Here is a 114,112-nt window from a genome sequence, read left to right on the forward strand (position 1 = left end):
CAAGCAGATGTTCACCTGCACATCTGCCAATGTGGTATACTGTATCCACTGTACCCGGTGTGGCTTCCTCTACATTGGGGAAACCAAGCGGAGGCTTGGGGACCGCTTTGCAGAACACCTCCGCTCGGTTCGCATTAAACATCTGCACCTCCCAGTTGCGAACCATTTTAACTCCCCCTCCCATTCCTCAGACGACATGTCCGTCATGGGCCTCCTGCAGTGCCATAATGATGCCACCCGAAGGCTGTAGGAACAGCAACTCAGATTCCACTTGGGAACCCTGCAGCCCAATGGTATCAATGTGGACTTCACAAGCTTCAAAATCTCCCCTTCCCCCACTGCATCCCAAAACCAGCCCAGCTCATCCCCGCCTCCCTAACCTGTTCTTCCTCTCACCCATCCCCTTCTCCCACCTCAAGCCACACCTCCAATTCCCACCTAATAACCTCATCCTGCCTCCTTGACCTGTCCGTCCTCCCTGGACTGACCTATCCCCTCCCTACCTCCCCACCTATACTCTCTTCTCCACCTATCTTCTTTTCTCTCCGTCTTCAGTCCGCCTCCCCCTCTCTCCCTATTTATTCCAGAACCGTCTCCCCAACCCCTCTCTGATGAAGGATCCAGGCCCGAAACGTCAGCTTTTGTGCTCCTGAGATGCAGCTTGGCCTGCTGTGTTCATCCAGCTGCACACTTTGTTATCATTGATGGATATTGAGTTTGGAAGGCAATATATAATATCCAAGCAATAGCTTCTAAGTCACTTTTATGACCGAGAGCACCTTAAACACAGGTCAGTGCTAGTTGTGGTCTGGTCCAACTTCTTCTTTGGTTTCTTTCTATCTCTCTTTTGTCTTCTTTGCTTTGTAAATCCGTATACTGGACCGTTTGAACAGCCTTTTTTTAACCCTTTTTTAGCTCTGGTACCCAGAATTTCTGACACCATCTTGGTAAAAGCAATTGACTTGTACCTTTCATAACACAATCAGTATGATTAATTCTCCAGTCACACTTTCATCAATTGACAATTGATACTCTAACATTAATACTCAAAAATCCATCCTGAACTACAGTTACAAAGTTAACATGCAGACAACATAGACTTTCAGAGATAGCAAGAACTGTAGATGCTGGAGTCAGATATAACACAGTGTGGAGCTGGAGGAACACAGCTGGCCAGGCAGCATCAGAGGAGCAGGAAATATGGCATTTCAACACGGGACCCTTTTTCAGTAATGGGAAGGAGGAAGGGGGCTGGAAAATAAATAGAGGAAGAGTGGGGTTGGGGAAAGTATGTGGGATGGTGATAGGTGAGTGCAGGTAGCCTGTGTTCGGGATTGGTGAGTGGAATGGGTGGGAGAGATGATGGACAGGTTGTTACAGAGATAGTAGGAACTGCCGATGCTGGAGAATCTGGGATAACAAGGTGTAGATCTGCATGAACACAGCAGGTCAAGCAGCATCAGAAGAGCAGGAAAGCTGACGTTTCGGGTCTAGGCCCTTCCTTAGAAACGGGATCTCATGGACAGGTTGTGTCAGGTCAAGGAGGTGGGTATAAGAGGGAGGCTTGGACATGGGACGAGGCAGGGGTTGGGAGATTTTAAAACTGGTGAATTCCATGTTTAGGCCATTGGGATGTAGGCTCCCAAGGTGGAATATGAGGTGATGCTCCTCCAGTTTTCAGGTGGTGTCATTGTGACACTCGTGGAGGCGCAGTCAACAGACGTTCATTGTTCTTTACACTTGACCTTTAGTAATACAATCCAAAGCATGCAAACAGAGTAACCATTTAACTATTCCTACCTTTTACTGTTAAAATGGTACACTCTGCAGACAAAATCAATCTGCTTTCATTTCTATTCAATCTTACTGAACTGTCCCTGTTCTAACATTTCATCTTTTGTTTCTATAAATTGACAGATTCAAGAGTATACTGTCCTAAATCAAAGCAGAATTATCACACACTAGGAAATAACTCTCTGCTTACCAAATACCACTCAAACATTTGTAAAGTACAGCACCTAAAATTTAAAACAAAGGCAAAGTATGTAAAAACCCATATTTGAACAAAATAGATTTAGAGGTCAAAAGGTGGAACAGAGAAAAGGGGGAAGGATGTGGAAGGTTCAGGCTAGGATGAGGGATCTGCGGGGAAGGTTTGTGGTGGAGGGAACTGAATGGATGGTCTATAACAGCATAAGAATAAATGGTCATAGCTGATTTTGTGCTTTGACACCACCTTCTTGTCCACTTCTCATCTGCCTGTATTAGTTGTGAGAAAAAAAATGTCTTAGCCTTAAATGTCAACACGTTTTACTGTACTATTTGTAAAACTACAAGTGACAGTAAATTACTGTTCTGTTCCAGTGTGTCTGAAACCCTCTGCAAGAGAACATTCCAAAAATTCACAAGCCTATAAGTGAAGGCATTTCTCCTCTTCATACCCCATGTGTGTGGCCTTAATCCTGAGACTGTGCCTTCCCCCCACCCCTTGTTCAGATTCCACAGGCAGGGGAAACAATATCTCAGTAACTACTCCAACAACCCCTTCAAGATCTTGAATGTTTCAGTGAGATCACCTATCATTCTTCTAAAATGTAGACCCAATTTATCCTGCCCCTCATCACAGAAAAACCCTACCATCTCAGGAACCAATCCGGTGAACTGCCACTGCACTGACTCCAATACAATTTTTTTTATTAACCAGCACCTATGGGACCATGAGTGTGTCAGTTGATCAATATTTCGGTAGACCAAGGGATCCAAATAATCAATTTAATGATCAAATTAAAACCACACACTAAGTAATAGAAACATAATGCAGCGAGTATACACATCACTGTCATCCTTTATTTACAGCATAAATCACTTAAATAGTCTTTGCCTTAAATAAAACTTACCTGCAGGCAGCCTTCTCATTCGGACCCTCAGGCGTCACAGATGTCTAATAACGCAGTAAACTTTCAGAATTTGAGGCATATAACTTTTGGTGGTTTATCAAATCTGCTGATTTATTAGGTGTTGGTTAAATTAAAGTTTGCTGTATATACTTCCTCTAAGTATGGGAACCAAAACCCGCACACAATATGCATTCTGTGGTCTTACCCAAGCCCAGTTTAGTTGTAGTGACACTGTTTATTCCTTTCATCAAATCCCTTTGCAAGAAGCCAACATACATGTGTTTTCCTAACGCTAGCTGCTCCTGCCCTGCATGCTAATTTCTGAGTCTCCGTGTATGAGTACACCCAAGTCTTTCTCTGAATATTAACATTTACAAATTTCACATCTTTTAAACAAATATTCTGCTTTTCCTATGACAAAAAGGGTTACCTTACACTTCTCCACATTATACTCCATTTGTCACCTTGTTGCCCAAACCTAATCTGTCCACATCTCTTTGAACCTTTTTGTATCCTCTGCACAGCTTACCTTTTCACCTAGTTTTGTGCCATCAGCAAACCCAGATACATCATTTTCTAGCTCTTTGTGTAAGGTTGTAAATAGCTGAAGCACCAGCATGGCTCTTTGTGGCACTGTAACAGCCAGAGTCTACTAACTTGAAAATGCCCCATGTGTCCCTATTTTTTGTTTCTTGTCTCTTAATCACTTCTCTGTATCCATGCTAACAGTTAACTGTTGCCCACTTTCAATATTTTTATTAAAGTTTTCAAAATCGTAAGAGGACTGGATGGAGTAGATGGGGAAACTGTCCATGATTGTAAAAGAATCAAGAATGAGACGACACAGATTTGAAGTGCTTTGCAAAAGCAGCAAGTCCTTCTCACACAGGAATACACCGGCTTTAAGTGTAGTGGAGGCAGGTTCAGTTGACATTCAAGACATTATCAAATTATTTAAATAGAAATAGTGTTCAGGGTTATAGGGATAGGGAGGGAGAATGACACTAAAACATGATAATGGGGTAGATTATTTAAGACTGAGATGGGGAAACATTTGCTTACTCAGAAGCTGGTCAACATGTAGAATTGACTACCACAGTGAAAGTCAGGTCACTAGAGTGTAGTCAAGGGAGACTAATACATTATTTTGATATTAAAAACATCAAGAGCTATGGAGAGAAAGTGGAAATGTAGCACTGAAAGAAAGGATCTGCTGAGATCATGCTGAATGACAGAACAGGCTTGAAGGTCTGAATAACCTCCTCAAAAAAGAGTTAATGTTTTGCTCTAAAAAGTCTTCTTCCAAATACACTCAAGAAGCTTTTTGGGATCAAAATCTTAAAATGAGTTAATTCTGTTTCTCTCTCCATAGATGCTGTCAGACCCTGCTGAGTTCACCAGCATTTTTGGATTTTACTCCATGAGCTCTAACTGTGATATAACCTTTTAGATAATCCCCTTTACCCTATCGGTAACATCCTCAAAAGCTGTAATTAAGCTCTCAAACAGCATTTCCTGAAATCATATTGACATGTTCCAATCATGACTGATGTCAAGCTAATTTGCTTGAACCTCCAGGTATTCTCTCTACCTATTTACTTTAAAAGGGATGTTACATTTCCGAACTTCAACCTTCAGGCTCAAAGAAATGTATTAGACCCTTGCATTTTGTCTGTTTTATACACAGAAAGGGCAGAGTAGAGTGGAATAGGGAGATGGTTGGTAATAATTTACATGATCAGTGACTATGGACTCATTTTGGCAGAGTACTGAAAAGCCAGGTAGTGCTTTCATGTGCTCCAGCCAGATTTGGTGCTAATTAGCAAATCAGTCATGTGTTATAATCATTGAAATCTGTGTCCTTTGAACTTCATAGTGAAGAGTACAAACTAGATGATGACTTCAGGGTAGATTTTCACACCAGCCTCTAAAATAAAAACTGATCCATTTGATCTTGCTCCTGCCTCTCTTGCCTGGAGACCTGTCAAGAGGAGCTTTTCTGAAATGCATTCCAGCTCAGGTAACTCAGAATTCACCAGTATTTCTAGTTTCAAATAAGGTAACTTCCCAAATAAAGGTATTCCATCCCCACCATGGGTAATGCCTGGTGTCTGGAGGTGGGTAAGAAAATTAGTCATTAATGTGTTAAGGACAACTGGTTGCTAAGCCTATTGGCTATTGTCCAAAAACAGTAGCCAATAGATCCAAAAACATTGATCCTGTAGAAAGTAGTGCATATAACTTCTGCATTGCCTCTAAGAAGAAGCATGCAGTCTCCAATCAGAATGTTAGCATTAAATGTAGATCCTTGGCAGTTATGTGAGACGATTTCTTTTTTATATATTAACCAGCCAGTGAATATGTAAACCATCACATTTTTGTTTAAAAGAATATTTAGAACTAGGGATGCCCACTCTAGTGGGACATATTCTTGGAAGTTTGATAATGAGACACTGGCCTGCAGTTTACAAATTTTATTACATTTACCTAATAAAGATTAGGTACCTTGGTGTTCGACCATAGAACATAGAACAGTACAGGCCCTTCGACCCACAATGTTGTGCCGAACTTTGAGCCTAATCCTAAGGTCTATCTAACCTTCACCCCTACCTTATACTACCATCCATATGCCTATCTAATAGCCACTTAATTGCCCCTAATGAGGCCAACTCCACTACCCTCTCCGGCAATGCATTCCACACCCCTACCACTCTCTGAGTAAAGTGTTGAGTGTTGTTACACTGCATTAACCAATAAAAATAGGCTTGTTCTCGAGAAGTAGCAGAATGTTTATTGGGAAGTAAGAAAATATAACATAATTCTAAGAATAGTTTTCTACCATTTCTCTGTAATGCTTTCTCTAAGCCCCCACTATCTAGAAGAATTTTGCTCATTGATTAACTTGCTATGGCCCCCTGTGAAACCTCTTCAAATCTCCTGTAACCCTGAGAGATGTTTTCTCCTATCAAATACACTGAGAAAACAGGGATAGTTTGTAATCTCAACAAAGGAAGGCATTTTGGCAACACCCAGCAGATACTGTAGTATCTGTAATGTGGGAGGTTTGGGGAAAAATATCCAGCAGAGAAATAGAAACATAAAATAATCAAAAACAGGAGCAACAGTAGGCTATTCAATGTGGGGCTGGATGAACACAGCAGGCCAGGCAGCATCTTAGGAGCACAAAAGCTGATGTTTCGGGCCTAGACCCTTCATCAGGTTTTTTTCTGATGAAGGGCCTAAGCCCGAAATGTCAGCTTTTGTGCTCCTAAGATGCTGCTGGGCCTGCTGTGTTCATCCAGCCCCACACTTTGTTATCTTGGATCTCCAGCATCTGCAGTTTCCATTATCTCTATTCAAGCCTTCAAGCCTGCTCTGCCATTCCATATGATCACAGCTCATCATCCAACTCCAACCTGTTCAGGCTTTCCCCCCATACCCTTTGATCCATTTAGCTCTAATTCCTTCTTGAAAATTTCAGTGTTTTGGCCTCAACCACGTTCTGTGGAATCAATTTCACAGGTTCACCACTCTCTGGCTGAAGACATTTCTCCTCATCTCAATTCTAAATGGCCTACCCCACATCCTTAGACTGTGGCCCCCTGATTCTGGATTCCCCAGTCATCAAGAACATCCTTCCTGCAATTATCCTGTCTGGACCTGTTACAATTTTATAAGTTACCAAGAGATCTGCCCTTATTCTTCTAAACTCCAGTGAATATAGTCTTAACCAATCCAGTCTCTTTCCGTAGATCAGCCCTGCCATCCCAGGAATCAATCTGGTAAACCTTTGTTGCACTTCCTTCATAGCTAGAACATCCTTCCTCAGAAGGAGACCAAAAATGCACAGAATACTCCAGCTGTTGACTCACCAAGCCCTGTACGGTTGCAGCAGGACGTCCCCACTCCTGCATTCGAATCATTTCGTTGTGAAGCCAACTTATCAGACTTCAACACAATCTAACTAATGAAATGGACCCTGTGCCGTGTATCCCATACCTACTGGGCTCTTCATCCATACCAGGAAAGTTACAGACAATCCAGGAGGTCTGGAAACCTATTTATATCCCATATTTCAGAGAAATGGTGCTGTCAAGCCCCAGGATGTCTGCAATAGTTTGAAACAAAACCCCACAAGATCGATGTGAGTTAATTTTGCTGATCCTGCTCATGGTTAGAAAGTAGTACAGAGATAAGTACAGATTTACTCCTTCTATCATCAATACAAAATGCTGCAATGTCTGCTTTTTGCAGGATGTACTTAAACAAACTTGTTTGAACAGGTTACTTCAGCACAGCAACGTACATTATCAGGATAAAAGCTGCAATATCATCACTTCCATGATTCCTCAAAGTTATTCACCGTTCTGGCTTCGACATGAATGTTCTCAAAACCCTGAAATCCCCCACCTACTATCACCATTGTAGGACCACTGTCAGCTCACAAGCTGCAGCTCTTCAAGAAGAACAATAATTAACACCTCCTCAGGGAGACCAGATTCTGAGGGTAAGTAATAAACATGCCAATCCTCTTTTTGGGAAGAGGGAGGGTAATGAAAGACAGTGTCAAATTAACATCACTGCTGGCAGAAATTCCAAACCAACATGCTGTGGCAAAATCAGTAATCCAATTCCCAAAACAGAAAGATTACCAGAGCTCTGGAGGAAGAGACCTAATACTGAGAATGAGTAGGCCAATCCTTAATGAACAGAGATAAGCTCATAACTGTAGGTATTCTCTGGTAGGCATTATAGTTTGGTCGGTAAAATTCTAGTTTACACTCATTTGCGGCTAACTATAATTTTGTTCTGTCAAATTGCAGCCAACAAAACCCTAAAGCTAGGTGGGGCAGATGAGTGCACGCCCTAATAAGCAAAACAAAAACTGCAGCAAGATGGAGATTTTCTGGTAGCATGCACTTTATACTTCTTAAACCTAGAGATGGGACTCCACTCTTGTCAGATAACCAAGCCAGCTGGCTCACAAGAAAATATTCCTTTCATCACCGGAATCCAGACCTTGAATGTTATTATGTGCCACAGTAGAGCAAAATAATCTGCCAACGAATGAATTAATAAAAACGATTACGTACGGAGACTGGAAATAAAACTGAACAGTATAATGACGATTTGTAAAAAATTGAAAACAAAAGCACATTGTTACAGGGAAGTTGGTGCAAACAGGTCGGCCTGCAGACTATTGCACCGTCCGGCTCGTTGGTCTAGGGGTATGATTCTCGCTTAGGGTGCGAGAGGTCCCGGGTTCAAATCCCGGACGAGCCCCGTTTTTATGAAACTAAATTCAGGCCGTGCTGCCTTTTTCTTCCCCTTACCCGCAATTTGCTAAAATGACTGAAAAGAGAAACACTGCGGGGGAACCCGACATGAATTGAAATAAGTGATTTAAGAAAAAAAACAAACTTAAAAATAAAACTGGGCTCGTCCGGGATTTGAACCCGGGACCTCTCGCACCCGAAGCGAGAATCATACCCCTAGACCAACGAGCCAGCTGCCATTTTACTCCCTGGCAGCGGCTTTCTCCATCTACACCGCTCCAATTTCAGCCTCTGTTACTACATTCGCCTCCAACTGAAAGAACCGACTTCTCTCCCCACCTTGACACCGGGTCCCCGGCGCTGGGAGCCGCTGACGTGCGTGCCCCCCTCCCACCAACAACACGTTTCCCCCAGCGCCACAGGCTGACCCGGACCCGCAGCAGAAAGCGGGCTCATTCCGCCGCAGCGCCATCCAGTGGTACAGCAGGGCGCTGCAGCTAATTGACAACGTCGCCGCCTCGTACCCACCCCCGTCTCGAACTCTAGCCCCATCCCGTGGCAATGTCGAGCAGTACAATCAGCTGTGGGCACTGTGCCCAAGAAATGCAATTGCGGTGATCCCAAAGCATGGTTAAGGAGATGATAGATTGAAGGAGAGACTTTGGAAGTGCCGACGGTTTGATGGGTTAAAGCCTAGATGATTGAAGCCACAACTACAATGACAGGACAAAGTAGTAAAAGCACAATATGCCAGAATGAACGGAATGGAAAGATTTCAAAGTTTCTGGAGCTAGAGGAGGTTGAAGTGATGGGAAAAGGGCATGGATTTAAAACGAAGGTGAGAATTTTAAGGAAAGGCAATGATGACAGGCCACCACTTATTCATCCAGGGAAAATCAAGTGCCAAGCGTAGAGTCGTGGAAACGTACAGCATGGAAACAGACAATTCGGTCCAACTCATCCATGCAAACTAGGTATCTTTAATGAATCCACTCCCTTTTGCCAGCATTTAGCCCACATCCCATTAAACCCTTCCTATTCATATACCCATCCAGATGCCTTTTAAATGTTGTAATCGTACCAGCCTCCACCACTTCCTTTAGCAGCTCATTTCATGCACACACCACCCTCTGCATAAAAAATGTTGCCCCTTAAGTCCTTTTTAAATCTTTGCCCCTCTCACCATAAACGTACGCTCACCAGTTTTGGACTGCCCCAGCCCAGGGAAAAGACCTTGGCTATTCACCCAATCCATACTCCTCATCATTTCATAAACCTAGTTAGAATAGGAAGGGTTTACAGCAGTATGGGCCAAACGCTGGCAAATGGAACTAGCTTAATCTAGGATATATGGTTGGCATGGAAGAGTTGGACTGAAGGGTCAGTTTCCATGCTGTACAGCTCTATGACTCTAAGGTCACCCCTCAGCCTCTGATGCTCCAGGGAATATAGCCCCAGCCTATCCAGCCTCTCCCTATAACTCAAATACTCCAACCCTGGCAGCATCCTTATAAGTCTTTTCTGAAACATTTCAAGTTTCACAACGTCTTTCTGGAGGCCAGAATTGCATGCAATATTCCAATAGCAGCCTAACCGATGTCCTGTAGAGCCACAACGTGACCTCATGCAGAAAAACAAAGAACCAGCTTGGCGAGCCAACCAACCACAACCATGACCTCCTAACTCCTATATGCAATGCACTGACCAATAAAGGCAAGCATACCAAATGCTTTCTTCATTATCCTACCTACCTGTGACTCCACTTTCAAGGAGCTATGAACCTCTCCTCCAAGGACTGTTTGTTAAGCAACACTCTCCAGGACCTTACCATTAGGTAAACAGGTCCTGCCCTGATTTGCCTTCCTAAAATGCTATACCTCATATTTATATAAATTAAAGTCCATCTGCCACTTCTCCATCCATTGGCCCATCTGATCAAGGTCCTGTTGCACTCTGAGGTAACCTTCTTGGCTGCCCACTACATCTCCAATTTTGGTGTCATCTGCAAACTTACTAACCATACCTTCTATGTTCACGTTCAAATCATTTATATAAATGACATAAAGCAGTGAACCCAGTGATCCTTGGATAATGCCAGAATCAATGTCACCATGAGAAGAACAATGGAACTGGGACTCTAGTGGGACATAGTTGACTATGTTTAAATTTGCAGATAGTTTAGGACAGAAAGGTATTAAAGTCATACTCACAGAGGATATCATTGCAACTTTATTTGGTCTCAGTCAGTACCATGGCACAGAATTTTAGGGAAATATGGACTTCGTGAGGTTTCAGTCTGCATTCATGAAAGTGCCAAGGGTTTACTGTTTTGAGAAAGAGTGAGGATCGATGTTTTGAAAAGGAGAAAGGCAATAACTGCCATTTGCTATGTCAGCCCTAATGATTATCAGAGTTCTGAACATCATCATCCTTGTCTCTGTCCTCTGTTTTTTTCAAGTCTGTTTAAAACTTTCTTCTGATTTATGTTGAAGTTAGATTTAAACAAGTTTTCATCATTCGGAGGCAGCACCTTCCACCTGAGGAAAAATTTGAGGACAGTAACGTATAGAATAGCATTGGATGCTAATTGCAGTACTACATGTATTTCCTTATTTATTCTCCAATTCCCCTCATATTTCATCTTTTTTATTACAGTCACTTTTTATTTCCTTGGTCTCTCTTTGGGCCTCTGACCATCTGTAGCCAATATCTGAGATAATGGGAACTGCAGATGCTGGAGAATCCAAGATAACAAAGTGTGAAGCTGGATGAACACAGCAGGCCAAGCAGCATCTCAGGAGCACAAAAGCTGACGTTTCGGGCCTAGACCCTTCATCAGAAAAATATAATTTCAGTACTGTAGCTGTAATTCCTGTACTTGCCACAAGGTAGCAATGTGGTATTACATTTGTATCCTTCAGAAGCTGAGTGGCTGAAGTCTGAGTCATTTGGTAGCGCTAAATGCCATTGAGTGGCAAAAGACAACCAAAGAGTAGAAATACAGCTTGACATTCTGAAATGTAGAAACGTGAAATATCCAAATACATTTAAAATGGAAAAATAACAGAGAACACTAATAAGCTGCAGAAATAGTTTGGACTTTTTAATTTAATGAAACATCCCAAGACGAGGTCACAAATAAAATATGACATTGAACCAAGAGGAGATATTGCCAGATGACGAGAAAATTGGTCAAAGGCAGCAATGTTAAAGTGGATCTTATAAGAGGAAAGTGAAGTTGAGAAACAGAGAGGTGTAGGGAGAGTTTTCCAGAGCTTAAGGCCTAAGCAGCTGAAGACATGGCTTCCCATGGCGCAGCAATTTAAATTAGGGGTGCTCAAGGGAGAAGAGTTACAGGCGTGTAGATACATTGGGACTGGAGGAGATTACAGAGATAGGGAGGGGTGAGGCCATGGAAGGAATTGAAAACAAGAATGAGACGGATAGAAGTTGGTGGGGAAAGGATCCACAACCCGAGCTACAGGTCTTTGCTAAAACTTGAAGCAATGTAATGATTAACAAGAGTGGAGGAGTTGAAGGAGATAGTTGTGAGGTAGACCTGGGTGTTGTCAGCACACACACAACCCCCTCTGCTGTGTTTAGGGGTATCATCACCAAGCAGCAGAATGAAGATATTAAATAGGAGGGAGCTAAGGATGGATCCTTGCTGAGAACAGAGGTAACAGGCAGAAGCTGGAACAGAAGAAGTCACAAATAGTTCGCTAAGTAATGATTAGATGGATAAAAATGAAACCAAGTGAGAGCAGCCGCTACCAGCTGGACAACAGTGAACGATACTTTGGTCAACTATTGTCAAAGCTTCCAGAGAAGTTGACAAGGATTTCGAAGAAATGTTTACCTGTGTCATAGTCATGAGGGATGTCATTTGTTATTTTAATAAGTGCTGCTTTGGTGTTGGGGCAGGGCAGGAACCTGTTTGAAGAGATTCAAACATAGACTTCCAAGAAATTTGGGAACATGTTTTGGAGGTGACCACATTGGAGAGGAGATTGTAATCTGCAACGACAGTGAGGTCAAGTGGAGTCTTTTTTTCAAAAGATGAGTGTCAATTTAAAGGAGAACATTTACAACGTTGGCTAATCTAGTGCTCAGGAGTGATGTGGTATCAGTGATTTAGTGATGTGAGCATCGAGGGAGTAGGAGATATGTCTAATGAATACAATGAGCTCAGACAGACCATGAGTTCAGGGTGAGGAGAGGAGAGGAGATGGGATGGACAGGTATAGCCATGCCTGTCCCTGTCAGGTTTGTGGAACATTCCTTGTTCCAGTCATACTTGGGCTCCCACCCACAACTCTTTCTCCATTACATCGATGATGTTTTCAGTATTGCTTCCTGCTATCATGTGAAATTGGAAAACGCAAATCAATTTTGCTTCCAACTTCCTTCCTTCTCTCACCTTCATCTTGTCCAAATCTGACTCCTCCCTTCCCTTCCTCAACTTCACTGTTTCCATTTCTAGGGATAGGCGGTCACCGATTTCCATGACAAACCCAATGACTGCCACATTTACCTCGGCTATAATTCCTCACACCCTGCTTCATGTAAAGATTCCATTCCATTCTCCCAGTTTCTCCATTCCTGCTACCTCTGTTCTGATGATACCAACGCCCACCAGGCCACCTCCAACATAACTCCTTGTGAGGGGTTTGACTGATTTGGAACATGACTGTTTATGGCTGCATTATTCTTTGCTCTCATGCAATGCTTCTGCTGATGGCAATTTCTGCCACCTGCCTTACAGAATTGTATGAAAGCGGGGCATTTCTTTGGTGCCTGCAGAAGCCACACCTTCCACATATCTTGCTTCGTTTGGGTCTTCTAGTGTTTGCGTCAACCATTATGTTTATGCTTTGGGCCTTTAAACATTGCCAGCCTGTGAAGATACTTACCTCTTTGACACTATAAGTCTCTGGTTTAGCCAGTGAATCTTTCTGGAAAGTTTCCATGGGAGCAGAGGTGATTACCAACTCAACTAGCTTGTTTGCTCACAACACATTTTTAAAAAATCACATCAAGTGCACTTTTCCCTGCATCTACTCGTGAAATGGTCTATGGGTTGCATGGGCTTCAGTCTAAATCATTTGAATTCCGGTCAATGAATGCAGAAGTTTCATTAGATTCTGACTTGGTCGTCAAATGCAACACATATCTTTTAGGGATTTTTTAACTCTTTGGCTGTTAACCTTGATGTGTTAGGTCTGTGCTCAACTGATAAGCAGCTTTTAATGGCTTGCTTTCCTGTATACAATACAGTTCAAAAATTTAAAACTTTATTAGGAGGTCTGCTGTGTCCCAAGTTAAAGTGGAGAACATTCGGGGGTATTCTGACGACATGTCTATAACCTCCTTTTGCTTACGAACAATTCACGCACCCTGATCACTTACCTTTCTCAAAGGTGCATTACTCGCAAGACCTTGTGTGAGGCTGGAAAAGCACAGCAGGTCACAGAAGGGTTTCGGCCTGAAACATTGAATTTCCTGCTGCTCTGATGCTGTCTCACCTGCCTCACTCCTAAAGGCTCTGCATTACTCGAAAGCTACATTTTCAGCAGTGTCCAACAGCAAGTATTGTCTCATGTACATTAGCAGATTGACTGTCAACCAGGTGTTTCACATGTAGATCAACCTGCCAGCTGATTTTTCAAACACTGTACACTACATCAGTGCAGTGCTTTTCACTGCTGTTCACCATGTCTTGTTAATGATAATAGTCTATTGATCGATTGTGAGTCAGAGGTTCATTAACTCCCTGGGGTTTTACCATTTTAAAATGGTATGGCATTACAAGCTATGAAGCAGACATTTAGAGTAAAACTGTTTTCTGTGAGTGCAGGTAACTTCCAAGAAGAGCCACAGTTTCGTACGCGCACTCTATGTGGAGCCCTTAAAGGTAGAGTCTCTTAAAAGCAAGATTCACATAATAGAATGTAGCAGAGGGAACTGGTTGGATTGTCTCAATCCTAGTGAGAACCAATCATGGAGCTCCCCACATGTTGTTGGAAGTGAGACTGAAGGAGACAGGACAGAGGGACTAAAGGTGACATTTTGCAGTAGCAAAGAATGCAGGGGCTATCCTTGCAATCCAGGCTGATCTTCAAACAGTTTAAGCAGCCAGGAACGGGAGCAGATAGTGTTTTCTATGGTCCAGACCAATCTGGTGGTGAATGGTTATCAAATTGCCAATTAGATGTGGTTAAGTTTGTGTCTGGTATTGTCATAAGGTTATTTAGCAAATGGGTACCTGCAGAAATGTCAGGGCAAATGCAGTCCCAGAACATAGTAACACAGTGACATGGTGACATAGTGGCTCAGTGGTCAGGACTGCTACCTCACAGCACCAGGGACCAGGGTTCAATTCCACCCTTGGGTGACTGTTTGTGTGGAGTTTGCACATTCTGTGTGGGTTTCTGTCTGGTGCTCTGGTTTTGTCCCACAGTCCAAAGATGTGCAGGTTAGTTGGATTGACCATGCTAAATTGCCCAAGGTCCAGGGGTGTGTAAGTTAGGTGTTAGACATGGGAAATACAGGGTTACAGGGGATGGGTCTGGGTGGGATGCTGTTCAGAGGGGCAATGGGGACTTGTTGGGGGCAAATGGCCTGTTTCCACAGTGTAGGGATTCTATAAAATGAGACAGTTGTGAGTTTAAGTGTGCAGTTGTAAGTGAATGCGTGAAACATATAGAAGCAGGCAATGTGGCTGGTGAGAGGTCCTAGGAAGTGATCAGAGATGGCCCTATCTGTAATTGATACACAAGACCATGTGACACAACGAGGTGTCTAAGGAGACAGTAAACATAGGCTGGAATATTGGAGGCAGAGATTTAAGGGGAATAAGAGAGCACGGAACCCAGAGGAGAGAATATGTTGAGATGAAAGTTGGAATTATTGAAGATGAGAAGTTGCTTGGTGCCAAGGCTGAGGGAGGAAAGTCATGAAGTTTTAACTTGAGAACATTACTATCGTACTTGGAATGGCAGCACAGAACATGACTTTTAAGGATTGGTGAGGGTAGAAAACTGGGAGATACTCAAAAGATGTGAAAGTGTAATGGAGTAGTGGGACATCTTTAGGATGTAGTGATAAACACCACTGCCAAGATTACGGTCTTAATGGGATAAGTGGTGGAAAACGTAACCAGGCTTGGAAGGAAAATTCATAAAGAGTAGAGGTATCATTGCCTCTCAGCCAGACTTCCATTAATGCCATGCTGTTGATGCAATTTTCCAGAATGAGCACACGGATGGTAAGAGCCTTGTTGACCAGTGCAAAGACATTACGGAGGGACCTGCAAAAACAGGTGAGGAAAGCTGATCCACTGGCACAGTCTGCACAGTTAACGTGACTTGGACATGAAGGGAATTAGCTCATAAGTGGCTGCATCAGATGTAAAGGCCAGTGAGATAGTGTGGTAGGCCACTTGGGAGTTGGGGGCAGGATATTTGGGAGTTGGAGGCAGGATATTTGGGAGTTGCTGGTCATAATGTGACAGCCCTTCGTGTTTCATTGATTCTTTCGAAGGATGCCGACAGAAACCAAGGGGAAGCCTCAGCCATTCCTGAAAGGGAGTCAAGTCTGGAATGATGGCAAGAGAGTAGGAAAGTCATGAAGCACTTGAGAGTTAGTAAAGTGGGAGAATTGAGAAGTGGAGAAGTAAAATGGGGCATGACAGCATGGGAGGACGATCGAGAAGAGAAGTTAGAAAGAACCTAAATGGAAACAAGTGCTCGGATCTGGAGTGGCAGACAAGCTGTGCAAAACTCATGTTATATTTGCATGTTTTTATAAAAATTAGGGGAATAAAAATGAACCACGGGGAGTTTAATCAGTATGATACCAGAGTGAGAACATTCAGACATGTGAAAAAATGGTCAAGAACTTCAAGTTCCTAGGAATAAATATCACTAACAATACCACCACATTAGAAAGTATCCTATCTGGATGCACCATAGCTTGGTATAGCAACCGCTCTGCCAAGGCTGTAAGAAATTAGTGTCATGGACGCAGCCCACGCCATCATGCAAACCAGCCTCACAATCGTTAACTCCATTTACACATCCCACTGATGCGGGAAAGTAACCATAATCAAAGATCCCTCCCACCTTGGTCATAATCTCTTTGACCCTCTTCTACTGGGCAGAAGATTCAAAAGCTTGAAAACATACCAACAGATTCAGGAACAGCTTCTTCCCACTGTTATCAGACTTATGAATGGACCTCTCACATATTAGAGTTGATCTTTCTCTTGTACCTTCTTTGCAGCCGTAATACTACTTTCTGCATTCTGTTCTGTTACCCTGACATACTTATGTAAGGTACAACTTGTCTGGTTAGCACACACTACAATACTTCTCACTGTATCTCGGTACATTTGTCAAGATTAAAACAAATCAAATTGGAGTGTTAGTCCATGTGTCCATGCTGTGTGGCCTCCTTACATGGTTACATAGAAATAGAACATTACAGCACAATACAGGCCCTTCGGTCCTCGATGTTGTGCCGACCTGTCATACTGAACTCAAGCCCATCTAACCTACACTATTCCATGTACGTCCATATGCTTATCCAATGACGGCTTAAATGTACCTAAAGTTGGCAAATCTACTACCGTCGCAGGCAAAGCTACTCTCTGAGTAAAGAAACTACCTCTGACATCTGTCCTATATCTTTCACCCCTTAATTTAACGCTGTGCCCCCTCATGCTCGCTGTCACCATCCTAGGAAAAAGGCTCTCCCTATCCACCCTATCTAACCCTCTGATTATTTTATATGTTTCAATTTAAGTCACCTCTCAACCTTCTTCTCTCTAATGAAAACAGTCTCAAGTCCCTCAGCCTTTCCTCGTAAGACCTTCCCTCCATACCAGGCAACATCCTAGTAAATCTCCTCTGCACCCTTTCCAAAGCTTCCACATCCTTCTTACAATGCGGTGACCAGAACTGTACACAATACTCCAAGTGCGGCCGCACCAGAGTTTTGTACAGCTTCACCATAACCTCTTGGTTCTGGAACTCAATCCCTCTATTGATAAAAGCTAAAACACTGTATGCCTTCTTAACAGCCCTGTCAACCTGGCTGGCAACTTTCAAGGATCTGTGTACATGTACACCAAGATCTCTCTGCTCATCTACACTACCAAGAATCTTACCATTAGCCCAGTACTTTGCCTTCCGGTTACTCCTACCAAAGTGCATCACCTCACACTTGTCTGCATTAAACTCCATTTGCCACCTCTCAGCCCAGCTCTGCAGCTTATCTGTGTCTGTCTGCAACCTACAGCATCCTTCGTCACTATCCACAACTCCACCTTAGTGTCGTCTGCAAATTTACTAACCCATCCTTCTACGACCTCATCCAGGTCATTTATAAAAATGCCAAACAGCAGCGGACCCAACACCGACCCTTGCGGTACACCACTAGTAACTGCTCTCCAGGATGAACATTTCCCATCAACTACCACCCTCTGTCTTCTTTCAGCAAGCCAATTTCCGATCCAAACTGCTATATCTCCTCCAATTCCATTCCTCCGCATTTTGTCCTTCTGTTATGTAATCATTCCGTTTTAAATCACTGACAAAAGAACTAGAAGAACACGAACAGAAACTTCTTCTCACTAAGAATTATAATTTAGAGCACAACCTGAAACATTGAGATCATCTGGTTTCATAAGAACCTTCAAAAGGCAATTGAGCATGTAGTTGAAGAGAATTCATTTTCAGAGTTCAGGGGAAAATAGTGTGATGTGAGACTAAATAGGAAAGCACTTTGAAAGAAATCCCTCAATTCTTATAATTCCCTCACAACACAACCATTTAGAATTTAATGTTTGTCCATGTTATACCTCCAGAAATATCTCACCACTTTATTTCACACTTATTCAGATTGAATTGCATCTGCCTATTTCACAATTTCCTTGCTTGAATATGTCAGGTTTGCTTTTATTTTAGAAATGCATAAATTCCTCGGATGTTGTCATCACTGGCTGGGCCAATCCCCAGTGACAATGGGAACTGCAGATGCTGGAGAATCCGAGATAACAAAGTGTGGAGCTGGATGAACACAGCAGGCCCAGCAGCATCTCAGGAGCACAAAAGCTGACCTTTCGGGCCTCGACCCCTCATCAGAGAGGGGGATGGGGTGAGGGTTCTGGAATAAATAGGGAGAGAGGGAGAGGCAGACCGAAGATGGAGAGAAAAGAAGATAGGTGGAGAGGAGAGTATAGGTGGGGAGGTAGGGAGGGGATAGGTCAGTCCAGGGAAGACGGACAGGTCAAGGAGGTGGGATGAGGTTAGTAGGTAGGAGATGGAGGTGCGGCTTGAGGTGGGAGGAAGGGATGGGTGAGAGGAAGAAGAGGTTAGGGAGGCAGAGACAGGCTGGGCTGGTTGTGTGATGCAGTGGGGGGAGGGGAGATTTGAAGCTGGTGAAGTCCACATGCTGGAATGGATAGAGATAGAGGAAGCTGATGTGCTGAAAATTTTGTCAAACATTAAGATTGACAAGTCGCCAGGCACGGACCAGGTTTGTCCTCGGCTGCTTTGGGAAGCGAGAAATGCAATTGCTTTGCCACTTGCGAAGATCTTTGCATCCTCGCTCTCCACTGGAGTCGTACCTGAGGACTGGAGAGAAGCGAATGTAATTCCTCTCTTCAAGAAAGGAAATAGGGAAATCCCCGGCAATTACAGACCAGTAAGTCTCACGTCTGTCATCTGCAAGGCGTTAGAAAGGATTCTGAGGGATAGGATTTACGACCATCTGGAAGAGCATGGCTTGATCAAATGTAGTCAACACGGCTTTGTGAGGGGCAGGTCATGCCTCACAAACCTTATCGAGTTCTTTGAGGATGTGACTAGAAAAGTTGATGAGGGTTGAGCTGTGGATGTGGCGTATATGGACTTCAGTAAGGCATTTGATAAGGTTCCCCATGGTAGGCTCATTCAGAAGGTCAGGAGGAATGGGATACAGGGGAACTTAACTGTCTGGATACAGAATTGGCTGGCCAACAGAAGACAGCGAGTGGTGGTAGAAGGAAAATATTCTGCCTGGAAGTCAGTGATGAGTGGTGTTCCACAGGGCTCTGTCCTTGGGCCTCTACTGTTTGTAATTTTTATTAATGACTTGGATGAGGGGATTGAAGGATGGGTCAGCAAGTTTGCAGACGACACGAAGGTTAGAGGTGTCATTGACAGTATAGAGGGACGTTGTAGGCTGCAGCGGGACATTGACAGGATGCAGAGATGGGCTGAGAGGTGACAGATGGAGTTCAACCTGGATAAAAGCGAGGTGATGCATTTTGGAAGGTCGAATTTGAAAGCTGAGTACAGGATTAAGGATAGGATTCTTGGCAGTGTGGAGGAACAGAGGGATCTTGGTGTGCAGATACATAGATCCCTTAAAACGGCCACCCAAGAGGACAGGGTTGTTAAGAAAGCATATGGTGTTTTGGCTTTCATTAACAGGGGGATTGAGTTTAAGAGTCATGAGATCTTGTTGCAGCTCCATAAAACTTTGGTTAGACCGCACTTGGAATACTGCGTCCAGTTCTGGTCGCCCTATTATAGGAAAGATGTGGATGCTTTGGAGAGGGTTCAGAGGAGGTTTACCAGGATGCTGCCTGGACTGGAGGGCTTATCTTATGAAGAGAGGTTGACTGAGCACGGACTTTTTTCATTGGAGAAAAGGAGGAGGAGAGGGGAACCTAATTGAGGTATACAAGATAATGAGAGGCATAGATAGAGTTGATAGCCAGAGTCTATTTCCCAGGGCAGAAATGGCTAACGCGAGGGGTCATAGTTTTAAGCTGGTTGGAGGAAAGTAGAGAGGGGATGTCAGAGACGCGTTCTTTACACAGAGAGTTGTGAGAGCATGGAATGCGTTGCCAGCAGCAGTTGTGGAAGCAAGGTCATTGGGGTCATTTAAGAGACTGCTGGACATGCATATGGTCACAGAAATTTGAGGGTGCATACATGAGGATCAATGGTCGGCACAACATCGTGGGCTGACGGGCCTGTTCTGTGCTGTACTGTTCTATGTTCTATGATACCAGTGGGCTGCAGGGTTCCCAAGTGGAATATGAGTTGCTGTTCCTGCAACCTTCGGATGGCATCCTTGTGGCACTGCAGGAGGCCCATGATGGACATGTCATCTGAAGAATGGGAAGGGGAGTTAAAACGGTTCGCAACTGGGAGGTGCAGTTGCTTATTGCGAATCGAGCGGAGGTGTTCTGCAAAGCGGTCCCCAAGCCTCTGCTTGGTTTCCCCAATGTAGAGGAAGCCACAATGGATACAATATACCACATTGGCAGATGTGCGGGTGAACACCTGCTTAATATGGAAAGTCATCTTGGGGCCTGGGATGGGGGTGAGGGAGGTGGTGCGGGGGCAAGTGTAGCACTTCCTGCGGTTGCAGGGGAAGGTGCCGGGTGTGGTGGGGTTGGAGGGGAGTGTGGAGCGGACAAGGGAGTCACGGAGAGAGTGGTCTCTGTGGAAGCCAGACAAGGGCGGGGATGGAAAAAGGTCTTGGGTGGTGGGGTCGGATTGTAGATGGTGGAAGTGGCGGAGGATGATGCGTTGTATCCGGAGGTTGGTCGGGTGGAGACAGAGGTTCAGAAAGGTGAGGGGTGTGTTGGAGATGTCCCAGGTGAACTTGAGGTTGGGGTGGAAGGTGTTGGTGAAGAGGATGTTCTGTTCGAGCTCCTCTGGGGAGCAAGAGGCAGCGCGGATACAGACATCAATGTAACAGAGGAAGAGGTGGGGTTTGGGGCCTGTGTAGGTGCGGAAGAGGGACTGTTCCACGTAACCTACAAAGAGGCAGGCATAGCTGGGGCCCATGCAGGTGCCCACGGCCACCCCCTTTGTCTGTAGGAAGTGGGAGGAATTGAAAGAGAAGTTGTTGAGGGTGAGGACGAGTTCGGCTAGGCGGATGAGGGTGTCGGTGGAGGGGGAACTGGTCGGGCCTGCAGGACAGGAAGAAGCGGAGGGCCTTGAGGCTATCTGCATGAGGAATACAGGTGTATAGGGACTGGACGTCCATGGTGAAAATGAGGTGTTGGGGTGCCAGGGAATTGGAAGTTCTGGAGGAGGTGGAGGGCGTGGGTGGTGTCACAGATGTAGGTAGGGAGTTCCTGGACCAAAGGGGAGAAAATGGAGTCCAGATAGCTGGAGATGAGTTCGGTGGGGCAGGAACAGGCTGAGACAATGGGACGACCAGGGCAGGCAGGTTTGTGGATTTTGGGAAGGAGATAGAAACGGGCCGTTTGGGGTTGGGGAATAATAAGGTTGGAGGCTGTGGGTGGGAGGTCCCCTGAGGTGATGAGGTCATGAATGGTGTTGGAGATGATGGTTTGGTGCTCGGGGGTGGGGTCATGATCAAGGGGGTGGTAGGAGGAGGTGTCCTCCCTACCAACCTCATCCCGCCCCCCTTGACCTGTCCGTCCTCCCCAGACTGACCTCTCCCCTCCCTACCTCCCCACCTATACTCTCTCCACCTATCTTCTTTTCTCTCCATCTTCGGTCTGCCTCCCCCTATCTCCCTATTTATTCCAGTTCCCTCACCCCATCCCCCTCTCTGATGAAGGGTCTAGGCCCGAAACGTCAGCTTTTGTGCTCCCGAGATGCTGCTTGGCCTGCTGTGTTCATCCAGCCCCACACTTTGTTATCTTCAATCCCCAGTGGTAGTGGGCTGTCTTCTTGATGTGCTGCAGTCCAACCGGTCTGGATAGTCTCTCAATGCTTTTGGGGATGGAGTTCTAAGATTTTAATTCAGTGACGATCAAAATAACAAAAGGAGCAGAAATCTACTTTTCCTGAAATAAAATGAAATCTTAACCTGTCTTAAAATTGGATTTTTGGTGCCCAAGTGGCTATTTAAAAAGGTTTTCCAGATAACATGCCACAAAAACTAGATCAGCAGCAGCAGAACCTGGCCTAGTTTGACTAATAACTCTGTGGGCTCAAAGTGGCTGCTGTAGAGATCAAGCCAAACATCCCTTGATCACTGTAGTTTCCCATATCACAGTGGCACTGTGCTATTATACCTTGAGAGTTGCTTATAATTGAAAAATAAGGATAGAAGCCAAAGCCTATAAAGCAATTAAGAACAGAAAAACATTGAAATGTGTTGGTACAGCAAATCAAGTTGGGACTCTTTAAAAAAAAACAAAGGGGTTCACAGGAAATGGGTGTTGCTGGCTGGGCCAACTTTCATTGTCCATACCTTGTTTGCCCTTGAGCAGATGACAGTGAGCCACCTTCTCAAACCACTGCAGTCGAGTTGAAGGGTAAAAGGTACATCTCCAGCACTGTGAGGAAAGGAGTTACCAATGGAAGTCCTAAATGTAGCAATCAAGTTCTATAAAGATGCTTTGGTAACAAATCCAGGATTTTGACACAGTGGCAGCGGAAGAACAGCAACATAGCCAGGGTGACATATGGCTTGGAAGGGAACTGGTGGGTGCTGAGTCCATAAGCATCTACTGCTCTCGAGATTCACAGTGATAGAGATTGTGAGTGTGGAAACTGCTCTTGAAGGAGCAGGTGCACACTGCTGCCATATTACATCAGTGGTAGAGGAAATGCATGTTGATGGTGTTGGATTGGGTGCCCAGCAAGGGGCTCCTTTTTCCCAGCTGGTGTACAGGTGTTGTTGGAGCTGCAGTAGTCCAGGAAAATAACTATTCTATCACAATCCTGACTTGCGTTGTGTCTGGGCCATAGATTCGAGAGTTGAGTTACTTGCTGCAGAGCTCCTAGCCTCTGAACTGCTCTTGTAGCTAAAACTTTGTATAACTGGTTCAATTTAGTTTCCAGTTAATGATAATCCCCAGCGCATTAATAGTGGGTGATTCAGCGTTGGTAATGGAACCAAACATCAACAGGAAGGATAACAGAGCTTCAAAAACTTGAACATAGCAGGAAGTAGAAAGGAATAGGGAAGCAAGAGATCAGGAATTCAAAAATGTACAAAAGGTGAACTAATTTGAATACATTTGACATAATAACTCACATCTGCAGACTCTCACAGATTTTTTTTTTGAAAAACATCTCCACCCCCTCCCCAAAGACAATCTCAAATCTGCGAACAACTAGCAAATTTCAGCACCTATGCTCACAGAAGCAGATAGATTAATAGCACAGCTGATGGCGAGTAGGTCAATACTGTTGATGCCATCTCTATGTGAAGTGTTAAAAAACTACCGCACTTCCCTGAAAACTTCCAGCAGCATTCTACTTCAAATATCTATCCATTCTTCCCTCAACAGTGGTCTTTGCCTCAATTACTTGTGACAAACTACCCATTTCAACCCTTTCCTGAATAAAGAAATGCCTCCCAGCCTTTCACATCTGTCAATTTCAACTGTTTCCATTTCCTTAATGTCTCCCTAACCAGAAAAAGTCATTGAATTAACAGCAAGCTTACAGGAAATCTCAACACTGAAACTGATGTTAGAGAAACAAAAGCATGTCTAACAAAGTGAAATAACATTGACAGGGGAGTTGCTGTGATTACGAAGAAGCATCAGAGTTTTAGCATAGTTTGTTCACTTCCTGTTACTTCATCATTGATTTGAAGCAAAACTGGCAAAATGTCTCAGATAGGACTAAAATAAGCCAAGTAACACTGCTGTGGATTCCTCCTGAAAGCTTTGTAATTATGGGGTGATATTCATTTAGGTGTTTTTGGTATATTTTGTCTTCTCCGGGTCAAGATGATCTTCGTATGTCTTGTATTCAAAAGGTGGTAAAATCTACTGAATTCAAGTTATTTTTCCTGCTGGACCAGTTCACCAATTTGGTGAGCAAAAGTAAAATTTAAGACTTGGTAAGTCTTATGCTGGCAAACCCTGAATGCAGATTACCATTAAGCAAGCAGCAAGCTAGTTACAATGCTCAAATCAGATGCACCTCAAGTGCACATTAAGCAGAGGTTCACCTGCACATCTGCCAATGTGGTATACTGCATCCACTGTACCCGGTGCGGCTTCCTCTACATTGGGGAAACCAAGCGGAGGCTTGGGGACCGCTTTGCAGAACACCTCCGCTCAGTTCGCAACAAACAACTGCACCTCCCAGTTGCAAACCATTTCCACTCCCCCTCCCATTCTCTTGATGACATGTCCATCATGGGCCTCCTGCACTGCCACAATGATGCCACCCGAAGGTTGCAGGAACAGCAACTCATATTCCGCCTGGGAACCCTGCAGCCATATGGTATCAATGTGGACTTCACCAGTTTCAAAATCTCCCCTTCCCCAACTGCATCCCTAAACCAGCCCAGTTCATCCCCTCCCCCCACTGCACCACACAACCAGCCCAGCTCTTCCCCCCCACCCACTGCATCCCAAAACCAGTCCAACCTGTCTCTGCCTCCCTAACCGGTTCTTCCTCTCACCCATCCCTTCCTCCCACCCCAAGCCGCACCCCCAGCTACCTACTAACCTCATCCCACCTCCTTGACCTGTCCGTCTTCCCTGGACTGACCTATCCCCTCCCTACCTCCCCACCTACACTCTCTCCACCTATCTTCTTTACTCTCCATCTTCGGTCCGCCTCCCCCTCTCTCCCTATTTATTCCAGTTCCCTCCCCCCATCCCCCTCTCTGATGAAGGGTCTAGGCCCGAAACGTCAGCTTTTGTGCTCCTGAGATGCTGCTTGGCCTGCTGTGTTCATCCAGCCTCACATTTTATTATCCACCTCAAGTGTTTAATTGGTTTGCTCATTTTAAAACATAGCTCATTCTTCACACCCTTCTGTGAGTTTCTGTAGCTGAAAACTTTCTATCAAACTCACATTTTGCAAGGAAAATACCAAGATTTACATGACTAAAAGTTTGTAGAAGCTGCAAAACTACACCAGATAAGTAGACATAGCAACTGCAAAATCTGTCTACAATAGATCCATTTTTAAAAACAATAAAGCAATAAAACTGCTAAACTCAATCAATCTCAACATATCTCTATCTATTACCAACGGGCTCCATTGCTGCTGCAAATGCACAATCTGAGCGAAAGTTAAAGCATAGGTCAGTTCAGAGTCCGACTGCCCACAACTTTGGACCGGGAGTTAAGGGCAACATTCCGAATGGTAATCACACCTTTTCCCAGTCTTTATGGATAAAAATAGATATTTTCTACTGAAGTACAGAGATTCCAGAAGATGCTGGAGCATGAAATGAAGTAATTTTTGCCTTATAAAAAGACACAAATCAGAAGGTTTACTTTCATAATGCATTTTTATTTTCACTTAAAAGCTTACAAAAGCAGTGTTTTTCGCACCACATATTTACGAAGAATGGAAAGCAGACACTTCAAGCATATACCTCATTCTATTGAGCATTTCACATTCACAGTCATTCAAAAGTGTCACATATCAAAAATCTAAACCCATGAATTGGAACTGTATGCTATACATTAGGATACAATTGCGAGGTCATGCAATAATTTCCGGAGTAGGAAAATTAAGTGTTTCTACTAGGAGACACCATCTCACTCATAGCATTTTCACCTCATTAAAAGTTTACTTTTTGGTGTGATTAAGGGATTTATCTTCTGAGGTCCCTAACAGCAGTTTTAAACTAATGAAGAAATTACGTGAAACTTTTCACTTAGGAATCATTGGTAGAGATAGCATTGTCCATTATTCAGATCATCTCCATTAATTGGACCAACTTACTGAATTGCACTAAAATCAAACTGGTAGTGGAGGAAATGTCCTTGGCCAAGTAATGGCTGGTTAACAACTTCACATTTAACCAGCTTAAAAATCAGTAAGCTTGATTTACTTGGTGACTGTAAGTAAGAAGTTGAGCACAGTTCCTTTACTTTTTCCACACTGTAATATTCAGCTTTGAAAATATATGGGCAGATTATGAACATTGTAAAAAGGCATCCAGTTTAGATCATCCAGGCAAAAATTAGGGTTATCAATTTTAGTTGTTTTTTTGCCATACAAATACACAAAATTAATTTCATTAAAGGTCAGTACAAATACTGACCTATTGCTCATCATTCTATATGTATTGTAATTTACTGATTTATCATATTTCTATTATCAATGCTACCAAAATCTTGAATCTTTTGGGGCTCCTCTGATCAAGCTTGTCCTGTGGTTGATTCCTTATTATAAATCATCTCATAAACATTATTTCTATTGAAGATAAACTCGCATCTGAAGAGCTTTGATCATGGGTGCAACTCTAGCGAGAAACTCACGTGTCTTGGTTGAACAATTTAAAGCTAGCATTTTTGAAATCTGTTGAGAGGCTATTCAATGTCAAATAAAATTTTGTCATCAGTTGAAACGAGTGAGTGTGGCAATAAAGCTTGACAGGAGGGTTATTTACAGTAAGGCCATGCTCCTGTTATACATATTTCTATGGCTACATGAAACAAGAGATCATTGCAGGTACCAAACAGGACTAATATCTTGCTGCCACTGAACCAAATTCTTCTCATGTTCGCATATACATTTTGATGAGGCAATGTGCTCATAAATATATTTCCACCAGGAGATTTTAGTCAATTCTGTCAATATTTTAAATCTTTCATATAGCCTACAGTATATCAAATTAGAATAAACAGATCAGATATTTCCTCGCCACAGATTTACTGGAATGAAAACTCCATCTTACCTGTTCTCTTAACCCAGAATAAGGTAGGGGTGAAGGTTAGATAGACCTTAGGATTAGGGTAAAAGCTCAGCACAACATCATGGGCCAAAGGGCCTGTCCTGTGCTGCACTGTTCTATGTTCTAGAATAAAGTCACAAATAGCTCTTGCCCAACTGTCCAAAAAGAGACCACTGATAGCTTGCAATCATTTCAGTTGGCATTCTTTGGTTCATATAATCTTGTTGAACAGTTTTGTCTTCCTATTTGCCAAATTTTTTAGAAAACATTCAGTTGAGATGGGACTGCATTGATTGGTACTTTCTGGCAAGCAGACGGGCATAATTTCACAGTGATTGAATTCACTGAAAGCTGCCACACAATGCACATTTGAAATATTAACAAGTCTATTACATCCAGATATTGCTTTTAATGATATTTCTTAATGAATAAAATAATCCTGATCATTGTTCATGCATGGGAGAGGCAATGGCTTAGTGGTAATATTGCTGGACTGTTAATCCAGAGATCCAGATAATACTCTGGAGACCCAGGTTCAAATCCCACTGCAGATGGTGGAATTTGTATTCAATAAAAATATCTGGAATTAAGAATCTAATGATGACCATGAACCTATTTTAGATTGTCCAAAAAAAAAAACACCCACCTGGTTCACTAATGTCCTTCAGGGAAGGAAATTGCCATCCTTACCTGGTCTGGCCTTAAACTATTTCTGGAAGGACAGAGATTGGATCTTTACACCAATGGCTAACATCACCCAGTATGTGCGCACCTCAGCACACCTTTCTCAAGACAGGAAACAAAATCCATGAAGTTGAGGAAAATGAATTCAGAGGAAGCTATTCAAAAAGGAGTTCAGAGCAATTTGGTGTAAAACTGAATTAAAGCTTTGCAGAAGCTAACATTTCTATGTTTGTAATATATAGTGCCTTGTATTGGTGGCAGTTTTGAATCAAATTGAGGAAGTACAAGAATTTTGTTTTCAATCATAAAGGCAAACAGCAAAACTTATTTCATCTGTTATCTGAGACAAGAAATACAGAAATTTAAGTTACTCATCTCCCTGGTTTTAGTTCCAATGTCATGTTGAAACCAGGCTTGAGGTGGGTATGGGGTGTCGCTAGAGTGTTAAAGTGAAGCAGGGACTTATCAATTCCTTCCCTGCCCTGATTTGATAGATTGCAATGGATATTTTCCAGCCATGATTGGCCACTTTAAGCTACAGCTTCAGTAGAGGATTAGCAAAGCTTGTTCTCTCCATCAAACTGCTGGAATTTAAGTTAGAGACCAGATGGGACCCAGCAAAATCCTGAAGACATACACTAACTACTGGGCTCTATTCCAACCCTGCTCGCTCTGCCTCACCAACTGATCAGCTATTTCATTGGCCAAATATGGCAATCTCCAACATAGAAGCATGGTCTACAAGTTAGAATGCAACTGGACCTTGGCATGTCAGTACACCCCTTACCTTAGTATGCAGCAGTTTAACGCAGATTTAAAAATCACAGCATATGCATCTAGTTAAAGACAGGACAACATAATATATACAAATCTAACTATCCCTACATCATCGTCTATTAGAGATGCCTCATTCTGAAGTAAAGCTGAAAGGCAGCAACATCAAGGACCTGGCTAATTGGGGCTTTTTGACATTTAAATAAATCATTGGCATTAATTACTGTTGGTTTAGAATCTTCTCTTTTGATTTCACCCAATCTAAGATTATCATTTTTGATTTCATTTGTTTTGTTTTTATATTAAGCACATGTGCACAAGTTTCACATCCACTATTTCGCACATGCATATCTAACTGTACTGACTAATTGTAAGGTCAAGCACACAATTCTTTTTTGACATTTCCATGCTATTTTATTTAATCGGTACTCATTGCAGTAATGTGCAGTTAGAATGAAATATTTATCCAAAAGAGAAATTTTCAGAATCATGGTGCATGTTGGAGATACCAGAATAAGTTGGGATAGATCCGTGAATGAGTCCAGCCCATGATGAACAGAAGTAACCACAATGTGCAGGGGATCTATTACAGAAATGTGCACACACCATAGCAAACAAAAGAGCTGAAAGTCGCGCAGAAAGAAGAACAGTTTTCTTTCACCTGTCACCTACACAGGCACAAAATAAATGGGTTTGCATTGAAAACCCATCAGCCTCCACTGAATATTGAGCGGACCGAGTTGGATTTGGTCATATATATCTTTAGTCTTCAGTGACTGCAGGAGAATTTTCCTGGAAAAGAAAAAAAAAACGACACAGCCTGAATTAATGCACTTAATGCATCGAGTTTCTCTAATTGCTGTATCTTCTTCTGTGCACCATGCACACGGAATAAATAAAACAGCAACTGCTGGAGAAACTCAGCAAGTCTGGCAGCATCTCTGGAGAGAAAGAGAATTAACATTTTGAGTTCTGTAATTCTTCTTAAGGTCATACACATTGACTCGGTTGAGCTCTCATGTCAAACTTCATGCAAATCAGCCCTTTTGAAGTCACATGTCAAAAGTGTAATTTTTTCCAATACAGGGACTGAAACAGTGAACCTGTTGTGTACTAACTTCATTTCTCTCCGTTGTGTGTCAGTCATCAAGTATTCATAGCTAAATTCTAGTGCTCAGAATAAGTTAGCCCTTTTTGTTTTTGAACAGGAACAGAGTCAGGATGAACATTATAAATATGCTAACTGGGATAATTCAACCCGTGAGCCTACCCTGCCATTTAAGAATCTGATTTGTTTGTCATCTTAACTTTTCTGCAGCTCCTGTAGGTCATCATTGATGGTTAAAAGGGACAGTTCAGTCGTTGTGCTATTGCATTGAGAAAAGTCATGGCTGCTCAGGTACAAGGCACTTCCACTTTCCGACAGAACCTCAAAAAAAAGGTGCAGATACAAAATATGGAGTGTTTCATTCACCCTCCTCTTAAGACATGTAGCCAGACTGATTGGACATTAAGATGTGAGCACAAGCAATAAAAGAAAAGAGACAAGGAAACTCCACTCGGGGGACCAGCCACTATCTCAAGATTTAATAGGTAAACCAAGAAAGTCAAATTAGCAGTATTGTCACCCTTTTAAGGCCTGACTGAGGACACTCAAGTTAATCGTAACAAGCATACTCCACCCTGTAGTAGTGCACTTTGTTGTTCACACTTTCAATTGTACTTGTTGTTACATGACTATTTGGAAACTGACACCCACTCACTAAGCTTACCAGAGACAGCTAACAGCTTGGAAGTGTAGGTAAGCAAGAGGAACACAGGACTGTCATCTGTGTGTTTTCTAAATCTTCCGCAGTTTGATGCTTTTTCCGTACTTACAGAGAATAAACGGCTCTAAACAGAACCTTGAAAACTGATCTCTTGGTCAATGTAATTAGGCTCTCCCAGACTCAGCAGCATCTAAGGTCATAATGGAGCTGAAGGCATCCCAACAACCAGCTGAGAGCAATGCCACTTGACAAACAAGTGCTGAGGTGACAGAAGAAGGATGTTGTGTTCAACCAGGTTAAAGGCTGCAGACAGGTCAAAAATGTACAAATTGAAGCAGATTAGGCCATTTGGCCCCTCAAGCCTGCTCCATCACTCAATATGATGATGGCTAATCACCCAACTCAGTATCCATCCCCTCCATTTCCTTTGATCCCTTTAGCCCGAAGGCCTTTTGCTAACGCCTTCTTGAAAACTTTCAATGTTTTCACTTCAACATCCTGTAGCAGAGAATTCCACAGGCTCATTGCTGTCCGAGTGAAGAAATTTCCCCTCATCCCAGTGCTAAATGCCCTTCATTGCACCTCGTCTAGTCTTGTTGGAATTTGAGGGATTTCAACGAGATTCCCCACTCGATCTTTTAAACTCAAGGGAAAACAGTACTAATCAATCCAGCCCCTCTTCATGTCAGTCCTGCCATTCCAGGATCAGGTAAATCTTCCCTGCACTCCCTCTATAGACAGAACAACCTTCCTCAATAAAGAGACCAAAACTATACACTGCCCTCTAGGCGTGGTTTCCCCTGGGCTCCATTCAATTAGAACTGACAACAGTACCAGCAAAGGAACAGGTCTTTAGCCCATTATGCCTGTACCAACCATGCTGCCATTCTAAATTAATCACATCGGCCTGCACATAGCTCCTATCCTTGTATTCCCTGCCTGTATACGTATATGTCTAAATACCTCTTGGAAAGGTACAAATCTATTTGCTTCTACCCCAGCAGCACAATCCAGACACCTACCACCCTCCACGTTTAAAAAAAACCTTCCTGAAGCATCTCTCAAACTTTTCCCCCTCTCACCATAAACCTATGCCCCCTAGTATTTACATTTGTACCCCATGTAAACAGCTCCAACCTACCCACCTGAGCCATATCTTTTAATTTAACATACTTCTGTCAGCTCGCCACTCAGCCTCTGAACTTTAGCAAAGACTGTCCAAGTTTGTTCCCCAACCTTTCCTAATACGTTGCAATCCAGGCAACATCCTGGTAAACCTCTTTTCCATTGTCTCCAAAATCTCCACATCCTTAAATTGTGCAAGATATCCCACATCCCCCTCGAATATTCTCGCTGTGAAGGTCAACATACCATTTGTCTTCTGCACCTGCATGCTCACCTTCAGTGACTGGTTGGATGATGATGCTCACATCTCATTGCATTTCCCTCTTACCAATCTGTCACCCATTCAGATAATAATTTGCTTTCCTGTTCTTGCTACCAAAATGGATAACCTCATTTATCCACATTATACTTTATCTGCTATGCATGAAAAAGGGTGAGGACGGTAAATATTCCTTCCTTGCCATGACAGAAGACATGTGATAAAGTGTAGTCTGGCACTTAGTACATTATTTCAGCACTGTGATATTTTTCAGATGAGATGTTAAACCGAGGAGCCCTAATCTACTCAGGTAAATTTAATACATTTGATGAAAATCAGGGAAAGTTCCTTATAACCCAAATGGTATTTCGGAGTTTACCAACAATAGATGTTCATTCCTTTCCTTGTTTATCTCCTACACAACTGCAGTCCAAAGTAATACATTGTTTTAAAAGACTTTGAGATATCCTAAGGAAATTAAATATGATTCCACTGCAAGTTCTTTCTTATTGTGGGCAATCCTGAGCAGTAATCACAGGTCTCCATGGTGAAATCAAGTCCCGAATCTCAGGGTATCCAGCATCACTTACCCAATCAGTGACAGAAACTAGCACAGAGGAATTAAAATCAATAGTTTGAGACTGAGTCACAAGGCGTTATGGATTTGTCAGTTTTTGGTTCATTAATAGGAACGAAGTATCACATGACACAGATCATAAAGCACAGAAGTCATTTTAATTGCCTGACACCATTCTGCTCCCCCCCACTCAATGTGCTACGATTGCAATGCCAACAGCGAGTGAGAAATGTGATCTAAAACAAAGTGGCCTGAGCGCATAAAAATTACAAAACCATCTTAAAAATTGAAGACAGAGCAGCAGGACACATGTTTGAACCGAACTGTGCTGAAGACTCGAGTTTGGTACGTCATCTGAGCATTGCTCAGGAGAATGGTCCCAAGATTGCTGACAATTTAAAGTCTTGTGAGGTCGAGTGACTGAAGATTCCCAAAGAGGAAAGACATTGTTTGTTGTTACTGCTAGAATTCACGCAAGTTTATTTGCTCAAATAAAGCTTTCTCCACCTACCTCTGCTTTGGAGTTCTGCTGCTGAATATCATTTGCTTTTACTTCATCAATTTTGGGTTCTTCTTTAGAGGTTTCAGAATCTGCAGTCTCACTTCCTGCTATGTTGTGATCACTGCTGACAGAAGCCACACTGTCCTTGTTTGAAGATTCCTCGTTCTCTTTTGTAGTGATATCATTGGCTTCAAGGTATTCACATTGGCTTAGATCAGAAGAGATTTCAGATTCTTGGCTTTGAGAAGATGAGAGGCGATTGAGCTCTTTCTCGGATGCCTGTTCAGGTGAAGATTCTTTAGGTGAGGGGAGAGAGTCTTCTTCAGGTGAAGGGGAACTCTTCGAAGTTGTATCTTCAGTTTGAACTCCCTGATCAGTAAAAACATCATTGCTTTCTTCATCTGGTGTTCCATTCTGTGCAGGTTCTGCATTCATAGGTGGTGCATCTGTTTCTGGAGAGTCAGAGTTAGCTGCATCTTCAGTGACCGACCTTCGAAATTTCCTGCTGGGTGGGCGTCGTTTCACAGACACACGTACTCGATTCTAACAGGTCAAACCGAACAAAAACACAAATAAATTTCTGATCAATAATGTAATAATCAAGCATTAAACAAGTGTGACTGCCTATCAGTATATGCTTGCCTAGCCATTCCTATTATTTTGCAGTGTATACCAAAATAATGTGATACCACAAAACTGGGAGAGAATGCATTAACTTTACTTCTGAAAATGTAAGTTGACTCAGCACCTGGTTCCATTTCAGGGAGCGTGACCCAGGTTATCTTTGTGAAAAAGTGCTTCCAATTTGAGTCCGAGATAAACGACTTCCAACTTTAAAATTCCATCTCTTTGTTCAAAAATAAAGCAAAACAGAAATTTTTGGAGAAACTCAGATAACAAGGTGTAGAGCTGGATGAACACAGCAGGCCAAGCAGCATCATAGGAGCAGAAAAGCTGACGTTTCGAGCCTAGACTCTTCTTCATCAGGTTTGATAGCATCCATAGAGAGAAACAGAGTTAACACTGAGTCCAATCTCTGACTCCTTCTCAGAACCAAAGAGCACTTGAAAATTACAGGGTTTTTTAATGGCGACTATGGGAGAAGAGTAGAGGGTGGAACAGATGTTGATGGTGTGCAGACAAAAGACAAAGAGATTGCAGATGCCAATTGCAGAGAGATAAGAACAGAATTAGGTAGTAATGGTAAGTATGAAAAGTAGCGATAGATGGGTTTGCTTTTAGCAAAGCCTATGCAAACAAGGCATGGAGTTGAAAAGTGAGAAGGGGTTGGGAATCAGAGGGCTGAGGAAACAGAGTGTACCCAAACTGGAGCTTACACCCTGAAGCCACTGAACCCCATGCTCACTCCCAAAAGTTGTAAAGAGCCCAAGCAGAAAATAAAGTGCTGTTTGTACAGCTAGCATTGAGCTCTGCTGGAAAACTGTAGCAGGCCCAGGGCAGAAATCTGAGCATGAGATCAAGACGATCTTTTGAAATGGCAAGCAAGTGAAAGGCTGCGGTCATTCTTACAGACAAAACAGTCACTCAGTCGACATTTGATCGTCAGCATAGAGGAGATTGCATTGCAAGTAGTTAACACTGTAGACTGTCTGGGTTACAAACAGGTTCCATTCTGCAGCTTGTTGGCAAGATGGAACGCAATGTCGGACAATGGTACACAGCTGTTTACAAGTACTTGAAAACAGCTTGAGACAGGAAATGTTCATACATTGATTTTAAAAATATAAAAGACCCAAAGTATGACATCATGTTTGTAAGTACATGTCCTCATAAGTTGGACGTTTGTAAATCACGGACACAATTAAATGCTGCTTCACCAAGGCGGTGCATCTGCGGCCTGGACAGCGAGGAGTGAACTGGTGAATGAGCAAGTGTTGGCACCTTGGCAGACATGGCAGAAATGGTGGAAAATTATTATTTGATTATGGATCCTGATCAGAAGTAGAGGGAGACAAGGAGAGAGAGAACACTATTTTTGTTCCAAGATAGGGGAAAGAGGTGAGGACAGAAGAGTGGGAAATGATTCAAATGAGGCTGAGGGCCCCATCAACCACAGTACAATTGGCGGGGTGGGGGGGGCACAGAAACACTCTTGTGGGGGGGGGGGGGGAAGAACAACATGCTGGAGGTACACATGTAGAAGGTGGTATCATTGGAATAGAGAAACTAGGAGAATGGAGCACAGTCCTTCCAGGAAACAAGGTGTGAGTAAGTGTAGTCAGTCAACAGGTTGATAAAATGATACTGATGGAAGCCTTCCTCCAGAAATGGAAACAGTGACATCAAGGAAGGCAAGGGAAGAATCAGGTGAAGGTGAGAGATAGATGGAAATTAGAAGCAAAATTGATTAATTTTTCCCAATTCTGGAATAGTGAAGGAAGCAGCACCAACAATGTCATCGATATACCGGAGAAGAATAATTGTGGGATGCAGTCCAGACAGAACTGGAACAAGGAATGTTCCACATTTCCCCCAAAGAGGCAGCCATTACAGGCACATGCAGATATCCATAGCCTCAACTCTTACTTGAAGAAAGTGAGATGAATGACAGGAGAACTTGTTCAAAGTGGGAATGAGCTCAGCTAAATGAAGGAGGGTGGTGGTTGATGGGGACTGTTCAGGCCTTCCTTCAAGGAAGAAGCAGAAAGCCTTCAGGTCACCCTGATGGGGAAGTAATGTGTCGAGGAACTGTAAACCCCTGAAGGAGGAGGAGGCAGCTAGGGCCAGGAAACTGGAAATGTATCAGAAGAATCAAGAATGTAAGTGGGAAGAGACTGAATGCGAAGAGGGGGAACAGGGAAGAGTCAAGATAGAAAGAAATGAGATCAATGGGGCTGAAAAAGGATAGGTCTGCCAGGATAGTCCTATTATGGGTCATGGGAAGGAGTTTGAAGCTGGCCTTGCAGAATTGGGAGATAGGAGGTGGGTAGCTCTGAAGAGGATAGTGGGTCACAAACAATCCCTTTGTTCTAGACTCACCTATCAAAAGAAATCGCTTCATTATGTCTACCACGTTAATTCTGTTTTTCTTTCATTTTGAACAACTTGACTAGATCATGTCTGATCAAGAGTCTGTACAAAGGAAGTAAGTTTGGCACTTAGCATTTCTATCTATTGGAGGCTAAAATACAATATCAAGTGGGGACGTTATTTCACACCTGTGCATTTACTTTTACTGAGCCATACATGTGTACCTCCAGATCCTTTTGTTCCTCAAAACTCCCATGCACAGGATCAAGTCAGACCCAACAAAAAGTGCTAGTCATTCCCAAATTAGCACAGGAAATAACAGGTTTCTGTCTCAAACCTTTTCTTCCTCTTCACTTTACAAATACAATCATATGGAAAATCTATCCTACAGTTCCAATTATAACCAACATCACTCCTTGTTTGGATACCAATAATCTTGCCCTGCATTTCCTACATGTATTTCACATACTTGTATGTTTTGTTCCACTTTTAATTCCTTGAAGACAGCAGCTTGTACCAGGCCAGGTAGTGTGGATCATAATATTCTAGACACCACTTAACTGTTATTTATTATTGGCTCCTATCTATAAATCATGCCTTTTTATTCCAAATTCACAGATGTTAAATTTCAACAAAACCACCCAAAACTGTTGCCGCAACTTTACCTTGTGCAGACTGTGCAAAGGTCCTCTTTCTGCAGGTTGGTCTACTGTAACTGGCCCTCCATCAGATTCACTGGATTGGGAGCGTGCTCCAGGACTATCAGGTGTAGAAGCAGGACTAGCAAAAGGTGAGAAGGAAGATTTTAATGGACTCTTTGGGCCAGCCCCAGGTAAGAGAGCAGTTGGTGAGAGAAGCAAATTGGCCTATGTGAGAAATAGAAAAGATAAAACGGTTACATTCTATCAGCCTTCCTAATTAGTTTTTGTACCTGTTTAAATAACTTCTGGAGTTTCAGTCCATGAACCCCTAAAAGCACTGTTCCTCCACAGCTTCTAGTTTCTTGAGAGAATAGTAAAAACATTGTTCAAAACTGACTGTTTGGATAGGAACTTCCTTTGAGCAGTTTTCCTATGGAAACATTTCATGCTGCAATCAGATTGCTCCTAGAACTAAAATGACAGGGGTGAGCAGCTTTCAGGTTTTCGGTCTGAGATGGAGAGCCTGTAAAAAATGTATTCTTAGGCAGTTCTGAATACTTGTAAAATACAAGTTCTATCAAATTAAAGTATTCATATCACTTTGTAAAACAACAAAATGGCAGAGATAAAGGGTTAAAAGTTATATTTCAAAAAATAAAAGCTTAGGTTGCAGAGAAGCTATATAAATTTGTAAGTTCAACATTGTGACTTTTAAAGTTAATTAAACTGCTTTATCAACTTCAGAAGATCCAATTTCCTGAAAGTTTTCTCCCAGTGAAAACCTTCAGATATCTTCCGAAACTTTTCACCATCAACAATGTGTATTCCCTGAAATGATAGATCACTTTTCTTTTAAAAAACTTCATAGACACTAATGGATCATTTATTAATCAGCATTTTCTGCATTTCTTTTTCTGCTTCACCATCTTAATGCTTAGTTCACTTGTCCCACACACCCATTACTCTGCATATAACAAGCCACAGTTACAGGAAGTGGCAAATATTCTCAGATACACACCTGGAGTTTTTCAATGAGAGGAGAGGAAGTCTTCAATTTCAACTTTGGTTGACGGTTTGAGTCATTAACTGATGACTTCTGAAAGGAGTAGCATGTTGAGCAGCATGTAATATGAAAAGTTCAGTGAGTCTCTCAAGTTACAATATTTACTTTGAACATGCATTATCTGATCACAGTTTATTAGAATTTTAGCCTTCGCATAGGAAGTTTGGATGTTTAATATTACCTACAAGATAGTCACCATAGGATTATTTTAAAGGTAAGTAAATGCTTTCAGATATGATCATTTTACCTCATCTGCATGATGGTCTGCCTCAATGTCATTCTTCATCCCACACAATGGGAGAGAGCTAGGAGGCTTTTTACGAACTGGTCGCTTGGGCGGCTTCTAAAGGTAAAAGGAACACAGCTGCACTGAAATAAGTTTCAGAATATCCTAAAGTGTATCACTGTCAATAACTCCAAGAAAGGTGATCATGGCGATCACGATGCAGAACCACAAAGGTAATTTTTGAGAGGCCAAATGTCCCCATTGGAAGCCATGAACTGACCAGAATTGCTTAGTAATTTGAACAGTACCCCCAGAAAATTATCAAAAATGCAGCCAGATTTTTGGAAAAGCACAGTTGGTTCACTAACATTAAGAATCCAGTCTATACCATCTGATGCAAAAAAAATTATGGATGGAGAACACATATAGTATTGCCTTGCCAGTGACATCAATATCTTAAAATACATTTGTTTTAACAAAGATAGAGATACAATAAACATTATGCAAACGATCTTCATGACTAGATCCCATCAAGAACAATTAGATAAATTGTTCACCTATTTTTAGTGGTGCTGGTTTAAGAGAGGGTTGTTAACTGAGACAACACAGGACTTCCTGCACTTGTCAGATAGTGCCATGGAATATTTGCCATTCACCCAGACAGGCCTCAGTTTAATAATCATCTAAAGAATGGTACTCCTTCAGCACTGCATTCAAACACCTACCTAGAATGACACTTGAGTCCTTAAGTAGGACTTGAATGCACAACCTGCTGAGTCAGAGAATGCTATATCTGAGTGACACTAATGAGAGAGAGGCAGAACTGTGAACATTTAGAAACAGGACATTAACTGAGCTTGTCCTCCTTGCAATGCTTCAAGCAGCATTAGCTTGTCTTTAGGAAAAGAAAAGCAAAGCATAGCATTCTGTAGGTACAAATTCACAATGGTCAGTCAAGCTATGTATTGTTTAATGAAGCAATAGACTCATTTCAGTTCTTCCAAACCAAAGCTTCTTTACAAAAAAAGGACAGAGAAACTGAGCAGGTCTGGTAGCATCTGTGGAGAGAGCAACAATTAATATGTTTTCAGTCTGGTATGATTCTTCTTCAGTACAACTTCCTCCTCATTCACAAATGTAATCAAAGGCACGCCACTTTAGAATTGATGGCATTACCCCATGTCTATCTTTCAGCATGGAACTGACTTTCCCCAGTGACTTGACACCTCTGCTAATAATTCAATTCCAAGATGCTTGACTTCTAGGTCTAAAAATTTAACACTTCCACACCTCTGAATACTCTTTAAACCCTAAGCCAATGCAAGATTTGCACACTGCTCTCACATCTATGTCAGCTTCACCAGCACAACGCCGCTCCCTTAAATTATTACTGCCTTGTTACAATCCATAACATGAAAACAGGCATCTGTTTACTTCCCTCAGCCTTCTGTCTTCACACAGTCTTCAGGATTTTAAAATCCAAGCTTACTTCTACCTGACAATTGCATGTTAATTTATCTCAACCTCATTTTCACTCTGTTCACTTCAGGATTATAGAATCTTGCAGCACAGAAGCAAACATTTTGGTCCAACTCATCTGCAAAGAGACCTCAGTCCCATTTGCTAGCATTTGGCCCATATCCCTTTAAACTCTTCCTTTTCGTATACCCATCCTGATGGCTTTTATATGTTATAACTGTATCAGCCTCCACCACTTCCTCTGGCAGCTCATTCTAGACACATAGCACCTCTGCATGGAAAAGTTACCCTTCAGGTCCTTTTTAAATCTTCCCCCTCTCACCTTCAACGTATGCCCTCTAGTTTTGGACTTCTCCATCCTAGGAAAAAAATCTTGTCTATTCATCCCATCGATGCCTCTCGTGTTTTTTATGAACCTCTATAAAAGGTCACCTCAGTCTCCAATGCTCCAAGGATAAAAAGCCCCAGGCTATTCAGCCTCAATCTATAGCTCAAATCCTCCAGTCCCAGCAATATCCCTGTAAATCTTTTCTGAAACCTTCCAAGTTTCACATCCTTTCTGTAGGAATGCAACTAGAATTGTGCCCAGTATTGCCAATGTGACCTCACCAATGACCTGTACGGCTAGAACATGATGTCCTAACTTCTTTAGTCAATATTATGGCCAACGAAGGCAAGTGCGCGATACACCTGGTTCACCACCCTATCTACCTGCAACCCCACTTTCAAGGAACTACACATTTGCACTTGGAGGTCTCCTTGTTCAGCAACACTCCCCAGGGCCTTACCATTAACTGTATACATTCTGCCCTAGTTTGCCTTATCTGGATGCAATACCTCACATTTATCTAAATTAAATCCCATCTGCCATTCTTCGCCCCACTGACTCATCTGATCAAAGTCCTGTTGTACTCAGGATAATCTTCTTCACTGTCTACTTCATCCCCTATTTTGGTATCATCTGCAAACTTACTAACCGTACTTCCTATGATATAGTGACAAAATTCAAGTGGACCTAGCACAGATCCTGGTCTCAAGTCCAAAATAATAACCTTCCACCACTACCATAGGTTGTCTCCTAACCTCAAGCCAATTTTGTATCCCATGGCAAACTCCCCCAAATCCCACGTAATCTAACCTTACTAACCAGTCTACATAGCAGAACCTTTTCAAACACTTTACTGAAGTCCATACAGACAGACAACACGACCTACTCTGCCTTCAATCATCTTCGACCCCTCTTCAAATAACTCAAATCATGTTTGACAGACATTATTTCCAATGCACAAAGCCATGCTTGCTATCCCTAATCAGTCCTTACCTTTCCAAATGCACATAAATACTCTCCCTCAGAGTCCTATTCAAGGACTTACTCACCACTGACGCAAGTCTCATTGGTCTATACTTCCCTGGCTTTTCCTTACCACATTTCTTAAATAATGGCACCACAACCTCCAGTTTTCCAACACCCCACCTGTTCCAATCAATGATACAGAAATCTCAGCAAGGGACCAGCAATCTATTTCCTAGCTTCCCACAAAGTTCTGGGAAACAATGGATCAGGGCCTGGGGATTTATCCACCTTTAAGCTTTTTTAAGCCTCCAGCACCTCCTCTTGTATAATATCACTATTTATTTCCCCAAGTTCTCTAGCTTCCATATCCTCCTTTACAGTAAACACTGATGTGAAATACTCATTTGGTATCTCACACATCTCCTGTGGTTCCATACATAGATGACTTTGTTGATCTTCAAGGGGCCCTATTCGGTCCCTCAGTTCTTTTGCCCATAATGTATTTGTAGAATGTCTTTGGATTCTCTTTAACTCTATTTGCCAAAGCCACATCCCCTTTTTGCCTCCTGATTTCCTTCTTAATTATATTCCTCCCGCCCTTGTACTCTTCTAGGGATTGAACCAATCCCAGTTGTCTATATCTGATAAATGCCTCCTTTTTCTTGACCAGAAACTCAGTTTCTCTAGTCAACCAGAATTCCGTACAGCTATCAGCCTTACCCTTCACACTAACAGGAACGTACTGTCTCCAAAGTCTTGTTATCTCATTCTTAAAAGTGTCCATTTTCAGACTGCCCTTATGCCTGCAGGTAGCCTCCCCTAAAGAACATAATCCAAGACTAGGGGAGGAAATCTGCCATTCTTAACTGGTCTAGATTGCATGCAACTGCGGACCCATATGAATGATACTTTTAACTGCTCTCCGGGCAGTTAGAAATGGGCCATAAATGCTAGCCTAGTCAGCAATGCCAACATCCCAGAAAGAATCAAAAGAAAATTCACAGAACCTTACAGCATAGCAGAGACCATTCAGCCCATCATTTATTCACTAGCTGATTAATGGACATTCAGCCTATTCCCACGTTACTGCTAAAGACCAACAGCTGGAAAGATTACAGCACTTCACATGCATATCCAAGTACTTTTTAAATGTTGTGAATTTCTGCCCAACTACTGTTTTACACTGTTCTAGCATAATTCCTAGCTTTTATATATGATGTCTCAATCAACTAAAAGGCAAGTATTCAAACTTCTTTTAGTCCATCATTGCTACCTATTCAACTACTTTCAGCGGTCTGTGGACATACACTGTTCTTCTATACTTCTCAGCATCCTACCCTTTACTATGTATTCCCTTGCACTATTAGCCTTCTTCAAATAATAAAACAATGAGAAGAAAGATAAATGAAGACAGATGAAGAGATTGAGTAAGAACAATATGTCACAAATGAGAGGAATCAGACAGGCCGATGCAGCAATGGGTAATGAGGAACAGAACAATGCTGTACATGTTGAATTTAGTATCACAAGGGATAAGAGGGAAGTCCATTAAGGGAAAATTCAAGATAGAAAGAATACTGTAAAAGAAGAGAGAAATCGCAAGAAAATTCCTCTGATGCTAAAATACTGAATGTAGAAAACCATTTGAACTGCAATGAAATTAAAAATAACTGGTCTGGATGCATTTTAGAACTGACTAGTAATTGCTTACATTTTAAAAAAAATAGATTTCTTAAGAAGAGTGAAATGTCATATAGTATGATCTGTTAATAAGGTCAAGTGAAGTATGTATACGTAAAACACGAATATTGCTAATCCATTTGTGAAAATTGAATAGGGACTTTCAAACATTTCTTGATTTAATTTTGTTATTAATGATGGAAACATTATTACCATTTTCTAATGTTCAATGTAGTTAAGATAAGTAATGTGCAGCAAATATCAATTTCATAAAAAGACCTAAAAGCTTACCTCATTTTTTTCCAAGGTATTGTTTGTTTCTTGTTTAAATTTTGACGCTAATGCAGCAACTGACAGAGGTTTTTCTTCCATGGTTGGAATTGCATCTCCTGAACTCTCCTAAAATGAAAAAAAAGGGAGAAATAAAAAGGATAAAACTTCTGGTCAAATTAAAAGGCAGTACATAATAACATGCATTTAAAAGCACCTCTGTTACTGCGTTCTGACAGTATTGTTAAACAATTGCGATATATAGTGCCCAAAGTTCCTTAACAGCAGTTTCTCTACATCATTCCAATTCATTCTCTGGTTTTAGTCTGTCAAATAAATGTCACTTAAAGATCCCTTACATTGAGAAGTTACCTGGTCCGGACTTAAATTTGGGTTTACACTAATGGATTTGACTATCATAAAGACTTTAAAATAAAAATTGCTATCAAGCTGTAGGTAAGACTGGCGTCCGCGACATTTATTGCACCCTTCTGGTCACACACATTAGGCGGTTGTAGGCCTGCTTTTTAAGACTACTACATTCCAAGTAATTTGAGAAAAAGCTTAGTAAGCCATTGGTCGTATTGTAAAAGCAAACTACTGTGTTGGAGATCTGAAATGAGAGCAAAATGCTGAAGTTGAAGATATCTGGGCAGCTTCTCTCGAGACAGCGTTAATGTTTCTAATCCAATATGACTCACTGGAACCAAAGATTATATTACTGCATCAACTTCAAAATCACACAGATTAACTACAACAGTTCATAAACACAAAGAGGAAATTATAATTTAGATTAATCACTCAGAGCTAAAATGGCTGGTAGCATGGCTGCCAGAACTGGTCCTCATAGGGCCAGTGATGTCAGCTGGTCACAACAGGTTTCAAGATTTGTCTGTGCATGCACCAATGGTGTCACCACATTCCAAGTGCAGTGATGTCAGCGCCAGCGCATGTGCAAATTGCCCCACCTTTTAGAGACTTTAGACATGACAGCCAAGCCCCTGTGTCCTTGGCCACTTCTCATGCACCCTTCCATGCTTCATGTCAATTCATTCTGGGCAGGGCAGGATGAGAAAGTAGCTGCTCAGAAAGAAGATAAGCCTCAATTCCCCAAAATTACTGTGTAAACTCAGGTTAAACAACTGTTCTACACTGTTATAACACAACGGTTATGGGTGGTATTTTCCACTGACAGATTGCCATTGGTACAGAAAGCTGGTCTGCCCACCAAACAATTGAGCAACATCACATCTGACTTTCAGTGACAGTGTAATACCAATTACAGAGACTGACTGCCCCAACTGTTCATGCTCAAATCAAACAGAAGGTTTCTTTAGTTGCCCATAATAGATGGTGCAATGACCAAAATCAAACAAACCACAGCTGTTAAACCCAAAGCAAAAATGTTAGATGTTATTCTATGATTAATTAGCACTAGTTGAATAATCCTGAATGAGCTATTGCTACACTAAGGACTAAATTAAGATGAAGAGTGAAACTCAACTTTTTTTTTTACATTCTATAAAAGTGAGATACATTTATACACAGGAACCTTTTTTTTAAAAACGGAATCTGTTTAAGTCTTACACATATTTTGAATTATGCTGGAGCTTGGGGAACATATTGTTTTGCCATTTTCTCCATTGCAATGCCTTGTGCAGGGCTAACTTGCCAACTAATCAGCAGATATTTCTCTTGTCATATAACTGCCGCAATCACGGGCCATCTGACAATCTTGCATTTATTCTGATGTAAGCTGTAAAGCTTCAGCATGGTCTTCCTATTCAATAATATTCATTTCAGTACCACCAAACTGTTCGATTTACTCAGTGAATGCAATCTGGTTCGGTAAAGTGAATCTGTAAACTGAACTGCAACAAACTTCCCCTATAAAAGGGGTGGTAATTTCTACAGAAATATGCAGGACAAGGCAGGAATGCTAGCTGATAACAGCTTGCACTTTCAGGTTTCATGGGTATGAACATTATCAGCACAACACACTTACGAATTTTCTTTCACCTTTCAACCAATCAACCAATAAAACCCTGGGTCACAATTTTGACCATTTCCAGAAATAACAGCCAACTTTTCAGCATCTGAGCTGTTTACACAGCTTCCAATATTTTGGGCCATTTTACCCAGCTCACACAGTACCTTGAAGAACACCAGTCTACTTTGCTGCCAAAGACAAAATCTGATATCTTCCAGCTGCTTGGCCTGCTGTGTTCATCCAGCCCCACACTTTATCTTCCAGAGACCAAGTTGGCTTGGCCCCTCAAGGATGTTCTGCTGTCTAATTTGTCTCTCTTTGCATCTATGCACTGATTTTCTTCATCCATAAATCCTCTGAATGCAGCTTTCATTTGTGTCTACAGCCACACTACCTCTTTTCTTTTCTTAAAAAAAAAATCAAACTCCCTTCCTGTTGCTAGATACTATTTCCAAATCCAGAGTTTACAGGTCTCTTAGTCCTGCATGTCATATTATCCAAAAAAATTTACAAAATGATGTCTTTACAACTGATGCAAACTCTTTAAAAAGTGTTTTTCACCAAAATTCTTTTAAAAATTACAGAATACAAAGAGCTTATAAAGAAATAAAAAGTATTCTTTACCATACTGCCTGTAAGTCAAATGTTGTCAACATGGTATATTAGCACAAATATAGGTCTAGCTAACTAACAGCAAAAATCAAGTTGGTGAAAGTGAATCAGCACTGGGGCCTCAGCTATTTACAATCTATTATATTGACTTGGATGAAAGGACCAACTGCACTGTAGCCAAATTTGCTGATAGCATGAAGATAGCTATGAAAGCAAGGTGTGAAGAGAATACAAAAGTGTTAGCAAAGCAATATGGATGGGCAAAGTGAGTAAAGTAAAATGGTTAGATGAAGAATAATGTGGGAAAATGACAGTTTATACACATTGGTTTGGAGAAGGCATTTGAAAAGATGTCGCAAAAGTTGTGTATAAGTTCTGAGAAAGGGTCACTGGACCCAAAACATTAACTGTTCTCATTCACAGAAGCTGCCAGACCTGCTGAGCTTTGTTTTTGTTCCTGATTTACAGCAACTGCAGTTCTTTTGGTTTTTATTCTGTATAACAATATTTGATTTCATTAAACAAATTTTGACTTGATTAAGCATTTGTAGAATTAAATCGTATGCTGATTAATTGTGATTAGCTGTAAAGCTGTAAAGAAGAAAGCCATGTGACAGGTTAAAGTGAAGGTCATAGGGTTACGCATTTATGGTTTAGGCTGACAAGTATGAAAGTGTGTTGAAGCAGACAGCTTTTACTCAGACTCTCATTTGTGTATGTTCTAAATTGGCTTTACTTTGTATTTTAAATGTGTAATAGGCCTATGTATATTGATTTTCAATAGTTATTTTCAGCATTGATTTGTTTCAGGCATTAATTGTGGAATCACAAATGGTTGTTTTAATTACATTTGGTATGACACGGTCACTAAATCAGTAACAGGGAAAATTGATTTTTGTCACTGAAGAAATTACATATAATTATTAAAATCCCATACTACTTTTGTAATTCCAGATTTAAGTAATCATCTGACAACGAAAGATAATCTGTAAGTGATTGTCAGCACTATGTTCTGTCTATTGCTTATTAGCCCAAAATGTTCTTAATCACTGCGATCCTCAAGTTGAGAATGTTCCAATGGTAGGATTTGTATCCAAGATTTTGGCTTTGCAACAAGTGAAGGCACAGCAATATTCGCACAAATCAGGTTTATGAGACATGTATCTTCATCAATTGCTGCTCTTGCCATTTCCAGTGATGAAGTTTAGTAGTGCTATTGAATAAAACTTGGCATGTTAGTGCTCCAGCGTATCCTGTAAGTAGTACATAGCAACCACAGTTGGGGTGGTTGATAAGTTCACTGGGAATGACACGAGGCATGTGGACCCCGTTGTTTTGGATGGAGTCAAGTGCTTGTACTTGGCTACAGATGCATCCATCCAGCTAAATTTCACATCAGCCTCCTGGACTTTAGGTTTGTAAATAATAGAGAGGCTTTGAGGGGTTAGGTGTGAACAGAGCATCAACCATTTTTCCAAAACTTCTACGTTATTGATATAACACGAAGCTGTATTTCTCATTATTAGTGCCTGCCCCCTTCCCACCCAAGATGTTATTAACCAAGAATTTGGGTTAATAGTGGTACTTTAAAAAACAGAAGGTGGGATTTTTCTTGTTGGAGATGGTCATTACCTGAAAATAGATGGTAAAAATCACAGTCAGTCAATCTAAGACTGATTATCTTCCATGTTCTGCTATACACTGTCACAGCCTTTTCTTTATTGGAAAAATCATGCATGGACTTGAAACAGTATAGAATCATCAGCAATGTGCCCTTCTCTACCATTTGAATGGAAGGTGATTAATGAAGCAGCAAAAACAAAAGTTTAAGGCCAAGAACACCCCCCCCAAAGAACATCTGCAGTAATATCCTAGAACTTTAATCACTGTACTTTGCCAATCATAACCTTTTTTGCAACTGTTCGGATAAGGCCTTGAACCACTGTTTTTAACAATCCCTAGTACCCTATTCAGTTGATACTAGTCTGATACAAGGACAGTTATCCTCACTCTTCTGTAGCACACAGTACTAATGACAAGGCTGAATTAAGGTGGCAACAAAGACTGTAGCCAAAGGATTTTCTCTGAACCCAAACTGTAGTAACCCAAGCTTAGAATAAACGTTTGCTGATGTTATCATTAGCTATGGCTCGTTACACTCCTGCAGTGGTACTACCCCTTCCTCTGGGGCAGGAGACCCATATCAAGCCCCACCTACCCGATGTATGTAATAACATCCCGGAACAGGTTGATTGGAAAAATGATGGTATTTCCTAATGACTGTAGAGGGGGACAAATTGGCCAGGTTAAAAATGTGGTCATTAGATTAGCAATTTTTATTTCAACATATGAATTAGGAGCAGAATGCAGCCACTCGGCCTGCTTGAGCCTGTTCTGCCATTCAACATGGTCATGGCAGATCTTCTAAACGTTTTGAATTTGACTTTTACATTTACCCCTTAATAACTTTTGATTCTCTCACCCAACAAGAATCTACCTCTACCATAAAAAGTATTTAATGCTCTTGCCTTTGCTGCCTTCTAAGGCAGAGTGTGTTCCAAAGTTTCCTCAAGCCTTAGACAAAAATAATAACACAGAGATAGCACAGGAGTGGCTAACTTGAAGTGGGGAAATGTGCACATATAGATTTGTACCAGAAGCATGTTGGTGGGCATCACATCAGAAGTACTGTTCCACCTGCCCACAAAGGGAAAAATACATTAATTTCCATTTGTAACATCCCTCAGTTTTTTCATCGCAAAACATGGAATAAAGCATCTGAAAAACTCAGTGCAACTATGGTTATCAGTACCCAAATTTTCAGTTGACATCTTTATTACACAAGGGATATCTCAATCTGTAACTAGATAACTAGAGGAAATAGTTGTTGTTGACGTTGATTTCACGCAGTTTGCTTACAATTTATTTTCTTTAACAGCCAACGTGATACACCCCACCTGATGCATCCTGTTCACATCCCTGTCTAAATCTATTTTCATGTGTTGAGTATATATAAATTGATTCGGTTTTAAATATACATCCAGCTGTCATACACTGCTGGGAGTTTTAGGTTCACACAACTTGATGATAAGATGCTCAGCCAGCAAAGGCAGTCTGCTCGCATGGCTGGATTATCTTTTCAATTCATGGGCAGTAGCACCAGTTCTATTTTTAAATGACCCCTATTAAACTGACTTTTAAATGTAGCCATCTGCATTGCTTCTCACAATAATCTTTGGAGTTCAAACGGAAAACAATGACAGGAAGTCCGGCCTTTATGAGAAATTGCCAAAAATGCTATCATCAGCAATTAAGGCTACAGCACTTAACTATTTCACATCTTGCAGTCGGAACTGTTATGCTTTTTTTTTAAATGTGCAAATACAAAACACAAAAGAATGTCATTTTAGAAAAGTTTAACAGTAAAAAAATTTGTAACATCTCTTCAATCCTTTAAGCCTTTAACATTACTAGCAGTCTTCAACCAACAGGCAAACTAAGTAAAATAAATTAAAATAACAGGGTTACCTTGGACCCGGACAATGTAGAAGACATGATAAGTCACCTAACATTCAGCTCCATTGAATTCAAAAGTGTGAATATTGGGCATTATGTACAAAGAGTTATACACGGGTAGATTAATATATATCCTCTAGATGTCAGGCAGCCAATGTCACAGCTCTGCTGGTTTCAACCAGTTAGCAGCAGATGGAATACTGTTTTTTTTAAAAAAAGGTATTTATAATTAGAAGGGTTGGTGAGACTTACCGACCACTTTAAACAAAAGTGCAATATTAATTATTCTTTTTCTTCCCTTCAACAGGTAATAGCCATATAACCTGGTGGTGTCCATAGTACAGGAGGAATACACAGGCAGCTACCAATGTATTACTTTGCCTGCCTTTAGCAGGTCATTGATCTGCGGTACTTGGTGACCCAAGGGTTAGGTCCAGACATTAGATTAAAGTCCCTGCAGAATCTTGCATGTTTCAATTATGTCACCTGTCAGTCTTCTAAGCCGCAATGAGGACAAGCCCAATGTACTGCCAGAAAGCAAGCCTTCCATTCTAGCGCCAACCTAGAACCTTCTCCAGATTTCCCCCCAGTGTTAGTATTTCTTTCCCTAGGGGACCAACACTGTTCACAGCATTCTGGTGTGGACTACACTCCACCTCAACTTTTATTTCTGGCTGCATGGACTTTGGAATTCAGAGTACACCGGTCAGTAAATGTGGGACCTGAGAGGCTGTCTAGGTCAGAGGAAATTTACTGCATGGTCTAATTAGCACTTTGTACAGTTTAACAAAACCTCCTTGTTTTAATACTTTCATGCCTTTGAAATAAAAGGCCAATAATTCCCCAGCCCACAATTCCATTTGCTTTCCTAGATTTATGATTGATGCACGGGGACCTCTTCCCCTCTCCCAAAACCATGTCCTTGTCCCGCAGCTTCCTGCAGTCTTTCACCATTTAAATAATAGTCAGCTCTTCTATTCTTTCTACCAAAAAGTGTACAACATCACATTTTCTCAGAGCACAATCTGGCAGGTTTGTCCATCTGTAGACTACATGTCATTCTCACAATTTGTCTTCCCACCACTTTGTCGATAGCACATTCACTTCCCTCATCCAAATCATTAATATATATTGTGAATAATTGTGGCCCCAGCTCTGATTTCCTATGGTACTGTTAGTTACAGGGTGCCACCCTGAAAATGCTCATCTAATCCAACCTTTGACTTTTATTAGTTAGCCAATCCTCCATCCATGTCAAATTACTTCCCGCAACATAAGTAGCCTCATGTACAGTACCTTATCAAATGCCATTTGGAAGTCCGAATATATTGCATCTACTGATTCTTCTTTATCCATTCTGCTTGTTACCTCCTCCACAAACTTTAGACATGTCAGGCAATGATTTCCCTTATTAAATCCACGCTGACTCTATTTGAATTTATTATGCATTTTCAGTGTTCGGCTATCACATTCTTTAAAACAGATTCCAACATTTTCCCAATGACAGATGTTAAGATAGCTGGCCTATAGGTACTGCATTTCTGTCTCCCTCCCTTTTTGAATAAGGGTATTATATTGTCAGTTTTCCAAACCTCTGGAACTTTTCCAGAATCTAAAGACTCTTGTAAATTTAATACCAGTGTACCTACTATCTCTGTGGCTGCTTCCTTTAACAATGCAATACCTCAGGTTCAGGCAAATTACCAACCGTTAATCCCACTGGTTTCCCTTGTACTTTTTCCTCTTTTATACATACATACACACACACACACACACACACACACACACATCCCCTCTTCTTTGTCCCATGATTGATTAGTAATTCTCAGATGTTAGTGTATTCTCGCATGACAACTGGCAAAACATTTATTTGACTCCTCTGCTACTTCCTAGTTCCCCAATATTACTTCCCAAGTCTCATTTCCTCAGAGGCTTATGTTCACTTTGCCCTCTACCTTTTTATACAACATCAAACAGACAAGATCTTCTTCAATATATGTTAATTTACATTCAAAAGGTCTTCACTCTATTAAATTTTGGTAACATTTTGTTTCTTTTTAACATTTTTCAATTCTTTTGTTGCCTAATCTTTGTCTCAAGCTTTTTTTTAAATCCCCAATTTAATGCTTTGCTTAACTTGCTGGTTAGCACATTTAGTTTACCCCCTCCCTTAAATCCTTTTCCCTCAATTGGATACATATTTATTGTGTGTCATAAGCTATTTTCTTAAACATCTGTCATTTCTCCTCAACTGTCTTTTCTGCTGAATTTATTAAATAGCTCACTCCAGCTAAGTCTGCCCTCATTGTTTTACAATTCCTGTGTTTAAGTTTAGCACAGTTGTTTCTGATCAGGTTGCTCACTCTTAAACTGAATGCTGAGCTTATAGATGTTACAGTCACTATTTAGAAGATAGAACATAGAACAGAACAGCACAGAACAGGCCCTTCAGCCTACAATGTTGTGCCGACCATTGATCCTCATGTATACGCCCTCAAATTTCTGTGACCATATGCATGTCCAGCAGTCTCTTAAATGACCCCAATGACCTTGCTTCCACAACTGCTGCTGGCAACGCATTCCATGCTCTCACAACTCTGTGTAAAGAACCCACCTCTGACATCCCCTCTATACTTTCTTCCAACCAGCTTAAAACTATGACCCCTCGTGCTAGCCATTTCTGCTCTGGGAAATAGTCTCTGGCTATCAACTCTATCTATGCCGCTCATTATCTTGTATACCTCAATTAGGTCCCCTCTCCTCCTCCTTTTCTCCAATGAAAAGAGACCGAGCTCAGTCAACCTCTCTTCATAAGATAAGCCCTCCAATCCAGGCAGCATCCTGGTAAACCTCCTCTGAACCCTCTCCAAAGCATCTACATCTTTCCTATAATAGGGCGACCAGAACTGGACACAGTATTCCCAGTGCGGTCTAACCAAAGTTTTATAGAGCTGCAACAAGATCTCACAACTCTTAAAGGCAATCCCCCTGTTAATGAAAGCCAAAACACCATATGCTTTCTTAACAACCCTGTCCACTTGGGTGGCCATTTTAAGGGATCTATGTATCTGCACACCAAGATCCCTCTGTTCCTCCACGCTGCCAAGTATCCTATCCTTAATCCTGTACTCAGCTTTCAAATTCGACACTCCAAAATGCATCACCTCGCATTTATCCAGGTTGAACTCCATCTGCCACCTCTCAGCCCATCTCTGCATCCTTTCAATGTCCCGCTGCAGCTTACAACAGCCCTCTATACTGTCAACGACACCTCCGACCTTTGTGTCGTCTGCAAACTTGCTGACCCATCCTTCAATCCCCTCATCCAAGTCATTAATAAAAATTACAAACAGTAGAGGCCCAAGGACAGAGCCCTGTGGAACCCCACTCACCACTGACTTCCAGGCAGAATATTTTCCTTCTACCACCACTCGCTGTCTTCTGTTGGCCAGCCAATTCTGTATCCAGACAGTTAAGTTCCCCTGTATCCCATTCCTCCTGACCTTCTGAATGAGCCTACCATGGGGAACCTTATCAAATGCCTTGCTGAAGTCCATATACACCACATCCACAGCTCAACCCTCATCAACTTTTCTAGTCACATCCTCAAAGAACTCGATAAAGTTTGTGAGGCATGACCTGCCCCTCACAAAGCCGTGTTGACTGCATTTGATCAAGCCATGCTCTTCCAGATGGTCATAAATCCTATCCCTCAGAATCCTTTCTAACACCTTGCAGATGACAGACGTGAGACTTACTGGTCTGTAATTGCCGGGGATTTCCCTATTTCCTTTCTTGAAGGGAGGAGTTACATTTGCCTCTCTCCAGTCCTCAGGTAGGACTCCAGTGGAGAGCGAGGATGCAAAGATCTTCGCAAGTGGTGAAGCAATTGCATTTCTGGCTTCCCAAAGCAGCCGAGGACAAATCTGGTCCGTGCCTGGCGACTTGTCAATCTTAATGTTTGACAAAATTTTCAGCACATCAGCTTCCTCTATCTCTATCCATTCCAGCATGCACACCTGCTCTTCAAAGGTTTCATTCACTATAAAGTTCGTTTCTTTCGTAAAGACAGAAGCAAACAACTCATTTAGGACTTCCCCCACCTCCTCAGACTCCACACACAAGTTCCCTATGCTATCCCTGATCGGCCCTACTCTTTCTTTGACCATTCTCTTATTCCTCACATAAGTGTAAAATGCCTTTGTGTTTTCCCTAATTCATTCTGCCAAGCCTTTCTCATGCCCCCTCCTGGCTCTCCTCAGACCATTTTTGAGCTCCTTCCTTGCCTACCTGTAATCCTCTAGAGCTGAACTTGACCCTAGCTTCCTCCACCTTATGTAAGCTACCTTCTTCCTTTTCACAAGAAGCTCCACCGCTCTCGTCATCCAAGGTTCCTTTATCTTACCCCTTCTTGCCTGTCTCAGAGGGACATATTTACTCACCACTCGCAACAACTGTTCCTTAAACAGTCTCCACATGTCTATAGTGCCTTTACCATGGAACAATTGCTCCCAGACCATGCTTCCTAACTCATGTCTAATCGCGTCATACTTTCCTCTTCCCCAATTAAATATCCTCCCATTTTGCCTAATCCTCTCCTTCTCCATAGCTATGTAGAATGTGAGGCAGTTATGGTCACTATCACCAAAATGCTCTCCCACCACAAGATCTGATACCTGCCCCGGCTCGTTTCCGAGCACCAAGTCTAGAATGGCCTCTCCCCTCGTCGGCCTGTCAACGTACTGAGTTAGGAAACCCTCCTGAACACACCTTACAAAAACAGCTCCATTCAAATCTTCTGCTCGAAGGAGGTTCCAATCAATATTAGGAAAGTTAAAGTCACCCATTACAACAACCCTACTGCGTCCACACTTTTCCAAAATCTGCCGACCTATGCTTTCTTCAATCTCCCTGCTGCTATTGGGGGGCCTGTAGTAAACCCCTAACGAGGTGACTACTCCCTTGCTGTTCCTAATTTCCACCCATACTGACTCGGTAGGCAGATCTTCCTCGACAATGGAAGCTTCTGTAGCTGTGATACCCTCTCTGATTAGTAGTGCTACACTCTCTCCTCTTTTTCCCCCCCTCCCTATTCTTTTTAAATGTTCTAAACCCTGGAACATCCAGCAACCATTCCTGCCCATGAGAAATCCATGTCTCTGTTATTGCCACATCATCATAGCACCAGGTACTGATCCATGCTCTAAGTTCATCACTTTTATTCCTAGTAGATCTTTTGCTCTTGAGGTAATTTATTAAACCCCTGCTTCATTGCACATTACCAGAAACAAAATAGCCTGATCCCTGCTTAAGTAATCTTAAGGGCTTCAATGGGCCCAAACCTCAGCAGGTTATTTGAGGCCTTCTATGCCTACCATAAAGGAGGAAAAGTCACGTGCCTCAATGAGAGATAACAAAGTGTGAAGCTGGATGAACACAGCAGGCCAAGCAGCATCTTAGGAGCACAAAAGCTGATGTTTCAGGCCGAGACCCTTCTGATGATAACTTTGTTATCTTGGATTCTCCACCGTCTGCAGTTCCCATTATCTCTGCCTCAATTTGAGTTTTCTTTACTGCTTTAGTACATTCAATTTACATCTACCATGCATATCTTATCATTTCAAATTATAACCTTCTTGAAATCTCTTACTTAACATTGTCTTTGTTAAATTTTTTTTGAGACCATAGGCTGAAAACTAAAAGGCGTAAGATATTGATTTAAACCAAAGAAATTGTGGAAGATGATGTTACATGTTTAATTACAAGTTACTGAAACACATTGTGATTTGTATCTACAACGTGATCTTGTTCAAGCAGTAGAGGAGGATGTTAAACACCTCAGCTGGTGTGCATGCTTTCAGGGCAGTTTGCAGCCTTTTGATTGGTTTTTCAATTGGCCAGTTGTTGAAGACTCCTGAAAGTTCAACATAGTAACAACAACTTGAATAATTTCTGGGTAACTGTTACAGCAAAAACATCAAACCTCCAAATAGAAAGCAACTCGTCCTTCATCCGGGGGTGGGAGGTGGGAGAAATAAAAGAAAAGCTGGTAGCCAATTTCACTCACTATTTTGGTCCAAATAGCTCTCTCATAAATTTCTTTATTCAAAGTAAAAAAGGGAAGAACAAACTCTGCAGGTACTGAAAACGGAATCCTCCAAGAAGCAAACACAAGACTGAGAATCAGGGTATCTACGATCTCACATCAGTAGAAGAAAATCAGAAGAAAGCTACAGAGATCATAAGAACTGCTGATGCTGGAGCCAGAGATAACAGTGTGGAGCTGGAGGAACATAGCAGGCCAGGCAGCATCAGAGGAACAGGAAAGGTGATGTTTCTGGTTGGGACCATTCTCCAGAAAAAAAGCTACATGTGTCTGTGATCCAAGCTGGGGTCAAAACTGCTTCTGATTTTTGTTCCCTCCATCCTCGTCCATAAAGTCTGTGTCTTATCTTGGTGTGTTTGTTTATGCGTGTATGAGAATTTTAAAAAGCATTGTAAGTGGCAAAGTATTGTCCTTTCTTGCAGGTCATTGAAAACAGTTTGATTATTGCAAATGGTATTTTCTTGTTTTAGAAGAAATGGTATGCATGCTCTTTTCACTTGAATTAGACAGTTCGGCAAAACTGGGCAATTCAATGGTTTAACCAAATTCTCATACAACTGACAATTATAGGGATCATGGGGCTTGATTTCCAGCGCACTATCCCAATGATTTGTGATATTGTGTCTACAATGAAGAAAGAGTGAGTGAAATAGTATGTCACATTTAATAGAAACCTATAATCAAAATGTATTTCCAACACATAACTATTTCACAAAAAGTGAAACAAAATTTTAAATAGAGGAAGTTAATTTAAAAAAGGTCATGTTTTTCCAATGTCCTGTGACTTGACACCGACAGAATCAAGTGTTTTCTACAGGAAAAAAAAGTGAATCATTTGTTTTCATAACAATCTTACACACAATATTTTTATACACATTTCCAAGTTTGCATTAAGAGTCCTGAGGAGAGTGCAAGTGTTCAATTATTTAATGTGACAAATTAATCGTAAATGTATAAAACATGGCCAAAAATATACAGCATCGATAAGAGTTTATTAACACAAATGTTGCTCTAAGAATTGGGTCCATTGAACAATCAGACTGTAACATGAAAATATAACACCCAGCAGAAGATTCTGATGTCAGTTTCCAATCTTGTAGGACTTGAACAGAATGCTTCAGTTTCAATTTCTGGTTGAGTACTTTAATTTGAAATGGACTATTTTAGTGAGGAAACTTTTTCCTTCTAGATTAAGAAGAAGAGGTAAATGAAATTTAATTCCTACATTACTGTTGAACAATTCTTAATGCCTAATGTGTAAAAATATATATAAAAAGGGGTGTTTTAGAATGGAAAAAAGGAAATGCTTAAATTTGTAATTCATAGATGTTATAAACAAAACAGTAACTTGAAGAAATAGTAGGAACTCACGTACCACCCCATCAACCTCTGGATTCAATGCATCGTCCTCCGACAGTTTCGCCATCTGCAATCTGACTCCACTACCACAGACATTTTTACCCTCCCACCTGTATCTGCTTTCCGAAGGGACCACTCTCTCCGCGACTCCCTTGTCCACTCCACACTCCTGTCCAGCCCCACCACCCCTGGCACTTTCCCCTGCAACTGAAGCAAGTACTACACCAGCCCTTACACCTACCCGCTCACCCCAATCCCAGGCCCTAAAGAAGACCTTCCACATCAAACAGATGTTCACCTGCACATCTGCTCATGTGATATACTGTATCCACTGTACCCGTTGTGGCCTCCAGTACATCAGGGAAATCAAGCGGAGGCTTAGGGACCACTTTGCGGAACACCTACGTTCAGTTTGCAACAAACAACTGCGCCTCCCAGTCGCAAACCATTTCAAATCCCCCTCCCACTCCTTGGATGACATGTTCATCCTGGGCCTCCTGCAGTGCCACAACAATGGTACCAGAAGGTTGCAGGAACAGCAACTCATATTCCACTTGGGAACCCTGCAGCCCAATGGTATCAATGTGGATTTCACAAGCTTCAAAAATCTCCCCTCCCCCGACCGCATCACAAAACCAGCCCAGTTTGTCCCCACCTCCCTAACCAGTCCTCCCACCTCAAGCCCCACACCCATCTCCTACCCACTAACCTCATCCCACCCTCTTGGCCTGTCCGTCCTCCCTGGACCAACCTATCCCATCCCTACCTCCCCACCTACACTGACCTTTACTGGCTCTAACCCCGCCTCTTTGACCTGTCTGTCTCCTCTCCTACTATCTGCCTCTCCCTCTCTCCCTATTTATTTCAGAAACCCCTTCCTCTCCCCCCTTTCCGAAGAAGGGTCTAGACCCAAAACATCAGCTTTCCTGCTCCTCTGATGCTGCTCGGCCTGCTGTGTTCATCCAGCTCCACACAGTGTTATCTCAGTAACTTGAGCAAGACATGTTTTTACTTGACGCTGTTCAGATTTTATTTTTTGAATCATCAGTATTTTTCTAAAACAAAATGCATCTCTATTTTATCAGAGATAATGGGAACTGCAGATGCTGGAGAATTCCAAGATAATAAAATGTGAGGCTGGATGAACACAGCAGGCCAAGCAGCATCTCAGGAGCACAAGAGCTGACGTTTCGGGCCTAGACTCTCTGATGAAGGGTCTAGGCCTGAAACGTCAGCTTTCGTGCTCCTGACATGCTGCTTGGCCTGCTGTGTTCATCCAGCCTCACATTTTATTATCTTGCATCTCTATTTTCCCACCTTTTACCTATTTAAAAAAAACAAACACATCCATTGCCATGCTTTCTCCAAAATAGTAGAAATGTTTGTTCCATGTGCTCAAGTATAAAGGAGGCTAAGTGATACAATCACAAATGGACAAAACATTTCATTTGCAAAATCTGTCTCACCATAAATGCAGTTAAGTAACTGTACGAAAGTACAATGAATAATTGCAGAAAAGTTATAACTATTTCTCAGGGAGGATTGCTTCTTGTAAAGACCATGTTTTTATTTTCTGTATACAAGCGTTTACTGAAATGGAAAAAGGACTGGATTAAAATCAGTCACTGTGCAAAGAAATGCTGTACTTTTATAACCTACATACTGCGACTCTGTGTGGCCCTTACATTGCTGCTTTGTTCCGCAGTAGATGGAAGTTGTATGTCAATGTCACAGCACCATATTGTATGTGCCAAGTGAGATTTGGCTGGCAACAAGCGGCTGACTGGTTTGTGCTGCTGTGACCAATAGTCATCAGAAAGTCAGTCAGTTTGATGACAACTCTGATTGGTTCCTAGGCAGCTAAGCAGCTTGAGTGTATGAATGATGTAGGACTGCTGAAAGGGCAGGTTGTGTCTCTCTTTGTGCAATAAGACCCCCTGGAGAAAGCGAATTACGTTTTTTTCCCCCCCCACCAATTGCTGTAAACTGCTGCCTTTAACCAATAAGTAAAATATTTTGTAGTTAGTGTGCCAATTGACCTGTTCCTCCTGTAAAGTGAAAGAACATGGGCAGAGCAATATATGAAGAACTCAAAGTCATGGTTTAAAATGGATTAAAGTTTTAGCTAGTAGAGTCATATTTGATTGTTCATAGCTATTTACTTGTGCTTAGGAAATGCTCAAGAAGCATATCATCCACAAAGCAGCCCATTTGATCATGGAGTGACTGGCATCATATCCACAACTGATGCTCAGTCGCAGCAGTGTACCATCTACAAGATAGAGCTTTGAATTTCTGCAGCTCTTAGATAACACCTTTCAAACCCAAGACCACTATTACCTAGAAGGACAAGGGCAACAGGTGTGTGGAAACAACACCACCATGCCACGTATCCTTCATGCCACACACCACCCTGACTTGGATATATATGACCATTCTTTCAATGCCACTGGATCAAAATCCTGGAAGTCTCTACCTAGAGCACATGGACTGCAACAGTTCTAAGAGGAAGCTGTAAACCACTTTTTCCCAGGGCAATAATGCCAGTGACGCTCACATTCCATGACTGAATTTAAAAAAAAAATCATTGTTCTTATTAAGTACAAGAAGCTGGTCAGTGTTTCTGTTAACTTGATTCCAACAGACAAGGAAAACTGGGGACTTTGCATGCTTTGACTAAATCATTAACTTCCATAGTAACCCTGGGAGTGATGGGGCATAGGAACTAGTGCGTTTTCCTAAGCAGGGTCACAGTGAGTGGTGCCTATAATGCTACTTCTGTCAACAGCCTCCAGTAATACAGTGTTCCATGTGTACCTGGGTCTTCATTTACAGTCGCTCAGCTCTGAGCTACTGCTACGATTTAGATGCATGTAGTTTATTTCTCCAGCAGAAAGTTGATAAATACATTGTTGTCCCACTACCAGAAAGATGTGGAGGTTGCAGACAGGGTACAGAAAAGGTTTACCAGAATATTGCCTAGTTTAGATGGCATTAGCTATGAGGAGAGAATTTGGACAAACTTGGTTTGTTTCCAATTGAAGGTCAGAGGCTGAAGGGTGATCCAATACAAAATTTAAAACAATCGAAAGGCGTGGGTTGAATGAATAATTGGAGCCTTTTCCCAGGGTAGAAGTTTCCATTACTAGGCGACAGAGGTTAAATGTAAAAGGGGGAAGAAAGTTTAAAAGAGACAAGATTTTTTTTGAAACAAAGTCTGGTAAGTGTCTGGAATGCACTGCCAGAGGTGGTGGCAAAAGCAGATATGACACAGCAATGTTTAAGAGGCATCTTGACAGAAACATGAATAAGCAGGAGATAGAGGGACACGGACACGTAGAGACAAATGACTTTTTTGTTTAGAAAGGTTGTCATGTGTCAGTGCAGGCTTGGTGGGCTGAAGGGCCTATTCCTGGGCTGTACTGTTCTTTAGAAGTATACCGTGGCAATTTTTTTCCCTCAAAACAGTGACTCAAATTCAGAAGAGACTGAAGGATGAACAGGGTGATAGTCCAGTTGCTACCCCAATGTCCAGACTCCACAAGTTTTAAAATCATCCAGTTCAAGTTCAATATGTGCTACATGCACAGTAAAACTAGACGCTTAGCTTCAACATACTTGACCTCATTCTCCACAATCTACCTGCTGACATATCTGTCCATGACATATCGGTAAGAGTGACCACTGCAGTGTCATTGTGGAGATAAAGTCCTGCCTTGACTTTGAGAATAATCTGCATCATATTGTGTGGAACTATCACAATGTTAAATGGGACACACTTAGAACAGATCTAGCAAACCAAGGCTGGCATCTGCGAGGCACTGTTTTCTTTCCTTTACTCATTCACAGGACAAAAAGGTGTCACTGGCTAGGCAGCATTTATTGCCCATCCCTAACTGCCAGAGGGTAGTTAAGAGTCAACTGTGGGGCTGGAGTCACATGTAGGCCAGACCAGGTAAGGATGGCTGTTTCCTTCCCTAAAGGATATTAGTGAACCAGATGGGTTTTTCCTGACAATTGACAATGGATTCACAGTCATCATTAGATTATTCCACAATCTGCCATGGCGGGATTCTAACCCAGGTCCCCAGAACATTTTCTGGGTCTCTGGATTAAACAGTCCAGCAATAATACCACTTAGCCATCATCTCCCCTGGAGGGACATCAATAACAACAGAATTGTACTCCAGCACGATCTGTAACCCCATGGCCTGGCATATCCCCCACTCAACAATTACCATTAAGCCAGGGGATCCTTTATTTGTTCACGGGATAAGGGAGTCACTGGCTAGGCAGCATTTATTGCCCTAATTACCCAGAGGGCAGTTAAGAGTCAACCATATTGCGGTGGGTCCGGATGGGTTTTTTCAACAATCGACAATGGACTCACAGTCATCATTAGACTGTTAATTCTAGATATTTACTGAATTGTAATTCCACCATCTACCATGGCAGGGTTCAAACCCAGATTACCAGAATGTTAGCTGGGTCTCCAGATTAGCGATAATACCACTAGGCTGGTTAAATGGAGACCAGAATCAGAAAAGATGATCCATCTCTGCCTCCTCCAGTGGCTTCCACCTCACAGATGCTAGTCTTCAGGCAATTCAATTTACTCCGTGTGAAATCAAGAAATGGTTGGAGCTACTAGATATTGCAAAGATTATGGGTCCTGCCAATATCTTGACAACAGTACTGAAGATTTATGCTCCAGAATTTACCACTCCTCCATCAAGCTGTTTCAGTACAGCTGCGACACTGGCACCTACCCAAGTGTAGAAAATTGTCCCAAGTATGTCCTGTATACAAGAAGCAGGACAAATCTAATCCAAGATAACAAAGTGTGGAGCTGGATGAACACAGCAGGCCAAGCAGCATCTCAGGAGCACAAAAGCTGACTTTTTGGGCCTAGACCCATTATCTCAAATCTAATCCAGCTACTTACTGTCCCATCAGTCCACATCCAATCATCAGGAAAGTCATGGAAGGTATCAACAACAGTGCCAATCAGCACCTGCCCAGCAATAACCTGCTCACTGACACCCAGTTTGGGATCCATCAGGGCCACTCAGCTCCTGGCCTCATTACAGGCTTGGTTCAAACACGGGCAAAAGAACAGAATTCCAGAGATGAGGCGAGAGTGATAGTCCTTGACAACGAGGCTGCATTTTACCAAACATGACAAGAACGCTAGCAAAACTAGAACCAATGGGAATTGGGGCATATTCTCCACTGATCTGAGTCGCTACTTAGCACATAGGAAGATGGTCATGGTGTTGACACACTGTCAGCTCAGCTCCAGGACATCTCTGCAAGATATCCTCAGGTTCGTGTCCTAAGCCCAACCATCTCCAGTTGCTTCATCAATGACCTTCCCTCCATCATAAGATCAGAAGTGGGGATGTTTGCTGATGATTGCTTAATGTGCATCAACATTCACTTAGATATTAAAGCCATCCATGTTCAAATGGAAAAAGACCTGGAAAATATCCAGGCTTGGGCTGACACATAAGTAACATTTATGCCACACAAATGTCAGGCAATAACCATCTCCAATATGAGACAATTTAATCCACCACAGCTTGATATTCAAAGAATTGCCCATTATCAACATATTGGGGGTTACTATTGACCAGAAAATCAACTGAGCTTGCCATATAAATACAATGGCCATAACAGCAGGTTAGAAGTTAGGAATACCGCAGCGAGCAACTCACCCGACTCCTTAAAACCAGTCCATCATCTACAAGACACAAGTCAGGAGTGTGATCGAATACTCCCCACTTGTTTGAATGAGTCCACTTCCAACAACACTCAAGCAGCTTTACATCATCCAGGACAAAGTAGCCCACTTGACTGGCACCACAACCATAGGCATCTGCTCCCTCCACCACTGATGCTCAGTACTGGCAGCGTGTACTGTCTACAAGATGCACTGCAGAAATTCACCAAAGATCCTCAGACAGCACCTTCCAAACTCTCTACTGCTTCCACCTGGAAGGACAAGGACGGCAGATACATGGGAACATCGCCACCAGCAAGTTCCCACCAAGCCATTTACTATCCTGACTTGGAAATATATTGCCATTCTATGAGAGTCATTAAGTCAAAATCCTTCAATTCCCCCCATGGCATTGTGGATGTGCCTACAGCACATGGAATGTGGCAGCTCATCACCATCTTCTCAAGGGCAATTAGAGACAGGCAATAAATGCTGGCCAGCCAACGACACCCATATCCCACTAGAAAATAAAAAAGAACTGAAGTCTTCAGATCATTGATTATAGAGTGCTGTTCATTGACAAACCCAAGCAAATGTGTAATAAACAGTAGGACCTAAATATGATTAAATGAAGGAGCCAGTTGTTCACGTCCTTGTCAACAACCTATACTTCAAAAGCTGATTGCATAAAGTTAATTTCCTTCTCTCTAGGTTATTTATTACTATTTCCGGCTGCTGCATTCCATATTCAGGTAAGTTGGTGAAATGAATGGAAATGATAGCCCTATAAAGCTTTATCTACAGCCACGGATGCAATTACAGAAAACTTGACTTTGATTTTATCAATAAAACAAACAATCAGATTTTTTAAAATGCACTGACCTGACAATAGGGCAACTTTAGTCGAATACTTCAATTTTAGCGGCATGACTGAAAAACTGATTTAAAACCTTCCCAATTACAGCAGATAAACCTTTTACAGAAAATAAAACAGGATTTCAGACTTTGGGCTCTAAGAAGAGAAGCTACACATCAATTGTGAAGATACCCAAGACATGCTGGAGACCCATGATAACAGAAAAAAAATGCAGATTTCTAATTTTTTTTTTGCATGAATACTTTATAGTCAAAGTATAACTTAGGCTTCCAGCAAACAAAGACCATCTTAGACTCGAAAGTTAATTTCTTTTTTAAAAATCAAATTTTCACCATGTGAATGAATAAAACCAATTCTGATCATCGCAAAACTGCTGTGTGTTGTTCAAACATTCCCCAGGTTAGAAGTGGCTTCCATTGTGGAGTACATTTCTAAGTCAATTTGTACACAAGTCAGAATTCAGTGCAGGACAATATAAAATAGCAGTTTGTAAATATATAGAAACGTTACTACTACAAGCATTCTTAAGTCGGTAACCATCTGTTACCTAGCTTTACTTGTATTTCTCTTCACTTGTCAAACTTGGCTCAATTTGTAGCACTTTTGCCTGTGAAATGCAAGGCGTAGTTTCAAGTCTGGTTCCAGAGCTGGAGACCAGATATCAAGGTTGACATTCCAATTCGATACTTGGGTGTTAAAAGAAGGCCCAAAATGTCAGCTTTCCTGCTCCTCTGATGTTGCCTGGCCTGCTGTGTTCATCCAGCTCAATGCCTTGTTATCTCAGATTCTCCAGAATTGGCAGTTCCTACCAATCACTGCTGCAGTAGGTTTGCAAAGAAAGGGTAAAATGTCAAAATGTAAACAACACTGTCAAGCATTCGGGGGAAATATGAGGCTGTGGCTGGTTTCCTTGCCATAAAGTTGCTGATTTGCAAACCATCTTAATACCCATCTCAATAACTCATATACCTGGAGCTGACTAGTCTGTTATGACAATTATACATTCCTTCAAGTGCATGTGATCAGTACACAAACTTTATTCGGGTCTTATCAGTACTGATGTCAGAAATGTCAGTACTTAAAAGGGTCTCTGGACCTGGAACTTAACTCCGCTTTCTTCCCACAGAGGCTGCCAGAAGAATCAAAAGGGACTCGACAAATACATAAAGGACAAAAGAGTAACTAGGAGGAGAATAGAGCTTCTTGGAGACCAGCGAGGCTACCTATGTGTTGAACCACAGGAGATGGGGCAGATACTAAATGAGTATTTGGCATCAATACTTACTGTGGAGAAGCACGTGGAAGATAGGGAACATGGGAAAATAAGTATGGTTAGAGACAATAAAATTACAGAGGCTGGAATCTATGATAAACAAACAGGAGGCTGGAAGAACACAGCAAGCCAGCAGCATCTTGAGGAATAGAGAAGTCAATGTTTCAGGTATTGCCCTTCAAGCCTCAGGGAAATAAATAGTGGCCTCTTGATAAATGTCCCTATTCCAGAGGAGCAGGTGCTGGATGTCCTAAAACGCATAAGGGCAGATAAATTCCTTGGACCTGATCAGGTGCACCCTCAAACTCTGTGCGAAGCTAGTGAAATGATTGCTGGGCCCCCTCGCTGAGATATCTCTATTATTGATAGCCACAGGCGAGGTGCTGGAAGACTGGAGTTGGCTAACATGTTGCCACTATTTAAGAAAGGTGGTGAGAAAAAGCCAGGGAAATAAAGACTGGTGAGCCTGACATTGGTGTGTTTGGATGAGAACGTAGGCGGCATGGTTACTGAGTTTGCAGAGGGCGCCAAAATTGGAAGTGTAGTAGACGGTGTGGAAGATTACCTCAGAGTTCAATGGGATCTTGATCAGATGGGCCAACTGGCCGATTCATGGCAGATGGAGTTTAATTTAGATAAATGTAAGGTGCTACCTCTTGGAAAGGGAAATCACAGCAGGACTTATATGCTTAATGGTAAGGTCTTGGGAAGTGTTGCAGAACAAACAGACCTTGGGGTGCAGGCTCACAGCTCCTTGAAAGTAGAGGCACAGGTAGATAGGATAGTGAAGGTGGTGTTTGGTGTGCTTGCCTTTATTAATCAGGGCATTGAGTTGCGAGGTTATGTTGTAGCTGTACAAGATATTTGTTAGGCCACTATTGGAATGCTGCATGCAATCTGGTCTTGGTCCTGTAAGAGGGATGTTGTGAAACTTGAAATGGTCCAGAAAAGATTTACAAGGATGTTGCCAAGGTTGGTGGGTTTGAGCTATAGGGAGATGCTGAATAGGCTGGGGCTATTTTCCCTGCAGTGTTGGAGGCTAAGGCGGGGGGTGACCTTTACAGACGTTTATAAAATCATGATGGGCATGGATAGGGTAAATTAACAAGACCTTTCCAATGGTGTGGGAGTCTCCAAAACGAGATGACATAAGACTAAGGTGAGAGAGGAAAGATTTAAAAGGGACCAAAGGGACAACTTTCTCATGCAGAGGGTGGTGCCCTCCGATGCTTCCTGGCCTGCTGTGCTCATCCAGCTCTACAGCTGGTTATCTCTACTGTAGCAGGTACAAGTTTAATTATTAATGAACATAACGTCTACACGACCATCTTTCTCATCCTTAAATTTTGCACCTGAAATGAACGAACTTCCACAAACATGGCACAATGGAAAATGTAAACATCACAACTTTTAAGTAAATAAACATGTGAGTAAGCTTTCCCATTGTTGGCTGAGCTGCTTCAAATTCTACATCACAAAACGTGGAGCTGGATGAACACAGCAGGTCAAGCAGCATCTTAGATCCTAAGATGCTGCTTGGCCTGCTGTGTTCATCTAGCTCCACACTAAAGTTTCCCATTTTCTCTCTCTCCACACTTTGTTATCTCGGATTCTCCATTATCTCTGCTTCAAATTCTATTTGTTCACAGCTAACTATGAGAATTAGTTTTACTCCCTTACTGTTTGTGGGTGAAGTACTGGCAAAAATGTTACACCACAAGTCCAACACAAATTTTTAAACTTACAGTTTGAGAAAAACAGCGCAGTCACAATGAGGCAAATTGCAAAGGTTTCAGGACTTCACCACACCCTCAGGCAGTGCATTCCTGATCAGTCGAGATCAGGTAAAGCTGCCAGATAAGTGAGCAAATGGAGGGAAAACGTTTATTCTGAAGGCATAAGAGGAGAAGCAAAAAAAAAGTTCAACTTTGACTGCAGATTTTTATTTCCAACTATTCTCCCAGTGGAACATCCTCGGCTGGAGTTGAGTTTCATAGCAGAAATAAACTTGCATCATAGGTTTTTTTAAAAAATATCTCTTATGATGGTATGTTAGTGAAAAATAGCCAAGTTAGTTCTTGAAACCAGACTTCCGTTCTATGTTGCAACAACATTGAAGAGTGTAGAAAGGACTGTTGGCCCTGCCATTGTTCCACACAAACAGCTGGGTCCACCCTGCTAAGCAGCTGCACCCAAAAGCAGACTCTTACACAAATTAGTGGAAATGTGGCAAGAGGCTAGAAACAGAATATAGTTTCACAACACCCTGTTACTTGGGGGTTTGAGGTCATTGTAAGCCACTATGCTCAGTGAGATAGTGGACTGCTATCTCGGGAAAAGATCAGCACACAAGAACCAATGCTTAACGATGTGGTACTCTCTACTGAAATATGCAAACTAAATTTCATCAGAATCCTTTCAGAGTCAAATCGTTCAACAATTTTAAGAAAATTGGCCCACGTGCTTCAGAGGCATGTTATAACATCGCTGCACTGGTAGATTAGAAAGTATCTACAATTAAGAAATTGTTTCATTATCACAAATCTTTTTTTCCCTAAATATCCTAGGCATTGTCAACAGAAGGCAAACTTTGAATTATTCAGAATTCTGCTCTGCTGCTGGATTAAATTTAGTCTGAGTTGCATTAATTTATTCTCACTTCTGATGAATTATCAGACTTTGGAATATTTCTGAGCACAAGGGATACCGCTGTCATGATTTTGTAGCAAAGGAAATCTTCCCTTGAATGAAAACAAATCAAGTCAGAGATTTGCTTCAAGAAGTGTTTTCAACTTAATCACTAGTGGTAAACATGCACAACATTACCATTTCATCTGACAGCAGAGAAGAACATACGAAGTAGGAGCAGGAGTATGCTAGATGGCATTTTGAGCAGGGAATGGCTGATCTGAAGTTTGCCTCAACACCACTTTCCTGCCTTTTCTCCACTCTCCCCGATTCCCAAGCAGGGACATCCACGCTTAGAAATGAGTCTCACTATAACAAATTATAAGGTTAAGACTACAAAATGTCCAGTGGTTCATTTGTACTGTTAGCGCTTTGCATTCCTATAGTGTAATGGAACAATATCTGGACCACTGGAGTGTTGTATTCTCTGAAATTACTACGTTGGAGCACAAATAAAAATAAAACTAGTAATTACAGCACATACTTGTTTCTCATTCACCAAGGGTCTAGTAAATGCTGCCACGATAACAGGCAACTTATTCTAGTTACGGTTTCAAATATGGCTATCAAAAGAGGTTTTAAAACAGACATAAGGTTCTCTTTTAATAATATGCAGATAAAAGGCAGGGGAATTCTAGAGGCTAATTATTATTACCTATTCAGTTGTGTTATGTTCCAAATTCATATGAACAAGAACATTAAAACAGGAGCAGGTCCAGGTGATGCAGTCAGTCGTGCCTGTTCTGCCATTTAACGTGATCAAAGCTGATTTCACTTCGGCTTCAACTCTTTTTCCTGCCTATTCTCCATAACCCTTCACTCCATTACGAATTTAAAAATCTATCTCCTCAAAAGTTACTCAATGTCCCAGCATTCACCACGCACAAAGTCAACCAGATCCTCCTGTATGGAAACACTCTGTAGCTTCTCTCCATTTAGATAACAAGTTGCGTTTTCATTCCAACTTATTACCTACCTACTTTTGTGACACCTGCAAATTTGGCTATAGTATTTTCTATCTCCTCATCCAAAGACTATAAATACAGATCATTATTACTTGGGGTCCAGAGGACCAAACCCTGTGACACCCATTAGTTACATCCTGCCAACCACAAAAAAAATTCAGTTATGCCGACTCTCTGCTTTCTGTTGGTTAGTCACTCCTCTGTTCAAAGTAGAAAGTTACCCCAACCACACATGACCTTGATGAATACCACATCAGTAGCATTACCAACTTGTTTGGAAATATCAACTGGACTATTTTAAGGCATTTCCTTTCCACAATTGGAAAAGTGCAACATTTCATGCCTTTTCCATAGCAGCCTCTAGATGTTCATTACATTGTACATGGGGAAGATAACCAAGCACAGGCAGGAACTAATTCACTCTTTTCATATAGAATTTCCATGGAAAATCACACGAGCTAAAATCTCAAGTCAACTCCCTGAAATTTACTGAGTGGTTTAGCTACACAACAGCCTTGATCTAAACGGAGTTAGTGGCTGAATAGAATTAATGGGAAAAACATTACAATTGGTAGGGTTAGGCTGATTTTCTTCAGGAAAATTCTAAATGCATGTGTAATCTTATGTACAGAGTTAACTAACTTACAGTGAATATGTAAGTTGTCAGATATGTTGTACAGATACAACAGGAAGTCAGTGCAAGACTGAGTTTTAGAAAAATTCTATTAATGGAAATTTGTACAATATCGCACTTGAAGCTACATGAATTTCTAGTATCAACCAAAGGTTTTTGCCATTTTTGTAGAAGACAAGCTACGTTCAGCTTAATATTTGCAGCAGGGGGAGGTGATGGCCTAGTGGTATTATTGCAGGACTGTTAATCTAGAGACCCAGGGAATGTTCTGGGCACCCAAGTTTGAATCCTGCCAGGGCAGATGATGGAATTTGAATTCAATTAAAACAAAATCTGGAATTAATAGTCTAATGATGACCATGAAACTACTGTCAACTGTTGGAAAAAACCCCACCTAGTTCATTAATGTCCTTTAGGGAAGAGAATCTGCCGTCGTTACCTGGTTTGGACGTACATGTGACTCCAGACTCAGAAATGTGGTTGACTTTTAACTTCCCTCTGGGCAATTAGGGATAGGCAACAAATGCTGGCCGAGGCAGAGACATCCCAGAAAGCAAATAAAATTACAAGTGAACTGTTCTGAAACAAAAATCAGAACGGAAGTTCTTCCTCACTTGTATTTTGTTTTAAACAGGCATGGAATTATATTTTTGAAATTATTTGTTTGTGGGATGGCATTGTTGGCTCAGTCAGCCTTTATTCCCCATCCCCAACTGCCCTGGAGAAGGTCTCTTGAATCACTGCTGTCATTGGACTGCGATGACGATCATTGTAATGTTAGGGTGGGAATTCCAGAATTTTGACCCAGTAACAATGTTACAACTACTGCAGTAGTGCATTGGAAATCAACATCTGCTATTCCCACAATGGTCAGAATATTTTTAAGAGATGCAACATTCCCCTATTTACCTGATTTGCAGACCTAAGTTGACAGAAACCTCACATGTTTTCTATACTGACAATGGATCATGATTAATTATAAATAATTAGACTCTAGCTACAAGTTAACAGTTATAAAACAACTAGTTATAAACTCCACTAAATAAGCCTCTAGTCCCCTCATAAGCTACCCCCTCTACATAAGGAAATTAAGTTATGAAAAAGCAACAGAAATACAGTTTAGTAGTTTGTGCTCCCAGGTTCTGTTTTTGAAATAACCTTTGTGAATCAACAGCTGGAGAGTGCTTTGCTTCAATTGTCTTTCTTCAGTTTTACGTTAAAGTGGCCCGGTCATTTATAATAGATCGTATCAGTTAAAAGTCAAAGCTTGTAAGAAAGAAACTGGTCTTCATCAGATATACAAGGGATTTTCAACAGAGGGAATTTTAAAAAAAAGAGACAGACTGCACCTGAGCTAGAGAAGAACCAAATACCTCTCTTTCTCTATAACTTGTTCTCAGCTCCAAGCTGTTTTAGAGATAGTAGGAACAGCAAATGCTGGAGAATCTGAAATAACAAGGTGTAGAGCTGGATGAACACAGCAGGCCAAGCAGCATCAGAGGAGCAGGGAGGCTGACATTTCGGGCCTAGCATTTCTGAAGTAGGGTCTAGGCCCAAAACGTCAGCCTCCCTGCTCCTCTGATGCTGCTTGGCCTGCTGCATTGTGGAAGATGTATGGTTGTTGATGGTTAATCAGCTCAGCCCTAGAACATCCGTTTCTGTAGGAGTGTCTTCAGTTCAACCATCTTCAACTACTTTATCAATAATTCTTCCCCTCTCCCCAAGAGGAATTATTGATAAAGCAGTTGAAGATGGTTGAACTGAGGACACTCCTACAGATACAGATGTCCTAGGGCTGAGCTGATTAACCATCAACCATACATCTTCCTTTGTGCCGGGTATGACTCTGACCAGTGACGTATTTATCTCGAGATAATGGGAACTGCAGATGCTGGAGAATCCAAGATAACAAAGTGTGGAGCTGGATGAACACAGCAGGCCAAGCAGCATCTCAGGAGCACGAAAGCTGACGTTTCGGGCCGAGACCCTTCATCAGAGAGGGGGATGGGGAGAGGGTTCTGAAATAAATAGGGAGAGGGGGGAGGCGGACCGAAGATGGAGAGAAAAGAAGATAGGTGGAGAGGAGAGTATAGGTGTGGAGGTAGGGAGGGGATAGGTCAGGCCAGGGAAGACGGACAGGTCAAGGAGGCGGGATGAGGTTGGTAGGTGGGAAATGGAGGTGCGGCTTGGGGTGAGAGGAGGGGATAGGTGAGAGGAAGAACAGGTTAGGGAGGCGGGGTCGAGCTGGGCTGGTTTGGTGATGCAGTGGGGGAAGAGGGAGATTTTGAAGCTTGTGAAGTCCACATTGATAGCATTGGGCTGCAGGGTTCCCTAGTGGAATATGAGTTGCTATTCTTGCAACCTTCGGGTGGCATCATTGTGGCACTGCAGGAGGTCCATGATGGACATGTCGTCTAAGGAATGGGAGGGGGAGTAAAATGGTTCGCGACTGGGAGGTGCAGTTGTTTATTGCGAACTGAGCGGAGATGTTCTGCAAAGCGGTCCCCAAGCCTCGACTTGGTTTCCCCAATGTAGAGGAAGCCACACCGGGTACAGTGGATGCAGTATACCACATTGGCAGATGTGCAGGTGAACATCTGCTCGATATGGAAAGTCATCTTGGGGCCTGGGATGGGGGTGAGGGAGGAGGTGTGGGGGCAAGTGTAGCACTTCCTGCAGTTGCAGGGGAAGTTGCCGGGTGTGGTGAGGCTGGAGGGGAGTGTGGAGCGGACAAGGGAGTCACGGAGAGACTGGTCTCTGTGGAAGGCAGACGAGGGTGGGGATGGAAAAAAGGTCTTGGGTGGTGGGGTCGGATTGTAGATGGTGGAAGTGTCGGAGGATGATGCGTTGTATCCGGAGGTTGGTGGGGTGGTATGTGAGGACTACGGGGATTCTCTTAAGGTGGTTACTGCGGGGGCGGGGTGTGAGGGATGTGTTGCTGGAAATGCAGGAGACACGGTCAAGGGCGTTCTTGACCACTGCGGCGGGGTGGGGTAGTTTCGGTCCTTGAAGAACGTGGACATCTGGGATGTGCGGGAGTGGAATGTCTCATCCTGGGAGCAGATGTGGCGGAGGCAAAGGAATTGGGAATAGGGGATGGAATTTCTGCAGGGGGTGGGTGGGAGGAGGTGTATTCTAGGTAGCTGTGGGAGTCTGGGGGCTTGAAGTGGACATCAGTTTCTAGCTGGTTACCTGAGACGGAGACAGAGGGGTCCAGGACGGTGTGGTATGTGTTGGAGATGGCCCAGGTAAACTTGAGGTTGGGGTGGAAGGTGTTGGTGAAGTGGATGAACTAGTTGAGCTCCTCTTGGGAGCAAGAGGCGGCGCTGATACAATCATCAATGTAACGGAGGAAAAGATGAGGTTTGGGGCCTGTGTAGGTGTGGAAGAGGGGCTGTTCCACGTAACCTACAAAGAGGCAGGCATAGCTTGGGCCCATGCAGGTACCCATGGCCACCCCCTTTGTCTGTACGAAGTGGGAGGAATCGAAAGAGAAGTTGTTGAGGGTGAGGATGAGTTCGGCAAGGTGGATTAGGGTGTCGGTGGAGGGGGATTGGTTGGGCCTGTGGGACAGGAATAAGCAGAGGGCCTTAAGGCCATCAGCATGAGGAATGCAGGTGGATAGGGACTGGATGTCCATGGTAAAAATCAGGTGTTGGGGGCCAGGGAATTGGAAGTTGTGGAGGAGGTGGAGGGGGGCACGGTTGGTGTCACGGACATCGGAGTGGAGTTCCTGGACCAAGGGGGAGAAAGTGGTGTCCAGATAGGTGGAGATGAGTTCGGTGGGGCAGAAACAGGCAGAGACAATAGGTCAGCCAGGGCAGGCAGGTTTGTGGATTTTGGGAAGGAGATAGAAACAGGCCGTGCGGGGTTGGGGAACAATGAGGTTGGAGGCTGTGGGTGGGAGGACCCCTGAGGTGATGAGGTCATGAATGGTGTTGGAGATGACGGTTTGGTGCTCAGGGATGGGGTCATGATCAAGGGGGCGGTAGGAGGTGGTGTCGGAGAGTTGGCGTTTGGCCTCGGCGATGTAGAGGTCAGTGCGCCATACTACCACTGTGCCTCCCTTGTCTGCGGGTTTGATGGTGAGGTTGGGGTTGGAGCGGAGGGCTGCCCGTTCTGTGGGGTAGAGGTTGGAGTGGGTGAGAGGGATGGAGGGGTTGAGGAGGTTAATGTCTTGATGGTAGTTGGAGATGAAGAAGTCGAGGGAGGGTAGGAGGCCTGGGGGTGGTGTCCCCTCCAACCGCACCACGCCCAGCACCTTCCCCTGCAACCGCAGTAAGTGCTACACTTGCCCCCACACCTCCTCCCTCACCCCCATCCCAGGCCCAAGATGACTTTCCATATTAAGCAGATGTTCACCTGCACATCTGCCAGTGTATCCACTGTACCCGGTGTGGCTTCCTCTACATTGGGGAAACCAAGCAGAGGCTTGAGGACCGCTTTGCAGAACACTTCCGCTCAGTTCGCAATACACAACTGCACCTCCCAGCCGCAAACCATTTTAACTCCCACTCCCATTCCTTAGACAACACGTCCATCATGGGCCTCCTGCAGTTCCACAATGATGCCACCCGAAGGTTGCAGGAACAGCAACTCATATTCCGCTTGGGAACCCTGCAGCCCAACGGTATCAATGTGGACTTCACAAACTTCAAAATCTCCCCCTCCCCCCACTCCATCACAAAACCAGCCCAGCTCGTCCTCTCCCCTCCAACGCATATCAAAACCAGCCCAGCTCGTCCCCGCCTCCCTAACCCATTCTTCCTCTCACCTATCCCCTCCTCCCACCTCAAGCCGCACCTCCATTTCCCACCTACCAACCTCATCCCACCTCCTTGACCTGTCTGTCCTCCCCGGACTGACCTATCCCCTCCCTACCTATACTCTCCTCTCCATCTTCGGTCCGCCTCCCCCGTCTCCCTATTTATTTCAGAACCCTCTCCCCATCCCCCTCTCTGATGAAGGGTCTCGGCCCGAAACGTCATCTTTTGTGCTCCTGAGATGCTGCTTGGCCTGCTGTGTTCATCCAGCTGCACACTTTGTTATCAAGTATTTATCTTGGATTTCCATTGACTCCAGTTTTGTTAGTAGTCCTGAGTGCCACACTCAGTCCAATGCAACTTGATCTCAAAAGCAGTCACCCTCACCCTGGTTCTGGAGTGCAGCTCTTTTGTCCGTGAGTGAACACTGGCTGTAATGAGGCCAGATGTCACAGGGCCTGGAAGGACACAACTGAGCATCAGTCATCAGGTGATACCACTGTCAGCACCATTTGACAGTACTGTCAATGTCCCCTTCCATCACATTGCTGATGATCAAGAGTAGACCAAAAGGGTGGACATGAGTGGGTCGGATTTATTCTTTTTGCGCTTTGGGCTTTTCTTGGGTTCAAAAGTCCTTAATTCTACAATTGCATGCAATATTTTATAATTACATTGGTAAATTGTATTGTTTATTTTGCATTTGTCCAGGATGACTATGCAATGGCTGTGTTAGAGGGAAAGTAAAGCCATTTGGGGAATTCATATCCATCTTGAAGTAGTTCTTCACGCTCACTTCATACAAAAGAAAAAGGACCATGTAGATTGGTGCATTTCTTCCTCTTCTACTGTTAGTTTGTTCTACTCAATGTAGCCTCTGCTTAGGCTCCAAATCATGCTCTATTCCAAAAGGTAAGACGCAATACACACTGTTTGGCTGCACCTGCTTGTGCAGAAACCTTGAAATCGCAATCAGAATCACAATCAGCCAGGAGAAATTAACCAGAAATTAAGCTGTAAGCAGATGATGACCTCTTTAAATTGCACTGGTGAGGGTGTACTCTGTGAGCCACCATGTTTTCAGTCATGCGAAGCTGTAAGACAGCATCAGCTGGAATGCCAAGTTGAAACGGTCAGCTCTGGCCTAAAATCAGCACACACACAGCAACTTAGTCACCTGTACAACATCAAACACAATTTAGAAGCACCCTGAAACAAACAACATTTTAGGTACCCAAGTGACACTAAAGAACTCAATTTCATACCCTACAGCCTAATTCTTCAGTGATTAAAGTATGTAGCATTATTCAGCAGCAAAGCACTCCATTTCCAAGCATAGAAAAATTCAATTAGAGTTAGATCTGCCCTGTAAGAATACCCCCAATCACAGGGCATGGAATGATGGAATCCCACTGCCTATGTTCTTCCTTTCATTGCAGAGATGAAACCAACAGTGGAAACGAGAAGCACAACTGGTTTCAACTTCCCTTTTTATTGTTTTTAAATATAGCACAGAAATTAATTTAATAAAGGAATTAGTGCCACCACCACATATCAAGTTTATAAAAGTATTGTAGGTGCTCTTTGCATGAAGTGGCGGAAATTGTCCAGTTCTAATTAGAACTGTTCCGCGATAGCTCACTATCTCAATACTTAACATGCAATAAGGCTTCAAAAGTTTAAGGGTATAGCAAATTTGAAATAAGCCAACATTGGAACTGCTTACAATTTTTTTTTAAACTCATTACACGATACCACTTCCTTTCAAAATGAAGATTAGTCAACACAATATTCAGGGCATTCTGCTTGAAAAATGCTGAGTTGAACAAAATTAACAACGGTTGTAATCTTCACACACTTTTTTTTTGCAGATTTGATTGACAGATTATTTTATACCAAGCTGTACTTGTTACTCAGGAGTAAGAGGCCTCAACTGGTCCTTGGACAGCTCCAGCTAGGAACACATTTCCAGAAATCCCTCAAATTTGATACAGCTGGTTTGCACAGCCCTGCCATTCTTCCTTTCAAAAAGTTTCTTTCCTGCAATCGCCTTCAGCAAGTGATAAACCCACTGAATGTGAAGGCCATAAATCCTCATCTTGACCTAACTGATGCACTTTCTTACTATTTATTAGAACAGTACAAGGGTAGAAAAATCAAAATCAAAATCAAAATAGGAAAAATGATGTTCCACTAGGGCAGGAACAGGCTGAAACAATGCGTCTACCACCAAAGGAGGCCTGTACATGGATTTTGGGAAAATGGTAGAAATGGCCTATTCTGGTTCGAGAGTACTAAGGCGAGAACCTGTGGAGGGAAGATTTCCAGAGATCATAGGTCATATATCATATATCATAGAATCCCCATGACAAGACTAGAAATAATAGCTTGATGTTCAGCAGGGGGCTCACTGTCCAGGACAGGTCAGGCCTGAGAGCTCAGGCTTAATCTTGGCAAGAGATCTGTACACAGACACTAAAGCAACACCCATGTCAGTGGGTGCGATTACAATGTTAGGGTTAGATCTGAGATTGCTGCAAATTCAGATGGAGAAAAGTTAGAATGGGGGAGGAGAACAGAAAAATAAAGATGGCTATTACATCGACAGTTCTCAATGAACAGATCAAGAGCAGGTATTGGGCCAGAGGGAGCAATACTGGAAATGGGTAAAATGGTCTGTTGGTTAGTGGGAGGACTATTGTCCAAAGAAGTAAAAGGTGGCAGGAGAAGAGCTGAATAATATGCTGACCTCAAAATTCCTTGAGGAAGAAACATTGGGATAAAGCAGAGTCCTTTGCTAAGCAGAGATTGTTCAGTAGAGCGTGCAGGGAATCAGAAAATGCAACAAATATATAGTTAGCAAGCAGAGAGATTACAATGCGGATGATCTCAGAGAAAACGAGGAAAGATTCAAAGTGGCATCAGCGCACACAAGGAGATTGTGCTCATCTGTGAGAAAGGGAAAACATTTATTGTCAAAAGGTCAGATGGCAAAGTACGAAATGAAACTAGCCTAGAACAGATGTTGCAATAGGGCGAGTCAGTTCCGTTACAAAGATGTTGTTTATGTACATGCAGGAGGAACAGAAATCTGATTAATATTATATGCCTCAGTGAAATTACAACTGCTCAGTTTAAGAGAGATCTTGACAATTTATATGAGGAATACAAAGAGTTAGCATGCAGACATAGCAAGTGTTTGGGAAACCAAATGACATGTTTATCTTAATTGAAAGAGGATTGGAGAGTGAGAGAGTGAAGAGGTCTAACTATAACCGCATAGTGCTCTAGTGGGACCATATTAGGAATATAGTGCAATTTGGTCTTAATATTTAAGTAAGGATATACTGACACTGGAGCCAATACAAGAAACATTCACAAGATTAATCCTTGGGATCAGAGGGGTGTCCTATTTATTCTGCTGTCTCTTGTAATCAAGTGGTCAATTACACCTATTTCCCAAAACTGGCTATGGATATTTTCTAAATTAAACTGTTCAGCAATGCAATTAGATACCTCCGAAGCAGGTGGAACTTGAATCTTGGCCTCCTAACTCAAGTGTAGGGACACTATCACTGCACCATAACAGTAGCCCAGAGGGTTGTCAAGTGGCGACAGGCCGAGCATATTGCAACTACATTCTCTAGCATTTAGAAGAAAGAGGGGAAACATTCAAGATTCTGAAGGGGCTTTAAAGAGTTGACACGAAGACACTGCGTGAAAATAGAAACATTCATCATTTTGAATGATATTCATAGTGCTCTGTTCAACACAGCTCATGATGACTTTTCTCAAATAATCTTTCACCCTTCATCTTATTACTTATGCAACGGACCTCTATGACTGCAACTTTGTGAAATCACATAACAGGAAAGATGGTATTGCCCACTACTGCCTGGGCTTTGCAACATTCAATAAGCACTGAAAGAACTGTGGATGCTGTAAATTAGGAACAAAAAACAGAAGTTGCTGCAAAAGCAACATTCACTCTACTTGCACTATACTTAATCTCCAGCACACTTCAGATAGTGAAAACCAGTCATACAGGGGTCCTGCACCATTGTTCCCAAGAAAGTAGCCAAGAAAGGCAAGTTAGCTCCCGTGTTCACAGACAGGGGCCCGGAGGTCATGGAAGTGCAGTGATGTATCCTGCCAAGTGGCAAAGGAGACCACACTGCCAGACCCAGCCAGGTTGACTGGAGATAGCAATCCAGTGTTCTGTATGAAATGCACCACACAGCAGTGCAATAAGAGGTTAATGATCTTCTGCATTACACACAAATAAAGGCCACCATCTTCTCTATGCCACATCACAATCACAGGCTCACTATGTTCTAACTATGCCACTGCACAAGCCTCTCACCAAAACTCACGGACTACAACTCTCACCAGTGAGCACATCATGGCTAATGAACAGTTCTCACCTACCTCATCCTCTCAAACAACTACCCTTCCTGACCTCTGTGCTTCCTACTCGCTCACTGGGACAGTCTATCACCTCTCCAATTCCTTCTTCACTACTAACTGCTCTTCCATCCGTTGTCATCACACTCAGTCCCTTCCTTAGTCTCGTTACAGGAAATTCGCATCCACACCCTGGACTGATGACTTCATGGTATCCCAGCTGATATACCTGGTTGCATTTGGCCTGCTGGAATGATTATGGTTCATTCCCAGGATGCTGCCAGGACTGACATATCTGATTATGGACAAACCCCTGGGCTAGAATCAGATAAGCCCTTGATTGCCTGTGGCATTATCCTCTTACTGTCTGTCATTCCCCTTGACCCACTAAGAACCGGTACCCTTTTATGTTCACAACGTAGCCATGTGGTTGACACACATGCAGTGTGCTTGCCATGTAAGCTGCTGACACAGCACAATGCCTCACAGCAACACAGCCATCCCCCTGACCTTTCATAACTCTAATCTGTGACAAGCTGCCTGTGTCACCCCACGTACTAAAGAGCTATGCAAGAACCTTCAGAAGAAATTCAAATTTCTTCCTTGTCATCAACACTGTTTTATTTTCATTTTTTCTGTACTTCCCTCCCTTTCACAGAATTATTATGGTGCAAACTGAACCCATTTGGCCTATACTGCTCGCACCAGCTCTATTACCTAGTGCAAACCACCTGCCTTTTCCCCATATTCCTGCACATTACTATCCAAATAACCATCCAATACACTCTCAAATATCTTAATTAAACCTGCCTCCAATGCATTTCCAGGAAGTGCATTCCACACCCTAACAACTCTGAGCATTTTTTTCTTCCTTTTAAAATCATTTTTCTTGTTAAGGTCCATGAAACTCAACGAAGTGGAAGATTTTGCTCATGCCTTCTCCTGGCAGGGAAATCCAGAATAAGATTGGACAGGGTTGGGAAATCTAGAACAAGTTTAGGTAGCTACATGACTAAAAGGCTGTTCATTTATCAAGAAAAACAGAAGTTGCTTGAAAAGCTCAGCAGGTGTGGCAACATTTGTGAAGAAAAATCAAAGTTAATGTTTCAGGTCTGGTGACGCTTCCTCAGAACCGATGGTAGTTATGAAAAGAGCTAGGAAGACTGTTCATCTGGCATTAGGATAAAAAGGGAAGTATCTTCACTCAAAAGGGTTGTGAATCTTTGGAATGTTCTGCTCAGAGGGTAATGGATGCACCATTGTTAGACATATTGAAGGCTACTGTCAGCAGATTTTTGGTGTCACAGGGAATCAAGGACTATGGGGAACAGGCTGAAAAATAAAGCTGAAGCTCATTTTCTGAAGGAGGATCTAGGCCCAAAACATCAGCCTTCCTGCTCCTCTGGCGCTGCTTGGCCTGCTATGTTCATCCAGCTTTACACCTTGTTATCTCTGAAGTTCAAGTAAGCCTTGATGAAAGTGAGTCATGGAACCTGCCCATACGGTCATCTCCTGTTTCTACTACTTATACAAGCAGGAGGGGAAAGCAATTGGAATGGAGATGCTAGTGATTACGAGACAACAAATGACTTCAAGTTTTCAGATAAACTTCTTTAACAATTGTAAACTTGTGATGATGGTCTCAATGATTCCTTTCATGACCAGTGGTTACACCACATAGTGGCCACATTTTCCTGACAGTACCCATTCAAGAAGTAGAAAAATCAACACAGCAGATAACATTCATGAGCAACACACTTGGCTTGAAAGAAATTTCCCTTCCTTTAAAAAAAGGAGGGTCATTTCCATTTCCAGAGGAAGACCATGTCTATTTGGAATGTAAATAGTGTTCTACTAATTCCTTAATTTGTTTTAACTCGATAGTTAGATAGTTAGATAGATAGATAGAACAATTGCAGCAAAATAAACATTCTAAAAAAAACTATACAACAACATCCTGGCCTGATTCAATAAAGTGGTGTAACATACAATTAGTGGCACCAGCAACATAAGAATTCAATTACCAATTGAAGAGAAGGCTAAAATCTCATGGTATAAACAGTTCAAACTGCAATAGTTTCCTTACTTACTGTATCTAAAATGGTACAAGTTATATTTATCTATCTGAAACTTACATACATACATACATACATACATACATACATCAACACTTGTATCCCCATACAGGTTTATGGCATATTAACAACAACATGCTTGTGATTGAAAAGCAGGATATTTTAGTTGAAAACTAACCACTGAATACCACCAGTCACTGTTAGATCAGCTGACAGGAAGTACACTTCAGAGACATGTTGGCTCAAATCTATAACATCTTTTTCTTAATTTTTAGAAATACCTTTATTGTAAGTTTTAATGACTATTAGCCAAAACTGCCAAATAAAGTTTACTTTCTTGTGCAGTTTGTTTCCATTTGTAGAATGATAGGAAACCAGCCAATCACAAAGCAGTTTCACACTTCTAAATAATCAACTAAGTTCTTAACCTGCACAAATAGTGGAAACTTAATTCATTCAACTATAGAGTGCCAAACATAGCAGTGAATCCAACAAGTTTATTTCACAACTGAAGCAGAAGTATTCTAATAGATATTTTTCTGGTGAGATAAGCTAATGTGTGGGAGCAGTAAGATAGCTTACAAGTATTCCATATAGAATATAATCATAAAGAGCATATGGTTTTGGTTTGAATAGCATACAAAGCTGAAAAATCCAGGTTAAAGGGTCATACTGTAAATAACAGCAAAGAGCCGAGATTGAACAGTATTTATTATAGAGCAATGCAAAAAATTTTAATACATTATGTTTCACATAGCCCTTACATTCCTTTAACTGTTAGGCAAATTACATACTTTATTTTGGTCACTAACCAAGTAAGACTCTTGGGAAAAGAATCAGTGGGAGGTGAACCAAAGATAATCTTATTAACATTATGAGTCGTTGTGATCAAGGACGCAAAGGCTGAGAGGTGTACAGTTAGGTTCAACAGTCACTTTCAAAAAGAAATTGAATATTCCTTACAATCATAGAATTGTTACAGCACAGAAAGAAGCACATGGCCTTTTACAAATATATGAACAGAATTAAGTCACTCTACCATTTAATAAATTGGTGGTAGGCCTATTTTCATTCTGAAGTCCACATTCTCATTTGGCCTTGATAACCTCTGATTCCTTTGCTGAACAAGAATCTGTCTAAATCTGCCTTACAAATATTCAATGATCTTATTTCTGCCAATGTCTATGGCAAAGAATTCCAAAATCGCACAACCCCTGAGAGAAAACAAAATTCCTCTCATCTTTATATTGAAAGGGTGATTTCTACTTTTAAAACAGTAACCTCTAGTTCTGGACTGATCCCAGAAAAAACATTTGTTACATGTCCACTTCATCATGAACTATTAAGATTCATTTAAAGTAAATCCATCATCCCTCATTCTTCTAAATTCTAAAAACAAGCCAGTCTGCTCAATTTCTCCTCAAAAGACTACCAACTCTTTTCAGCTGTAAATCTAGTAAACCTCTTCTGATCTGCCTTCAAGGATTAAATTTGTAACAACTTGCCTTTGTTATGCCTTCCTCAAATAAGGAGACAAAAACCAAGCACAGTATTCAAGATTTGGTCTCACCAATGTCCTCACCTTACCAAGGCATTAAAATGTAAACATGTTATGTTCAATTCATCTCATAATAAAGGACAGTATTCCATCAGCCTTCTTAACCACTTGCTGTACCTGCATACTAACCTTCTGTGACTCATGCACTGGAATGTCTGGTTGTCTCTACTCTTCAGAATTCTATAGTTATTCACTATTTAAATAATACTTCAAAAGAAAAATTTCACAGTGCTATGGGATAACATCAGGGTTACAGAATGAAATGGTTAGCTCTTACAACGAGTTTTCACATGATGATCCAAATGGTGCTGTAAAATGAATAGGGTGTGGACATTGGAATGGGTAATCAGGACACCCAGAAAAAAAATAACAACTTCCTGGGAAACAGATTTATTTTGACGATATCACAAATTAACAAGATAAACTGTGTATTTTGAAATACAGAAGAATGAGAGGATACCTTTTGAAATAGACAAAATTTTTACAGCACTTGACAGAAAGATTGTTTTCCTTTGTGAGGGAACCTAAGACCATTGGGAATATTCTCAGGATAAGGTGTTGCACATTTAAAACACAGATGAGGAGGAATTTCTTCTCTCAGAGGGCTGTGAGTCTGTGGAATTCTTTACCACAAAGGGCTATTGAAGCTGAGTCATTAGCTATATTCAAGGCTGAGACGCACAGATTTTTAATCAATAAGGGAATCAAAGGTAGTGGGGAAAAGGCATGAAAGTAGACCTGAGGATTATCACATTAACTATGATTTTATTGAATGGTGGAGCAGACTTGATGGGCTGAACAGCCTATTTCTGCTCCTCTGTCTAATTATCATACAGTATTAAGATAAAATTAATTTGCTCTCTTTCAATTTCACTCATGAATCCACAAATTAACCAACGTTATAGTCCACGAACACTGAAATAAGACTTCACATACCTGGAACCTTTAGGCTCAGAGAATTTAGAAAGGGGACAGGCAAGAAATGAATAAATGAAGAACATTACTTTCAGGCACAGGATAGGAAGGTACAAGAGGTTGAGAGTTGTCATGGCCAATTCTAGAAAGCTATCACAACACAATGAGTTTCAAGGAACAGTGGTTAAAACCAGGGCATTGGACTGATTTAAAGGACAGAGATCACATATTGAGAACATTTTAACAGATTATTTACCTGTTAATATTTTATGAAATTACAATTGTATTACAAATCTCTCAAATGTGTGGATCTAAAGAAATGGTACAGATCAATGCAAACACTCAAAATTACACACTTAGTCTACCACTCACGCCAAACTGTACAATAACTAAATGAATAAGTGTCCTTAGGTGTTCATAATATGTCATTTGTTCTGTTCACAACGCAAAAGCAATCAAGTCAGTTGCATTTCCAAGAGAGCAATAATTAGCCTAAACCATCACCATATGTAAGAACATTAGATATAGAGCAGAAATAGAGCATATGGCACATTCAGCCTCATCCACCATTTAAAATGATCAGTTTCAATTCCACTTACTTGTCTGCTGTATGCATACCTAACCCTAACAGACCAAAAATGTATTATTGTCAGCCTTTGTCTGATTTCGGTCCTCATGCCTCTTCAATAGTTTTGGTCTGAAGATACTAATTATTTACATTCTTTATTTTTGTTAGGCCCTGACTGCCTGGTACTTCTGGTATGGAACTTATGCCTTCTACTGTGAAGCCAGACAGAAGATATTTGTTCAGTATCTCTGCAGTTCTGCATTCCTTACAATAATTTATCCGTCTCTGCATCTAGAGCCAACATTTACTTTAGCAACTCTCTTTTTAAATGCTTGTAAATTTTGTTCTGATATTTCTGGTTAGTTTACTGTGTTCCTTTTTTTTCCATTTCATCTAATTATTGGTGACGCTTATAGTTTTCTAAACACTCCTAGTCATCAGACTTAAATTATTCTTTGCAACATAATAAGCCTATAATTTTAATCCAAACCTCCTAATAAAGCATCGATTGATCTTTCATATACATATTTTTGTCGAACATGCACTTGAAGTAAACAAGCATGGTGAAATGCAAACAAAGTTTGATGATGGAGATCAATTTATTCTCTGTTCTTATCAAGACGGGGAGAGATTTCAGAGTAAGCCTATTTTCCAGTGGAGAAGATGCAAGTACATTGCTTATATTGAGCTGGCACTTATCTCCATTGACACTTGGTGGTATGAGTAAGGTGAATTTTGAATAGAATGCATTAGCTGGTTTCATCTTATTTTCAGAATGTTTTCTTTTCAGCTTCTTTGGTTCTGTCTTCCTGGTTATAATGGCTACTCTGCTGCTGAACATAACATTTTCCTTGATCTTTCATAGTTTGCAGGAGCTCCCTTTAAATGCCAATGGTGGATATCAAATATCATAAAATATGCATTATCCAGTTTTTATCTGTCTGAGGTTCATTGATAGATATTGTCAAGCTCTCGCTCTGGATACTTAGAACATCTGACGCTTTCTGGAGTACCCCAGTGCCTTCTTAGTATTTACCCAGGTCCCATACGCCTTATTAAATTTGTTCCTTCCTGGATATGGAAATGTTCATGGTTATAGTTTCCTGCGTATCTCATGTCAAGGAGTCAGCAATCCATTGTTCCTTTTTCTTTCAAAAGATGCATGATGTCTCATTTGCTCAGAATGAGAATATATTTTATATTTCCCTTAAAGCTTGCATTCATGTGTATTTTTTCTGTTGGAGGGATGACATAAAAGCACTACTACGCTATGTACAACAGACAATTGTTGATAGTTGAATGAATTATTTCATGCAAACAACCAGTTTCGCTCTTCACCTTACAAAGTCATCAATATGGCAAAATCACAGTTGATGCTGTTGTTGAATCAATACTTCTGAAAATTATAGCAAGGCTTCATTTACTTAACAGAATATTGGACAGATAATCAATGTGTGAATCCAATTAAGTCTCCTGAAGGTAGCTGAAATTTGAGGCAGGACATGAACTTTACTGTCACTGAATGCTGAATATTGGTGATTGACTGTCGTGTTTGACTGTCCATGTCCATTTTGGTGTATTGTGAAATAGTTCATTTGAGTCTGAGCTTTATTCCTTTGTCAGTCATTAACATCTAAATGGGTTGTACTGAGTCCACAGCTCTATGAGCCAAGCACTATTCTGTACTTCAAGTCTGTCCTCACTGTCCTGCTGCAACAAAAGACACGCCAGCCACATTTATAAGCCTGAAAATTTTTGTTTATTTGTTTATTTTTGCCAATTCTAAGCAATATTACTTCGCAATCTGTTTTCAAGGCTCACTTTTAATTGTTGTGTTTGCACTCTCACCCTTTAACATGTTGCAATGACTAGAGTTTACAAACAATAGATAAAAGATACATTACTACTTTGTATTTTGCTTACCACACTATATAATATCATTGATCCCCAACATCTGGTTGTGTCTTTTTGTTGATGTTTTCTGGCTTTCAGCTCAAGTTAGAACAGCCAAGAGGTACAGAAAGAACAAATGACAGAAATGAACATTATTGCAGTTATAAATATAATGTCAGAGGAGCTTCCTCTTTATTCATTGAAGCATGGAGCATCACATGAAATTCTTTGGCTTTTTTTGCAATTGAGGTTGAAAATTGATATGCGTTGTGCTCATTTTTCTGTTATCAAATGGTGGCATAGCATTCTACTTTAGCAGTGAGATAGTCTGTGCCAACCTGTGCCGGATTTGGCCCTTCTGCTAAACTCATGAAGCCCCTTTCTTTCAGGTGCCTCACGGCAATTGCCTGAAACACATAACAAGGTGTAGAGCTGGATGAACACAGCAGGCCAAGCAGCATCAGAGAAGCAGGAAAGCTGGCGTTTCGGGCCTAGACCCTTCTTCAGGTACCCCAGACCTGTGAAGGACCTCTCCTGTTTTTTCATTCTTCGTAGGATCCACAACCTGAACTCACAACCCTACTCAGCTTTATTGGACACACTCCAGCATATGCAGTTCCCTCACTGCCTGAAACAGATGTTCGGTCTCTGAAATACAATGTCGCCGAAAGAAGAAGGGACCGAGAAAACTGGGGACTACTGACCTGTCGGCCCGCTGTCAATTTTAGGGAAATTACTATAACCGGGTATCAATGATGTGTTAACAAGACACATCAAAAAATAATTTGATTGGGCAAAATCAACTTGCCCACATGAAGAGGAAATCATGTCTGACAAGCTCGTTGGAGTTTTTTGCGGATTTACCAACAGAGTAGATGAGGGGAACAGGTGGATATGGCACATTTGAATTTTCAGGGGACTTTCCAAAAGGACGTTAGGAAATAATATTAGAGCCCATCTGATAGGGAATTATAAAGACATTGATTAATGAATGGATGACAGAAATAAAACAGAGGAGGAACAGTTGAGTCATTCTCAGTTTGGCAGACTGTGACTAGTGAGGGACTGGAAAGATCAACACTTGTTCACAACCCATATTACCAATGATTTGGATGTGAGGGCCAAAAATAAAATTTCCAAGTTTGTGGATGACACAAAGCTAGGTAGAAATATGTATTATCTACTTTAAGAGGAACAGCGTTTCCAAATATTTATTTAAAACAGTGAGAGAATGGTGTTGAGGACAAAAGGAATTTTTAACTTCTAGTTTGTAAGTCACTGAAAGTTAATACAGATACAACAATTAGTAGGGTAAATGCTGTGTTAGACTTTATCACAAGCAAATATGATGATCAATGATCCCTGCTTCAATTGTACAGCACTTTGGCAACCGCACAATCTCAGTAACGTAGGCACTACTGGTTGCCCTACCTAAGAAAAATTTCCTTTCCACAGGCTGAGTAAAGTGAATGTTTGCCAGATTAATTCATTGCATGTTGGGACAGGGGCAGTGATGAAAATCAGGAGTCCCAGTGATGCTCCTGTTCGAGGCATCAGTTCTTGTCCCCAAATACTCTTTAGAACCTAGGCGACGGTTATTAAGCCCTGTGCCAAATCCCAGGCAGGACTGTACCATCAGGAGAGGTTAAGGAGCTTAGGCCTGCATCTGCCAGAGTTTAGAAGAATGAGAGGTGAAATTCTTAGAGGGCTAGACAGGGTAGATGGTGTGAGAATGTTCTCCTTGGATGCTGGGCGTAGACAATGGAAATATCCTTGGAACAAATAGCTGGCCATTTAGGATTGAGGTGAAGAGAAGTTTCTTTTCACTCAGTGAATAGTGATTCTTTGAAATTCTCTACCCCTAGGTCTGTGGAAGCTCATTCATTGAGTATGTTCAAGACGTAGACTGATAGCTATATAGAGTCTAATGACATCAAAGGATTCAGGGATAGGGCATGAAAATGGCATTGAGGTAGATGATCAACCCATGATCTGGAAAGGTGAAGTAGGATTGAGGGTCTGAGTGGCCTACTCCTGTGACCAACATTCCCTCTAAGAGCACAGCCACTCCAAAATTTTGTGCATTTAAACATAGCAACATAGAAGACAGGCGTAGTAGTCAGCCATTCGACCCCATGAACTTGTGTTCTGCCATTCAATATGATCGTGGCTGATTATCAAACTCAGTAGCCTAATACTGCCCTTCCCCATATCCCTTGATCCTTACAGCCACAACAGCGACTTACCTTCTTCTTGAAAACACAATGTTTTGGTGTCAACCCACTTTCTGTCGTTGCGAATTCCATAACTCACCACTCTCTGAGTGAAGAAATTTTGCCCTGCCTTACTTCTTAAAGGTTTACCTTATCCTTAAACTATGACCACTGGTTCTGGACTCCCCCACCACCCTGAATATCCTGCTGCATTTAACCTGTCTAGTTATGTTAGAATTTTATAGGTTTCAAAGAGATGCCACTCCTCCCAGCCCACTCCATTCCACCCCACCGCCCCTCCCCCCCCAAACTCCATTCTTCTAAAGTCCAATCAATCCTAAACAACTCAATCTCTCCATATATGTCAGTCCTGTCATTCCAGGAAGCAAACTGGTAAACCTTTGCTGCACTCCCTGTATAACAAGAACATTTTTCCTCAGATAAGGAGACCAAAACAGTGCATAATATTCTGGGTTTGGCCTCACCAATGCCCTGTATAATCGCAGTAAGGCATCTTTGTTCCTGTACTGAAATCCACTTTCTATGAAGGCCAACATACAATTTGCTTTCTTCCTGTCTGCTGCACTTACTTGCAGCAACTGGTGCACAAGGACACCTAGGGCTCATTGCACTTTCCCCTCTCTCAATTTACAGCCAGTCAAATAATAATCTCCTTCCTATTTTTTCTAACAAGTGAATGACCTCTTATATGGAGCTGTGTGGAGCGGTTCAAAGCCGAGTGGAGCGGGTTGGAGACATGGAGTGGTGCAGAGTGACTGAGAGCTGGAGTGGAGCGGGCTGGAGACATGGAGCGGTGCAGAGTAACTGACAGCAGGAGTGGAGCAGGCTGGAGACATGGAGCGGTGCAAAGTAACTGAGAGCTGAGTGGAGTGGGCTGGAGACATGGAGCGGTGCTGAGTGGAGAGGGCTGGAGACCTGGGGTGGAGCAGTGACTATTGTTGGACTAGAGTCTGGTGTAGGCGATCAGAGGCTTGCAAGGCCAGTCAGACCAAGTATGGAAGCCCCTGCACTAAGTGACATGGAATGATTGTCTGACTGCAATGTTTATCCTTGTAACTGTCTTATTTCTAAATTACACCATGAATCGTTCCTGGGTACAAATATAAACTTTTCACTGTACTCCTGTACTTAGTACACATAACAATAAAGGATATTCTACTGTACATTTATACTTCATCTGCCATATAATACCCCACTCATTCAACCTGTCCAAATCACACTGTGTCATCTGAAAATTTGGAGATATTACATTTAGCTCCCTCATCTAGATCATTAACAGATATTATGAATGGCTGTGGTCTTAGTGCTAATCCCCGCATTTCCACACAAGTCAATGCCCGCCATTCGGAAAATGACTCATTTATTCCTACATAACAAAGTGTGGAGCTGGATGAACACAGCAGGCCAAGCAGCACGCTTTGTTTTCTTTTTCTAACCAATTTTCTCTCCATCTCAATACACTACCCCCAATCCCAGAATCAGATACAGTCAGCACATTTCCAGTTCTGGAAGTCTGGACCTTACAGGCCCATGCAGGATAAAGGTTAAGAGGCAATGCTGCCTACGACCTTATAGGCCAGATATCCATTGAGGCAATTCCCTCAGGTGAATGTTGACAATGGAAGTCAGAAAATCACTTCTGTGTCACATACAGAAGAAAAGTGTAGCTTTGTCAAGTACTAATCCAATGTCATCCATTGATAAGGCTGTCTGTGTGGAGTTTGTGCATTCTCCTCCTGTCTGTACGGGTTTCCTCCGGGTGCTCCAGTTTCCTCCCACTGTCCAAGGATGTGCAAGCTAGGTGGATTGGCCATGGGAAGTGCAGGATTACAGTGATAGAGTCAAGGGGTGGTTCTGGGTGGGCTGCTCTTTGGAGGGTTGGTGTGGATTCGATAGGCCGAATGGCCTGCTTCCACACTGCAGGGATTATATGACTCTATGACAATATGATTTTTAAAACTAGTTATCAGGAAAAGGCTGGTCTTTATAGCTTAAATCTCTCTCGCTTACCTTATTAAAAGCAGCAACCTCACTCTAAGAAGTCATCAAAGAACTTCAACCTTTGCTACCACTTACCATCCTTATCTTGTCCTTCTGTGGCTGTGGGATAGGTTAGTATTAGTTACTTTTAATGATTCACTTTCATCATTTATATACGGAATAGTAATGAAGCTGAGAAGTAATTCAAATCATTATTACTGAGATTGCTCCAACTACGCAGTGTTAAATTCCCAATGTATTCTTTGTGTAAGTTCATATTTGCTACAGTTCAAGGCTTACAGATTAAAACATATCAACTCTTATACAAATCCTCTGGAGGGCCAGTATGGGCATGATGGCTGAATGGCTGTTTGCTACGCTGTTATGATTTAATGAATCATAGCATACATAACATCTCCTGATTTTTCTGACCGGCTTTTTAAAAAATGTTTTTATAATGAATGAAGTGTGTGTGTGTGTTTATATATAAAGGTTTCCTTCATTCCAGCATAAATATTTGGTACTCCACCCTGGTAAATTTTAAAGAGCTAACATTTTCCTGAAATGTCATGCATCCTAATGAGACCATTTACACACTTTTACTGCTACAGGAGTCAGTAAAATATAAATGATTTAGAGAAAGAAATTTAAAACAACTATATGAGGATAGTAATATTTTTCCTTTAGTTTCTAATGACAGCAACAAGCCGCAATACAGTTCCAGAGCACCAGCAACCTCTACCAAGTGGCTATTTGCATGTGTCTAACTAATCCAAAGAGCTATTCATCTGGGTGAATTTTTTTTAACACTGTATCCTTATTCGCTAGAGAGGAACCAGTCTATAAAACTCATAAAAGGGAATCCTAGCGGATATCAATCTCCCTCTGCTGACCTTGTTAAGTTGAGCAAACTCAGCACAGATCAAAGAATGAATCTCACACTGTCTTAATTTGTTAGCCTTAGGAACTCACTAACAGCACTTTGCATGTACCTGCAACACATGGACTTCAGCATTTTGAGAAAGCAGCCCCTCACCAGCTTCTCGAGGGCAGTTAAGGATGGGCAATAAATTCTCACCGCACCAGTGATGCCCACATCCTGTGAACAAATAAGTAACGAGTGCCAGGCCATCTGTTGCTTTTGCCAACTGAGCAAATAAAACCCTTGAAAACAGCAGAATTTGTGTGAAAGGTGAAGTCACATTTTCTGCAGTTTTGTACATTATTCTACAGCAGCAAAGTAGAGTATTCTTTACTACGCACCCCGAGTACCAAAAGGGAAGGTATACCTAGGGATACCCCACTTTAAAGACAGGTGCAGAACCAGACCTCCTGTAGGGGTCATACATACTGCATAAGACACTCAATCTTGATGTTTTGTTGCAATATCGTGATAAAGAATACACTGGAACAACATGCATGGGATATCATTCTCATTTCTGTAAACAAAAATAAAATATTGCTTTATTTACCTTTGTGTAAATTCATTTTCTACTTTCTGTAATTAGATGCTTCTCAATATGAATGTGTTTGTACTTCAAACTACTTCAACGTATTTTTGAATATATTGATAGGCTTTCACCTGGCAGGTCAGAGACGCCATTTAACACACGTGTAAGCTGCTCACACTCCATGGCTAGGATCTGTAGTTCGATAAGTGTAACTAATTATTTTAATTGGAGTTTCAATTGAAAAAGCGACGAAGAAAATTGCAAAAATTCCCGCTGATGTCAGAGGGTTTATGATTCTTAACTTCTCACTTGATCGTAACTTAGGTACGTCGAGAAAAGATTCACTGAAGTTGCACTGAATGTTTTCGTTTATCGCTGTCAATTAGTTGCTTCTCCCCATTAAACCTTTATGGTAAACTACAATTTAATCTGTAACTTGCACACAGGGCTGCTGGAAACTAAAATAACGATTTGCAGTGTGAATACAGTTGCCAGAAACTCCATGCTCCTTTAATACAAGTACCCACGTTGACAGAAATAAGTCAAATGGAGTGGACAGAAGATTGAAAAAAGAGCGTGTGGAGAGAGCTGTCAGGAATTGGAAAGTGACATGTCTCGAGAAAGGCGATTTGCAACGCAGCTGCCAAGTTCACCTTACCTCCATTTTCCCCAGGAGTCCTCGCAAGCAAGTTATCTCTGTAATTGATCCGAGAGAGACAGCCGTTGTCTTTTCTGTTTTCAGATCACAAAGTCATGCGCTGGAATAACACACATGCTACCCAGTCTCTCAGCTTCACACATCCCGATGACACAAGTCTGTGGTCAGTCGCTGATCTGGACCCAGCAAAGTCTACCATTAGACACCAGGGTGTGGGGGGGGTTCTTCAACGTCCGAAAGCGTAGCAAAACTCCAAATAGATTGGTTCTGTGTAGATTCCCCGAAATGGTCAAAGTTAATGAGGTCTTTGTAATAATATGACCCAGAACTTTAATCACACTCGGTCATCCGCACAGTGATTTAACCAAGCATGGTGCAGTTCGATCCCTTCCTGGAATAGATGCAGAGCTGCTGCTCTCCCCTAAACAACATCTGCATGTGAGATTCTTTCTGAAGCGTTCTTCTTCGCTACAGACTGAAGAGAGTGGCCCGGATTTGAGCTTTTGGTCAAAAAGTTTCTCCCAACAGTAGCAATACACGCCGTGATAAAGCACATTTCATGTAAAGACAATCAAAAGTTTGTGTCGTTTTTTGACATTTCGAGAAATCGTATTAAAATGTCTTCGACCTTCCCTGATAATATTAACTGCATGCGCAAGCCACCGTAATCACGATAAATAACATTTTAATATTATTAATTATAATATTAGCATGAAATATTTTTATTCGTATTTTAAAGTCAATTTGATGGGTGGTCCTTCCTGCATTAGTTGTTTATATTTTTAAATATTTAAACAATCGTATAACATTTTGATGTCAGAACTTTTTCTTAAAGTTTTATTCCTATAAATGGTACTTCTGAGCACTTCCTCTTTTTCATTGTCGATGTGAGAAGGTCGGTTGTATTTTGTTGTTGGAAGGAAGCCATTGAACGGAAACCAGTCAGCTTTCAGGCAAGTGAGGGAAATGCGCTGCAATGAAGATAACAATCAGGAAATTGAAATGACCCATATGCAGGGCTGTCAGACTGTAGCCACTATTAGGAGTGGTACAGCCCATCACAGGATATCACGGACGCAATTATAGAAGTTCATAGGAAGGTTGTTCGAAAACAAGGCAATATTAATGCAAACTCAGAAACGAGAGCCAAACAGTGAAAAATATGAACCATGGGACTGTGGCCTTTTTGTCCTTGTTGCTCTGGATGGATTTTGGGCTGAATCTTGATTCTTGTTAGATTAAGTGTTGATGCAGGGCTAAAAGAACGTATCTCCACGTATTGGCAGGCTAGATTTTCTTCCACAATTAGAGTCATAGAGTAATACAGTGTGGAAACAGGCCCTTCAGCCCATACTGTGGTGGCCACCCAGCTAGTTCCAATTGCCCGCATTTAGCCTATATCCCTCCAAACCCTCCCCCCATCCATGCACCTATCCTAATGTGTTTTAAATGTTGCTATTGTACCTGCGTCAACCACGTTCTCTGACAGCCTATTCCATATACACACCACTCTCTGTGTGAACAAGTTGCCCCTCAGGTCCTTCTTAAATCTGTCTCCACTCACCTTAAACCTGTCTAGTTTTCAATTCCCCATTCCTGGGACAAAGACTATATGCATTCATCCTATCTATGCCTACATGACTTTATACACCTCAATACAGTCACCCCTCATTCTCCTACATTCCAGGAATGAACTCCTATCCTGGCCAACCTCTCCCTATAACTCAGGCCTACCAGTCCTGACAGCATCCTCACAAATCTTCTTTGCACAATTTCCAGTTTAACTATGTCTTTCCTATAACAGGGTGACCAAAACTGTACATGATACTCCCAGGTATGGCCCGTAGCATAACGTCCCAATTCATATACTCAATGCCTCGACCGATGAAGGCCTGCATGCTCAGTGCCTTCTTCACCACCCTGTCCATCTGTGACACTGCTTTCAATGAACTATGTACTTGTACTCCTAGGTGCCTCTGTTCCAGAACACTCCTCAGGACCTTACCATCTACTGTATATTCCTACCTTGGTTCGACTTTCCAAAGTGCAACACCTCACACTTATCTGTACTGAATTGCATTTGCCAATCCTCAGCCCACTTCCCCATCTAATCATAATCCCTCCATAACTTTTGATAACCTTCCTTGCTATCAATGATACTTCCTAATTTCGGAGTATCTGCAAACTTACTAATCATGCCTTGTCCCAGCACTGACCCCTGTAGCACCCCACTAGTCACAGGCCTTCAGTCTGAGAAACAACCTTAAACCATCATCCCTGCTTCTACTATCAAACCAATTTTGAATCCAATTAGCTAGCTCTCCCTGCATCCCATACAACCTAAATTTCACGACTAGTTTGCCGCATGGGACCTTGTCAAAGGTATTACTAAAGTTCATGTAGACAACATCCACTGCCCTACCCTCATCCATCCTCTTGGTTACCTCTTCGAAAAACTCTAAATGATTTGTCAGACATAACTTCCTGCGCACAAATCCATGCTGACTATCCCTAATCAGACCTTGACTATCCAAATATTGTTTGAACTTGTCCCTCAGTATCCTCTCCAATAACTTGCCGACCACTGGTGTCAGGCTCACAGGCCTTAAGTTCCCTGGCGTTCCTGCCGTTCTTAAACAATGGAACAACATTGGCCACCTCCAGTTTTCTGGAACTTCACCAGTAGTTAGAGATGAAGCAACAATCTCTGCAGGGCTCTCTGCAATTTCTTTCCTAGCCTCCCACAACATCTGAGGATGGACTTGATCAGGCCCGGGAGATTTATACACCTAATGTACTTCAAGGCTGCAGACACCTCTCTGGTAATGTGTACGCAGCCCAAAACATCCCTACTTTTTTCCCTTGTTTCCTTAGCTTCTCTCCTCAGTAAACGCTAAGGAGAAAAATGCATTAAAAATCTCCGTCATCTCTGGTGGCTCCACACATAGATGGCTATGCTGATCTTTAAGGGGACCTATTCTATCCCTAGCCACCCTTTTACTTTTAATATAGTTGTAGAACCTCTTGGGATTATCTTTAAACTTATCTGTCAGATCCATCATGTATCCTGCTCAGCTCATTGCATATTCATGTACAGGTGAAATGTCAAATTTTAGGGGTAGCAAGATTAGGTCCTCCTCAAAGGACCTTCCGGGTGCTAACAACAAGGCTCAGAAGGCCCTTGAGCAGAACCTTTCTGTCTGTCAGGAGCATTGCTCAATCTCTGGACATCATGGCAACTGGGTATTTCAGATGCCCAGAAAAAAGTGGGGTCATACTTTAGCCACATGTATAAAGGTTGTCCTGTAGACTATCCAGGAGAAAAGGGAACAACAGACCATCCTGACTGACGATGGCAGCCTGGACAGAGGTGACTGCAGAAGTCAGTGCCTATGAGTGGCTCCAGAGAAATACCATTCCAATGCCACAAGATGAGGAATGATCTGCTCCATCAGCAGGTATCCACCATTGTCTGCCCAATGCTTCATGCTCCTATGGGTGTGAATTAGCATTGTAAGCTTGCTACTGCAGAGGTACTGTCTTATATAAGATTCAGCACCTGGCATTTTCATCAGATGCACCATGAGCAATCATTGTCTATCACTTAGTTACAATCACTGGTGTAGCAATATTGTACCACAGTGGTTCAGCCTCTTGCCCATCGATCAGGGTCTAAATTTATAACTGAGAAAGAGCTACTACATCCAGCAGCTCACAAACCACCAGCTCACTGACCTTTCATCACAATTAGGAGAACAAACATAACTTTTCGTGGGAGAAGGTGACCAAAAAAAGACATGGCTTCAGGATCTTGGGCACACATTTCAGGTAACATTTTATTGATTTACATTAAGTCTAATTGTTTAACAACATGAAACAACTTCTCAATCAGAAAACCTTAGTTTCATACAACATTGTTCTTACTAGTAACACATACAATCACAGTTCAGGAGGTTGGCATCTCTGTCTATATCTATACAGACATAGTTCTCATCTGCTATGCGACTGTCTCTTACTGGTTCTTTCTTTCTGCAGGGAATGTGAATCAATGTGGAGATGCACAGACAGGGCAGGATGGCTGACCATACAGCACCAAACTGGTAGCATAGCATGGGGAACATGCCTTTGCTGAAGAGAAGATTGAATATATATTGCTGTCAAGTGAAAAAAGCCTCCAAGGAGCTACTTGTACAACAAGCAGCAGCATCTTGAAATCTTGGATAATATAATGATGGGAGCTCATGAAAAGTGGTGCCCCAGCCTCTACACCACTCTTCATCAGCTTTTCCAACTAGACCTTTTGAGGAGGAACAGCCACAATTCTCCAAGATAATGCATTATCATGACTCTCGTTCCCACAGGCCACCAGCATAGAAACATTCACCTCTTTGGGTAATCTGTCCGGGGCAGGCTTGGTGTCACAGTCGTGTGAGCACAGCACCAACACAGAGCTACAGCTAGAGAAGAAAGAAGCAGCCGAGGTCTCTGATACTCAGGAGTCTGCTAGAAAACTGGCTGCTGCTGGGCCAAGTACAGATGTTGAGCCGATGGACTCATGCATTAATGAAATGATGAAAAAACAAAGACTAGCAGAGGAATGTCCGACAGAGGGGCCAGAGATGCACTGATTGGAGTGAAGGGCAGAGGAGTCTGCTCTAGTTCTCTGGTGTCGTGACTCTGGCATATGAGCACTTTTTAAACATTTACTCACGGGATGAGGGAGTCACTGACTAGGCAGCATTTATTGCCCATCCCTAAATGCCCAGAGGGCAGTTCGGAGCCAGCCACATTGCTGTGGGTCTGGAGTCACATGTAAGCCAGACCAGGTAAGGATGGCAATTTTCTTCCCTAAAGGACATTAGTGAACCAGATGGGTTATTCCTGACAATCAACAATGGTTTCATAGTCATCTTCAAACTCTGAATTATTGAAACAAAAACAGGAATTGCTGGAAAAGCTTAGCAGGTCTAGCAGCATCTGTGGAGAGAAATCAGAGTTAACATTTCAGGTTCAGTGGTCCTTCCTCAGAATTCAAATTCCACCATCTATCTTGGCAGGATTTGAATCTGTGTCCCCAGAATATTACATGCGTCTCTGGATTAAGAGTCCAGCAATAACAGCACTAGACCATCATTTCACCCATGCCCCAAAGTTTTCGTGCTAGCAGCCATGCAGAGCCAGGTTCAGTTGAATAATCAGTTTCAACCTAACATCCATGGGCACCTTCACTTTATCACTTGAAGCATGGATACAATCATTCATTGGCAAAACAAAAGAGACCTAAGGGGCATGAACTTTCCTTCAGGTGGTCCAATCCCTCAAGGTGCTGTTGTGCATCAACAGGGGTAAATGAGTGACAGCCAAACACTGTCATGGATCTGTCATGTTAGGACACTCCAGAGATTCCCTGCTGCACCACCACTGCGCTGCTAGGAACCCAAACACCTGTATAGTGTCAAGCTGAGGATGTTTCATCTGCACTTGTGCATAGCCCCCAGCAAACCAGAGCCCTTTAGACCTCATTCAATCAGAAGATACCCAACAAAGTCACTAATGTGGTAATGTAGCAAAGCAGTCAGCAAGTTTCCTCCCATTTAGCTGTATTACTGAGTCGGCATGAAAACATAACAATGAGAAGAGAAAGAATAAACAAATTAAAGTATTTTTGTTACGTGAGTGTCAACCTTCTGTCCATCATTAAACTTGACACAAATATGGCACGTTGTACAACAATCATATCATCTTTCTCAATCAGCTTTTGATTATTTATTCATGTAGACGATCTTAAGAAGTGATGGTCTCTGTAGACCCTCACATGCTCATGATGTGCAGTAGTACAAAGTGTGCTGAATCTCTTTTTCACTGGTATCCTCTTGGAGGAACCTAATCTCTAGAAAGGAGGAACTGAAGGTACATGGTTGGGTTTAGGGAATCAATTATCGTAGTTGAGCCTGTCTGCATCTAAGTGATAGATGAATGCCCTTTGTGAACAAAAGTTTGAGTCATGTAAGTGCTGCCTCTATTTTATCCTGCATAACTCCATACTAATGCTGTAGCCAGAAAATTGATGTTATTGACGCAAAGGAAACAAACAACAATTTGTGACAAACTAGCTAGCTTAAAGCAAGTATTCCATGGAGAGCAGGAAAAACTCTCGGTGTTAGTAGTGGTTCTGAGTGTCCACATACATTAATATAAAGTAATATTCCCTGAAAGCCTGCCGTTATTAGGTTCTCCAGGTCTATCTGCATCACTTCACTACTTTCCTGGTTTTTTCAGTCATTATCAGTGTTGGCTTCTTCAACATCACCATCATGCTCCCCTTCTTCCACATCTGAGCAGAGAGGTGGTTGATCCATCTCTTTTCTTTTAAGTTCTCACCTTGTTACTGAGCAAGGTTGTGCAGAATGCTACAAACAATCATTATTGTGGATACCCTGTCTGAAGTGTACTAGAGTAGTCCTCCTGAGGTGGTCCAGGCAGTGTAAGTCATCTTTACAAGTCCAACTCTCTACTCAATGATGGCCGTAGTGGATGTACGGGCAGTACTGTGGCCCTGTTCAGTATCAGTTTAAAGATTACATAATGGTGTCATTAGCCATGCCTTCGGGGAGTATCCCTTGGCATTTGGGGTGAGGGTGGTGGGGAACAAACATTTAAGGAACCTGGGAGTTGTGTAGAATTCAAGCACTATGACAGGTCTGTGGAAAGCATGCACACATCTCCTAAATGTTTGCCTTTGGACACAAACAAACTGGACATTGAGGGAATATTATCGCTTCCTATTCATGAAAATGGTTGGATGTTGCCACAGAGTTCTGAGAGTCCCATGTGCAGTCAATGATCCTTTATTAATGAGGGAGCTCAGTGATGGTTACAAAATTGTCAGGCACCTTGGCTGTCTAGATTGATGGTAAACAAGACAAATTATATTGCTTTCCTGTTAAAAGCATCCCACAAATCCACTTAGGAGATACCACACATGCCCACAGTTAAAGTTTTGAAAGGAGCCAGTGGCGAGGAAGTTCAGTATCAATGTGAGCTTCAGTTCCATAGACATAGAGCTTCCTTCCAAGCCAACTGGCTACAGACTCGATTGCAGGAGGTGGCAGATATAGATGACAATCTCCTGAGCCAAGCCAAGACATCTCTGATACTTCATTTCATTCACCTGCAAAAAGCTGTAACACCTTCACTGTACCCTGTCTTGGCACAGTGCACAACAGCACTGAAAGCCCAGGTCCCCTCTTCAGGCACTGCTTATTCACCCACAGCTGCAGCCTCCTGAGCCTTGTGTCTCCGGTTCTAATGGGACTGGCGTTTCTTCTTCTCTTCCATCTTCTTCTTCTGAACCTTAGTAAAGTTAATACAGCTGTTGCTTGGGTAAGTCGGTCAAGCATATGGAACGGAAATACTGATCTGTGAAGAAGTATCAGAAATGACGTACGTTTTCCATTTGAGATGTTGACATAGTCAATATACTCATTGCAGTCATAACAGGCTGCTTATGTCTTGGTGAAATCCTACCCTACAGCTACCCCTACATGGTCAGGTTCATCCTCCTTGACCCATGACTAATATTCCCCTACCTGACACTTTTCATCTGCAAAATATTTTTAGCCTCGATCTTTACTGTAGAGGGAAGTAGAAAGATTATGCAAGTGGGCAAAAAACTTGGCAGATGGGGAAATGTAGCGTTATGCAATTTAGCAGGAAGAATAGAGGAACTGAATATTATTTCAATGGAGACATACTGCAGCAAGTCACAAAACAGAGAGACTTAGGTGTCCTTGTCTGTGAATGACAAAAAAAGTCAGCAACCAAGATGAATGGGCAATGAGGCAGGAAAATGGAATGTTAGCCTTTATTCTAAAGGAAATAGAGTATAAAAATAAGGAGGTTTTGCTAAAACTGTACCGGACATGGAAACACAGTCAAATGAGGAGAGATTATATACATTGAACCTGTATTCATTGGAATATAGAAGAATGAGAGGCAACCTTATTGAACCACGCAAGATTCTTAGCGAACTGGACAGGATAGGTGTGGAAAGGTTGTTTCCTCTTGAGGACCAGTGGCCATAATCGCAGAATAAGGGTTTGCACATTTAAGACAGTGATGAGGAAGTATTTCTTCTCACAGAGAGTTGTGAATCTGTGGAATTCTTTATTACAATGGATGGGTCATTATGTATACTCAGGTTTGAGATAGATTTTTAATCAATAAGGGAATCAAAGGTTATGGGGGAGGGGCAGGAAAGTGGAATTGACGATTGTCAAATCAGCCATGCACTCACTGAATGGTACAGCAGAGTTGACAGAACGAATGGCTGACCACTGCTTTCATATCTTATTATCTTACATTTTGTTTCCCAAGCATGTGGAAATGAACACAATCTAACTCTTGGTGACCCTTCATTACTCTCTGCAATACAATCTTACAACCTTGGAATCTACAAACTGTATACATTCTCATGTATTTGACTTTAATATATACCAGCCTGTGAATACTCCTGCATGGCTAAACATTGAATCAGAACCATCATCATTGCTGGCATTTCACAGCTGCTCATCTTGTAAAAGGTTACTGAATCATATGGTTGGAATTTTAAGGTATGGAATTGTAGGGACTTATTCAGTTTACTAAAAAGTGAGCGCTTCCCTTTTGTGCAAATCTCTTAAACAAGTGTTCATGCAATTGCACTTTTTAGTTTCTCTTTCATTTGGCCCAGTTGGATTTATTTGTGCTATACAGGAACAAGTGCAATCAGATTTGGAGCCCTTTCCGTTTGCACTACATTTTCTCTGAGCGCTGCTTTTGAAATGCTTTCTAGAGAAAAATGACTGTTTTAACCATTTCCTTCTGGTGATTCACCCTCCTCCTTCTCCCTCTAGAACACACATATCTGCCACCTCTATCATAATAATAAATAAATCCAAGAACTATGGGCTCTGGAAATCTGAAACAAAAATGGATATTACTGGAGAAACCCAGAAAGCCTGGCAGCATCTGTACAGGGATGATGTGTCAATGAATTCAAAACATTGATTGTGCTTCCTCTCCATTGACTCTGCTTTCTGTCCAAGATCCTGCCAGGTCTGTTGAATTTCTCCAGCAATTTCTGTTTTTGTTTCTGCCATCATTGTTGATGGCCTTCTCCTTTCCTCTAGTATCCCCTGTCATGCTTCAATCTGCCAATGTGACTGTCAGGTCTTTTACTATCTTATTCTTCCTGATCCCTCTCTCACATTGATCCCTGTGCCCAGCCTTATTCTTACATTCTCTCCCCCTATTCAGTTCACTGGCTCATTCTCAAACTATCCCATTGTGTTCCTTAGTATGCAGCTCCCACCCTTCCTCAACCCCCTTGCCTATACCACTACAATTCTCAGCTTCATGTTCCAGTCTGCTCCTTCAATTCCCTACAATCCTTCCAGTTCCCCAGTCACCACACCAATAAGTTCCGTTCTATTCCATTTTTTTTCAACAAGTTTACCTTTATCTGAACTTTATCAGTTGATCTCTGCTGGCCTCATCCAGTCAAGTTTGCTGGTGTCAGTTCTTGCAGTTGCCTTGTTACGTCAGGCTAATGGGCCTGGTCAGGCTTCACCAGTTACACCGTAAACATTTCAGAACTGCAAGTAAAACTACATCTGACTGAGAATTTTTCATGAGCTGGTTGACCTGGTCAGTGAGGTTTCATCCCTTACTCTGTAAGTTTTTGACAAAAAAATAGCTTTGCTATGGAGGAGCCAAGTTACTGAAGAAGTTTGCACTTATTGGTGCTTGGAGGAAGGTGTCTACCCCACCTTTGTAGATGTAGAGGTATTTATGAAGGCATTTGCTTCCCCTTTTTTTGTTAACGAATTTCCATTGGGCTTGAGTATTAATGACAATTCATAGCATGCTGTTGAATACAAAATAGGCTCTGCACCATGAAGGCCAAGAAAGCTGACCTGCCTGGACTTCTCTGAGAACTTAATATCAAAACTTCAAACTGTCATTGGAAAACTGCTCCTCCACCTGCCCTTTTAAAAGCCACGGATAAGCCTGGTGAAGGTCCATAGTGGTTCTGATATGCAGATCAGTCATCTGACCTTGGTATTGGGGTGAAAGACTAATCAAAACATCTAGTATCTGGTTCCCTCCGAAGTTTCCCTCAGGATAGCTGGTGTTCATCAGCCACACAGTTTTACATGGTAAAGCGAATGATTCAAGGTCTTGGGGCCGAAGTGATCTCAACCTATTCTCAAACTTTAAATGGGTAAGAAGCTAACTTGCTGGCTTGGAGCTGGACATGGAATGCAAGTGCCTGAGTGGGCCACCTTTGGTAAGCAGAACTGGTGCTGTGGGATAAGCTACACATTCTGGTGAGGCTTATTCCCTTTGTGCCTCCCACAGCTGGTTTGTTAGCTGAACCAGTGTGATGGCATAAGCTAAAAGAGAAAACTTTCCTTTAAACCATAGGACCATAAATCATAGGAAGAGAAGTAGGCCATTCAATTCTTGTTCCACCATATTCTATGAGATCATAGCTGATCTGATAATTCTCAACTCCACTTTCCAGCTTTTTCCCTCATAACCCTTAATTCCCTTAATGATTATAAGATTTTAAGATATAGGAGCAGAAGTAATCCATTGTAAAATAGTACTTGAACAACTTAACTACAACTCATATTTGTATAGTGCCTTTATTGTGACAGAACAGCAAAAAGTGCTTCCCAAGAACATTACAAAACAAAATATAGCACCAAGAACTAGAGGAGATTATTGGTCATATGATCAAAATGTTGATCAAAGAGCTAGGTCTTGAAAATTGCCTTAAAAGGACAAACACAAGATAGTGGTGTGTCAAGGAAATTTCAGATCTTAGGGAACTAAAGTAAATATATTGTGATAATTTTAGAATAATAGGGAAAGGAGGGGGTGGAGCTTGTGAAATATTTTCCTCAACTAACATGTTCTCAGTTAAACTCTGAACAAGGCATTGTTAAAGCTGGCGCTAGAGAATGAGATGTGACAAGTGGGCTAAGTGTACATGGGATCATTGGGTAACACTGATCATTCTATCATAAAAATGAGGTTAGAAATGAGATGAGCAAGAAACAATCTGAAGTAGAATTGTTAAACTGGAAGAGAGCTAACTCCAATGGGATGAAAGAATATCTAATCAAGGTTAAATGGAATCAAAGACTGGGAGGAAGGATTGCAATGGAGCAATGAGTGAGATGTTTCAGGCACAAATTAGGTACTTTCCAGCAAAGGTAAAATGTAGGGGAAGCAAGGCCAGATAGCTTTGGATGATGGAGAAGGTGAATATGATGAAGGAAAACAAAAACTAGGGCGCACATCAAGTATCAAATTAGAAACAGCCCAAACATGAAATGTTGAGAGAGGAAGTGAAGAGAAAAATAAAGCTCGCAAAGAGAGAACAGAATTTCAATTAAAAGAAAAGGGAAACCCAAAATCTAGGATTGTAAAAACATCAGCATCTAGAAAGAGATGGTTTAGATCCTATTAAGGCCAAAGTGGGTAATATATACTTAGAGGTGCAGCCGAGATTGTAATGCCTAATGAGTCTTTTATTTATATTTTCTAAGCAAGAGAATGTTGATAAAATATCAGTAGAAGTAGAGATGGAAGACGTAATGGATGAGGTGAAAATTGATGGGCAGGATCTATTGGGAAGGTTGGATATATCTAGAGTGTTTGGTTGCCTGGTCCAGATGTCTTGCAAACCAGATTACTAGAGGACGTGGGAACTTGCCTTAACCTTCCATGGATGAGGGGGAGTTTCCAGAGGATTGGAGAGTGGTAAATGTGACACCTTTATCCAAGAAAGAATGTAACGATGTAGGAACTACAGGCCGCTCAGTTTAACACTAGTAGCGGGTAAGAATTTCAAAAATATAATTAGGAAAAAAAATCAACAGGTGCTTGTGTCATGACCATGGATCATAACCCCAGATTACCTAAGGATATACTGAACTTTTAATTCCAACATGTGTTTTTTCAAAAGAGTCAAAATGATTCTGAATGTAAATTCAGTGACTGGACAAAGAGACTCTGGCGTGTCAAATTTCATAGAATCCCTACAGTGTGCAAGCAGGTCGTTCAGCCCATCAAGTCCACACTGACCGTCTGAAGAGCATCCCACCCCAAGCCTGCAATTCTACATTTCCTATGGCTAATCTACCTAACCTGAACACCTTAGGTACTATAGGCAATTTAGCACAGCCAATCTATCCAACCTGCACATCTTTCGACTATGGGCAGAAACCAGAACACCTGAAGGAAACCCACACAAACACAGGGAAAACATGCAAACTCCACACAGACAGTCTCCAAGAATGGAATTTAACCCGTGGCCCTGGTGCTGTGAGACAGCAGTGCTAACCATTGAACCACAATGTCACCCTGACATTTGATGAGGTATTAAGGAACTTTGAAAGGTATGAACTTAAAAGTGGAGAAATGCATTACCAACTAATCAGCAAAGGGTTTTCCCAGACTGTGAACATGATTGGAGAAAGGCCACCAATCTGGGAGAGAAACATGTTTTGTGCCTTCCCCTTTCAAAAATACACAAGAACAGGGGTTAAAAAAGCCAGTTCAAACGTCCCTGTGTGCTAGTGGGAGAAAGTGTGCTTACTGAGCTGAGGTACATATCTGTACCAGCCTGGGTTTGGGTACTGTCAAGGTCATAGCCAAGTAACTGCATACTAGTCACCGCTGCTTTGCAAGTAAAGATCTCTCTTACTGTAAGTACTGGAAGCCAGAAAGGCAGTTGAAAAGGATTTTAATTAACCTGCAAAACAAGAACCTCAAAATCAATTATCAATGTTCCACGATCTGCTTTTCACAAACAACCCAGAAAAGCAACCATATATCTTTCAACTTGTATCTTTTATTGGACTTACTTCTCACTTTTAATCCATGCATGTGTGTTGTGTTATTACTTCTTGCATTTAGTGACCAAAAGTGGAATCTTATAGGATTTAAGGGACATGGGTTATGGTGGGATTTTTGGCAGAATTGAACAAGAAGTCTGGTGAGGTCCAGCTCAATATCAGGAGCATCTCACTCCACCTCTTCTGCTTTGCACAAGCAACATAGTGAGTTTCTCACTAAGTAGTGCAGATTGCCAATTAAGGGCAGTTATTCCTTGTTAAATACCTCATTGACAGTCCTACTCGCTGTATTAATATTCAGCTTTCTGACTTACCAAACTCACTACATAAGTTCAGAAATCTCATCTTGGAAGCCGGAACAGGTTCCTGGTGCATTCAGCTAACTGCTTGTTCCAAACAAATTTCACACTGTGTTCGATAAAACTGCAGCCCAAACATGATAAATAGGCACTGGCAACACATACCTCATGTCCATGAATATTGATACCCAGCATGTGCAACCCTCATAATCATCATTAAACTTCTTTGATACACTGGCAAGGTGCTCTGAAAAGACAGATTGAGTAGCAAGGCACATTGGCACATTCCTGCCAATCCTAACCCCTGTGTGTGTTGCATCTCCTTGCCAGAGACATAGCTGAACAATTAATTGACAGTTAGACTTTTGGACATAGTGACCACAAATGAGTGTTGATGATGTCTGAGGAGGGTCAAAGTGTTATCATGGTCCAGTGCTATATTACATGCATTGTTCCTCTTGCTTCCAGATGATGCAGTCCAGGTCTCTTAGTACAAATATTTATCCATGGAACTTTGACTGTGACTATTAACTAAAGCCAGATTCTGTCACTAAGCATTTTGAGCCAACACAGAGAGACTAACAATTAGGTGTAAAGTTGAAGCACTGAAATTTATATAAATGCACAAGTTCATTTTCAAGTCATTGTCTCCTCTACCACCAAAGTATCTTCAGTGGGTCTTCTTCCTCCTCTCCACAACACTTTAGCCTAACACCCCTTCTCTGACCCACCCATTGCCTTGCCATTGCAGCTGTGGATCAATGCCTAGGGCAAAGGTGTGCAGGTCTTTATCTAGCAGACCTTAAGTGTGCTAGATATGGCTCTCCATGGCAGTGCCCAACTTGTCCAAAGAAGCAGTGAGACAATTCCATGCTTGCAGCAGCTGGGTCTCCAATGAGTAGCTGCGATCTTGCAGCCTCTGGGTTATGAGGACCACTGCCTCCCACATACCCACCTGCTGCTCCTATCTCCTTGTACATGTGAAGTCCCTGATTGCTGATACCACCAGATCCTCTCTTGCCTGGTCTCTGAGAGTCCTCTGAGCGCCAATGGCCTGGGGTGTTTCTTCCCCAGCTAGCTGTGGAGAAATGGCAGTGATGTTTTTACCACTGTGTGCTCCCAATTAATTACAGTTCTCCCTGAGGTGTCAATATCTGAGTTGATGCGGTTTGCAGGAGGCAGCATTGATCTTGCTTCCTCTGGGGTCTCTGAAATCTCCTCCTGAGAGGGGCTGGTGGGGAGCCCACTTGAACTCAGTGACAGTGAGCATTCCTGCAACACACAAAAGAGAGAATGTGGCCATGGGTTATAAGTTGTGTACAATGAATGACACTGACAGCAGGGCTAATGACAGAGTTGCCCTGGAATTAAAAATAGTGCATACTTGGTGGGATATGGATGAATGAGAGGTGCGTGCAGCAAGTCAGCATTACTGCAAAGTAGACAGAAGAGCAGTGAAAGCAGAAAATAACCAGCAGCAGACTAACCTTCCACCTGGTTCTATCTGTCAAGCCAAAGTATGACACCACAGGAAAACAAGTAGGTGTGGGTGGGTATTTCTTCAGTCTCTCTTTTGATTGCCAAGTAGAAGAGTACTGTCAAGAAATTCAATTCTAAAATATTTAGCACCTAAATTAATTCATTAATAGAATACTGATGGCTGGGAAGGTGATGTGGTGTAACTGTAGTATGTTGGAGCTGGTGGACACCAGCGCATTCCACAGTGACCTCTTCTGCAGCAAGTGCTGGCTGCTTGAGGAACTTCAGCTCAGAGCTGATGAGCTGGAATCCAAACTGTGGACACTCTGATATATCAGTTAGGGAGAGACATACCTGGACACTGAGAAGAGGCAGTCACATCCTTTAAATTAATTACATCAAATTTTATCCACAGTTAGGAACTGGAGGATGTGATTATCAGCAAGGCAGGTTGTGAGATCCAGAATTTAGATTTGGAGGAGCCTCAGACAGTGTCCTTGTCCAATAGACAGAAGTCACACGACCCCAGATTATAGTCCAACAGGTTTATTTGAAATCACAAGCTTTCAGAGCGCTAGTCTTTCATCAGGTTCCTTCACCAGAAAAAGGAGCAGCGCGCCGAAAACTTTTGATTTCAAATAAACCTGTTGGACTATAACCTGGTGTTGTGTAACTTCTGACTTTGTCCACTGCAGTCCGACACTAGCATATGCACATTATGGCTTATCCAATAGGTACAAGGTGCTCCCAGTGTCGACAAATGCACAAATTGGAGGGTGGGTGACAGAACTGACCAAAGCAGACAGCTTGTCAGCATCCCTTGTCAGCTGTGGTTGCCTTGTCCTTCCCTTAGTATGTTTCTTCTTCCTTGAGATGAATCTCTGCTGTGCTTCCTGAATTACCCCCACAAACTCCTGCCATTGCGGGTCCCCTTCCAATCAATGCTGTCCAGCTCCTGTCTTGTATTTTTGCAGTTACCTTTACTCAATTGTAACACCATAAAATCTGATTCAATCTCCCCTCTCTTTAACTGCAGGGTGAATTCCACCAGATAATAGGGGTCACTCGTCCCTCGGGATTCCTTCACCTTCAACTTCCTAATTAACTCTGCCTCATTTCACATCACTAAATCCAGAATTGCCTGTTCCCTAGTAGGCTCTACCGCAAGCTGCTCCCAAAAACCATTTCATAACTGTTCCATGAATTCTTTTTCTTCTGACTCCAACCTGTACCAAAGTGTTCTGGTCAGTTTGCTCATCTTCCCTTCAGTCCCCACTCTCATCCATACAAGGAGCATGAATCTCAAACTTCTTTGACAAGATCAAGGGCTGAGTCTTGTTCAGCACTACTTCCTGGATCCCTCTATCTGCCTTGTTGGCAGTTATTCCTTCCCTTCCAAATTTGAGGTAGTTAATCTAAGGGGTGTGACTACCTCCTGTAACACAGTGTCCAGGTAACTCCCTCCTTCCCTCACGTATTGCAGTGTTCAAAGCTCAGACTCCAGCTCATCAACTCTGAGCCAGAGTTCCCCAAGCAACCAACATGTGCTACAGATGTGGTCACTATCACCCTCAATAGAGTCCACCAACTTCCACATCATGTGGTCTCAACATGTAGCCTGGCCTGGTAGTTCTATTTAAACTATTTAGTTGTTAATTTAACTTTTTTAAAAATTGTACAGGTCTTTAAATATTTCTCTTGTTTACCTTTAATCTTAAAGTAACCTACAATAGATAGTCAAATTGGTAATTATCATCAACCAATGAACTTATGATTTACCTGTGATGGCACACTTTTGACCCCTAATCCTGATTAAAAAGATCAAATCTTGACAGTTTTTATCTCGATGTATGCAGAATTTGTAACATGACTGATGAGATGATAGTGCAAGTATAAATGTATATTACTTGATAGCTACTATAGAGATGGAGTCACAGGGTGACCAGGACTGGGAACTCAATATTCATGCATATTCAAATTTCCAGAAAAATAAGCAAAATGGAAAAGGAGGTGGATAACATTGTTCATAAATGAAGGTATCAGTGCAGTGGTGAGGAGTTACATAGGTGCATTAGAACATGATGTAGAATCCGTTTGGAAATAAGGAATAAGGGAAAAAGTGTTGTGGTTGGGAGCCATCTACAGATCACTGCAGAGTCATCCCACTGTAGGACAAAGTATAAATTGGGAAATAACAGAGATCTTTTTGCAAATCATTATTTTTAACAATGCTAAAGTGTTTTAGAAGCTTTTATTTTCAATGGTTGTACAATAGTGTTTAGCTAAGAAAGGACAGCTTCCATTAGGCTAAAAACAAATTTAACTGGCACTGGTTGAATTCCAATCTGAAAAACCAAACTAAATCTATTTGATCTCCCGTTTCCTTGTATTGTGATCATAAAACTTAAATACGCTGACATCAGTGAAAATATTGTTTTCAGGAATATTAAACAGTTCATGTTAATTGCCATAATTTTCTTTGGAATGTTTAACCTAACATTTCCTGTAAAATTTAGTAGTAACATTTCTTTCCTTTTATAAATATCCTGGACCTACTTTTGTTTCACTGTACTAAATTTAATAACTGTATTAATGCTATTTTCATTTTAACCCTGAGCCCCTTGGATCTCTGAGTATCCTGTTGAAATCAATAGGGAACAGGCCATTATAAGTTGTAATTCATTGATAAGGTGATGAAATCACCCCATAAGCTATTGTTTGAGCAATAAAAAAAAATTAAAATATTGTTGGATGTTGTGCCAAAGTGGAAAAAAAAATATACACGCCCAAAACATACATTCTGTGACAGTAAACCAGAATCTTACATTTTTTTGACTAAGAGTGAGTTTTGCATCAAATTTTTTTTGGAAGGATTCTTGTCATAACTTATTAAATATGCCCTATTAGCCACTTACCCTACTTCTATGGCATCCATTACATTTGATTTTAGCCCCACCTTACCACTTGCCATTCCTGGAACAGCTCACCACCCACTGAATATCCTCCAATAAACCAACATCCTCTGTTTCTGCACCATCTTAGAAAGGCTGCTCTGTACACAGACAAGCACTGTCAGTTTGGAGCTACTCTACACGGGTCATGACATTTGCCCCAGACATGGCAGACAGGCAAAAATTGGCACCCTACTTTGTGGGCAGGAACCTAGAAATCATAGTGGACAGGGTGGTGCAGATGCAGTTTCTGCTCTTCCCACAAGACCAGCAGTAGAGACCACAACAGCAAGCCATACCAGCCTGGCCTGAGGTTGCCACCCAGGTTAAAACAACCTCAACCATCTGGAGGAATGCTCAGCACTGTAGGAAGAAGGCCAATGGTCTTCTCTACTCTACCAGGGTAAGTACCACCATCTTCTCTCTGATTCTTCACACACATTCTATCTCATTCTATCTGCACCCGCTTTCCACCAAGGCTCATCCCTCACTTGCTCAGACCCACCCAACCCCAGAACCACAAACTTTGCACACCTTTCTGTGCTTCATATTCAGGACATCTCCCAAACTGCACCAAATGTAACAACTGTGCTGAGCTGGGTAGAAAGCTTCAAGACGGGTGGTGAAGTGTCTGACATTTGGCTTCTCGCCCCTTATGAAGAGAGAGGACACTGACTCTGACTGCCCCGGGTGGCTGACTGACAATCAGCCTATCAAGCCCCTGGGCTGGCATTGAAGGCTGGACTTAATTTGCCATACCAAACCACCCCCCCCCGAGCATTGGTTGTCTCCCTTGACTTGACTGAGGACTGCTGACAAACATGGTAAGCTTTCTGATGTGGTGTCTGTGGTAAGTGGTAAGGCAGTACAATTTATTCAGTGAGCAATCAGATAGGCTAAGAGCAGTGTGACAGTAAACAAAAAGTCTAGAGATGCAGCCTGATCCAGTCCATGAGCTGGATGCAAGCCCCTGAGTGCACAGTGTCCTTGCTGCAGGATTGTATTGACAGTCGTCAGTATAGCCCAAGGTACAACATTTAAATACAAAAGCTTTCTGAAACTGGATTGGAGAGACAGTCACACAGTGTAGAAACAGGCCCTTCAGCCACCTTTTCTATGCTGACTAAAAACTATACTAATCCTATTTACCTGCACTTGTCCATAGCCTACTACACCCTTGTGTTTTGGGCTCATCCAGATGCTTCTCAATTATTGCAAGAGTACTTGCCTACACAAACCCAGCTATCCAGTCTCTCCTCATAACAGAGACATTCTATCCTAGTCAACATCCTGGTGAATCTCCTCTGCACCCTCTCCAGTGCCATCAGATCCTTCTGCTAGCGTGGCTACTGGAATTACACACAGCATTCCAACTGTGGCTTCACCAATGCTCTCAGAGTTGCAACAGGACTTCCTTGCTCCTGACTAATGAAGGCAAGCATCCTGTCGACCTTCTTCACCAATTTATCTACCTGTACTGATAACTTCAGGGATCTATGGACTTGCACATCGATGTCCCTTCGTTCCTCAGTACTCCCTTAGAGCCTACCGTTTATTGTGTAAATCTTTCCCTTATTATTAGATCTCCCAAAATGCATCACTTCACACTTATCACACTAATCACAATTTACCAGCTGATCAATATCAGACTTCAGCCTGACACCATCCTCTTCACTATCAATACCATCCATTTTCATGTCATCTACAAACTTACTAATTGTACCTTCTATCATCACATTTAAGTCGGTAATGTATGAAACAAATAGCAAGAGTCCCAGTACAAATCTCCCTGTGGTACACTGCTGGTCACAGGCTTCCAATTACAAAAACAACCTTCCACCATCATCTTTTGACTCCTGTTTGTACCAATTTCTGATCCAACCTGCCACTTACCCTGGATTACATAGGCTCTGATCTTTTAACCAAACATTCTGTGTGAGCAGAGATAATGGGAACTGAAGATGCTGGAGAATCCGAGCTAACAAAGTGTCGAGCTGGATGAACACAGCAGGCAAAACAGCACCTTAGGAGCACAAAAGCTGACGTTTTGGGCCTAGACCCTTCATCAGAGAGGGGGATGGGGAGAGAGTTCTGGACTAAATAGGAAGGGGGAGAGGCAGACTGAAGATGGATAGAGTAGATGATAGGTGGAGAGGATAGTAAAGGTGGGGAGGTAGGGAGGGGATAGGTCAGTCTGGGGAGGACGGACAGGTCAAGGGGGCGGGATGAGGTTAGTAGGTAGGAAATGGAGGTGCGGCTTGAGGTGGGAGGAGGGGATAGGTGAGAGAAAGAACAAGTTAGGGAGACGGGGAAGAGCTGGGCTGGTTTAGGGATGCAGTGGGGGGAAGGGAGATTTTGAAACTGGTGAAATTCACATTGATACCAATGGGCTGCAGGGTTCCCAAGCGGAATATGAGTTGCTGTTCCTGCAACCTACAGGTGGCATCATTATGGCACTGCAGGAGGCCCAGGATGGACATGTCATCTCAGGAATGGGAGGGGGAGTTAAAATAGTTCGCGACTGGGAGGTGCAGTTATTTATTGCGAACCGAGCGTAGGTGTTCTGCAAAGCGGTCTCCAAGCCTCCGCTTGGTTTCCCCAATGTAGAGGTAGCCACAACGGGTACAGCGGATGCAGTATACCACATTGGCGGATGTGCAGGTGAACATCTGCTTGATGTGGAAAGTCATCTTGGGGCCTGGGATGGCGGTGAGGGAGGAGGTGTGGGGGCAAGTGTAGCACTTCCTGCGGTTGCAGGGGAAAGTGCCGGGTATGGTGGGGTTGGAGGGGAGTGTGGAGCGGACAAGGGAGTCGCGGAGAGAGTGGTCTCTCCGGAAGGCAGGCAAGGGTGGGGATGGAAAAATATCTTTCGTGGTGGGATCGAATTGTAGATGGCGGAAGTGTCGGAGGATGATGCGTTGTATCCAGAGGGTGGTGGGGTGGTATGTGAGGACTAGGGGGATTGTCTTTTGGCGGTTATTGCAGGGGCGGGGTGTGAGGGATGAGGTATGGGAAATGTGGGAGACACGGTCGAGGGCATTCTCACCACCACGGGGGGGACGTTGCGGTCTTTGAAGAATGAGGACATCTGGGATGTACGGGAGTGGAATGCCTCATCCTGGGAGCAGATGCGGTGGATGCGAAGGAATTGGGAATAGGGGATGGAATTTTTGCAGGTAGGTGGGTGGGAGGAGGTGTATTCTCGGTAGCTGTGGGAGTCAGTGGGCTTGAAATGGACATCGGTTTGCAGTAAGGTTAGGGTTAGGGTAGAGGACCTTGTCAAAGGTGCTACTGAAGTTCTAGCTGACCACATCAACTGCACTACCTTCATCAATATACTTGTCACCTTTTCAGAAAATGCAATTAAATTAGCCAGACAGGATTTCTCTCCAACAAATCGTGCTGACTAACTCTGTCCTTCCAAGTTTTGATTAATCCTGTCCTTCAGAATTTTTCCAATAATTTCCCTACCATTGACATCAAACAAACTGATCTATAGTTACCTGGCCTATCTTGAATATCTTGATGTCCAGCTCGTTTGGTGCACTCTGCAGTAAAATGAGAGACTGAATATTAATGAGGCAAATTCCAGCATTAATGGGGTGTTTAACAATATAAAATTCCCATAATTCACTACTGCTAGTGAGAAACTTACCATGCCACTCAGAAAAATCATAAAAGATGCAGTGAAATGCAATATGGAGAAAGGCCTCAATAGACTTCTCATCCAATTCTGCCACATTCTTCACCATTATCACTCATTTTAGCTTTTGGTCTATCAATCGAAGCATTATGTACAGGAGCTGGGAGGTCAGTTTATACTTGTACAAGGCATTGTTAAGGCCACATTTGGAGTACTATGCACAATTCTGGTAATCCTTATAGGAATGATGTTATTAAACTGGAAAGGATGCAAAAAAGATTTACAAGGATGTTCCCAAAGCTGGAAGGTTTGAGTTATAAAGTGAGGCTAGATAGGCTGGGACACTTTTCTCAGCAGCATAGAAGGCTGAGGGGTGACCTTATAGAGGTTTATAAAATCACAAGAGGCATAGATAAGGTGAATAGCCAAGGCCTTTTCCCCAGAGTAGGACAGCCCAAAACCAGAAGGCATGGTTTAAATTAAGAGGTGAAAGATTTAAAAGGGTCCTGAGGGGCAACTTTTTAATACAGCGGTGATGCGTATATGAGATGGTCTGTCAGAGGAAGCAGTGGAGGTTGGTTCAATTTACAACATTTAAAAGACATTGGGACACATACATGGATAGGAAAGGCTTAGAGGCATATGGGACTAGTTCAGCTTAGGACACCAAATCAGCATGGACAAGTTGGGCCAAAGGGTCTGTTTCCATGCTGTATACCTCTATGACACCTTTGGTCACTGATGTCCCATGCATTTTAACCTGTCCCTGACCTTCCCTTTTGTTCCACTTGCCACTCCTCATTTTTCAATGCTTGGTATACCAGAGAATTCTGGGATTGCTGCGAGACTGACCCATGTGAATGGCATTCAAACCATGAACAAGTCTTCACTTGAGGTGACAAGACACATCCTTCACCAGCATACTCTCAACCTTTTTAGGTGTCATATAACCAACTGGATCTGATGTTTCCAAGCTCTAGCAAGATTTTGATATCTTTACTTTTGTCTTCTACAGCCAGAGCTATTTGGGGTGGCCACCATAAGCATCTTAGGTATCCTCATTTACAGTAACACTGGGAATGGACAGTTTAGTCAGTACATGAGTATGCAAGATAGACACTAGGAATTTGCACAATGGTGATTTCACTTTAGTTTGCAATTTTCAGTACAAGCACTATCAAAATGAAGATTGGTGAATTATGTTGCTGTGGGTAAACATTTGCTTGTGTTGAATTGTTGTTGGTCTAATATTTTTAGTAACATAAAGCAATATCCGTGGAGTTAAGACAATATGATGGCATTCAGATGCTGGTTGTGATGACCGGATTAGGCAGATGGGGATACTCTTGGTGAATTGGGAAGGAAAGTAAACATTCATGAGAAGATTTAATCAGTGAGTTGCTGCCTAAGAATTGGTGCAGGTCACAATGACAAATTTTGATACTTGCTATATTCATGCCTCAAAATTTGCTGAGACTTTGGAATTTTGATTTGAGACGCCCAATAGCCGAGAACAGGAGAGTTCTCCTGACATGGTTCTCAATGTTTGCTCGACATAATGCTTATGGAACAGTCCTTATCTGAAGCTGCCAAGCACTAATACAGTGGTCTTATTACAAAATTGTCTCTGAAATGCAGGGCATCAGCAATTAACAACCTATCAAGTTGAAACAGAGACCTCTTCATGGGGATAATTTTCATTCTAACTACCATTTCTGGAGTATGCTTTCTAATGCAATGTTAAGGCAATGATTTCTTGCTTTGACACACAAATTTAGGCAGTGGACTCCAGCTCAGGCATGTGGCACTCATTAAAACAAATGCTGTGTTTCTTTGTGGTTGCTGGGAGGGCTGCATACCAAACTATCACAGGAAGAATTTCACTGTGGCAAAATGGGACATATGCCAGTGCACTGCTAAATTCGACTAAGCTGTGCCTGCTTTATATCAGAAAAAACAGGTGCAATGATGTTGGCGGTCAGCCCAACTATTATATTAGATGAATATAATCGCTGATTACTTGGCAGATGGAAATGATGGACACATACTGATGCGACTCATATAGCAGCTTTAGTATGCAAGTACATTCATTTCCAAGTTTTACTGGTTTTTAGCTGCTTGGTACAAAAGATGTAGTGAAGGCATAATTTTCAAATAATTAAGTTCTTTAAGATGCCAGAATTTTATATTATGAAATTAAATAATTGAAATTGGACTTGTCTTCTTTGGTGCACCAGATTTCAATGTGTCTTATTTAAAATTTTGAAGATCGTGACAGAAATAATTAAAATTGATCCTTCCAAATTGTTCACTTAAACTGTGGGTTTGAATACCAAAATACAAAAATGTTTGGAGTAATGTTTGATAGAACTCTTTTACACAGAGTGTCACAGACTTGCAGAATGGAAAAGCAAATGAAACTGGTTTAATGCTGAGAAA

At 42.0% G+C, this 114,112-nt stretch overlaps 1 protein-coding gene, 1 long non-coding RNA gene and 2 other non-coding genes across 5 annotated transcripts; 2 read left to right on the forward strand and 2 right to left on the reverse strand.

Moving 5' to 3' along the window:
* The first annotated feature begins 4,872 nt into the window (after window positions 1-4,872).
* On the forward strand, window positions 4,873-11,096 carry LOC125456816 (uncharacterized). The gene is made up of 3 exons (XR_007248520.2): window positions 4,873-4,917; window positions 7,181-7,404; window positions 10,829-11,096. It is a non-coding gene; the product is annotated as an uncharacterized LOC125456816 (long non-coding RNA).
* Window positions 8,109-8,180, forward strand: trnap-agg (transfer RNA proline (anticodon AGG)). Its single transcript has one exon. It is a non-coding gene; the product is annotated as a tRNA-Pro (tRNA).
* On the reverse strand, window positions 8,333-8,404 carry trnap-cgg (transfer RNA proline (anticodon CGG)). Its single transcript has one exon. It is a non-coding gene; the product is annotated as a tRNA-Pro (tRNA).
* A 14,305-nt stretch (window positions 11,097-25,401) lies between the features above and the next one.
* LOC125457071 (capZ-interacting protein-like) lies at window positions 25,402-91,012 on the reverse strand. Of its 2 annotated transcripts, none has more exons than XM_048540782.2 (7): window positions 90,391-91,012; window positions 42,171-42,278; window positions 37,448-37,543; window positions 37,156-37,233; window positions 36,162-36,362; window positions 32,515-33,048; window positions 25,402-29,065 (listed from the first exon to the last, which is right to left on the reverse strand). In XM_048540782.2, exons 1-7 carry the CDS (start codon window positions 90,394-90,396, stop codon window positions 29,036-29,038), a joined length of 1,053 nt encoding a protein of 350 aa, XP_048396739.1. In that variant the 5' UTR covers window positions 90,397-91,012; the 3' UTR covers window positions 25,402-29,035. The 2 variants fall into 2 exon arrangements, with proteins under 2 accessions (XP_048396739.1, XP_048396738.1); XM_048540781.2 differs by lacking the exon at window positions 90,391-91,012 and adding an exon at window positions 84,098-84,186.
* Window positions 91,013-114,112: the final 23,100 nt, after the last annotated feature.

This window comes from Stegostoma tigrinum, chromosome 12 (assembly GCF_030684315.1).
Source record: "Stegostoma tigrinum isolate sSteTig4 chromosome 12, sSteTig4.hap1, whole genome shotgun sequence".
NCBI lineage: Eukaryota > Metazoa > Chordata > Chondrichthyes > Orectolobiformes > Stegostomatidae > Stegostoma > Stegostoma tigrinum.

What these genes read in the sequence shown, in the direction of transcription:
- LOC125457071 (XM_048540781.2), bottom strand. An exon ending in ATACCTTGGAAAAAAATGAG is followed by an intron (nt 37,544 to 42,170) that starts GTAAGCTTTTAG and finishes TTTTACCTTTAG; the next exon opens with AAGCCGCCCAAGCGACCAGT. An exon ending in CTCTCATTGAAAAACTCCAG is followed by an intron (nt 36,363 to 37,155) that starts GTGTGTATCTGA and finishes TTTCTCACATAG; the next exon opens with GCCAATTTGCTTCTCTCACC.